This window comes from Phacochoerus africanus, chromosome 6, assembly GCF_016906955.1.
Source record: "Phacochoerus africanus isolate WHEZ1 chromosome 6, ROS_Pafr_v1, whole genome shotgun sequence".
Taxonomy (NCBI): domain Eukaryota; kingdom Metazoa; phylum Chordata; class Mammalia; order Artiodactyla; family Suidae; genus Phacochoerus; species Phacochoerus africanus.
In genome coordinates, this window is record NC_062549.1 from 84806753 (window position 1) to 84950931 (window position 144179).

At 46.6% G+C, this 144179-nt stretch overlaps 1 protein-coding gene and 1 long non-coding RNA gene across 5 annotated transcripts in view; one reads left to right on the forward strand and one right to left on the reverse strand.

Annotated features, from left to right (window-relative positions):
- The window catches only part of LOC125128835 (uncharacterized), a 14110-nt gene extending 10116 nt beyond the window's left edge, over nucleotides 1-3994 (reverse strand). The window contains exon 1 of the long non-coding RNA XR_007135334.1: nucleotides 3651-3994. This is a non-coding gene — a long non-coding RNA (uncharacterized LOC125128835). The remainder of the gene's footprint in view (nucleotides 1-3650) is intronic.
- A 22740-nt stretch (nucleotides 3995-26734) lies between these two features.
- Nucleotides 26735-118471, forward strand: FAM78B (family with sequence similarity 78 member B). 4 transcript variants are annotated; one of them, XM_047784018.1, is made up of 2 exons: nucleotides 26735-27493; nucleotides 117722-118471. In XM_047784018.1, exons 1-2 carry the CDS (start codon nucleotides 27231-27233, stop codon nucleotides 118242-118244), a joined length of 786 nt encoding a protein of 261 aa, XP_047639974.1. In that variant the 5' UTR covers nucleotides 26735-27230; the 3' UTR covers nucleotides 118245-118471. The 4 variants fall into 4 exon arrangements, with proteins under 4 accessions (XP_047639974.1, XP_047639976.1, XP_047639975.1 ...); XM_047784020.1 differs by lacking the exon at nucleotides 26735-27493 and adding an exon at nucleotides 72746-72794; XM_047784019.1 differs by lacking the exon at nucleotides 26735-27493 and adding an exon at nucleotides 86432-86473.
- Nucleotides 118472-144179: the final 25708 nt, after the last annotated feature.

Here is a 144179-nt window from a genome sequence, read left to right on the forward strand (position 1 = left end):
GTATCAGACACGGATGGATACATAAATTTCAATGAATGGATATGTCTTTTTGGCTATCTACTGCTGTATAACAAACTACCCCAATTCAATGGCTTTAAACAATGACTTTATCTTTCATGATTCCAAAGGTAGACTAGGCTCAGTGGGCAGTTCTTCTGGTGGTTTCATTTGGGGCCTCTGGTGTGCTTGCAGTCAGATGGCAGCTTGGCACGTGTTTATCTGGAGGCTCACTAGGCTGCTGGGATGACGTGGCTTCCATATCAAGTTTCTCCCTCTCTACGTAGACTCTACATGTGGTCATTCATCAATGAATGAATATGAAAAAATTCTATTTGAGTGAGTTATATTTTTATATACTATCTGTAAAGTTCTTTTCTCCACTCAAGAAATATTTGTTGAGCCCCTACATCTGGCAGCACACTGTTCTTGTGTATGGAGGAAAAACGGGGTCTCCTTTGCCCCACTCATATGTTAGCCCCTGAAGAATCAGAGAATTTAGAATTAGGGAAAAACATCTTTAACTGAAAGTTGGGACATTTAGTTGAAAATTTTTTAGTCTCTTTGTCATTGGCTCCAGCCTCCTCAAGCCTCAGGGGAAGTAGTTTTGCTGCAATAGCAGCAGAAAACCATTGCAAACTCTTGGGGGAGCAGTTACATGATGAAAGTGGTATGTGGGAGGGTTCATTTGGCAGCAGAAATTAGGGTTAGTGAGACACAATCTTAGATGCAAGTTGACCTAGGTCCAAACCAGTGTAGATGGAAAAGGAAGGAATCTTATTATAGATCTTGGTGAACTATAGAAAATGAATAAGAACGTGCCAAAGATTAGTGAAACTGGGAGAATAATGGTGCCATCAATAATAAAAACAAGAAGGAAGAATGCGGGACACTTGGAAAAGGAGTCGTGTGTGGGAAGAATAGAACCATCTAGATTTGGACTTACTCATTGGGATAAGAGGACAATTGAACAGGGCTATGTGATAGGCAGCCAGTGGTTAATTTAAAAAAAGGAAAAGACTGAGCAGCAGGCTAAGGATAAGAGAGAGAGAAGGGTGGGGATTCAGGAGCCGATGATCTGCTTCCATACTTGACCCCCTTGGCTTCAACACGACCTTACCCCACCAGCCAGTGAAAAGGGCCATCCAGGCCACAATCAGTGTCTAGATCTGAGACTTGGAATTCTGCAGGCCTGTCAAGTCACCCTGCTTCCTATGAAGATCCCAATATACCGGGAAAATCCAGGAAACACAGGGGAGAATGGATTGCTAGCAAGGAGAGGATACCAAAGACCACTTCTTTGTGGAGTAGCCAGTAACTAAGTGAGTAAATGAGAACCCAAAACAGATCATTTTCTGACTTCCCCCCAAATTATCTTCAAAGGAGTACAATGTCACTACTTACTGTTACGGACGGAATGTTTGTGTACCATCTCAAACTTATTTATTGAAGACCTAACCCCAATGTAATATTAGAAGTTGAGGCTTTGGAAAGGTGATGAGGTTTAGATGATAGTATGAAGATAGAGCCTTCATGATGGGACTCGTGCCCTTATAAGTAAAAGTATAGACATCAGAGCTTTGTTTCTCTACCACATGAGGATACAGCAGCAAGGCAGCCATCTTCAAGCCAGGAAGAGAGCCCTTACCAAGAACCAAACTGGCCAGCATCTTCACTTTGGATTACCAGCCTCCAAAACTATGATAAATAAATATCTGTTGTTTGAGCTACCTAGTCAGTGGTATTTTTTTTTATAGCAGCCCAAGTTGACTAAGACATTTATCCTTTGAGTAGGTACTATATTCTACATGGGATTGAACTTGGTGAACTCCCAATAAGCTCATAATGGTTTAACATAGGTCAAGCTCCCTTTGGGAGTAGCTTGTGTCTACAATACCTGTGGTGCTGGATATTCCTGCCTTTAAGCCATGACAAATAAACAGTGCTTGTGTAGATGATGGCTGAGAACTTGAGTTCCTTTAGTTTTGTTGTTCTATGTGACCACTTGTAGTTTTTTTTTTATTTGTACTTAAAAGTTTAAAACAGTGGGAATTCCTTCTGGGTGCAGTTAGTTAACGATCCAGCATTGTCTGTGGTAGTGTGCATTTGATCCCCAGCCAGCACAGTGGGTTAAGAATCTGGCATTGCCACATCTGTGGTGTAGGTCACACCTGCAGCTCGAGTAAGATCCTTGGCCCAGGAACTGTCCTATGCTGTGGGTGTGGCCAAAAAAGAAGGAAAAAATGTTTAAAACAGTGAAACAGAGTGACTAGAGAGACCATTTGAAAGTCCAAATGCTTCTCTAATGTACTCTCAAAACCAAAGGACCCTTGGGTTAGGGGCCAGTTCTAGCTAATGATAATATCATTCAATCTCAATAGTAGCGTAGTAATTGTTTAGCTCTTACATATCAATTTTTCTTTTAAGAAGGAGTGTTTTGTTATTATTTGCTGGCATATGATGATAATAAAAAACAGACCAACTTTCAATTAGCTTTATAATTTTAAAAGTGTCTCTATAGAAAATACACCCACTCATCACCTACATTCAGGGTAGACCATTCCCACAGCCCTGTCCTTGGTATGCCAGATAGAGCCTGACTCTGAAAAACAACAGCATAGTGATGTGACACTAAACGGCCTCAGTTCCCAGTGTGCATGGACACAGATCAGAATGAAAAGACCTATACTGGACTGAGGCCACTTCTGCATAGATTGCACAACCCACATGGGACAATTTGACTACCAGAAAAGTCAAATAACTTGCCTGAGTACCTAGTTAGTGAATTGCTGCCTAGGACAGACTTCTGGATCTCACCAATATCTGTCTTCTTTCTTTCCTTGGTAAACTGCTGGCTCATGCTCCCAGTCCCCTTGCATCTAGGTGGGGACATGCCACTCGTTCTAGCCAGTGGAATGAAGCAAGAAGTGATTCTTGACATTTCCAACCTAGGCTGCTAAAATAAGTCCTATCAGATTCTCCATGTCTCCTGGCTGGAGGCAGAGAATCCAGTGGAAGACTCAGAGAACACAATAGATGGAAGGAGCATGGATCCCTGAATCTCTATATACAAGTGTGATCAAACGCAAGCTGGCCAGCTGGAGGGCGAGATACCACATGGAGTGGAACAAGCCAACTAGCTAAGTCCTCTTAGACTAGCCAGCCCCCAGCCAGATCTACAGATTAGCACAGAGGTATGGGACAGCAAATATATAAATATATGGGTGGGCTGTGACATAAAATAGAAATATATCTTTAGGGTGTGAAGCCATTGGGATTTTGGTGTGATTACAGTTGTTTCTCCACAGTGACGCCTTGCCATGATTTGAATCAAGGTCAGTTTGATCCCAAAGCCTATACTCCTAGGGGCCACAGAGCATGACTGGCAATAGATCCCACCTCCTAGCCCAGATTAGCCAAATTACACATGGCTAGCTAGAAAACTATCCCTAAAATCCCAACACTCATGATCTCACCAGCGGTACTAGACTCTAGAAGAACCCTTGGGAAAATATCTGTGGCAGTTAACTTTTGCTACATAACAAAACACTTCAACACCAAATGGCTCAGAACAACAACAAAAAGAAAAAAAGAAAAGGAAAACATTGTTTTAGCTCACAATTTTGAGAGGCTGCAGTTTGGGTCTCCTGTACCTGAATGGTTCTTCCAGCCTGAGGCCAGACTCTGCTAATATCAGCTGGGCACATACATCATACATCTGTGATCAGCTGCAGAGTTAACTGGCGGCTTGTTGTTTGTGATGGCTCATTGCTGCTCATGTGGTGTCTCTTCCTCCAGGAGAATAGCTTGAGCTTGATCATTTTGGTGGTAGCAGTTGCAAAAGCAGCTCCAGTGTACAAGCACTTTCCAAGGTGTTCTCTTTGGCCAAATCAAGACAAATGGCTATGCCAAAAGTCAGTGCAGGAGGGCCTGGATACAGAAGGTGGGAACAAATTCAGTCATTACTACAATCAGTCTACCCCAATATCCAAGTCACTGTGTGGAGACCAGAGCACAACGCAAATGTGTCCTAGCCTTTATAGCTCCTCAACTGGTTTCTTCCAGCCTCTGACCTCCAAGTTTCCAGCAATACAATGGGAGTACAATCTATGGGACAACATCATCAGTTGGCTTTTTGTTGTTGTTGTCGAGTTTATTGGAAACCACACTTGGGAGGAAGTGACCAAGTCATTGCTCCTAGGGCCGGTTTGGCAGAACCCTGGAGGCAGAGAGCCTTCTCCATCTGACAGAAGGATGGTTCCGCTGAGAAACCATGAGAAAGCCTCTTCCTGCAAAAAGTGAGTCATGATAAGAATAGATGCCAGACCTCCTTCGTACTCCTCCGTGTGGCAAGGTGGATGTGACCAAGTCTCTGGTGAGTGCACACTTTTTCCTAAGAGGGAAGGGATAAAAGGCTGTCAGGAAAAAGAAAACTGCTATTGGAGCTGCTGCCCTATCTGCTTTCTCTTATTAAAGTTTCCCTTTTGTCTTGATTTCTATGTTCAAGATCTTCTCTTTGTGGTTTGCTGTTGTTTCTATAAAAATGCCTTTCACTTGGCAACATCTTAGCCAAGAAAAGCAAAATATCTACCAAGAAAAAAGCACCACATATCTGTCATTTCAATGACTTAAAGCCAGAGCAATAATGAGTTGTTATGAGCTGAATAGTGTTCTCTCAAAATTCATATGTTAAAGTTCTAACCACCAGTATCTCAGAATGTGGCTTTATTTGGAAAGAGGGTCACTGCAGATGTAATTAGTTAAGAGGGGGGTCATACTGGACACACACACAGAGAAAATGATGTGTGACGATAAAGGCAGAAATTGGAGTGTTGCAGCAGAAGCCAAGGAGCACCAAAGATTATCAGTAAACTAGTGGGAGCTAGGATAGAGGCATGGAACAGCCTTTGGAGGTAACCAACCCCCTCTAATACCTTGATCTTGAACTTCTAGCCTCCAGAACTATGAGACAAAGCAGTTCTGTTGTTTAAGCTGCTCGGTTTGCGGTACTTTGTTTGGGTAGCCTTAACGAACTAATGTATGAGTGAACAGCAACCCATGACATGGGCTCTTTCAAATTCATATTCTTTCTTAATCCTTGCTGCCGAGACTGTTGGCCCCAGTTCCAGGTGAGAACACTGAGGCTGGAGCAGCATGGCCGAAAGCCAGATTCAAACCCAGGTCTCCTGACCCTGTCTGTGCATTTTCCTTTACAGGTTTTGGTTGTATAATGGTTGCTGACAAAGGGTGATGGAAAGGCAAAGATTGGAGCAGCAATTCTAAATGTAGCTATACCCCTGTTGTGCGATAGATTGGTTTCTGAAAGAATTAGTTCTTAATTGATTCCTTATAAACTCAATAATATTGTAAGTGCTCTCTGGCAGTTTCCTATTTAAAGGAACCTTGTGGGAGATCCTTTTGTATAGCCCAGGGTCTCTTTGGATCGTGAATGATCACCCACCTGTCTCCAAATTCATTTGCTTTGCAAGTGCAATATGTTTTCATATGAGAGATTTTTGTGAATGCAGTAGCCTGCCTTCAATCCTGCGCCTCTGCCTTGGCTGGTGGGGACTCAGTAAATGCTGGCAATGAAGCACACCCACCAGCAGCACTACCTTTTAAACACTCGTGGTGTCTGAAATGATTTCCTCCCATTTCAAGCCATTTTGAGCATCCTCAAATTAAAAGCATTGCTTGGGTAGAAAAGGGGAAAAACATCATTTTGTTAAATGCCAACATTTAGCTATTAATTACTCCCTAACTATTAGTGAGCTTTGTGTTAATTACTATTCAAAATACCTAGGTGTTTGTAAATTAGCAGGTGTTTCATTTCCTTTTCTGGGTCTGCCTTTAGGCTGTCTGTGCAGAAAGATTCCCCAGGGGGATGCATATGGTTCACTGGACTGGGGACAGCTATGGCCAGAGTGACTAGAATTTTACTACTTTAATAAGAGCCTCTATTTGGGAATGTGGGTTTTCAGGGTTTTTAACTAGTTCTAAGAGTCTTTCCTGCAACTGTGTGTATTATTAGTTAATTTGCTAATTTCGCAAGCATCATCTAAGTATCTACTCAGTGCCAGGCACTGTCCTAGGCCCTAAAGATACAGAGATGAAGCAGATTCTTTCCTGCAACTGTGTGTATTTTTAGTTAATTTGCTAATTTCACAGGCATCATCTGAGTATCTACTCAGTGCCAGGCACTGTCGTTGGCCCTCAAGATGCAGAGATGAAGCGGATTCTGCCCCGCAACTGTGTCATTATTAGTTAATTTGCCAATTTCACAAGCATCATCTGAGTATCTACTAAGTACCAGGTATTGTCCTTGGCCCTCAAGGTAAAGAGATGAAGAAGACTCTGCCCCTCCTTCTCACAACCTCACCATCTATCGGGAAGATGCACGTGGGAGTCAATAAACCCAACAATGTGATAAGTGCTATATTAGAAGGCTGGAGAAAGGCACAAAAAAAGGTTGAGGGCACAGAAAAAAGAAGCGCTACACTTTGATGGAAATGGCAGAAACCATTTCCCAGAGTTGGTGGCATTCTCACTAAATCTTGAAGGATGAGTAGGAGTATGCCAAACGCATAATGTGACAAAGGACATTTCAAGAAAAGAGAGCAGTGCACACTGAGATGCAGCTATGAGAACCTGGTGCTTGGAGACTGGTGGGTGACTAGACACGGGAGGTGATGAGGGCATAGCAGCAAGTGAATTTAAAATAGTTTTCCGGGACAAGATCCCAAGGGAGCTTGAACATTAGTCCATAAGAAATGAGGAGCCACTGAAGGATTTTATCTTGGAAGGAGAGCCTGATTACATTCGGTGGAAGGGAAGATGGCCTGAAATGTGAAAAGGCTGGAGTTAGGGGTTTACCTGGGAGACAAAGGCAACAGTTGGAAGTCTAAGCTAAGGAAGCAGCAGTGGAGATAGAAAGGCCATAATTTAAGCAATAATAAGGTCATATTCTAAGTTTGTCACTGGGAAGTAAGAGAGACAAGGGAAGGATTGGGATGACTGCACACCTCAGGCTTGTGCATCCAGGTGTACTAACCAAAAATGGGGGATGCAGGCAGAAGAGCATCGTGCCTAGTATATTTATTTTTTACAATGATCATCACAATCAAATTTTATTTTATTTTATTTTTTGCTTTTTAGGGACGACCCGAGGCATACAGAGGTTCCCAGGCTAGGGGTCCAATCAGAGCTACAGCTGCCAGCCTATGCCACAGCCACAGCTACTGGGGATCCAAGCCATGTCTGCGACCTGCACCACTGTTCCCGGCAATGCCGGATCCTTAACCCGCTGAGCGGCAAGGCCAGGGATCAAACTCACATCCTCATGGATCCTAGTCAGGTTCATTAACTGCGGGGCCATGACGGGAACTTCATGCCTAGGATATTTAGAGTGCAGAAATTGTAAGGAAGCTTTCGGAAGTGAGAAGCATGCTGACGCCTTCAAGGGTTAGTTTGAGACCTACTCTCTCATTCTGACCCAGCTGCTTTTAAGAAGTTGTACCTGGAGTCACAGAACAAATAAATGAGTTCTCTTCACATTCACACAAACAGGAATCACTGGCTCTTATCAACTAATAATGGAGAGTTTTTCAGTCAGGTTTTCAGTTAATACATAACAGAACCCCCTCCAGGTAACTTAAGCCGAAAAATAATTTATTAAAGGATATTAGGTAGCTCAGAAAATCTCCAGGAGGGCCAGAAAGCGAGCCGTGGAGATGATGTGACCAGGAACAACACATGGACCACACTGTGGCTGGCCCCCGTGGAGACCCCACCAAAGGGCATGACACAGCACAGAGTTCACATACCCAGTCGCAGAGACCAGGTTCTGGAAATCTAAAACTCTGCCCTGCTGCTCCCAAGAGCCAAATGTCCCATAGTCATCCTCATCAAAAGGTGGGTTACAGCCCCTGCTTCCTCACTTTACTCTTTTTCTAATTGAAGATTCCTATCAGTGTATCTGAGTAGCAGAACTTGGGTCTGTGAATATACCTACTCCAGGGTCAAGAAAGGCTGGGAAAGTGAGTGCCTGGCTTTCCCCTGAGGGAGGGGAGATTTGCAATGCAGAAAATGCCCCAAATATCGAAAGGGCTTTAGAACTTGTGACTAGAAAACAGACAAAGAGAGTTTTAGAAGGCCACTGTTTAAGAAAGAAGCTGGAAATAAAGATTCTCTTCCTCCAGGGTTTTGAGAAGCACTGTTTCTATAGACATCACGACATTTTACTTTGTACAAAAATTCTTTACCTCAGACTGGAAAACTCTCTGTGGCAGGTGAAGTGTCATTTTTAGCTTCATGAGCCTTATTGTTGGTGCCACATACTACAAAGAGCTCAATAAATGTATCTGTCTCCAAGCCCATAACAACTACAGAACTCTCTCTGCTTATTTATTCAGTGAGCCTTTCCTATGAGCCTACTATGTGTCCTGACCTACCTTTAGGCATTGCAGCTGATTCTGCAGACATATTGGGCACACACATGTTTATTATGTGCAGTCAGCAGGGCCTTCTAAGCAATGTGCATAGATAGGATACCTGGCATTTGTCACACTACGATAATCTGTCATCATAGGAAGCCTCACAGTTTGCCCTGAGGAAGAGGCTTTCATGGTCATTCAAGGAGGTGAGAACTTCCCTTGACAGGATCACCTACTCCACCTTCTTGGTATTGGCTTCTAGAGACTCCACCTCAATAAAAAAAGCCAGAAGGGAAATGATACTGAGTTCCAAGAAGATATAAGGAAAGTATCTTACAGACCATTCATGTAGACTCTTTAAAATGAGATTTCTAGGAGTTCCCATCGTGGCTCAGTGGTTAATGAATCCAACTAGGAACCATGAGGTTGCAGGTTCGATCCCTGGCCTCGCTCATTGGGTTGAGGATCCGAGGTTGCCATGAGCTGTGGTGTAGATCACAAACTCGGCTTGGATCCCACATTGCTGTGGCTGTGGCATAGGCTGGCAACTACAGCTCCGATTAGACCCCTAGCCTGGGAACCTCCATATGCCGAGAGTGCGGCCCTAGAAAAGACAAAAAGAAAAAATAAATAAATAAATAAAATGAGATTTCTAGGCCTGAGAGAGAGGCTTAGCCTGCTGATAACTGTATCCCCATCTGCTTCTTCCCAGGGGGCAGTCATCAGCGATGCTCAACCATCCAGGCCATCAGTTCCCCTGCAGCACAGGGAGCTGCCCAATTCTTATTCCTTACCCCAGCAGAGCTGCTCCACCCAGGATATCTGAATCACTATTAGGAAAGAAAGTCATTTATCATAACTTTGCTGCCGCAGAGTTAATCAGGATCCCCATGGGCAGAAGCGAGGCACTGGAGGATGGCTTCACTTCTCAGTCTTGAGCTTCAGTGTTGAGATATTAGGAGGCCTCAAAGGGCTCAGATTTGTTTCCCTGGAAACACAGGCAGAGATGGTCTTCAAGGAAGCCAGGCAAATCCACTGTGACCAGGGGCCCAGGCCAACTCTGCCAGATGACTTCATCAATGTCCAGCACACTGGGGCAAGCTGACTCCCTAGAACCAAGAGTCAGTTAGTGCCCCGCACCCACTGATGGTGAGGGCTTCTGTGTTGTACTGCAGTAGAGCTTTCAGGAGGGTTTAGTGTGGACTTCTGATCTGAGGCGAGGTGGAACAGATTACATGGATTTTAAGAATCTTGATATTAGTCTCTTTCTCCCTACTATGCCCTAGGTTTCCATGCTCTAGGTTTTCATGACCATGGCATTATTCCTTTGGATCTAAGGCTTCTTAAAATGTCAAATATTAGGAGTTCCTGTGGTGGCTCAGCAGAAATGAACCTGACTAGTATCCATGAGGATGCAGGTTTGATCCCTGGCCCCAATCAGTGGATTAAGGATCCAGCGTTGCTGCCAGCTGTGGTGTAGGTCACAAACGCACCTCCAATCTGGTGTTGCTGTGGCTGTGGTGCAGGCTGGCACCTGCAGCTCCAATTTGACCCCTAGCCTGGGAACCTCCATATGCAGCAGGTGCAGCCCTAAAAAGCAAAATAAAGAAATAAAATAAAATAAATAAAATCTTTATGGGATCTCATCTTAAGCTATTTTATGTCTGTTTCTACTTATAACCAAGAGGTGTTGAAAATGGCTTGTTACTCTCTCTCCTTAAACAACTAAAAAACAAAGTACATGGAACAATAGGTTTTAGACATTAGAAAACCCTAGGTTCTCGTCATGGCTCAGTGGTTAATGAATCCCACTAGGAACCATGAGGTTGTAGGTTCAATCCCTGGCCTTGTTCAGTGGGTTAAGGATGTGGCGTTCCAGCATTGCTGAGAGCTGTGGTGTAGGTCGCAGATGCAGCTCAGATTCGGCACTGCTATGACTCTGGCATAGGCTGGTGGCTACAGCCCCAATTAGACCCCTAGCCTGGGAACCTCCATATGCCATGGATGAGGCCCCAGAAAAGACGACAAAAAAAAAAAAAGAAAAGAAAAGAACAAAATATGATAGACCTGTGAAAAAATTTCAAGTAGTCTAATATGTGTGTAATTGGTGGTCATAATGATAGGAAAAGGAAAGAGGAGGATGTAGAAAAAATATTTGAAGAAATAATGAGGAATTTTTTTTCCAAATTTGATGAAAAATACAGACATAGACCCTAGAAGTTCCAAAAAAAAGAAGTTACAAAGAGTAAAACAAAACACATCAAGTTCAGATTATGTAAAACCCATGATAAAACAAATATCTTTAAAATATTCAGATTTTTTTTTTTAAAAAAAAGAGACACATCACATATAGAGAAACAAAGTTAAGAATGACAAGCAATTCCTCTTTGGGAACAATGCAAGCCAGAAGAAAGCAGAGCAACATCTTTAAAATACTGAAAGAAAAAAAAATCATCCACCTAGAATTCCCTAAATATTTATATGTTAAACAACACATGTGCAAATAAACAAAGAAGAAATCACAAGGAAACATATCAGGTTTTTTGAACTGAAATAATGAGAACCTAACATCTCAAAGTTTATGAAATGCAGTGAAAACAACACTAAGAGAAATTACAGCATTAAACACATATTGGAAAAGAAGATCTAAAATCAATAACCTAAGATAATACCTTAACAAACTAGAATAAAAGTAAATTAAATCTAGCGTAAGAAGAAGAAAGCAAATAATGAATACAATCTAAATCAATAAAATAAAAAAGAGAATAACTAGAGGAAATCAATGAAACAAACGCTTGTTCTTTGAGAATACCAATGAAATTCATAAACTTCTACACAGATTGATCATGAGCGAAAAAGAGAGAGAAAATACAACCAATATCAGAAGGAGAGAGTAGATATCACAGCACATCCTAGAGAATTAAAAGAATAACAAGGGAATATTATCAACTTTATGTTAATAAACTCAGCAACTCAGATGAAATGGTATAAATTTCTTTTAAGAGGCATAATCTACTGAAGCTCTCTCAAAAGAAGTAGATACTTGAATAGGTCTTAAACTTACTATTAAACATGTGTAACTAAAAATCTTTCCGTGAAGAAAACTCTAGGACCCTAAGACTTCATTGGCAAGTTCTACCAAACATTTAAGGAGAAATAATACTAATTCTACACAACCCCTTTAAAAAAAATTTTTTGAAGGAAAGTAGGAGGGAAGAATATGAATGTATTACAACCTTACATGGCAAAAGGGACTTTGTAGATGGCATTAAGAATCTTGAGATGGAGAGATTACCCCACTTTATCCTGATGGGCCCAATGTAACCACAAGTGACAGAGAGAAGCAGGATAGTTGGAATGAGAGAGAGAGATTAGAAGATACTACAATCCTGGCTTTGAAGATGAAAGAAGGGACTGTGAGCCAAGGAATGCAGGCAGCCTCCAGAAGCCATAAAAGGCAAGGAAATGGATTCCCCCCCTAGAGCCTCCAGCCCTGCCAGCACCTTGGTTTTCATCCAGTAAGATTCATTTTGGACTTTTGATTTCCAGAACTGCATGGTAATCAAATTTTTTTGTTGTTGTAAGCCACTAAATCTATGTTCTTTTTTTTTTTTTTTTTTTTGCAGCAATGGAAAACTAATACTACATAGAGAGGGAACACTTCCAACGTACTCTAGGAAGTCTGCATTATCTTGATACCAAAATCAGAAAACAACATGACAGGAAAGAAACCACAGAATATGAACACTAAATGTCATTACCACATTTTGGCAAACCCAATCTAACAGTATATAAAGAAGGTACTTCATCATGCCCAAATAGGGTTTAACTCAGGAAGGTGATTATGATGTAATACTCCATTGTTTTCCAACCCTCTCCAAATTCCCTTAATAGACCTGGCCTCCAGCAACTCATTCTATATCATCTTTCAGCTTTCCCCCCAGTCTACCCCTAACTCAGGATTTATCTGCATCAGCCTCCTCCCCATTTCCTAAATATATAAAGTCATCTCCATATGCTCATGCCTTTGCTCAAGCTAGTCCCCTACAAACACTGTCTTCTCCTGCCCTCCTGATGGAGAATATTTATTCATTCTTTACAGCCTACAAAAGAATATCTTCTTGTGTTCTGAGAAACCCTCTTGGCCTCAGGCTCCTCCTCCCCATCTCTCCTATCTCTCCCATAGCATGCTATTGGGATTCTATTATGGAACTCCACCTTCTGTTATAATTATTACTTTTTCCTCGACAGTGAGTTCCACCAGGGAAAGAATGGTATTCAGTTTATCTTTGAATCCTCGGTGGCTAGCATAGGGCCTGGCATGTGAGAGACCGTTCAAAAATTATTAATCAATAAATACCTTAGTAGAGAAAATTAACAGCCACTTGAGATGTGTTCTGGGGAAAAGACGGAACTAATCCAAAAAAATAAAAATAAAAAGATCCTCAAAGGAACTTGGAAGGGTTGCAGAAACAAGCACATCATCTTTTCCACTCAAAATTACATCATCTGACTTACATCTGTTCAGAGGCCTACCATGTCAAAGCATTTATACAAATAATATTCTATTTGAGTGCAACAAGGAAGATGTGATTAACTGTATGTTCGTTTTTGTTTTTGTTTTTGATGAAGAAATTGAAGCTCAGGAAGTGTAAATTATTCACCCAAGATTATGGTATGAGCTAGTGGAAGAGCCTTAAGATCTGCTCATAGGAGTTCCCGCTGTGGCTCAGCAGTAATGAACCCAGCTAGTATCCATGAGGATTCAGGTTTGATCCCTGGCCTCACTCAGTGAGTTAAAGATACAGCGTTGTCATGAGCTGTGGTGTAGATCACAGATGCAGCTTGGACCCGAAGTTGCTGTGGCCATGGCGTAGGCTGGCAGCTGAAGCCCTGACTGGAACCCTAGCCTAGGAACTTCCATATGCCACAGGAGCAGCCCTAAAAAAGAAAAAAAAAAAGTTCTACTCCCAATCTGGCTGACTGTTCCCTACTCTGACTACTCCTTCAAGCATATGCCACTGTTGTCCATCCCTGTCTGCAGGAAGTAAAAAGTAATAGGACCTTTCACTGGATTCTATGCATTTCATGTGCATTTGTGAATTGCCTGCCCTCTGGGTAATTCCACCGTAGGTAAAGGTGCTAGAAGACTCCCCAGCACCGTAGGAGCCCCTCTGACCCCTAGACCTTTTAGGCATCGCTTTCACCTCCAAGAAAGCCTTCAGCATCCTTTACTTCTCCTCCCAAAACACTAATAAAAATTGAAAAGAGAAATATTTGAACTTTAATAGGTACGGCCAGCCAGGCCAACAGCCAGGAGCCTTTCCCATTTACATCTTAGAAATTACCTAATCTCCCAGACACAGCCTGGTGATGGTGTGATGGTGTCTTCCACCTGAGGAGCACTGGGGGTCATTGACTCAGTCTAACACAGCTGGGGTGATCCTTTTATTCTTGTGTGACATGGATCTTATCACACTATTTTCTCAGTCTGTCTTGCTTTTTATTTCTGCTTATATATCTTCTGCTTTACACATTCCGCTCAGTTGTCTCCACATCCTCCTGAAACTTGGATGAAGTAGATAAAAATCTATTTTGCTTTTGCCTCTACTTCTTACTTTGAGAATTTCCTTTAGACTGCCTCTTTTCAGGTCCCATTATTCTCTGTCATCTGGAAAAGGAGTTGAATTCTCTCCCATTGATCATTCTTTTTTTTTTTTTTCATTTGTTTAATGTCATATTTTAATTTCTTACTCTTTGAGAAGGAAATTGTTCAATCTTTTTATAACTTTGCAAAATGTATCAATTTTGGGTTTATTTTAGTTATTACCATAGATAGCATGCTTAGAAGGATGTTGGTTCAGCACACAACATAGAACCCGACATAGTGTCTGTGAGGATTTGTGTTTGACCCCTGGCCTCCCTCAGTGGGTTAAGGATCCAGTGTTGTTTGGATCCGATGTTGCTGTGGCTGTAGCATGGGCCTCAGCTATAGCTCCAATTTGACCCCTAGGCCAAGAACTTCCATATGCTGCAGGTATGGCCGTAAAAAGGAAAAGGAAGGAAGGAAGGAAGGAAGGGAGGAGGGAAAGGAAGGAAAAATGTTATCCCTGTGAAGTGGCTTTTGATCTCCAACAGCCACAAAGAACAAATAATAAACTTTGTTTAATGCTTTCCAGCATGAAAATTAAGTCACAAGCCTGAGGACACAAGCAGAGCGGGCTTAAAGCCCCCTAAAAATAGTAATGGTAATAACAATATCTGACAAAGTGGTAAACTCTCATATACACACACTTTCCAACCAATGGCCGTCTTCAACTCTTAACAACTATATAAGGTAAGCAGGGAAGGGCAGTTTCCAGCAATAATACAAAGAATAGCTGGAGTTCCCCTCGTGGCTCAGCGGAAACAAATCTGACTAATATCCATGAGGATGCAGGTTCGATCCCTGGCCTTGCTCAGTGGGTTAAGGATCCGGTGTTGCTGTGAGCTGTGGTGAAGGTCTCAGACACAGCTTGGATCCTGCATTGCTGTGGCTGTGGTGTAGGCCAGCAGCTACAGCTCAGATTTGACTCCTAGCCTGGGGGAAATCTCCATATGCCTCATGTCACTTCTCAACTCTTGGCCTCATTCTAACTTACACAGTTGTTTGCCCTTTAATTGACCCAGGCATGGAACTCGGACTATTGTTTAATTTACAAACACGCACACACAGGCACATACACACACAGGTATACCCACATGCAATGCCTTTGTAAACAAGAAAGACTGTATTTAAGGTTTTGCAACAAAGAGGAGTGGGTTTTTTACATGAAAAAATGATGCAAACCTTCTACAACAGGATGGACATTAGACCTCCGTCTTCTAACGGGCAAGTCTTCCTACTCATCTAAGCAGGCCACCCTTTGTCTTCTCCTCCTCCTCGTCTTCCCTTGGTTCCATTCTCTGCCCATCACCCCAGTTTGTATTCTTTTCTATTGGAGAACCAACTAACATCTTTTTAAATTATTTATTTATTTATTTTTAGGGCTGTACCCGTGACATATAGAAGTTCCCAGGCTAGGGGTCAAATCGGAGCTGCAGCTGCCAGCCTACACCACAACTCAGGATCCAAGCCACATCTGGGACCTACACCACAGCTCACAGCATCACCGGATCCTAACTCACTGAGCAGGGCCAGGGATCACGGATACTAGTCAGGTTCCTAACTGCAGAATGACAACGCGTACTCCTATTGTTTTTTTAACTGAAGCCAAGTAACATCTTTTTACCAGGTCTCAAGTTCCTGTGGTCAAATTCTCATCTTTTGCCCCAAGCAGTCTATCAAAGTGTTTCCCAAAACAAAAACAGGAGGAAATGGGTACTGAGCCATGAAGATAAGCTTTGCGAATTACAAATACAAGCAAGGAAAGTGAGGCTCAAAGGCTTTATTTATGATACTACCTGAGATCAGTGAGTTGATATCACTTCCAGGTCTCTGTCAACTGAAAGACCCAAAGCCTCTGAGACATAACTTTCCAATAAAGCTCCCAGTGCAAGGCCATGGGCCTATTTTAAGACACAATCAATTGTGCTTCAAACATTTTGGGGAAACGGTATGGCCTTCTCCACCCAGCTCTGTGGGGTGTTTGTGAAGTGAAATTGATGTGTGACCTGAGTGATACTTGTCTCGTGTTGGTACAGGATTCTGGGTGTTGTCTCTCATCGCCTCAGGAAGTGTAAACATTAATGTTATTTTGCTTCCACTGTGCGGGTGATACTTACTGAGCAATACAGATAAAATTAGTTTCTCTTCCAGTAAACACAATACTCAATTTAAAGAGATTCTCTGTTGTTTTTTTTTCTTCTCCCCTTTTGTATTGTTTTCTCCCTCTACTTCTCATCCCCTTTATTATAATGTGATTTGGTCTTGCTTTCCATTCATCAATCAATAGTTTCCAGCAGTAATAAAAATAAATACATGTTCCAAATGGTAAACGCTCACAAAGACTTCTACCCTTGTGTTCTATTTATTGAGCCTGGACTAAGGCCAAGGAATTTTCTGAGTAAATACAACACACATTAGAGCACCCCATACAAGCAGTCCCTGGGCCTCCACACACTAGCTCTGCACGACCTCCTGTCGGATCTCCAGCCCTATGTCCTCAACACAATTTAGATGGGGCAGTCCAGGAGGGGTGGGACCCAGACTAAGGTGGAGATCCCACAGCCAGTGCTGAGATCCCACAGGGACAGCATGGTGGCAGGGGGCAAAGGGGGGCAAATCCAGGTAGGCAGCACGAGGGAAGTCTGCAAGCAAGTACCATCAGGGTTCAATCACTAAGGTGAGGTTTGGGGATCTCCTTGCTTCCCACCAAGGGAGCAAGGGAGTGTCCAGAGTGAGATAGGGCAAAAAACAAAACAGGAGTTCCCATTGTGGCTCAGTGGTTAATGAATCCGGCTAGGAACCTGAGGTTGCAGGTTTGATCCCTGGCCTTGCTCAGTGGCTTAAGGATCTGGCATTGCCATGAACTGTGGTGTAGGTTGCAGATGTGGCTCGGATCCTGCGTTGCTGTGGCTCTGGCATAAGCCAGCAGCTACAGCTCTGACTGGACCCCTAGCCTGGGAACCTATGCCACGGGAGCAGCACCAGAAATGGCAAAAAGACAAAAACAAACAAACAAAAAAACAGAGTGAGATAGGGCAACAACTCCAGAAGGACTGGGACACCGGGCAGGTTACCAAGATGAGGCCCTCATCTCATTTAACATATATTTTGTGGGGAGTTCCTGTCATGGCTCAGGGGAAACAAATCTGACTAGCATCCATGAGGATGCAGGTTCAATCCCTGGCCTTGCTCAGTGGGTTAAGGATCCGGCGTTGCTGTGAGCTGTGGTGTCGGTCGCAAAAGTGGCTCAGATCCCGAGTTGCTGTGGCTGTGGTGTAGGCCAGTGACTACAGCTCTGATTCAGCCTCTGGCCTGGAAACATCCATATGCTGAGGAGGGTAGCCCTAAATAGCAAAAAAAAAAAGACAAATATTTTGTGAACAATCACTATGTGTTGGGCATTGTTTTGAAGGCTGAGGAAATAGCCATGACAAAATTAAACATAGCTCCTACCTTCATGGAGCTTATAATCTAACAAGGAAAATGGATCGTAATTAAATAATTAATCCAGAAACAATTAATTACTTTGAGGGAAAAGGGGGCTTTAAGTATGCACAATAGTGAGAACACTGGCTGGGTCTGAGAGTCAAAAGCATTGCTGAGGGAATAGCATTTAGGTTGAGCTTTGAAGGATGAGTTGGCCACATAAAAAACATTTGCCAGAGAGAAATGACCTCAAAGAAGAGGGAAATCAGCATGTGCTGGGTAGTCCTGCCTTTGAAATATTTGTTAATCACCCACTATAACCTGGGTACTGTGCTGAGCATTTGGGGCACAATGTGAACAAAAAGGCAAAGCTCCCTGCCCATGTGGAGCTTACATATTACTGGGATGGAAAGTGGAAAACGCATGGGGTGAAAACTGGACAACACTAATACCTCAATATGGCTAAATGTGAGTGAGACATCTAGGAGATTAGGCTGTGGGGTTGGAAGGGGCCAGATTATAGTCTTTTTCATCCCATGGGGGAGCATGGGATCACAAGGCACCACTTTGCTGGATTCTGTAAAGGTGATGGTAGCCCCTTTCTCATCTTCGTGTCTCCAGTACCTAATACAGTGCCTGACAGATGGCAGTTGCTTAGCATATGAATGAATGAATGAATGAATGAATGAACGGCTTTAGACAGACCAGTGAACAAGGAGAAGTGTGCTTTAGAAAGATACTCCTCAGAGTTCCCACTGCAGCTCAGCCAGTTAAGAACCCAACATAGCGTCCATGAGGATGCAGGTTTGACCCCTGACCTCACTCAGTGAGTTAAAGATCCTGCATTGCCACAAGCTGCAACATAGGTCACAGATGTGGCTCAGATCTGATGTCGCTGTGGCTGTGGTGTAGGCTGGTAGTTGCAGCTCCAAGTTGACCCCTAGCCCAGAAGCTTTCCTATGCTGCAGGTATGCGTGTAAAAGAAAAAAAAAGTAAGATAATCCTCAGTGTAATGTAGAAAATGGGATTGAGACAAGTAGACCAGCTAGAAGGAATTGCAATTGTCTAGATCAGTAGTTGCCATATAGGTTTGCCTGTTTGCTTATTAATTATATACATCAATACCACAACCTTGATACAGTTACTTATAAAACATACACAAATAGGAAGTTTATTATTTTCTTCTTCTGCTCCAGTGGAGAATGTTCTGGAGACCAGTGCCCTGAATGATGAGGACTGAATGGTGGTAAAGGAAAAGGAGTGGAGAGGGGTGTATTGGAGGACAAGTAGGAGCTCTGATTCCCACAGACCAAAGAGCTAGACAGCCACTGGCTCTGAAAAGAAGGACTGCACGTGGCTAGACAATGCTGTCGAATTGCTGCTTCAACAAATTCTACTATCTAAATTATTATCTGGCCCACGTGGAGGAATCTGGTCAAACACACCTCACCCTAGATTAGTTGGTGTTTGGGAGGATAACCTGAAGGTGGAAGGGAGAAGAAGGGAAGGTGTCTAGAAAAAATCTTGAGGAGTTCCTGTCATGGCTCAGCAGAAACGAATCTGATTAGTATTCAGGAAGATGCAGGTTCAATTCCTGGCTTCTATCAGTGGATTAAGGATCCAGAGTTGCCATAAGCTGTGGTGTACGTTGCAGACACGGCTCAGATCTGATGTTGCTATGGCTGTGTCGTAGGCCAGCAGCTATAGCTCTGACTCGACCCCTAGCCTGGGAACCTCCATATGCCGCATGTGTGGCCCTAAAAAGACAAAACACCAAAAAAAGAAAAAAAAAGCATTGAGACCAAAGCAAATCCAGAGATGGTGACTGCCTTCTGCTGAGGGTGTTTACTGTGAGTCAACCTCCCACCTGGGGCCTCAAGCTGTGCAACCAGTTTTACAGTTTCTGCCCACCAGTCATGAATCTGAAACTGATAAAAGAGAGGCAGTAGTCAGGAGACCCATCCATACTGATGACTGATCCACTTTGGAAATTCCTACAGGCAGGAATGGTGTTTTCTCCATCTGCCCAGATTCACACTGCCCATCACCTACCCCGGTGACTATGCTCTCTCTCATTTATTGAATACCCCCATATGCCAGGCAATGACCTAGGTAATTTACATCTAGTTAATACAGTAGCCCTGTGAAAGAGACATTGTATTCTCTCTGTTCCCATGCTATAGCCAAGGAAAACAAGGGTAAAGAACAATGATATTGTACTGATACAATTTGTCCAAACTGAGATTAGGACTCAGGCATGTCTGATTCCAACTGTATTACCTTTTCACTACACCTGCGTCTGCCTCTGACAGACACTAGGAGCCACGGGCTCTGGTCCCAGCCTCCCTTTTTGAGCCTCATGGATCCCCATGCCTGTCCTCTCAGGTGCTATGCTCAGCTACAAGAAACTTCCCACTGCTCCCTAACACACCATCCTCTCCATCATGCATCTCAACTTGAATGCCAATGTGCTGGTCCACGGACCGCATTTTGAATAACAAGGACTTAGAAGCTCACTATAAATGCAGAATCTCATTTCTTTCCCACCTCAGACCTACTGAATCAGAATCGTTAACAAGATCCCCAGAGGATTTATATGTGCATTATAATTTGAGAAGCACTGATCTCAACTAAAAATACTCTTTCTTTTATTCCTCCCCAGACCACCCTTTACCTGATATCATTTGCACATTTACTATGTGCCAGGCACTGTGCTTAGAACTGAGGATGCAAAGTCAAATGAAATATGAGGCACACACTCAAGATGATGATAACCTATTCATGAGAAAGACATGTAACTAAATAAGTATTTTGCAAAGTGCGAGTGCTATGAACCAGGTAGGAAGAGGCTGTAGAATCTTACATGCTTCACTATCTCTAAGCATCATTATGACACCAGAGACCAAGAAAAGGCTCCAATGATATTTCCAGAAGAAAGTAAAGGAGAGAAGGTAAGAATAGAAAAGGAAGGAAGGAGAAATGATAAAAAAAAGGAATTGCTCCAAACTATAATTTCTAAAATGACAACTCAAATAAGATATACCCTTCAGTGACTTCCCCACAGGTTGTCTTCGCTTGGACACCTGGATACCCTGATATAAAGATCCCTGTAGCCCCCAGTCCACCAAACTCTCCTTTTCTCATGTGATTTACTTGGACGATGCTGTTATCATTCATTAAGCAATAAGCCTAGAAATCTGGATTTATCCTTGACTCTTCCTTCTCCTTTGATCTTTCTCTAAAGCAATTAAAATTTTCTGTTATTCTCAGAGTTCCCGTCGTAGCACAGTGGAAATGAATCCGACTAGGAACCATGAGGTTGTGGGTTTGATCCCTGGCCTCAATCAGTGGGTTAAGGATCTGGTGTGGCCGTGAGCTGTGGTGTAGGTTGCAGACGGGGCTCGGATCTGGCATTGCTGTGGCTCTGGTGTAGGCCGGCAGCAACAGCTCTGATTTGATCCCTAGCCTGGGAACCTCCATATGCCATGGGTGCAGCCCTAAAAAAAAAAAAAAAAAGACAAAAGACAAAAAAAAATTTCTGTTATTCTTTTCATTCCCGCATTTATTATTCAGTGTCCAATGTATGCTGTGAGCAGGAGTTGAGAGGTAGAAAGGATCATTTTCAGCAGAAGTGCTCACAGGAGTTCTTACGAGAGAGAGTCACAGTGTACGGTCAGACAGAAATTGGAATTCTGGGCCAGCCACTTGCTAGTTGTGACTTTGGGATAATCCCCTGATATCTTTACACCACTATCTGTAAAAAAGGCTAATGATATTACCTCACAGACTGAAGTAAGGAATCAATGAAACACACTATTGCTATTATCACTGTCACAGAGCAGGGTTGGCTATGAACATGTGGTCAACCATGTAGCTTAAAAAAAGGCAGAGAAGAGGAAAGACTAGAGACCAGTTGAGAGAATGGTGAATCACCTGCTGGGTCTGTTGGTGGGAAAAGAGGGGAAAAAGGCTAGAAAGGCTTCTTGGGGTCCCATCATGGAGCACTTTAATACCAACTCAGGAGATCTGCAGTGAATTTGATGGTAACAAAAAACACTGTCTACAGTAGGGGGAATCAGGATCAAAATTTGCTCTGCCTTGATGTGTGTGGGGAGAGTGGCAAAGATGGAGAGAGAAGAGTCTTCAGCTCGAAACAAAACAGTCAGGAGGAGGCACTCACTTGTAGGAAGCCTACACTGAGACAAAGAAGCTAGTGGCATGTCCAAATGGAAAAATCTAGTAGGCAGATGGACATTCAGGAAATGTTTGGGCTGAAGACAAACTTGGAAGACATTGTAGAAAATCATAGTTAAAACCAATAGCATGGGTAAATGCCCAGAGGGAGTTCAGGCAGGGGAGGAAGGACCCTTAAGAAATATGACCCTGGGGGAAGCAGGAGAAGCAAAAGGAGTTAAGAAAAGCCAGAAGGTGAATTCTGATTTGCAGAATCATGGAATTATAAGAGCATCAAGCTCCGCAGATAAGGACCCAGAAAAGGACTTTGTGGCAGAGACAGGCATGAGTGACCTTCAAAAGGACAGCTCACAACCTAGGGCATTCTTGGTAGTCTCTGCAGCCTATTGTAATGTGAGGCTGGTGGGAAAAGGCTAATAAATCTTGGCTACTTGAAGCAGGGGCTGCTCCTTGGGGTGAACACATTCGGCAAAGTAGCCTGAGTCCATTGCCAGGGTCTTCAAGAAGAGCTTAGCCTAGCCTGGAAGGGAAATTGATTACTCTGATTTGAAAAGCTCCATTTACTACCCCCCCCCCAAAAAAAAGAGTTGTTTCTTTAATCCTCTGCTCCTGGACTCTGAGGATCCATTTAACCTCTTGCCTGCTTTCAAACCATCTAAATTAGATAGAAATTATCTCCATTGTAAGCAGTTCCAGAGGTAATTGCTCAACAACTTTTGGTAGTCTGTTCTACAGTTTCAGAAAACCCTTGCCAAGGTCAACTAGAAAAATGGGCCATTGTGACCGAGAGTTTCTAAAAAGCTCACTTGACAATTTGAGTCATGAGTCAACCCATAGGAAAAATAAAGTCAGAGATCGCTGTGCTTCTGGAAAGACTGAGCGTGGGGTCATCAGCCTGGAAAGACTGAGCGTGGGGTCATCAGAGGCTGAGGGAGTGGATTCTAAAGGGGCAGCAGAGGTTGGCATCCTGGAGACTATGCTCTGAGGCTCTAACTCGGGGAACTGAGAGGCTCTGTCATGTGCAAGAACATCAGAAGCACGAAGTACAAAGGAGTGTTTGTGCTGTGCCCTGAGAATAAACTTGAATGAAGTTATTCACAAGAAATGATTGTCATCTAGGTCCTGTCATTGAAGTTTTTCTATTTTTTGGTGTCTAGGACTGATAATCCTTGAGATGGTAGATAGTGGTATATAGTGCTCAAAGACAAAGGGCATCACTTTTACATCAAGGAGGGATGCTGGGGGAAAAGACAGTGGGTAGACAAAAAGGTACCATGCAGAAAGAAGTAGAATAAAAATATATGCTGGCTGTAGGTAAGGAGACAGTGCTCATAGTTAAGTTATGGGAAATAGCATTTTATCGGACTGAAAAAAAAGTAAATTTAGTCATTCAACCATTTATTGAGCAGCTCCTAGGTGCCAGGCAATAGGATGGGCCACAGGACATGATGACCCATCTTTTGGAGGGGTGTACCACCTATTAAGGGACACAAATGTGAGCAAACATCTGTGAGAAAGCAGGAAAGGTGCTGACAGAGGCAGGTGCATCATGATGCTAACAGGGACAGAGGACACAACTTCTCCAACAGAGAAAGAGAAACTTAGAAGAGCAGCACAGAGACATGGTTGCACTGCTGAGTACTTGGCTTTGAGCTACATGGAGTGGCCCATTGGCATCTGCAGACTGAATGCTCATGGATAAAAACAGTCTCCACCAAGTGATGTGAAAATTCTCTATCGTGAGGTAATTTGCTGAGATACAAATGTGAATGGCCTGCTAGGTGGCTGGAGTGTACTTGCCAGTCACTTACTAATGGCTTGCCTGGCATTTGTGTCCCAGCACAACTTAGCTCGTCTCTTCTCATGACACCTGTGTAGCAATTCTCACACTGTGATTGACTTTTTTTTTTCTTTTCAGAGTCAAAGAAATATGGAGTTAATAAGGTACAGATGTAATGAAGTAAAGAATTTATTTTAATGGCAAAATTTATTTAAGAAGCTTTAGAAATTACCTTGGCCCCATATTTATAGAACCATTAAGAGTCTTAAAAAGATCCCTTACATTTTTCAGTTACACTTTACTGCTTTTTATAGTGGAAATTATATGTCATGGTGACATTCATGATTCTGGAGACTCATGAAGGTCATGGATGAGCCCTTTGAGAATGTCAAGGGTCCACGTCTGCGAATAATGAGTTATATTTCATCGGTACTCTACGGGATACAACATAGTCTCATTTTACGTTTGAAAAATAAAATATATTCTCCTTTATATGATTTTCCTATAATTTGGAGAAGGCTACTCTTGCCCTTCTCTGTTTATGAAGATTTAGCATGTATTACCAGAAGACAATGAATAATATTTACCCACAAACCTGCAGCCTGACAAAAGTTAAATCAACAAAGGTAACTAAATTCCCCTGAACTGAAAGCTTTCTCTTGGTCTAGTTCCTAAAACCTAATAACCACTAAGATTCCAACTCTGGCCCCCTCCTCAAAATACACTCAAACTTAACACGACAACCTCAGTCTGCTTCCACTTCTGTCTTCCTGTTTCAGCTATTAAGATCCCATGTATTTAATTGCCGAAGCTGGAAAACACAGAATTGGCCCAACTCTTCCCCCAATATCTAATCAGCTACCAAGTAAATTGACATTACTCTTAAATGACTCAAAAACCATCAGGCCTCTCCACTCCCAATGCACTGCCCTAGCTCAGGGCTAAATCATCTGTCATCACAATATCCTGGCAGTGCCTCTAACCCGTCCTTCCTCTATCTGCCAAGTTGATGGAGAGTAATTTTTCTCCAAATGCAAATCTTGCACGCATTAGTTTCCATCAAAGATCAAAATATGGTCCTATCAATAACTGGTTCTTGGCCAGTGAGTCTGATGCCCACAGTTTCGACATAACACTTGGAGAATTGCATTGACTATGAGCTGTTTATTTCCCTAAACATGCTGTGTTCCTTCATACTTCATGCACTTTGCATTTACCCAACTCTCATCCTATACCACCCTTTCCCTCATCTCCTCTTGGCAAGCCTCTACCAGACCTTCCAGATCCAATTCAAGTGCCACTACTTCAAGAGAGCCACATGTAAATCTCTTAGTGGCTCTCTTCTCTGGGCTCCTCTGGCTACAAACTATTAAAGCATGTGTCATAGTTTACAGCAACAACTTGTTAACTGAATTATCTTCTCCAGAGATCCACAAGCTCTTGTCTTTGAATTCTAGTACTTAGCACACTGCTTGGCTCCTGCCAGGCAGTTAGTGTCTGATGAATGGAAAGGACCTGTGACTGAGCTCTGTGGCTATGTGGTAAAATGAGAGAAGGGTAAAATGTTATCAAAGGGCAAAAACTGCTTTTTTGTTAACTCCAAAGTGAATCAAGGTTCCAGGAAAGTTAAAATAAGGATGAAGAGTGCTTTTAGATCCAACTGACTTTTAAATTACTCATCATATCTGTCCTAGCTAAAGACTAACTCTAGCCAGTCTCCTGTGCAGCCTAAGTCAGAATATTTCACACTTGGACACCAGATCCAGCGAATGCTCAGTGGTAACAGAAGAAATACTTATAGAGAAGCTACTGGCTTTGTAAATATAAATGTAAAAAAGATGCTCCCTAAGCATATTTGCTAATTTTTTTCTCTTTGCCATATTAGACCACAATATCCAACTCAGGGCATCATATGTACACAATGTCCAACATCTATGGTGGCAGCTTCCATAAGACAATCACAATGATGTTGGTTTTTGTTCTCTTAGTCATTACTCACAGACAACTATGTGCAGCTACTATGTCCCAGTCACGACGCAGTGCTCTGGACACGCAAAGAAAAGAATAGATCCCTGAGATTCCAGGCTTTCTGTAGGATAGATGGATTACTACAGACAGATATCCTGGACTTGTATCATTAAGCAGTTACTATTTTAAATCCAGCCAGTTCCAAAAACGTTCTCATGTTCCTCTTGTACTTAGCAGGTCACTGGATACCTTGGGTAACCTCAAGAAGGCGGCTAAGCATTCTAATCCAGCTAGTTGGTCATGCAAGGTACAACCTGTCTTGGGAGGCAGCTACATTCAAAATGCAGTGTTCAGGGTATGTCCACTACTGCTCTAATTCCCCAGCATGTGGTGGGGGGTTGTTGAAAGAGTGTTTTCTAAGGAGGAAAAGATCTGGATGAAGGCAGGGGATGAATAAAAGCTTGAGCTCGCGCTTCGATCTACACTCTTGGCATTGTGGTGACTTGGTGTTAGAGCACGGAAGGACTCTTTGGGTACCCTCCCTATATACACGCGTGGAAAGAAAATCTTCCAGAGCAAACCCAGTCAGGGAAAGATGTAAATTCACTGCATTTAGCACCATCCTGGAACACAGGCTTCAGCCTTCTTCAAGGTAAAATACTAGGGGATCTCAAGCCTAACTCTAAGAAACGATGTTATAAACAGCGGACCAATCTCAGATGTACTTGCTCCCCTATCTTTAGGCTGCCCCAAACATTCACTGTCGGGTTCCCACTCAGACTCTGGACAGCGCCCCGCCCTTCTTGGCTCCATCTACCCAACCCAGGCTGGGACCCCAAAGGCCTCACGCCCACCCCCCCCACACCCCGGGCACCGCCCAACGCAGCCCCACCCCCGCCGGGCCCCACGTGTGGAGCCCCACCCCGGCGCTGGAGGCCCTTTAAACACCCCCACCCTTACACTGTACCCCCCCACACACACCCGGACGGCAGCCGGAGAGGGACAAAACTCATGGCGTACAGCCAGTTTCCTCCGTGGATCTCGTCCAGAGCTGCCCAGCTCGTGGGGCCCTCCACCCGGGGCCACAGCCCCTTGGCGCCCCCAGCCCTCGGCGGCCGGGCAGAAGAGTTGTCGCCGCGGCCCAGCTGTGGGGCGGGGCTGGCGGAAGCGCAGGTCTTCGCCGCCGCCGCCACTGCTGCCTCCTCCTGCCGCACGGGCCGCCCGCTCGCCCGCCGCTGGGTGCGCTGCACGCGGGGGGCAGCCGCGGTGCAGAGGTTCATGCAGCGGCGGCGGCGGCGGCGGCTGTTGCTGCTGCTGCCGCCGCGGAGGCAGACAGACCCGGCGCTGCTGCCGCCGCCGCCGCCCTCCCCCGGCTCCATGCCGCCGCCACTGCCGCCTCCTCCTCTCCGGCAAGGGGCGGGGGGCTCCGGCCCGGGGTGGGCACCACTCCTCGCAGTGCTGCTCCCCTCCCTGCCCTCCGCGCGGGCCCTGGAGCCGGCGGGGGCGCCCGCCGCCTCCTAGGAGCGCACGCTCTGCGCGCCCTGCCCGAGAGAGGGGGCGGGCGTGGGCGGGGGCGGGCGTCGGGGCAGCGGGGGACCCCGTGCGGTGCGAGAGGAGGGGGCTAACTCGGAGGATGCCCGGCAGCGGTTCCCCGCTCCTAGGCGCGGGCTGAGCCGGACTCGGAGCGGGCGGCGCGTCGCCATGCCGGTGTGACGGGCGCCCCCCGGCTGCCCGCGCGGTCCCCGGCGCTGCCCCACACCACGCCGCGCCGGCGCCGGGCGGCAGGATGGGCTGTATCCAAAGCATTACCTGCAAGGCGCGGATCCGGCGCGAGAACATCGTGGTGTACGATGTGTGCGCCACCATCGACCAGTGCCCCACGCGCATCGAGGAGACCTCGCCCATCGTCCTGCGCTACAAGACTCCCTACTTCAAAGCTTCAGCCCGCGTGGTCATGCCCCCCATCCCCCGCCACGAGACCTGGGTGGTGGGCTGGATCCAGGCGTGCAACCAGATGGAGTTCTTCAACACCTACAGCGACCTGGGCATGTAAGCAACCGGCCGCGCGGAGACGGAGCTGGGTCCCTGGCCCCAGTCTCTTCTCCTCACCCCGACCGTCCTCCCCAGCTCCTTCTTACTGCTCTCTCCGTCCTCTTTCTAAACCTTCCTCCCGCCTCCTCTTCCACCTCCCTCCTCCCTACGCTTTTGTTTCAGTGACAGGGCGGGTGTGTGTAGGGAGGCTCCTCGCGAAGGCATTTTCTCGTGGTTTGCTTCTGACTCCCCGCGAACGCGAAGAGAACGGTGAGGGGCGGGCAGAAAGCGGTAGAGAGGGTTCGAGAGGCGGAGACGGGGGCGGCTGGCAAGTGCCCTGGGAGTTTCGGGGCGCCGTCTGTGCTTTGTGAGGCTTCCTGGGAAGAGTTTGGGGGGACCTGTAGAGAGGAGTGGAGTGGAGCGCCGGGGGCGCAAGGGCTGTGCCGCGCGTCCTTTGGAGAAACACGAGCGGGCTTGGAGGAGAAGCTCCTGGGTGTTCGGACTAGACTTGGTAGTTCTGCCCTTGTCCCTCGGGACAGGAAGCCTGGAGGAGTTTCCATCCAGAACCTTGAACCCGGCAGAGCTGCCTCTCCGGCTCGGCGCCCTCTGGGCGAGTTCTGGGGTGGTGGAAGAGGGAAGGCACCGGGCGCGTCCCAGACGAGCAGGGTTGATGGCCTTGTGCGAGCCGCCTCTGGCTGACGTGGTTGCAGTGTTTCCGGTGCTCGAGGAAAGTATGGGTCTCTTTCGGTCTAGGGTCTTTACTTCAAAACTTTACTAAATTGCGACGCTGGAAGGGATTCCTCGGCGCCCACCGCCGGAATTCTGTTGGCAAGCTGGGAGCTCTCCAACTTCTTTCAGCAGCGCCGTTTCCAGCGCACTGGGCTGGGCGGCTGCGGTTGAGACCCGGGATAGCGGCGACTCCTCTGCCACCAGGGGCCGACAGCCTGCCCCAGAACTGCAGACAGTCGTGTCCACGACTTTTTTTATTTACTAAATTTTCATAACTCCCTGCCAGCCTCCTTTCAGAAGCAGTTGTCAGCTACAGTGGCTAAAAGGTTTGGGGCCCACATTCTACCTGCTGTTACAGTGTAGGCTAGAGCACTCTGATTAGCTTGCAGCCTATAGGGAAACACTTTCCTGAAAAGTCACCCTCATTTCATTTATTAATCTAAAACTCTAGAGTTCCCAAGGTTCAGCTTTTGAATATGGATATAGAATGGGGGAGTTTCCATTTTAAAAGGTCAAACTATCTTTTTAACAGCAGTTTGCAGGCTTTTTATTGCACTCTGAGAGCCTGTAAGTTAACACTAGTCATAGGTGCTAAAAGGAATTTTGACAGGTCGCTTTGTTTCTCCCCCCGTCCCACCCCCATCCCAAAAAGCTGAACTTTTCTCTTTAAGCATAAATGCTCAATGCTGGAGAAAGCTCCTTCCTAGTGAAGATGTGTGACAGCCCAGTTTCCTCTGTGCCTTTGCTCATAGAGTGTTCTTGTCTTTCTGGAAGGCAGCTGGATGTGAGAAATGGGGGACATATTATTTTGGGTGAATCATGCCATTTAAAATCAGACATACCCTCAAAAGAATGATTATATCTGAACACATATGTCTCTTGAAGATTTTTTTTTTTTTTAAAGAAACCCATTATTTCCAGCCAAGTCAGAGAAAGCCCCAGACAGGACAAGGGTGCCCTCTCTTTTGTCCTCCTGGCCTGGCCTTAATGGCAGTGTGCAGCCTTGCTGAGGGCAGTAATTGCAGTCTGGGGCCCCTCTGGAGGAGGCTAGGAGGGACTGAGCCAAAATAGCCTCACTTTTCCCAAGACCGCACAGCCAAGGCTCTCTGTTGCCTCACATTTCTTGTAAATTAGTAATCCGAAGGCAAATAAATCATTCTTTCCATAAAAGAAAATATATTCTGCCTCAGGAGAAGCAGACCTGGTTGTTGAACTTCCTTGACGATGAGAGGATGTGTCATCATGCGAACCCACTTTAATGGGCATGAATTGGTGCCTGCTCAGAGGGATTATTCCTTGACCTTCCTTGCTGATGTCCTGCCTTTGGGATTTGAGGGGGGGGAAGTTTTGCCTTTAAACTACCACTTTCAGTATTTTAAGATTCTTGGTTTTCATGTTGTTGATGCTGGAGAGCAAGAAATCATCAAGCATTTTATTCGAGATCTGGGCTCAGGGTCTACCTCTCTCTTCATGACTTCAATATATTGATTGCTATATGTTTAAGGCCATTTTGGAGCCCAGATTTGATTGAACCAATTTCCACCAAATGTTTCTGCCCTGAAAACTTTGCCAATGTAAACTTTTTGATGGAAACTCACGGTGCATGAAAGTCACACTGTCGTCTATTAGTTATTATGTCCACTTTAGCCAGTACCTTTAGTGGAAAAAGCACCGCAGGCTGGATTTTTACCCCTGTGCAGTGCTCTCGTCATATGAAGCCTGATACGATGAGAGGGTGTAGGTTAGAAAGCTGCCTTTTCAACATCTATCAGGGGCTATGCCAGAGAAAATCTGAAATTTAAAGTGCCAAGGGAGTTCCCATTGTGGCTCAGAAGGTTATGAACTCTTGCCTAGTATCCATGAGGATGCAAATTCGATCCCTGGCCTTGTTCAGTGGGTTAAGGATCTGGTGTTGCTGTGAGCTGTGGTGTAGGTCTCAGACTCGGCTCAGATCTGGCATTGCAGTGGCTGTCATAGGCCCCTAGCCTGGGAACTTCCATATGCCACAGGTATGGCCCTAAAAAGCCAAAAATCAAATAAGATGCCAAGAAATGTCTATCTATAGGTTTAAAAGAAAATGTGAGCTTTTGTAGTTTAAATTCTCAACATTCTCAAAAAAGAATAGGGTTCTAAAGGAGCATTTGAAATATTTGATGATCAGGAAGGCCAGAGCTTAATTTAAACTTGAACTCAAATGACTTAGAACTTCCTCCAATGATTCCATAGTAAGCAGGCTATCAGTGCTTGTGGCATCCATTTATTTGGCCCCAGTGAACCCTGTTGATGCAGCCCTGCTGAGACCACTGCAAGGCTTCATCGTTCAGGGAGGAAGGGCCACTGGATTTCCTCAGTCAACCTATCAATAAACAAATATTTATCAAATCCCTCTGGTGTACCAGCTCCAGCAAAGAAAACAAAGGAATAAGCACTCAGCTTCACTGTTGCTCAGTGGCATGCAGAAAAAGCCAGGGCTCCCAAGGGTGTAGGAAAAATGCCAGAGAGATGGACGGGGGACCAGGCAGGGTTTTCTAGATGTGTAAGGACTCAAGCGAGGCATGGATAAAATTCAGTGAGACGAGGAGGAATTAGTTCTAAAGGGGAAAAAGCAGCAGATGCAGAGAGGTAGGAAACTAAGATAAGGTGTTTTAAGAGGGCCTACATAAGCGATAGTGGAGCCTTCAAAAAGAACAGTGGGAGAGAAGGTCCACCAGGTCTGCTCAGGAGGGCCTGAGACAGTATGATCTGGAAAAGAGAAGGTTGAGATCAGGCTTTCTTAACCAGAAGAGTATGAGGAGGCTCTTCATACCTTTAACATGCCTCTAGGGCATACAGGAAATTTTCTGTAAAGGCGTTGAGACTGCTATGATGGAACAGTTCTATGCTAGGCTATAGGACCCAAAAGGTTTCCTGAGTGAGGTTTGGGCAAGAATGGGGTTCGTGCCCTGGCCTCACTCAGTGGGTTAAGAATCCGGCATTGCCGTGAGCTGGGGTGTAGGTTGCAGACGCAGCTCGGATCCTGCGTTGCTGTGGCTCTGGAGTAGGCTGGCGGCTACAGCTCCAATTAGACCCCTAACCTGGGAACCTCCATATGCTGCGGGTATGGCCCTAGAAAAGACAAAAAGACAAAAAAAAATTTTTTTTTTAAATAAAAATAAAAAGAATGGAGTTCATGTACCAAGACTGAAGGAGGTAAAGCCGAGGTCAGGGGGAGAGCCAGCAATGGCTAAAGATCCTTCCCATCCCCTTTGAGCCCATGTACATTGTCTTCTAGAGATGGGGGGAACGCTCTGGTCAGCCCAGGGCTGGTGGTAGGGAACTCAGAGAACCGTGGCCTCTGGGTGACACTTGAACAGGTCAGAGCTCACTCCTCTCGTTCAGGAGATAACTCCTGCCCATCTCACTACTCCTCTTTTGAGCCAGTTGAGGTTTTGACTATACCTAACCACCTCTGTTGTCTGCTCAGTTCCATCCAAGCTGGTTTCTGTCTGTTCCAAATTTGTTTCCTGCTCAGTTTCACCTGGGATTTCCATGATGCCAGATCCAGCACACTTATGAGACACTTTTTCATCAGTATTCCACATAGTTGTCCGCATCCTGTGTGTTGAATCACTTCCATCGTTTAGCTTTCATGCTATTTTTCTGGCTATTCCTCTATCTGACTTCAAAATACAGTTCTTCAGGACATTTCTCATTCTATACTGGCTGCATGGTAATTTCATCCATCCCAGTGGCAGCAGATGGTCTCTGTGATATGCAGTCACCTGCAGTGTAGACGTTTGTGTCTACGCACAATTTCCACTTGGCTGTCTGAAAGACTTCTCAAAGGAGCTTAATGTATCCAAACCTGCACTCTTGATCTCCGCCAGAGCTCCCATGCTGAAGCTGCACCTCTGTCATTCTTTCCCATCATGGTAAATAACACTTCCAATCCCTGGGTTACTGTAGCTGAAAATCTGTGTATCACTCTAGATGCTTCCCCACACATCCAGTCCATCTTCAAAGCCTGCTGATCCCGTCTCCCAGATAGCTCTAATCCTTGCATCTTAGCACGTGTCACCATCAACCATTATTTGCTCCAACAGAGGATTTCTGATCAAACTTGCCACCTCCACTCTTGCCCTCCCTCCAGATATTCCCCCGTACAATAGACAGATTGACATTTCACTTTTCTTTTCTTTTCTCTCTTTTTTTTAGGGCTGCATCCACAGCATATGGAGGTTCCCAGACTAGAGGTCAAATCAGAGCTACAGGTGCCGGCCTATGCCACAGCTGCAGCAACGCCAGATCCGAGCCTCGTCTGCAACCTATGCCACAGCCCAAGGCAACAGCAGATCCCCAACCCCACTGAGCGAGGCCAGGGATGGAACCCGCAATCTCATGATCCCAGTCAGATTCGTTTCCACTGTGCCATGATGGGAACTCCTAGAGTGACATTTTAAAACACATAAATGCTGTCACTTTCCTGCGTAAACCCTTTAATGACTAATGACTTCCCATTGCAATCAAGATAAAATTTGAAAGTCTCTTCCCACTCTTTAAATTTCTTTTCTTAAGCCCTGTGAGCCTTTTTCCATTTCTTCAAAGGAACCAACTTCATCCCACTTCTGAACTTCTCCATGGACTGCTCTCTGCCTGAAATGCTCTTCTTGCCCACCCTTTTCTAGCAAATTCTTACTTCCTCGTTCATTACCTTCTCAGAGAGGCAACCCTGAGTCCACCGTTTAAATTAGACTTCTCCTGTTCTTTTAGTTGTTACAGTTAGTAAGCGTATAATTGTATGTTTATTTAACATCCGATTCATCTGCTAGAATATAAGCTCCATGAAAGCTGATATCATATCCATTTTATTCTCTATGAACAGCGCTTGGCCCATAGTAGATGTTCAATAAACATTTGATAAAAATAAATAAAGGAGCCATTTTTCTGATCTTGAGTGGTCTGGGTCTTTTTTTTTTTTTTTTGTCTTTTTAGGGCCACACCCACAGCATATGGAGATTCCCAGGCTAGGGGTCGAATTTGAGCTACAGCTGCCGGCCTATGCTACAGGCACAGCAACAGGGGATCTCAGCCATGTCTGTGACCTATACTACAGCTCACAGCAATGCCAAATCCTTAACCCACTTAGCAGGGCCAGGGATTGAACCTGCATCCTCATGGATCCTAGTCAGGTTCGTTACCGCTGAGCTGTGATGGGAGCTCCTGGCCTGGGTCCTTTTCAACAAAACCTGTCTTTTCAGAATTGACTTTTCATATTAAATCTAGGGCCAACCCCACAGAGCTCTTGAACCCTTGACACTCCAGCAGTCACTTAGGACATAAAAGAGTTTAACTCCAATCTGCTTTTGTGTCTTTTGTTTGTTTGTTTGTCTTTTTAGGGCTGCACCTGCGGCATATGGAGGTTCCCAGACTAGGGCTTGAATTGGAGCTACAGCTGCCGGCCTATGCCGCAGGCACAGCAAGGCCGGATCCAAGCCACGTTTGCAACCTACACCACAGCTCACAGCAACACCAGATCCTTAACCCACTGAGCGAGGCCAGGGATCAAACCCGAAGCCTCATGGTTCGTAGTCTGATTCATTTCTGATTCGTTTCCACAACTCCCTGCTTTTGTGTCTTTGATCTGCATTCTCCTACCAGATCTGCTGCTCCTTAGCCCAGGGCTTGTGTCCGTCACTTCCTCTGTCTCCCTGCAGTGTTCTGAACACCAGGAGTGGAGTTCAGCAAGCCCTGAAGCCTCATCCTCATGCCACCTGCTACAGAGTGACATTCAGTGTCTGTCCAAGGAGATGGGATGTAGAAACCTATTAGAGCACAGTTCCACCTGCATCATTAACTGGTGCCCTGAACGCCAGGACTTCTGGAGGTGATAGCCCTTGCCATTGCTTAAATACCTTGTCCAGTAGGGTCATTGCCCTGAAAGCAAACATTTGTCTTATTTGTGGCTGCACATGCAGTGTGGCTTTGACAGTGACCCTCAATGGTCATAGAGATGACTCCAGGCATTTTGCTTTTTGGGACCAGCTGGGCTCATCTGTCTAGGGAGCTGTACCTGGAGTCTCCAGGTACATTGTCCAACCAGGTCCACTGCTCCTCAGCACAGGGCTCACATCTGTCACTTCCTCTATCTCCTTATGGAGACTTGCACCAAGAGCCGTCCCCCATTCCTGTTGCACCCCCAGTCAGGGAGCCTCACGATCTGGAAGTAGCCAGAGCTGCTCCTCACCAGAGAAACAGGGGACCCCCCCCTCCAAGTCCCAGAGCATCAGATGAGAAAGCAGGATCCAGTTCCCTTATTAAAGTCCTGAGTGCCCTTGAAGGGGAGGCAGCCTAACCCTTTGCCTCTAATCTTCTCCATCTCGGCAAAAGAGGAGCAGCAGAGGATTAGCTAGTCTTATCAGGAAGCATTAAGCTCACTGGAGATAAAGCACAACTCTGGAGTTGAAGGGGGGTGGGAGGAACAGGGGAGGAAACCAATGATTCAGAAGAGAAGTGCAAAAGTAAATGGAAGTTCACAATGAAATGTAGTGTGTGTGGCCTGGGATACTGTGTGGGCTTGAGAAAGCAGGGACGGGTGACTACTGCAGGATGTCAGCCACCTTCCACGTGGCAGCAGAGGTGCATGCTGTCTTGGGGGCCAGGTCTGCAGATGCTTTGTGTTCCAGGTTAAAGAAGGCTGGCAAGAAAAGGAGTTCCTGTCGTGGCTCAGCATAACGGACCTAACTAGTATCCATGAGGTTCGATTCCTGGCCTCTCTCAGTGGGTTAAGGACCCAGTGTTGCCGTGAGCTGCAGTGTAGGTCGCAGACACAGCTCGGATCTTTTGCCGAGGCTCAGGGGAGGTCAGATGGTTGGCCTGTGACCACCCATCTAGTAAGTGACTGAGCTAAAATTTTGTGAGAGGGTGGGGCCTAGAGAGCAAGTGACTGGGTCCATTCATTGCTGAGAAGCTCATTTCCTGGGAGCAGCCTCCTTAGCTCTCAGGGATCCCCAAGTTGGCCCATCTGGGCTGCAGGTTTTAGCCCCATGCTGCCTCCTCAGCATCTTCCCTGCAGGTCGTATGTCAGCCTAAAGGGGCACCCCGCAGCCCTGGCAGACAGTCACTCAGACTGCGTAGGTACTGGACTTGTGACCATGTTCATTCCTCAAATTCCAGCCAATTGCTGTTTGGATAGGTGCTTAGGAGGAGAAAGAGGACCCCCTTTTAGTAGTGGGAAAGACCCCTGGCTCTTCCATCAGCTCATTGAACATTCCGCTGACACCCAGGAATTCTTGCGCTATTAGTCCTCTTTCCAAGCCCTCCTCACCCTGCCCCAGGCCACTGTATTAGCCTGTGGACCCTGCTTCCTCAGTGGCTCTGCCACAAGCCAGTTGGAACTGTTAGCTGTGCCAGTTGACGATACAGCTGCTGGCTCCCCAGCACAGGGATTCGAGTCAGAAGACTTGGCTTCCTTTCCCAGCCGTGTGGCCTTTGGCAGATTCCTTCACAATTTAGTGTCTAGTTTGCATGCATGTAAGTCAGCATCAAACAGATCTGTCTTATCCCTTTGGCTGGGGGTCAGGAATCAAGTGAGATGAAAACTATAAAAGGGCTCTCCAAATGGTAATGTATTGTGCACCTGTTGGTTTTTTATTAGTATGAAGTATGGCTGTTAGTACAACTAGAGGGCGACTCTGGATCAGTGTCAAGGAACAGGGAGGTCGTGGCCCCCAAGCAGAGAGGAACATTCACACTTTGGAGAGGGAACATTCAGCCACCGCTCCTCCACAACCCCACTTAGAGCCGGAGGGGAGGATAACAGTTCGCTTTGTATGTTGGCTCTTTTCCATTCATACTCAGAGGAGGGTCATAGCCTAGTCCCACCCAGAAGTTGCCCTCCCAGATCTGCTTCATGCTGTGGACTCTGGGCAGCATTCAGGACCCTGTCCAGTCCCAGCCCTTGGGTGCGATGCCTGCCACTCAGCCCATCCCACCCCAAGCCCTCCCAAGGTTTCAGTACCCATCAGGCCCTGGATGAGAAGCCAAGGACTTGAGGTTAGGGTGACACCAGAGGCCATAAGCCATGCTGTCTGTGCTCGGGAAGGTCTGGGGTTTCCAGCCTGGGTGGAAGATGAGACCCACACCTGAAATAATGTGTATGTGAAACTATTTCTAAGTTATCTTTTCCGGTATATTTTTAGTAAATCGTTAACATATATTTTCACGATTTTGTCTCTGTATAAGGGAACTTCCCATAATCCTAAAATAATCATGAAACCTATTTAGGGCAACCGGTTGGTTTTTTTTTTCCCGCATTTTAGATAAGCAAGCTGATTAGATAAGCAATGTGCTCAAGGTCACTCTGGCAGGCCCTGGAACAATCAGGGCTCCCAGCTCCTGCCATAGCGCCTTCCTGTGCCAAGTGCATGGGCAGCCAACCCAGGACAGGAGGTTGGGGATGAACGAGGTCATCCTCAGGGCTGTGGACATTGAGTACTTCGGGCTCAGTCTGCACGTGGACACTTTGGGGGCATCGCTGGAATAGCTCAATGTGTTCAATAAAAGCAAAGGGAAATTTTCAACCTGTCAGATTAAGACAAAATAAACAAGGCCATGTGCCACCTCATGGCACCTCTGTGGGGTACTGTGACAGGCCTGCCTCCAAAAGCCTCTGGCTGGCTCCCCCTCTTGGGGCCTGACCTTTCCAAGCTGGCGTGTGGGCTGTGTCGGGCCGGGGTGCTGAGAGGCTGTCAGAGGTCTGGCTAATGGGAAGCAATAAATCAACACCCTCAGTCAGCAAGCTCTGCAGCATCCTGAGGGGGCAGGCAGGCCAAGGAGGTCAAGGCTTGTGGGCAGGGGTGGTGACTGGGACAGCCTTTGGCAAGGCTAGGAACAGCCCGAAATAGGCTAATGAGATGTTGCCTTGCCCTGGGCATGGGTGGGGTTGAGGGGTCAGCAGGGAGTAACTGAGGGGAGGGAGAGGCTCAAGGGGATTCTGAGAGAGAAGGATGTGGCCCACTTGGCGGAGCCTCCATTCCAAAATGGCAGCCTCCACGCCAGAGCCTGGAGAGCTCACTTCAAGACCAAATTTTAAGTGACTCAAATATTTGAGACTCTGTTTCAAACTTCTGTAAACAACCTTTACCTTTTTTCTTTTTTAAGAAGGATAAGAAATTTGTGCCAAAAAATAAACCCAAACTCCTGTTGAAGATTTCTTCTTGGCCTTCAGAGCCAGGGAGCCTGTCTTGCTGGGACACTAGTACACTTTAAGGAGTGGGCAGGTATCTGCTTTTTTTTTTTTTTTTTTTTTTTGACCACCCCGTGGCATGTGGGGTTCCTGAGACAGGGATCAGATCCAAGCCACAGTTGTAACCTATGCCATAGTTACAGTATCACCAGATCCTTAACCCACAGTGCAGGGCCAGGATTGAACCTGTATCCCAGGGCACCAGCACCAACCATCCCACTGCACCACAGTGGGAACTCCCTAGGTATCTGCCTATTGTCTGAGGCCATGAACAAGTTTCTCAGCTTAATAATCACAGCCACCATTTGTTGAACACTTACCCCATACTAAATGCTGTGTGTGCGCTGTGAGTCAGATACCACACTTTCCCTGTTAGAAGTGATAAAACCAAGGTCCAGAGAGGGTGGGTAACTTACCCAGCATTATCCAGCGCATAAGTGATAGAGCCAGGATCAGAAACCATAATTCCAGTGACTTCTCATGATGTTACATTAAGGCCAAATGATTGCATAATAGATTGATTGATGAGCAGGGAGCATTCAGGATATTGCCTGAGTGTGTGCTTTTGCCCTTGCTGAGGAGACCTGGGGAACAAAAGGTTTAAATCACATTGCAAATAGCCAGCCTCCTTGCCTCCCAGCTGGTTTGCTCAGCCCGCCCGTCAGGGCATGTTAATGAGACTGGGGTGACCCAGGCACTGTCCCAGCACCCAGGTCAACACCCTTTGCCCTTCCAGCTGCCTCACAAGTAGCTGCCTCCAGCTGTCAGTCATCAGAGAGTCCAGATTGCAGGGCAGAGAAACAGCCGTGAAAATGCAAGTTGTGGGGGGGGGGAGGGGCATATAGTCATCCTTGACTTAGGCAGTGGGAGCTTTAGGGCTGTATAGGGAATCATCCAGCCCAGCCGCTCACTTTACAGATGGGGATGCGGAAGCCCAGAGAGGGGCAGTGAGTGACACAACAAGTGAGTACTGGAACCAGGACAAGACCCGGGTCCCTCAACTCTACAGCCAACATCTCCACCACCAGGCCCTGAAGGAGAGCAGGTGGCTAACTCCGTGCGTCCAGGCTGGGGGCACCCCTGCCTGTGAAGCAGTCATCAGGGTCACCACTGCCAATTTTTCCATCCCTCACACCCCTCACCCTGTTTGCTGAGGGGCCAAATCTATGGGCAGAGTTGGCTACTGACCAAGAGAGGAAGCAGCACAGCCCTTGGCAGCACAGAGAGGAAGTTAAATGGGCCCGAGGGATGTCTCCACAGTTGCCAGGAGTGGAGAGACCAGCCCATCCCTAATGTCCATAGGCAGTGATAAGCAAGCCAGAAAGGAGAGGGGCTCCCGGGGGACCACCATCACAGATGGCAGGAAATGGGAAGGCTCGCTGGCCACTGGCCCGAGGGAGGAGGGAAGTATGGGAAAATTGGAAATTGACAGTCAGCCTGGAGGCCAGCAACCCCGAAACCATTTCCTCCCCCACTCAACACCCCCAACCGCCAGTCCAAGTGCTGATGCCATTCCTGGGCCCTGGGCCTCCTGTCCACCAATGGGCAGGGTAGCTCCTTGGCCCCTGACAGCTCCAGAAGAAATGAGATCCAAGTGATGCCAGGGATGACAGATTGTAAGGGGGCCAGGGCCCTCCCCTGACAGCAGGGCTCAGCTGGGCAGCCCCCGTTGAGCAGAGCAGATGGGGGAGTCTGAGAGGGAGATCCTAGCAGCCCAGAGACTCTGTTTCTGTTGTGGCTTTTAGTTGGGTTTTCTCCATTTTTTTTTTCCTTTTATTTTTTGTGGAATTGATACATTTTTGCATAGAGTTGTGATCCGAGATCCAATTGTGCTATGTCTGCTTCCTCTAAAGGATGTGGGGGTGGGGAGGGCCAGGGGCGAGCAAGTGGGCGCTACTACACAATTTGCTTTGCCCTCGTTGGATCCTGAGGGCTGAGGGCTGGGTTAGAGGAAGGGGGGCTGAGTTTGTTCCTCCGGGCAGCCTGTCACCTCGCCCGGCTGGCCAACTCCAAAAATCTTTGTACTGGGAGATACTCCTTTGGTGTTCTCACTTGCTGCAGGTAATAATTCCTTTCTTCTCCTAAAATAAATAAATAAATAAATAAACAAACAAAAAACTTTGCAGCTTTGCACTGGTCCAGGCTGCCTCTCATGCAGAAGACTCTGGAAATCCAGGGCAGTGTCAGGGGATCTGCTTCCCTGACACACAGTCCTGTTCCAGTCTTGGCCCTCCCTCTCAACACTGGTGACCTACCTCCAGTCCTCCCTGGCGGCCTCCCTGGAGGAGGAGACACCTTCAGGTCTCCTGGCCTCTTTGGGCCTCTCTTACTGTGCCACCGACCTGGCATGGCCTTTTCAAGTCCTTTACTCTCAGGGCTCCCTGTGAAGGCTCAGCCAGCCTTCCTCCCTGTCCACCTCTTGCACTGTCTCTGTGTCTGTCTTGGTGTCTTCCTGCTTGGTCTCTGGCCCTCTGCTTTTCTTACTCCAGCCAGACACCCTTTTAAGCTGCTGGGCCTCAGCTGGATGCCTGTCCCCAGGCCCCTTGTCCCACTGGGTCCTCCCTGTCGGGCTCACCCTCTCCCTCGGAAGTGGGAAACACAGATGCAGAGGAGGCTGCAGCCAGGGGAGCCCCCAAGTCACTCTGTCCTCAGACTTGCCAAGCCCATGCCAGGCTTCCAGCTTCATCATGTGAGTGGCTTTCAAAAGCCAGGGATGATCTTTATGAAGAAAATTGCCGGTGACTTAAAGGGGCAACCAAACTAGAGTTTTAGTGAGGAAGCTGAAGCACAGGACCAGAGCACTGGGTGGACGCAGGGAGGAGGGGGTTGACTGGACAAGCACTCAGGGCTAGTCAGTGCAGTCAGTTTGGGGTGGGGGCAGCGGGCTCACGAAAGAAGGTTCACATCGTGCTCTCCTACCCTTGTCTTCTCAGCCGCCATCAGAAAGGCCTGGGTGCCAAGAGCAGAGCCTAAGATTCAAGAAAGAGGACAACTAATGGGGGGTGGATGGGGCCCAGGGATGCCACGGTTAGTCTAGTTCCTCTAGTTTTCAGGGAAATGAAGCCTGGGCAAACTCTTGACCTTTTGTCCTGTCGGGTGTGAACCTGGGAGCAGGGGTGGGGTTGGGGAGGGTCCAAGCAAGGATGGCAGCTGCTCTTACCCTACCCCCGATGCCAGAGAACAGCCACACTCTTTCTCTGCAGAAAAAGCCCCTTAAGGTAAAAGTCTGCAGCTGAGGGTGGGAGCTGGGGATGCTAAAGTGGCCCCTTTGAGACACGGCAGCATCCTCCTGTGCTGGCCAGTGCCAGGGCTCCTCCCGAATGTCTTTTCAGAACCTGAATCCCAGAGGGAATCTAGACCATCTGGGTACCTGTGGGATTGCTTAATCACTGCTGAAAAGACTTTCAGAGATGGAGATGGACCTGCTGTATAATTAGATGGAGAGGGGGTCCTGGAGGAAGGCTGATGGAAAGGGATATTGGTGCCGTTGTCATGCTTAAGGGCCCGTTTCTGCCACCAAAACCATCAGGCCTCGGTGCCAAATGGAAGGAGGAGTTTGTCCACCTGAGAAGGTAGCATTTGTCTGCATGGGAAAGTTTTCATGGAAATCCTGTCTGCGGACCTAAGGATCTGTGCGCACAGTTACTTTTTCATTAAGTGGCCAGTTCTCTTTCGCCACAGGGATGAAGAGTGATATGGATTTGGCACTGAAGCCAAGCCACTCGGGCACAGCCCCCGAGGGGAATGCTTCTAACCACGTGCGTTTGAGATGGCGTCTTCTCCACTCACATAGGGCCACAGTTTTTGTGGTTCCTGTCAGTGTCTTCAGACTTGGAATAGAAGAGTCGTAGGTGCTCCCCCAACTGACCAAACTACCATGGCTGATTCAGTAAGAAATTTGAAATGGAGGATTTTTCTAGATTGTTATAGCCTACCACATTATGATTTGCCAGAAAGAGTAAGGATGCTTCTAGATCAGAACACAGGCACGTTTCGGTGGTTATTCTGAGAGGGAAATCCTCTCCCTGGAGGCCAAGAGGTGTTTTTTCCAAGACTTACCCTCAGCATCTGGTCCTTCCTGAACTGTCTAGGAATTGTCAAAACTGGGCTCTAGAATTACACTCTAACGTTTATGACTTTCCACGAGAGGAAAAACATCTTGGGATGTTGCGCCATCCTGAAAGAGCATAAGTGTGCTCTTAGAAACACCTCTGGTTACATGGAAGCAGAGCAGCTGGAGAGAAGAGGGTAGGATGGTCGGTCTGTCTTCACTGGAACAGGCCAGGGGCTCAGCGTATATCTGGAGGTCAAGAGCGCAGATCAGTTTACAAAGTTGGTCTGAACCATTACAACTGCACGTGCCATCATTTCCAGTCTCAGGTGTTCATTTTCCCAGTTGCCATCCCTGTTTGTCAGCGTTGTGGTCTAGGCATGATCCAAGATAGAACTGGAATAGGTCTCCCTGGCAGAAATCACCTTCCCTATGAGCTTACAAATCCCAGTTCTTATCACTCCATCCAACTTCTGAATATTGCTGATGGGCTTCTAGATATGCTGTAAACGAATGTGTTTTCACTATTTCTTATGTCTGTAATCTCAAGCTGGTTAGCTGTGTTATGCAAATGTTCTGGATTCTTGCCAAGATTTATCTGCCTGATCAATCAATTACTGAGACAGTCTGTTGGAATTTCTCTCTCTTGCTTGTGTGTTCAAGACTCTTCCTGAAGGGCTGTCCAGTGTTACTTTATCCATTTTGAGGCTGTGCCTGAAAACTCTTTGGTTTTCAGTTTCCTCTTCACTTCCGATTTATTTTGCAAGCTCAACCATGGATTCAGTAAGAAATTTGAAGTAGAGGATTTTGCAAGATCTTTATAGTCTACCACATTGTGATTTGCTTATTAGAGTCTTCTGTTCCTCGACTGTGGATAGAGTTTTTAGAGGCTACTTTTTCTAGGATCAAGTGAATATCTTTCAAAGCAAACTGCCCATCTCTTATCAAAGGCAAGGCACCTTGATAAGAAAAGCTGAGGTTTCAGAGTTCTCTTGTGGTGTGTCAAGTTAAGGATCCAGCATTGTCACTGCAGCAGCCCTGGTTGCTGCTGTGGTGCAGGTTTGATCCCTGGTCCCAGAACTTCCATATGTTATGTGCCATGGGTGCAGCTCTCCCAGAAAAAAAGAGTTGAGGTTTCTTAGCACTCTGAGATTCAGGGTGAAGAGGGGAGCCGAGGCACTGTGAGCACCTTGGGTTTACAGCCAAGGACGAGAGAGTCCAGGAAGACCCCATAATGCCCTGGAGATGGCCAATAGGCAGAAACTGCTATCTTGGTGGCCCAGTGTCTCTAAGGTGAGGTAAAGGACTCTGCTGAATGACCTCTGCATTTTCCACCCATCCTCAAGTCAGCCTTGACAAGCCTGAATGTTCTGCTAGAGCTGAATCTGCTTTTCTTCCTTTTTTTGACTTTTTATGGCCACACCTAGTAGCATATGGAAGTTCCCAGACTAGGGGTCCAGTCGGAGCTGCAGCTGCTGACCTACACCACAACCACAGCAACATAGGGTCTGAGCCACGTCTGTGACCTACACCACAGCTCACAGCTTAAGCCAGATCCTTAACCCACTGAGTGGGGCCAGGGATGGAACCCGTGTCCTCACGGATACTAGTTGGGTTCATTACTGCTGAGCCACAGCAGGAACTCTGAGGAGCTGTTTTTCTAAGAAGCTTCAAGACCCCGCTTGAGCATAGCCATCCTCAGCGTCTCTCTGTAGCATCAGAGACTCAAGTTGGCTCCAAGATTCCCTGCTCTTCTTCCCTGGGCCTTATCCCTGAGGCTCATTTTGCACTGGCATTTGGCTTCTGGCAGGTGGTAAGCTTGTTTTGCGTCCTTCTCTTCCAGATGGCTCTGAGAAGGACCAACAGGAGGGAGGGTGGGAGGGCACCCGAGGCAAAGCTGGCTGCTGTTTGGAAGGCATAACCAGGGCCTTCCGAGAAGGCGCCCGAGCCGGCACTGCCCTGGCACTCAGCAGGGTGGGGGTGGGGATTCCCTCCAGGGGTCAATCTCAAGGTGTTTGGGGCCACATAAAGCTAGACTCCAATGATGCAAGGTTAGACTGGCACTTCAGTGTTTACAAAAACGCTTAGGCTGTATGTTAATTCTGCTGTGCTTCATGCTCACTCTTAGAGATGGTATTGCTGTTGTCTGTGTAACAAGGGGAAAACCAAGGCTCATTAAACTTCAGTGATTTGACAGGTTTACTCAGTGAGGAAGTAGCCATGCTTGCCATCTGATTCCAGATTGATTGTTCTCATTAGGTAGCTGATACAGACTGGCAAAGAAAAAGTGATCGAACTTTAGAAGCGGAAAAAATAGTGGAATTCCCTGGTTTTTATTTTTTTTACAGCTTAAAAAAAAAAAAGGGGCATAAAAAGGGGTAAAAGGGGGAGTTCCCTTTTGGCTCAATGGTTAATGAACCTGACTAGGATCCATGAGGATGCAGGTTCGATCCCTGGCCTCGCTCAGTGGGTTAAGTATCCAGTGTTGCCGTGAGCTGTGGTGTAGGTCACAGACGCAGCTCAGATCCTGCATTGCTATGAATGTGGTGTAGGCTGGCAACTGTAGCTCCGATTTGACCCATAGCCTGGGAACGTCCATATGCTGTCAATGTGGCCTTGAGAAGCAAAAAAAAAAAAAAGAAGTGAAAGGAATTGTGTAAGGGCTTACAAAAAGTGGCAGACCAGCTGAGGTCCTCGAAGGATTGGATTGATTTTAATACCTTGTCTGTGGTTTTTATAACATTTTAATTCGGTGAATTTAATTTTTTGTGAAAGCTTATCATTTCTCTGAGAAACACACTCCGTAATAGAATGACAGTCCACAGGAATGACCTAGCCTAATAGACAGTTGTATTGAGAATCAAGGATGTGAACAGTCATTATCAGCTGGGCCCCTGACTCCAAGTGGTAGAATGAATTGTCTCCTCCCTCATGACCACTCAGTGCCTGTCAGAAATCTGAGCTGTTATCTCGCCCCCTTGACCATCAGGGTAAGTCCTTTCCTAATCCAGGTACCATCATTGATTCATCACCAAAGGGGCCCAGTACAAACATGAGATGCTCGGTGTTTTACACAGATTACATCCCATTTAAAGTTCATTTAAATTCATAGTATCTCTATTTCACATGTAAAGAAACTGAGGCTTTTGAAAGAGCCTGTAATTTGCCCAAACTCACAGTCCTGGAATCAGAATTTAACAGCAGGTTCAAAGGACTCCACATCTATGCTCTGACCACCATTATTAGGACACTATTATTAGGATATCTAAAAGAGAAAAATTAACTTCAGATTCCAAGCAGGCCTTTAGAATGCTGGGGACTGCAAATAATTTCAATATCTGATAACAACCCTATTGCAGACACTTCCTAAACCTCAAGTATCTGAAAGGTATTTCAAGATTTATCTCTAAGTCAGAAAAACACACTCTAAAAGAATAGCATCGGAGATTTAAGTTCTTTGTGTTACCAGCTCTCCAGACCCTTCTGCTCTTACCTTGCTTTCATCTGGGGTTTCAACAGGGCTGGACCGCAAAGCTGGAGATGGATGTTGTAGTCGTCGCTGTTAAAGACAAAACCTTAGATTAACAGGAAGGGTGTGCCACAGTGGAGCAGGGCACGGGGTTCAGAGCCTGTGTTCACTGAAAATTCATTGCCCTTCACTCCTCTTTGACTGGAGGCAACATAATATTAAAAAGTGTGGACCTCGCAGCCTCTGTACATGGGTTCAGATCCTCCCTCCACCATTTACCATCTGTGTAACTTCAGGCAGCTTAACTAATCTCTCTGTGCCTCTGCTTCCCCATCCATGAAAGGAGGTAATAATAGTTCCTCCATCATAAAGTTCTTAGGAAGATTCAATGGGTGAGTTCACATTTATGAAGTGCTTAGAGCAGTGCCTGATGTGTTGCAGATACCATATGTTGGGTGTGGGGTGTTTTTTTTTTTTTTGGTCTTTTTAGCACCATACCTTTGGCATATGGAAGTTCCCAGACTAGGCATTGAATTGGAGCTGCAGCTGCTGCCACAACCACAGCAACACAGGATCCAAGCCACATCTGCAACCTACACCACAACTCACGGCAAAGCCCAATCCTTAACCCCCTGAGCGAGGCCAGGGGTCAAACACACATCTTCATGATTACTAGTCAGGTTCATTACTGCTGAGCTATGACAGGAACTCCATTTGTTACATTTTTTTTTAACGCGTGAACAAGTAACTAAATGGACAAATATTTATTGACTACTTGGTATGTGCCAGGACCTATGTTTTTCCTATAAAGAACTTAGCAGTTGTGTAAAAGCCCTTTATGCAGCTGGATTAGCCAGCCAGAAGGTGTTTTGAGAACCTTGGTACTTGGTGCTTTGCTGGGCCCACCATAAGCTTCATGGACAGGGGGCCCCCTCAGAGGAGAAAGAACCCTGTAGACTCATAAAGACTGGTTGACAACCCCCACAATTTGCCTTTTCATCCAGCGTTCTCTGGGCAGAATGGTGCCAGTTCCCTGAAGCATCCTTGTGGGTCCTAACTTGCCCATCCCTGGACTGTCATCAAAGAGGGTCTGGGCTGAGTGGGCAGCAGCCAGGAGCAGATTTCCCCAGGCCTCCTGCTCACTGATTCGCAACTGTTATTGCATGTTATTTTCCTGGCATTGTACCTACTTCTTATCTCTGAAAACACAGTGTCCCAGTAAGAGATGCCAGCTGTTACCTCCAAATGATCCCTGATTCTTTGCTGGTTGTCCTCACCTCACACACAGCCAGCCTTTCCCATCCTGGTTGTAAGCCAGTTTCTCTTCCTCATGTCCATTTCTGGCTTGAGCAGCAACACTTTGCTCTTTCCTGACCAGCTCTCTGCTCATCTCTCCTAGATGTGGTCTCTCCTGAACCCAAGGCAGGTGAGAACCAGACCCAGAGCTCACAGCCCTGGAATTAGGCTCTGAACTCAGATTTCTTAGAACCCTGATGGTGCTGTATGTGGGCCTGGTGTTGGGACTGTAGGTTGTAATCACCAAGTCATAAACTGAGCCTGAGCCCTGAATACCGAGGCTAAGGAACTAATACATCCCAAAAAAGGAAGCCCAGGACCATTCCAGGTCCCTTGAGCCAAAAATGAAATGGACGACAATGCTCAAGAGGCTCTTTGGCTCTGCAGAGAGGCTGATGGAGGTGGCCCCTGGGACTCGTTCCCAGCTCTTTAGCTGCCTTGCCATCCTGTTGGCCTTATGGGTTCTGGATGTGAGCACCAGCTTAATGTGCCACCCTGACCCAATAATAAGGTTAATTCAGAGGTAGAAAAGTGATTTAGACAGGTTCCTAAATAAACCCCGTGCTTTGTGGTCCCAGATGCCATAAAACCCTGAGTGGAGAAAGGTAGAAACTGGCCCTTGAGGTCGAAAGTGTTTTCAACAAAATGGCGGTGGCAGTAACTCTGAGACATTATTCCACTGAACCGAAGGCCTAAGGCACTCCCCTGAATTGTCCTCAGGGAAGATTCTGGCCCTTCCAAGCCATGTTACTAATAACTATCCTTCATCTCAGTAGTAAAACTTACAAAGTGCTTTTGCCTATAGCATTTCTTTTGCTCCTCACAGTAGCTATGAGAATAAAGGTGGAGGAGGTATCATTTCTCTTGCAAATAAAGAAACAAAGACACAGAAGTTAGGTGACTTTCCAAGGCCAGAAGGTGCAAGACATACACTAATAAAGCATCTTCTGATTCATTATGCACTTGGTCCACTTTACCCTCCTACTGGCCCTCTGGGTCCTGAATTTGAGCATCAGCTTAATATGCAGCCAACCACAAAAAAAAGAGTCAGTCTCCTTTACTTTGGAAAATTTGCATAGATGGGCCCCATTGGGTGCCACAAATGTGTTGGACTTGAGTTTGTCTTTGATCCTACGCAGACCCTATACAGGACAGTCTACTGACTTTTGCTAAGATAATGCCTTGTGGCCACTCTTAAACTCATGAAGTAGGGAGGGATTTGGAGAAGATGTCTGACTCTTCCTTCCCCTCCTCCACACGGCCCAGAACAGGTGAATGTCCTATACCACACAGACACTTCCACACACACCCTTTGTCCACTGAGAAGTCCTTGTTCCCTTTGAAAGCACAGCAAAGTGCTGATGGCATAATGGCATCTGGTACCAACCTGCAGGTTGCTGGGGAAGGCAGGATGCCAGGTGCGCTCTGGGATTTTTTTTTTTTTTTTTTTTTTTTGCTATTCAGACGGGTTGGGCAGGGGAGTGAGGCAGGTGAAAATCATCCAAAATGTAAAATCTTGCCTCCGTGCTATGTCTAGGCAGCCCTCTGACTTGGAAAGATGAACCTGATAGAAACAACCTGGATAGAAGTGATGAGAGTCTGAGGCAGCGATGGTGATGCCTGCAGTCCTTGGCCTCCTGAGGCTGTGGATGCCACACAGGGGTTCAGCACTTTTTGTCCCAGGACCACTTCCTTCACTGTGACTAGAAAGGACTCACGCCAACCTAAAGGCATCCTACTACTTATCTCCTTTGGCAAAGTCTGAGTGAACTGGGAGTTAAGGTGTGCCTTTAAAATGATAGGGGGGCACATCCTTCACTGTGACTAGAATGGACTCACGCCAACCTAAGGGCATCCTACTACTTATCTGCTTTGGCAAAGTCTGAGATCCAGTGAACTGGGAGTGAAGGTGTGCCTTTAAAATGATAGTCATGGGAATTCCCATTGTGGCACAGCAGAAGCGAATCTGACTAGTATCCATGAGGTTCAATCCCTGGCCTTGAACAATGGGTCGGGGAACTGGTGTTGCCGTGAGCTGTGGTATAGGTCACAGACATGACTTGGATCCCAAATTGCCGGGGCCGTGGCATAGGCCAGCAGCCACAGCTCCAATGCGACCCCTAGCCTGGGAATTTCCATGTGTGCACATGCGGCCCTAAAAAATATATGTAGATAAATAAGTGATAGTCATGGAGTTCCTGCTGTGCCGCAGTGGGATCCGCGGCATCTCTGCAGTGCCAGGACGCAGGTTCGATGCCCAGTCCAGCACAGTGAGTTAAAGGATCCAGCACTGCTGCAGCTGTGACATAAGTCACAACTGCAGCTCGAATCTGATCCTTGGCCTAGGAACTCCATATGCCTCAGGTAACTCCCCCCCCCCAAAAAAGGTAGTCATGTCAGGCAGGTGTTGAGTCCCCCACCCCCCGCAATCTTGACTTTTTCAAAGAAACCCCAAACTTCTCCCTCTCCTAGGCAGGGGGTTGGAAGAGAGAGCTGTTTTTGTTTTTTGTTTTTGTTTTTGGAAAGACGAATGAATTCCTAAGGGAGCCTTTATGTAAGGTACCATCAAGGAGAACAGAGAGGAGGCTTCCTAGAAGGTCTCTCCTTCCCCTGTGGGCTCTATTCCTTTCTACTCCTTTGATGTGCTTTTTCCCCTTTGCAGCTGAAGATTTTGCCCTGAGCAAAGTTGGTTTACACCTTGTTACTAAAGAAAATAGCTGAAGTTTGAGAGATAAACAGCCACCCACTCCCTGTCTGTCAAGAACCCAGTACAGCTTAAGATGAATGGGGGACCTCTGTCTGCTCTGCCTTCTCCTGTCTCCACCTGCCCTATTACACTCTGATTCTTCCTGCTCCATCATGAGGACAGCCAGCCAGCCTCCTCCTCCCCGTCCCGGCCTCCCACCTTTCATAACTGAGCTAATCCTTCAGGAAATATTTAATGTTCATGTGCTTCCCTTGCATAGAAGCAGTTTAAGGGTTCCTGTGATCCTGCATTTAAATCTGTCTCTTTCATTTCCTACAAATTTATTGCCATCTGTTGATTTCATTCCTGTGACACCCACGTCAAGATCATTCATAAGGAGGATCAGACCCATTCCTGGATCCCCCCTTACTCACAGCTCTTCCCTCCTTTCCAAATGCCGATGCATGCGTGGATCTGTGAAAACATATCTCTCTCTCTCACACACACACACACACACATTTGACAGACTGTCAGACAATTTTACGTTTTCATATTTTATTTCCTGAATAATTAGCAGTACTGTGCCTTGGGAACCATGGGGATTACACCCACTAATTTGGGTTCTGGTTTCTTTGGTGCCTTTTGTCAGCTGTTCTGGCCGCCCCATCATTACTTACTCCTTGATGAAATCTCCTTTTTTATTTTCATCAAAGGTAAGTTAGTAGCTTGTGTTCTATCTGTCCTCCAGCCCCTAAGGGCACAGGTTCCCTCCCCACCACACCTCTGTAAGGTTTGTAGGGTTCTGGTAAGGGCTAAATGAGAGCATCTTTGCCATCTGTTCAGCTCAGGGCCTGATGTGTGGTTAAGAGCTCAATACGTGTTATTGTTGGTGTTTTCCTGTCTTCCAGTCTTGCTGTTGAGCAGGACTTACTTAACCAGTCCTTCTCCGATCTGATAACTGGAGTAAAACCCGCAGAGATTCCCGTTCCCCAAACCTCCAGGGTGCTTTTGGTGGGAAAGTTGCCCATCAACCAGCTGTCTGACTATGACGTGATTGCGTGTTGACTTAGCTCTTTGTCCTGCTGGTGACCATGAGGGCAGAGACAGTTACTGTGCACCTTACATGTCGTTACCCCAGTGAGCACGTCATGCATATCTGTTGGACCACAGCAGATGCGCCCTTGACAGGCATTCTGCCTGCTCCCTGGCCCAGCCTTCAATGTCAGGGGAGCATCATTGACAGATGAGGGTGTCCACTTTGTAGATACCTAATGCCCTTCTAATTCAGCTACTTTCGCTTACAGAGGGAGCCTGGGCTTTAGTATCCAAAGGCCAGATTGCAGTCACAGCTCTGCTGTTGGTTGGCCATAAACTCTGAGCAAGTTGCCTGATGTCTCTAGGCCATCTGGAAAATGGAGGCATTAATAATAAGATATCTACCTCACAGGGCTGTTTTGAGAGTGAATGAGATGATGAGAAGCCATTTCGTAAACTTCAGGGCACTTCTCCTCCTCTCCATGCTACAGACCAGTGGTCAGGACTGTTACAAACCATCCCCCCCACACACACAAAAAAGTCTTCTTTGGTTTTTTTTTTTTTTTTTTTTTTTTACGGCCACAGATGCGGCATATGGAAGTTCCCAGGCTAGGGATAGAATCACACCTACAGCTGCCAGCCTACACTACAGCTCACGGTAACACCAGATCCCTAACCCACTGAGTGAGGCCAAGGATCAAACCCATATCCTCATGGATACTTGTTGGGTTTGTTTCCACTGCACCACAGTGTCAACTCCCAAAAAGCCTTCTTCTGTTTTATCATCAAGCCTTTTCTTAGAAAACTCAGCTGTTTCCGAATAACCAGCAACTTGGCCCAGTGTCTGCAGTAAGGGAAACTGAGGCCCACCTTATGACTTATTCAGCATCAGCAACCTGGCAAAGGACAGAAGCCTTAGGCAGATCATTTCCTCACCCAGCCCTGAAGCAGAAATGATGGGGCCGCTCTCCCTCCTCTGGCTCACTTAAGTCAAGTTTCAGATTTATTAGTCACGCTATCGTTTCCTGAAGGCCCAAAGCTCTGTAATGCTACTGTCTGGCTTCCCAGATTTATAATCACAGTTGCTCTGCCCCTAACAATGTCTGCAGTCTAATTTGCATATTCAGTTTCAGCGTCCAATCCAAATCTTCCCAGGCGGCCATCCCACTGGGGTGTGTTCTCTCATCTGATTGTGGTCTCTGCTATTTGCCAGCAGCTCAGCCTTCTCTCTCTGGGGCAGGGGGAACTCTTAGGAGGCACATGTTGTTGGCAGTGGATTGTGCTGTGGATGAAAGAATGAACAAGGGACCTGCACGTTCAAAGGCTTAGTGAAAGGGGAATATGATGGGTAGGAAGCAGTTCTTCTCCTGGGATATCCTAGTCACTGCTAGAGAGGTTATCTTCTAGCATAGAAGAGTCTGGCCCTGCTGTACAGTGTCAGAAACACATGTGCCTTACAATCCTCTTTCCTGCTCATTTAAAGCAATTCCCCCAAAAAGGTTTGGAGAAATCCTCCTCTACCCTGCCCCCTGTATTGCATGGGCTTCATCACATCCTGCCTTCAGGGGGCCCCTGGCAATGGCAGTGGGGATGCTGCCACACTGGCTCTGCATCCCAGAAGAGTCCAGCCTCTTACCTTCCAAAGCAGGACAGCCCAATGTGGACTTTCATGAGAAAGCAACAGTAACAGGATTGTTCAACTCTGTGGTAGAAAGGACATACTGTGTGCTATTCCTAGAGTAACACAGGTCTGGCTGATGGTGTCCACAGGAAGAGTAGCCCATGGGATCTGCTAGTCTCGTTAAGACCAGCCCTGCAGCCCCTTCTGCCACCTGCATGTCATATGTGAATGAGGGTTCAATCTGAAACTAGTGGCAAACCCAGACCCAGCACGTCTTGGTGGTTGTTGATGCTCAAATGCTACCTCCTCCTCCAGGAAGCCTTCCCCACCTCACCAAGACTGACTTAAAGGCCCCTCCTTCTCTGTTCCCTGTCAGCTCTGCCCCTGTGTCACTGTGGCCATCTTGTTTGTTTGCTTGGGTTTCTCTACTAGACTCTTAAGTGTCAAGTGTCTTATTCCCATCTCTTATCCCCAAAGCCCAGCATAGTTCATAACACACACTCATCTCTCAACAGTGCTTGTTGAATGAATAGTCTGACTGAATGAAAAACCATAGTGGTTGGTTTTGTTTTGGCAACACCTCTTTATGCTACTCACAAGGACAACATCAAAAGATGGAAAATACATTAGTCTGGGATTGGTTTTACCTAGAAAGTTTCTGCATCATGGAGCTTATCTCTGCTATTTTTGATGTTGGCCTAACTGCTACTAAATAAAACTCTGAGCCCAGGCCTCTCCTCCTAACATAGCTATTCTACCTTTAAGGGTCTCCATATTCTTAGCTGTAAAATGGGAACAGAGGCTGGGTGGGAAATTTTTCATTTTTTACTTTTATTATAGCTGATTTACATTGTTCTATCAATTTCTGCTGTACAGAAAAGTGACCCAGTCAAATATATATATACATTCTTTTTCTCACATTATCCTCCATCATGTTCCATCACCAGTGACTGGATATAGTTTCCTATGCTAATAGAGCAGGACCCCTTTTTTTTAATTTATTAATTTTTTTATTAGAGTGGATTTTAGGTAGGCAAATTTTTAAATGTCTTACTTGCTGATTTGGGATTCTGGAGCCCATTCAGAGAATACCCCAAGATGGCAAAAGATCTAGATAGTCTTTATATGATGCTCAAGGGACCATCAGTGCTTCAGGAGGGAGGAAGAAGACTCAGGGACATAGCAACTGTCTTAAAGTATATGAGGTGCTGTCATATAGAAGATGAAAAAGATTAGACATTTTCAAAAGGCCCCGAGCACTAGAAATAAGACCAAGTATTAATTTGTTCAACAGGTATTTATTGAGCACCTGCCATATTGCAGAGGCTCTTCTAGGCAATAGGGACACAGTAATGAATAAAACAGAAATCCTTACCTTCATGGAGTTTACTTTCTAGTGACCAGAGACAATCTAAAAATAGAATAAATGTATTGGATAGGAGTTTCTCGGAGCCCTAAAATTGGCTGCGAGCAAGCTCTTCAGTCCCCCGTGTTCAGGGGTGTGTTTATTTTTGTTTGGGGGGGGTGTTTTGGCAGCGTATGCAGCAGCTTGATGTGGGATCTCAGTTCCCAGACCAGGGATGGAACCCGGGCGGCAGTAGTGAAAGCACTGATCCTAACCACTAGATCACCAGGAAACATCCCAAGGGATACTTTTAACACGTAGAACTTGTTTCTGATAGTTGGTTAGACTAGAGCTTGTTCTTCTTAGCTCTGCAATTTTATGGTTCTGGGACTAGTTGAGATGACTGATCTCTCTGTATTCTAACATCTTGAGGCCAAATCATGACCTCCACACTGTAGCACTTCTCACCCGAAGACAGACAAAGTAGACACCGTGGCTGTTTTTATGAAAGGCACCAAAACCTAGGACTTCATAAATGTGCATAGAGAGGGGTGGTTGCCTTTTCTCAAGATCACCGTGATACAGAGGCTGAAGAAGGAAGAACTCAGATGATAGGCATCTTGGTTGAGGGACCAGTGAGGATGAGTCAGGAAGAGGAGATAGCAAGTGGGGTGGGGGTGAGGGGCCTTTGATGAAGAGAGTTCAGAGGGAATCAGGAGTAGGAAACAGAGAGGAAATCCCTCACTGCAAAACCAAGAATCCCAGCCTCACTCTCCTGGAAGCCCTACTACCATCGTCCTCTTTTGAGGAGCTGGGAGTCTCCGTGCAGCATCCCAAGGTCCAATGACATGACTGACATTCACTGACTAGGTCTGGGTTATCTGCTTGGGAGAGCAGGCTAGAGGGGATGAGCAAGATATAAGAGGATAGAGCTTCTGTCCAGCCCCATGCTTTCCTCTGTAGCCTCGCTGGGACCCACTGCCCCCCAGGGGACCGAAGTCTGCTTCTGCTGTTAGCCTTGATTTCCGCCCCCATCCTGACTCTTCCTGAGCCCTCCATGTTCGGCTGTCGAGAGAACGCCTGCAGGTGTGGAGCAGATGCAGCTGAAGCAGAATCTAGGGCTCCACACGCTTCACTTTGCTCTCCGTATATAGGGCTGCCTATGCCTTTCAAAGTTTCCGTGTCTATTGATAGCATCACAGTGCAGTAGCAAGAACGGGGGCCTGGGAGCTTCAAGTTTTGGGATTCTGGCATTTCATTTGGTTTTCAGAATTTCTGTGAGACAGATAAAGCAGGAATTATCTCCTCTAATCTGCAAGTGAGAAAATAGTCACGGGGACTCATTTATCCATATTTATGGAGCTAGAACCAAATATCAGGACTAGGATATTAATGACATAGTAAAAAAGCACTGGACTAGTCATCAAGAATCCTGGCTTCGAATTTCACCTCTGTTAGTGTCCAGCTATGTGACTTTGAATTCATTAATTTTCTGATAGGCCTGATTTTATTGTCTATAAAATAAACAGGTAGACTAGAAAAAGAAAATATGGCAAATAGGTAACATCTTTGGTCCAGTTAATCCTGTCCGCACCTGTGGCAGACATGACTAATCGATCACAGCACATTGCTCTCCTGAGCAGCCCCAGAGTCCTCAGTACCATGTTACCAGGTGGTCAGCAGCCACTGCTGAAAGTCAGAGTTGGCACATAAAATGAAACTGCTTGTCGTTTCCCAACTAGTTCCCCAGATTTTTTTCTAGTCTAACATTCTGGGCATAGAAACCCAGTCTCTCTTCCATCCCATGCTGTTTCCACCAGGTCAGCCTGGAACATTCCTATAGATCATTAGAAAAAGGAGTAGGATGAGATAATCTAGGTTCAGGAGCTTTCTCTGTCCCTTACAAGCTTAGTGTTCTTGGGTTTAATCAGAGGGTAACAGCACCTACTTTGCACGGTAGTTAGGAGAAGTGAGGTGGATAAGGTGAGCAAGCACTTTACTAAACTGGAGAGTGCAGAACAGGCACATTGGTTAGCAGACAGTCAGTAAGCACCTGCTGTGTGCCAGGCGCTGTACTAACACATGGGGTAGAGTCTTTTTTGTATTGGGTCAGGCCAGAAACTCGAGCATCGCACCAGGCACTAGATCCTTTTTGTGCCCAGGAACAGAGAGCTTAGTCTCTTGGTCTAGAGCAGACACACCCCCAACTGTGGGCAGGGTAGCCCAGGGCCTTGGACAGAAGGTGGGATTTGTCCATCACGTAGCATTACTTCCCATAAGCTTTTTTCTTTTGACAGATCTTCCTGTTACCCCCTTCACTCACTCATCTGCTCTTCGGCTATTTTGGTTTAGGTTATTACTTATCAGTAAAGTCCTGCTGCTGTAGAGAAAGAAAGAAGTAAGGGGTCACAGTTTGCAGTAACATTGGCAGTGAGAGTTGTCAGCATTAGCAGCAGTCGAAGCAAAAGGATGAGGTGTCTAGATTCGGCTGTCCTGTTACCCACGTCACTGATGCCCTCTCAGGGGCTAGCACACAGCTAGAAGTCTGCTTTCGCAACCTCACACCCCATCCCGGTAGGCTCAGGCTTTCCATTACCCAGGCTCAGGGAAGATTAACATGTCATCTTTAAAGCACTTGGCACTTCTTGGAAAAAGCCATGCTGTGAATTCAAGCATTGGTGTAAGATTGAACTCTTATTAATTCTCTGACACTCTCCATGCATTAGAATTCTTAGAGCCTTGTTCTGTTACATCTTCCATATCCTTTGCCAGTTCCCAGCTGGTCTCATAGACAAGCAAATTACTGGCAGGGTTTGGTTAAGGCACTGTACTTAGCCTATCTTAAGGAACTGGTGAATAACAGTTCCCCGCAAAGGGGCTACCTGAAAAGATTGAGTGTTGAGGCTTGCTGTGTTTATACATTTCCTTCTGCTGCGTCTTGCAGATGCAGGAACCCCTGGGGATCTCTTGGGTCTTGGGAGACTATCTCTTAATACATCAGAAAGCAACTTTTGGAAAATGGGTTTGGTCCGTACTGATTCTAAAATATCTTGGATTATTAACCTTTGCACTATCTCTGTGGAATGCATACAGATTGTAAATCTATTTAGAGGAGAGAGAAACACGTTTGGGCACCAACCTCCCGCTCTACTGGACAGATGCCATGGTGTTGAGTTAGAAGTACTCTGTGCCTCTTGTCAGTTGAGGCTGGTAACCCAGAACCCCAGCACCACAGTGGAAATTGTTCCATTTGGAATTCTCTCTGGCTTGATTGCCTCTCCATCACTTTGCTCCCCTGACTGCAAAAGGAGACTCAGAGAGTGCGATCTATCTGCCGTTTCTTTGAATCTTCAAGGAGAATGTCTTCACCCAACACATCTAATGCTATTAGTCTGAATGGAAAAGCAGCAGAAGCATATTCCTTATGGTTAGTGAAACAGACAAGGAGCAATGCATGCTTTCATTATAAATCATGCTTTGGAAGGATTCAGGGAATGTAACGTGAAGGTTTCCTGCTATCCCATCTCCCAGCTTTAGACATTTCAGTCGGTTAACCATTCCCAACATACCTTTGTTCAGCAAGCAGTTGTTTTCAGAGCTTTGGACTTTGAAAACAAAAGAATACACCTTCAAGATATCATTGCTATAAATACTCTAATTAGAGATTATGTATTCCTGCCCCTCGGACTATTTTCATCTTTCTTCTGGGGCAGACAGAAACCATGTCCACATAGGTGTCTAAAGAAAATTCCTACTGAAGCAAGTCCTACCTGGAAGTCATCTGGAGAAGGTAAGGGCCTGTCAGTGGAGTGAACTCTTTCAGGAAATTTGCAGGAACCTCCAAATTGGCCTAATTAATGTTTTTTCATAATAAACATACCTGTGTTCATTGTAGACTTAATTAGCTTCGTTAAAAAGTAATTCTTCAGGTGAAAGATGTTAATGGCTTCTCATCCTGACCCGCTGAGCACAGCCAGAGAGCTTGATAGTTTTAGGCCAAATAAAAGGAAGTAGTACTTTACGCTGTAGGTAGTAAATGTGTGAAAATCGTTACTCCTCGAAGCGGTATGGGTTGAAATTATAAATAGATTCTAGGAATGAACTTTGAGAGAGTCACGGATGACAGATATAAATTGGGTTATTAAAAGGAAGTTAGGGAACATTTTTCTAAATGGCTTCAAGTTAACATTATAGATGACTCCTCTATGACCCTCTCTGACACCACCATCAGGGGCTCTGGGTAAGGTGGGGTGAATGTTGAAGCACCCACCTGAGTGCTTTAAGTTCTCATGCTCCATTCTTTTTAAGCCACTTTAACTAGTTTCACTTCTAGCTTTTCTTTCTCTTTTTGTTCCTTTGTTTTTTTTTTTGTTGTTGTTGATGGTTCTGATCTCTTTCAATCAGCCACATCTTCAGAACTCTCTGCAATGATTTGGAAAACCTAGAGGCACTACAGTCCACCCAGAAGACAGGACACCTGAGCACCCGTCCTGCCTCTTCCACTAACTAGTTGCTTAGCCCTAGGGTGTCACTGCAGTTCTCCTGCCTTGCTTTTCATATCTCAAAAAAAGGGAGTTCAGTGCAATGCCTTTGGAGATCCCATTGGTGGTAAAATTTTATGAATCTGTAAATAAATATTCAGGGACTTCCTCGAACAAAAGAATCATGGGGTGGAGGAACTGTTTTGCCTTATTTTTCAAAAAGGATAAAGTGGAGGATTTACCTCTTCGGACAGGAAATGAACATTGTAGAGACAGTGCAAGGAAACCCATGTTGGCATCAGGAAACGCCCCGTAACTTCCATTTCTTTGAACCTGGTAGAGGAAGTGAGAGAAAGAGAGTGGGGAGCTCACAGTGTATGTAAGCAACAGGCAAAAATCTGAGTTCAGATAAGACTCAGTTACCAGCAGATCCCAGTCTTTCAAATGGTAAAATGGACATAATAACATGGAACCTGTAGGGTTGTGGTGAGGCTGACATGAGATTAGTGGCATAAAGTGTTCTGTCCTGGTACAGAGTAAGTACTCAATAAATAATTAGAGAAAGGAGATGGGAGCTCCAGAGCAGGATGATTTTTTTTTTTTTTTGGCTTTTTGGCTTTTTGCTATTTCTTTGCGCCGCTCCCGCGGCATATGGAGGTTCCAGGCTATGGGTCTAATCGGAGCTGTAGCTGCCAGCCTACGCCAGAGCCACAGCAACGCGGGATCCGAGCCGTGTCTGCAACCTACACCACAGCTCACGGCAACGCCGGATCGTTAACCCACTGAGCAAGGGCAGGGACCGAACCCACAACCTCATGGTTCCTAGTCGGATTCGTCAACCACTGCGCCACGATGGGAACTCCCAGAGCAGGATGATTTTAATGGCAAGCTCTTCATGAGTAGCTGTGGTCAGGGAAGGAGAAGCCAGTGCAGCTGAAGGAAGCAGCCTGGGAGAGGTTGCAGCCAGCAGCTTGCAGCCCGCAGTGTGCAAAGAAGGCTGCAATTAAATAGGCATGAGATTAACAGCAGAAAACATTCCTAACCACCAAAAATCAGATTCAGCGTTCCACGTTAAATCTGTGGGTTTTTTCTTTAAGCTTGTTCTACTTTTCAGATTAATACTGTTTAAAAGTTATATACATTTTAATAAATCAATGGAAGTAACTGTTAGACACGTGGAGTTTGGGGAGAGGTGCCCTCATGAAATAGATGTCTTATAGTTTGGTTCGCATCACTGCCACCTGCGGGCAGAGTATGCAAATTGCAGGGTCTTTTAAGAAATTGTACCTTTGCGTGTAGTTTGGGAAAGAGAACTCTAAACCTAAAGTTACGCAAAAACAAGAAGCATCCTCTCCTGAGAGGTCTTGTAACCTGCTCATAAGGAAAACCAAAGAGGGCCTTATTAGGAGTTTCATCCATTGCATGCAGCCACTGGATCAGGACATTCAGTTCTGTGAAGCTCAGCCTTTGTTCACCTTACATGAAGCCAAGAGAAGATGCTAGCAAAAATCCTGGTCTCAAAGATAAGACGTGGGCCACTTAGTCATTCCCAGAGTCAGCACTGCCCTTTTCCTGCCAAGATCCTGCCAGTTTAATAAACAACCCATACTTTCCCTCGTTGTTGGAAGCACAAGTTGCCCAACAAATCGCCAGCACTGCTGATGACCTTGGACTGGCCCCAGATATTGTTCCTATATCCCTGAAGAGATAAATAGGACAGTGGACACCTCTACAAACTGCCCTTCCTACTCTCATCATGAATCATCTTGGGAAGCCAGTAGATAGAAAGCATTGTTTCATCACTGCAAGTTTTTTTTTTTTTTTTTGGTCTTTTTGCCATTTCTTGGGCCGCTCTCATGGCATATGGAGGTTCCCAGGCTAGGGGTCTAATTGGAGCTGTAGCCGCCGGCCTACACCAGAGCCACAGCAACATGGGATCCAAGCCGCATCTGCGACCCACACCACAGCTCATGGCAATGCCCGATCCTTAACCCATCGAGCAAGGCCAGGGACCGACCCCGCAACCTCATGGTTCCTAGATCAATTCATTAACCACTGCTCCACGACGGGAACGCCTCATCACTGAAAGCATTATAAGATGGATGAGCTGGTCTTATAACTCAAGTCACTGTTTATCTAATGATACTTTGGGGCCATTAGCAACAAAGCTGACCTTACTGGTTCCCATAGTTGATGAATATAGTATACTTTATTATTATTTTTATTTTGTCTTTTTAGGGCTGGATCCGTAGCATATGGAGGTTCCCAGGCTAGGGGTCTAATCACAGCAGTAGCCGCCAGCCTACGCCACAGCCACAGCAATGCCAGATCCTAACCATGTCTATGACCTACACCACAACTCATGGCAATGCCGAATCCTTAACCTGCTGAACGAGGCTAGGGATCGAACCTCATGGTTCCTAGTTGGATTCATTTCTGCTGCTAGATGATGAGAACTCCCCAAATATAGTATACTTTATAGTGGTTCCTTCAGAAAAGACAGCTGGAAGCGATTGGCTTTTGAACCTGGGGCCTTCATCCTAACGTGAGAATCTTTGTTTAATTAGAACACTTTGGCAAGAGGGAACAACTGTTAGCTGGGAATCATGCACTGAAGGAATGGGGGACAGGAATCTCCCTCTGCTACACCTTATGGTGGTACGAGGACATGGGAGATAACACATGGCACCCAAGCCCATTGTAATGGGGGCTGACATTCAGCAGCCACTCACTGTGCCTGATGCAAACACCTCATTTCATCCTTGGCAGTTTCCCTGTAAAGGTCAGTCATAGTAGCATCCTCGTTTCACAGAAGAGGGAACTACAACATGAAAATTACATAACTTGCCTGAGGTCACACTGTTAAATTGCAGTGCCAGATTTTGAACTTGGGCAAATGTCTGTCAACTTCACTGTGTCATTTTCTTCATACTGTGAGTGTTGGAGGAGAGGGAAGTTTTAGATGCATTCCCCTAAGTAACAATGTGAGAACAGAAAAAACAAACACCTTTCACTTGTTTATGCGAACTCCTTAATCTCCATGTTATGCAATAGTAATGACATCACTGAACATGTCATATTCATTTTATTACGTTTTTTTTTAATACTGGCAGCTAATGCCCAGTCTTCATAGCCTGTTGTGCTTATACTAGAGACATTTCCTAACAAATTTTTTAAACTGGGGAAAACGGCACTTAGGTGAGTTTTTCTGAGTTTCCCGGCTTTAGCTTCAGATTGAACCAAAGTTTTTCTCAACTGAAGTTAACAGCTTTGGTCAGAGTGAAAGCAATACATATATGTCATTGTCACTGCACCATTTAAGACCTAGGTCTTCTGCATTCAGCTGAATGTCTCCTGCGGTGTGGGAGCAGGGCTTTGTAAAGTCACATCTCTCATCCTAGACAGGTCATAAGCGTAGGCCGTATAATTAGCACATTCCCCTATAACCTTGCTTTTTCTTTCATAAAACACACAGGATTTTGGAGGTATCCAATTGGGAACTTTTCCCAACATTCCTTAGAGATCATCCACCTTACCCTGAGTCCCAGTGATATGGAACTTCATGCAGTTTTATACAGTTGTCTCTATTCTTTCTCATATTGAGCCCAAATCTGTCCAATTCTGTGCTCTCCAGGAATCTCCAGTTCTCATGAGATCCCCCAAGATGTGCCTACTCTCAGATCCACATGGCTGAGCTGTAAATACTTAAGGAAGTGGTCATGGTTCCCAAGCCTCTGCTCTCCCCTTCAGTCTTCCTCAGCCCCTTTCCATCCCAGCACTCTCCTGCAGATGGTAGGTTTTGGGACATGGACCTGAATGCTCAGAAGAAGTGGCATCTGTGTCTGTCAAGCACTGCAGGCCAGCATGCTATCCCTCTGCTCTCTGGAGTCAAGGAATTCCATGACCCAGCCTCAGTGTAGGGTTTCCCAGCACGACTTTCCCATCACTGGATATTGACTTTCCTTGGGCAGCTTCCCAGGCTTCATACTGCACTTTGAGCAAGGAAAAACAACCTTGATGCTATTTGTTCTCTGAAGAGCACTGTCTACTGGAGGGTTCACTTAGCCACTGATGGGAGGGGAAGTATTTCCCTCTCTCTGGCATCCTTCCCAACATGGTCCAGTGGAGTTGCTTCAACCCTCGAGCAGTCTGGTCCTGCTACTGGCATGGGAGTCTGATGTCCTCTAGGCTGCCGGCATTGCCTCCTCCTGTGTTGCTCAATTTGGAGGAGCTATAGAAAAGCATCCTTGGAGTTCCCGTTGTGGCTCAGTGGAAACAAATCTGACTAGCATCCATGGGGATGCAGGTTCAATCCCTGGCCTTGCTCTGTAGGTTAAGGATCTGGCGTTACCCTGAGCTGTGGTGTAGGTCACAGAGGTGGCTCGGATCTGGCATTGCTCTGTGGCTTAGGCCAATGGCTACAGCTCCAATTTGACCCCTAGCCTGGGAACCTCCATATGCCCTAAAAAGACAAGAAAAAAGAAAAAAAGAAAAGAAAGGCATCCTTGAGCAGGAGAGGGGGTGGTAGACCAAGTTATCTTGCATGGGCCCACACCCTTGTGGTCACTTTGACATCTACCAGGCTTAATAATAGCATCTCGGTCAGGTCCAGTGCTTCTGAGTTCCTGCCATGCTTTCTGGCTGTGCAGATGAATTTATAGTCTAGAAGGAAGAACACAGGACTGAGACTCATGGACCTGGAGTTTAAACCCTTTTCTGCCACTTGAGCTGTGTTATCTTGGGATACCACCTGACCTATGTGTGCCTCAGTTTCTTCATATGAATTATGGGGTTAATAATGCCTGTTTTACATTAATCCAGGATTTTTCAACAGACTTAGTATTGACATTTTGGCCCCAAACAATTCTTCAATGGGGGCTGTAGTAGTGCCATCCTGTGCATTATAGCATGTTCAGCAGCATGCCAGGCCTCTACCCACTAGATGCCAGCAGCATTTCCCTCTTGTGACAACAACCAAAATTGTCTCCAGACATTGCCAAATGTCCTATAGTGGGCAAAACTTCCCCCATTTGAGAACCACTGCATTTATTATAGGATTGTTCAGATACACTAAATAACAGTATGTGCAAATAGAGCACAGCATCGTTGTCATCACCATCCCTAAGCACTTTGGTCTTCTCTGATTTGACTATAATTCTGTAGAAGCAGAAAGTAGAAGCAGCATCTTCTATTATCAGACCTCTACATGGTCCATCAACTTCCTTGAGAAGTCTGCACTTCATGCAATTCAAGTAAGTCTCCTTTTAATGTGTTTAATATCTACTGTGTGTGAAGAGCCAGAAAGATGAGTAGCTGTGCCTATTTTCATGGGTGATAAATTCCAGTGGGAGGAATATTTAAGCACAGAAATGACTGGAATACAGGGTGTACATAACTGAGACTAGAAAGAGGTGCTGGGGTAGCAGACAGAAAAGGCTTCATGGAAGAGGTGCTGGTTTGGGAAAGGCCCTGAACTTGACTGGAACTTCAGTAGGGAGCAGCATGATTAAGGGCAGAGAAGCACATAGGGCTAGAGGACAAGGCAGCAGGAGATAAGGCCCTCTGGCTAGCTTATGAAGGCTCTGAAAGCCACGTTTGCAGGTTGTCCTTACCTTGGTTGGCAATGGGGAGCCATGGAAGGTTTCTGAGCAGTGAGATGGCTTGGTCTGAGCTGTGATTAAGGAGTGCAGTGAATTGAAATGAGGAGAGGCCAAGCACAAGATGACTGGGGGACCAGACTAGAGTAATAGTGGTGGGAGTAGGCAGGCGAGGAATTGGAGGAGAAAGTACAGAGGGAGAAACAACAGTTCTTGGGGTGGGGGAAGGAAGAAGGAAGGAGGGAGAGGGAACTACAATTTTGAATCTGATCCCCGAGAAAGGGGCTTCCATTAATAGAACAGGAGGAGACAGAGGAAAGACTAGGAATCTGGAACTTTGGGCCTGGGAGGGGGGCCAGAGAAAAGCATTAAATGTGTGGTTTTCCCAAATCCTTCTGCAACCATGCCTGACAGTCTCATGCACTTCCTGTGGGAAAAAGCACTCAATCCTTTGCTCAGTGCTTTGTTTGCTCAGTGGAGATGGGCTGCTCAAATCCATTTATCTTTTTTTTTTTTAGGGGCTGTTTATATGACCCTCAAAAAAATAACATTCAGTGAAAAAAAGAAAAGAAGCACAGCCTGGGGCCTGAGTCCCTGTGTGCAAAGCACCTTTTATGCGAGAAAGAATCAGAGTTTGGAATTAACTAAGTTAACAGCAGGAGCAGAATTGCACACAGAGCATATGCTGTATGCTGGTTTTTTTCCTAATATTCTAACAATGCATGGGGACACTCTAAATCTATATACCCAGGGGTGTGCCCACAGCAGGGGCCCTGAACCCAAATTGATTCAGCTGGGCTTCTTGCCGCTGCTCACACACCCAGGCAGGAAAACAGCCTGGACCCTTGAGTGTGTGAGCAGCTATCGCCATGTTTATGTTCCCACAAATGACTTCTACCCCACCCAGGGACACCTCTGTCACATTCCCAACTTGTGCCCCCAGCAGGTGACCCAGCTTTGGCTTATTTTCCCTCCCCCACACCCCCTTCAATTTTATTCCAGCAACCTCTACGGTTATGATGTTGAGATCCTTCAATGCATCTAAGAAGGGACAATCAAAGGGATGGCTCCCAGGACACCCATCCATCTTCCACCCTTCATACATGTGTAGTCATTAATATTTATTGCCTATCCAGTTAAAAGGGGTGCTCTGTACATCTGTGGAGCTGACACAGGAAAGAAGGTGATCCTGCCTCAGCCACTCTTGCTGACAGCCTGTGCCAGGTTGGCTCTCGGGGGAAAGTAGAAGGAGAGACCCAAGGATCAAGTCCCCTGGCTCCGATTTATGAATATTGACAGTGGGAAGCAGCTGTGAATGCTTCTCTCCTTTATTCTCCAGCAGATGATCAAAGAACAGTGCCTTACGTGTGGATAGCTTCTCACAATTGATCAAGCCTTTTCATCCGCGTTAGCCCAGTCGACTGTCACAATGGAGAGTAGCATAGGTATAAGCCCCTGCTTTGTAGCAGACTGAGATTTGGAGAGATTCTGACTCATCCACGGCCACCCAGCTCCTATGTGCAAGTGCAAGGACGGGAGCCCCAGTCCCCTGACTGCCAGTCCAAACTCCTGCCACCTGGTGACTTCTGTCAAGTCCATCCCGTTGGCTTCTTTTGCTCTGCCACAGGCTTTCTCTGGTCCATTTCACTGCTGATTAGGGCTGCCATGGAGTGAGGAACCAATAAGGGAGGAAGAAAATAAAGTGCATGAAATAAGTGACTGGGGAATAAATAAAATAAATGAGGAGTAAATAAATGAATGCAGAATGAATTAAATAATTAACTAGAGGAATAAATACAGGAATGAAAGGAGATGCCATGCAAAGAAGAAAAGTTTAGCTCCTGGGAATAGGTCTAATTAGGGTGTCAAAATGATATTTGTTGGCTGAGGTCTCCTATTTCTCGGCTTACACATTTCCTTTAGCTCCAGTGTCCTAAGCGTTTATTTTATACAAGTTTTCCAATATTCCTACAATAAAGCTTATACCTGGAAGGCCAACTACACAGGTTGTTTTTTTTAATCCAATAGCAAAATGCCCTGTCACATATGATGGCTTTACGTTTTATACTGATTATTTCCAAGATTATCATGGGTGCATGCTCAGTAATTTTGTGCAGATCAGTTTGCCATCTGCCCAACCAGGGCTGTTGCAGGTGAAGTGTGATCTTGGTACCATCCGCAGCCCGTGAGTTAACCCCAGCAGGCCATCTATATGCTCTGTGATCATGGTGTAGCTGTTTCAAGGACTTCCCTACATACAGGTGCAGTGGCTGATCAGACATATTTGTGAATTGTGTGAATTAAATCTCTCTCTTTATACCAGCAAGTTTCCCTTTGCCAATGTCTGTTCAAACTGGCAAGACATTTTTAGGTCATGAGTTCCATTTCTAGTAGTATCCCTCACAACCATTTATTAAGCACCTACTGTGTGTCTAACACTTTAAAGAAAGCTCCAGGAACATACAGTAGGACCCTAGCTGATGGGAGAGGGACTTCAGAGACTCCAAGTTGGGGACCCCTGGAGCACCAGATCACAGTGGACTCGCCATGTATGGGGACAGATAAAGGGGGTGATGCTCCACAGACCCAGGGAAACTCCAAGCTCCCTGCTGGATTGGTGGTGATTGGGGTGGAGGCGATTAATGCATATCCTGTCTCTGAGGCAGGGTTGAACTTGAGACAGATTGTCACTGACTGCAGCTCCAAGATGCTGGGGAGGGAGATAGGGGGGAAAAGAGGAACTGTCAGCATTTTTCAGAGCCCTGGTACATATATCATTTCGTTTAATCTGCACAACCCTATGAGGCAGGGGTGATTGTTTCCATTTTATAGGTAAGGATACATGTCATATGTCATATGTCCAGCCACCCAGTGAGACAGAACACCCAGGCTTCAATCTCAAAGTCTGGTGTTCATTCCACAATGCCAGAACTGGATAAGGAGATCTCTAAGATGCCTTTCAAGTTCAGAAACTTCTGAGTCTTGGGTCCCACCCAGCCTAATTGGGTGGACACTGGGAGGATATCAAGAAAATTCCTGGTTTGCCAAGTGCTGCCAGTGGGTATATAGTGTTAGGATATGCATGTGGGCTGTGGGTGTGGTGAGAGCTGGTTAATTCCCAGCTCTGATACTTAGAAGACATGTCACCTCAGGCATAACCTTTATCTACCTCAGTTTCCTCATCTGTAAAATGGAGATAATAATGGTACTTGCCTTATGGCCCACAAGGCCCTACCTCATATGGCATCTCCTTACCTGTTCTCTTCATCTTTCTCACCCTGGACCTCCCTGGCCTCCTCACCACTCCCTGAGCACCCCCTGTCACCCTCCCATCCTCAAGCCTTCACACTGGCCGTCTCTTTGTCCAGCATAATCTTCCCCCCAATATTCGCATGGCCAATTCCCTCACTTCCAACAAATTTTTGCTCAGTTACCATCTTCTCAATGAGGCCTCCCTGGACCATCCCCCAGCACCCCCGGTACCTCTTCTCTGCTCTCCTATTGTATCCATAGTATTTTCCCCAACCTAGTCATGGTTTACCTTGTGGGTTATCACTTGTTTAGTATGTTGATTGCTTGCCATCTGTACACAAGTCAGAGATCTTTGTTTTGTTCACTGCTGATGTACAGGTGCTCAGTTGCATTGTTAAAAGGATTAACACAGATTTACGAGGATTAAATTAGATAATATTTGTTAATAGCTTAGTTAAAGCCTGACCCACAGCAGGGACTCAATAGAAGGCTGCTCTCATTGTATCTGACTTTCATATTGATTCATTTGCTGTTGGGTTGTACTGAGTTCAGGTCCTACTGGAGGGAAACACAGGCCATGTGCTGTGGCCCATCCATTATGGGCACAGGCCCCCCTTGCCACCCACTTTCCTGGTGTACATAAATAGGCCATTTTATGGAGCATGATGACCCACTGGGGCAGGTTATCAGAGTCACTTTCAGTATACAACTGGAGAAACCAAATCGGGGAGCATTTGGTAGTTTATTTAAAAGAATGATGGTAAGGAGTTCCCAGATCCTTACTTAACCCACTAAGCCGCAAGAGAATTCCTGTTCTGGGAGTTCCCGTCGTGACGCAGTGGTTAACGAATCCGACTAGGAACCATGAGGTTGTGGATTCAATTCCTGGCCTTGCTCAGTGGGTTAAGGATCCAGCATTGCCGTGAGCTGTGGTGGAGGTCGCAGACGCAGCTTGGATCCCGAGTCACTGTGGCTCTGGCATGGGCCAGTAGCTACAGCTTCGATTAGACCCCTAGCCTGGGAACCTCCATATGCCGCGGGAAGCGGCCCTAGAAAAGGCAAAAAGACAAAAAATAAAAAATAAAGGAAAGATAGTGGGAAAAAAAAGAGTTCCCATTGTGGCTCAGCAGTAATCAATCCAGTGTCCATGAGGACACAGTTTCGATCCCTGGCCCCTCTCTGTGGGTTAGATCCAGCATTGCTGTGAGCTACGGTGTAGGTCACAGATGCAGCTCGGATCCAGCATTGCTGTGGCTGTAGTGTAGGCTGGCAGCTGCAGCTCCTATTCTACCCCTAGCCTGGGAACTTCCATTCTACTCCTGGCCTGGGAACTTCCATATGCCATGGGTCTGGCCCTAAAAAGCAAAAAAAAAATAAAGAAAGAAAGAGAGAAGGAGGGTCAGTCAGGGACCTGCCTGTCTGTCAGTCCAGCTACTGTAAGAACATACAGCTAGAGAAATGTCACAGCTCCAGGGAGAATCCCCCTAGCATGGCACACCCCAGTCATGCTGGCCTTATCAAGTTCTGCGTGGAAAAGAACTGTGATTGTGAGAGCTCAGTGCACAAGCCTCCTTTTTTGTGCCAGTAGGCAAGTCTCAGCGAACTTAGGGGAAGCCAGATTTGCTTAAAGAATATGGAGATAAGTTGGAGAGAGAAAGTGCGGCTGAGTCAGCCAGAGACATTCCACAGAAACAGCTTGGTGGGCACCAGGGCTTTGCACAGGTTGTTTGGTGTCTGTGCTCACCCCCACCTCCCCAATACCATGTCCTCCAGGACACAGGTGAGGTGGGGCAGGACTCCCCTGACCCCTTTCCTTCCACACCCTTGCAAAATCCAGCTCCCAGGGGCCCAAGTAGCTTTTTCCCCTTCTTTCTTCCTCCTCCAGTCACCCAACAGAGAAACTTCTGCTGAGTTCTATAGCACAGTATTCCATGAGTGCCAGCTCAGCCATCACTAGGCACAGGAGGATGACTGTCACCATCCCTGCCCTTGAGGGCTCACAGCCCAGCAAAGCCAATGGAGTTTCTTCAAGCCATTTCTAGAGGCAGTAATTAGGAGCACAGACTCAGAGCCGTGGGTCCAGCGTTCGAACTTGGCTCTGCTACTATTTAGCTCTGTGAACTTGGGAAAGTTACATAAACCATTATATCTCAGTTTCTTTGCTTCATAAAATGAGGACTAATCATAGTGCCTACCTCATAGGGTTATTGTGAGGAGGAAATTGAGGTATGTCAAGTGCCTAGAGCAGTGTCTGGCATATAGTGAATATTATATATGTTTTGTTTTTTATTGTCAAGATTAGTGTTTAGTGTTATTCTGTAATAAGTGCTCTAAAGATGCACAGGTGTGCTAGGAGCCCCCCAGAGAGACTTGAATCTGGGAAGGCTTCCTGGAAGAGGTGGCATGAGCTGAATCTAGAAGGATGAAGAAGCCAAGCCAAGAAAGTGGAAGATGGTCCAGGAAAGGGGTGTTGGAAATCACGAGCACAACATACCGGAGTGTACTAGCAACAGCAAGGAGGCTGGTGTTGCTGTTGTGTAAGGTTCCAGGCAGGACATTGAGGGATGAGGCTGAAATGAGGTCAGATCATGGCGGGGGGCGTTCATCAGCTCAGCAGCCTTCTCCTGACTTCTTTTAGCCCAGATCCCACTTGTCTTCCTGCTTCGTCTAGGCCTAGGTACCAGTCACCTTCCCCGTTCACTGGCCACAAGAGTTAGGGATGGGCGTGTGCCCTAGCTGGCCAATCATAATGGCCCCTGGGATGTCCGCTGGGGCCAGGGTGGATCAGGCCACTGCCTCTGGTGGCTTGTTGCTGGAGGAGTGTGGTTCTGGGTGACTGAGGGCCTCTTCCTGACCTGTGGCGTGATCCCCAGTCCTGGCCCCTCAGGTCTAGAAGCTGCCCAGGTTCCTGTGGTCCTTCTTTCCATGTCGTGAACTTCCCCACTTTCTTGCTAGCCAACCTGTTCTTTATTTTATTTTATTTTTTTATTTTTTTGTCTTTTGTCTTTTTAGAGCCACACCCGAGGCACATGGAGGTTCCAGGGGTCGATTGGAGATGTAGCTGCCCGCCTAGGCCACAGCCACAGCAACATGGGATCCAAGCCACGTCTGGGACCTACACCACAGCACATGGCAACGCTAGATACTTAATGCACTGAGCAAGGCCAGCGATCAGACCTGCGTTCTCATGGATACTTGTCGGGTTCATTAACCACTGAGCCACAACAGGAACTCCCAAGCCTGTTTTTTAAAATCTGGGCTTCTTCAAGTGGGTTTCTGACATTTGCAAATGAAAAAGGCCTGACTAATAGACCACATCAAGGAGCTGTGATTTCATCCTCTGAGCTGTGAGGAACTATTGAAGGGTGTTAAATTGGGGTCGGTTGGGCCTTTCAGAGACATCAGCCTGACAGCACCATGGTGGATGGATTAGCGAGGAAGGTTGGAGATGGGGACACCGGTTATGGGCTGCCATCCTTGTCTAGGAGAGAAATGGTGAGGGCCTGACCTCAGGTAATTGAAGTGGGGCCAGAGATGACAGGCCGACCTGAGAAACCAGAGGCCGTCAGCTGAGGCGGCCAAGAGCAGGGGGAGCCAGACCCCGATGGACTGTCAGCCGTATCTCTGCCCATTATGCCCAGGGCCTGAGGTCCCTGGACCAGCTGCACGTGGTCTGGTGTGTGGTAGGGCTGACCTGGCAGGAAGGTCAAGGCCTGGAAGCAGCAGAGGCAGCGAGAACCTCTCTCCTCCCTTTGCTGCGAACCCTGTCTGCTAGACACACTGTCACCTCACCGCATCAGGTCTGACCCCCAGTGCTCTGCTGTCACTACCTAGGGGTTTGTTTTAAATGTGTTTGTCTATTTTCCCACCTTCCTTAGAGGGGTTCCTCATCAAAAGCAGGTTTGTGGCTCAGCAGTAACAAACCCAACGAGTATGACTAGTATCCATAAGGACTCGGGTTCAAACCCTGGCCTCGCTGCAGTGTGGCTGTGAGCTGTGGTGTGGGTCACAGATGCAGCTCAGGTCCAGTGTTGCTGTAGCCATGGCAGCTGCAGCTTTGATTCAACACCTAGTCTGGGAACTTCCAAATGCCACCTGTGCGGCCCTAAAAAGCAGGAAAAAAAAAAAAAGATGGCAGGCCCTGGCCTCTACTGCTTTTGTACCTTCCTCCAGGGCTCCCAGCCTGACTGTGTTTGCCCCACACAGGGAAGGGCCTTCCCTAGATGTGAACAACTTGCCCATGAAATCCTAAAGACAGAGAGCAGAGGCTCCAGAGAAGGAAGAGTAGAAGGGAAATGGCCTAAGAGTGGGGAAGTAGCATTTTGAAAGTAACTTCTATGGAAACAAACTCAGTATCCATCAACAGAAAAATGGATACAGAACATATGGTATGCACATACAATGGAATACTACTCAGCCATAAAAAAGATTGAAATTTTTCCCTTTGCAGCAACATGGATGGGCTTGGAGGGCGTTACACTCAATGAAATAAGTCAGACAGAGAAAGACAAATACTGTATGGTATCACTTATATGTGGAATCTAAAAAGTGCAACAAACTGGTGAATACAAAAAAAAAGAAGCAGACTCACAGATACAGAAAACAAACTAGTGGTTTCCATTGGGGAGAGGTAACAGGGGAGGGGAAATGTAGGGGTAGAGAAGAAAAAGAAAAAAGAGTTATTGTGGGATTATACGAAATCATGTCTGTGAAACTTTTGAAAATTGTAAAGTGCTATAGAATATTTTTTGTCTTTTTTTTTTTTTTGAGGGCCGCACCCACGACATATGGAAATTCCCAGGCTAGGGGTCAAATCAGAGCTATAGCTGCCAGTCTGTGCCACAGCCACAGCAACTCGGGATCCCAAGCTGCATCTGTGACTCACGCCATAGTTCACGGCAATGCTGGATCCTGAACCCACTGAGCAAGGCCAGGGATCGAACCCCAATACTCATGGATACTAGTCAGATTCATTACCCCTGGGTCACGATGGGAACTCCATAAAGTACAATAGAATTTGAAGAACCATTCAATGAAACAATTTTTGAAAGAAAAGAAAAAGTTTAAGAAAAGGTACATTCTATATACCAGAGATTTTACAAACATCATTTCATTTAATTCTCACAATAATCCTGGTAGACACGTTCAATCCCCATTTTATAGGTGAGAATGCCGAGGTCCAGGAAGATCAAGTGACATACACAGCGCCATGCAACTGCTAAGGAAGAGGAGGATTTGAGCCAAGCTTCGTGGTGATTCTCATCTTTAGATAGAATTTTTTTTTTAACCATTTGAGGGTGTTGCTGTTATTTCTAGTCTGACATCTGTGATTATCTAGGATGTAAGTTGGGTGACACAGCATTGGATAATAAACTTTACAAACATATGTAGATATCAAGCTGATGGTGTTTTCCTTCACATTTTTTATCTGATTTAAATAGAGGTGGGTTGCACTTGTAAGAGAAGCAAGAGGAGGTACAGATGTTTTCTTTGGTTGGTACTGCCCCCAGTTTCAGAGCAGCTACCATCACTGGCTGCTAGAATCCTTGCTCATCTGGCGTGTGTTCCACCTCTCACACTTCAGGAGGATCTGTGTCCTGAGCAGAACAGCCTTCTTCTGGTTATCAGCTATGGCATCAAGCCATAGGTGCCCTCAGACCATGCTTATCCCCTGCCTTAGAGAAGATTCTACTTCTTGTCTTGGCTGAGACAAGAAAAAAAAAAATCCATCTTCTTAATCACTTCCAGTTCTTCAGACTGATGCTTCAGCAAGTCCACCACACAGGTCTGGGAATTAATCTGTGATTCAGCAAAGTAATCAGAGATGCAAGTATGTAACAGAGAGCTGTTCTGAACATTGAGGAACGTAGGCAACATGTACACACCAGGTGCAGTGTAGGGCCTGATTGGGAGTTGCCTTGAGGGCTGTGCATCCCTCTGGGAGGCTGCTGAGTGAGCCTTATGTGCCCCGAAGGAGGGCTCTACCTTATGAGGAGGGGTGTGAGTGGCAGATAGGAGTGAGGGCCTGCAGCCAGACAGTCCACTCCATCACTTACAACCTTGAGCAAGTTGCTTACCTGCTCTGTGTCTCAAGTTCCTCATCTGTGGTATGGCAATGGTAGTGGTACCTAGCCCGTAGTGTTGTGAGACTTACTAAGTTAACCCACGTAAAATCCCTGGGATAACTGTTAGTACATGGTGCTCAGTGGGTGTGAGAGAAGATCGTTTCCACTCTTAGACCCTTGTCCTGGGCCCCCTGCTTTAGAGGGCCGTGCGCCCCACAGGGTACAAAGTCCTGAAAGGCCAATCAGGCATGTCTGGACTCCTCCTTCCAGACTATGCTCAGGTACCAGGACTCCAGAATTCCTTACTGAAACAGCCTCATACCCACTTCCAGGACTCTTCAGGACCTTTTCCCAGATCTGCCTCCTGAGGGTGGACTGCACTACCTTGGGAGCCCCCAGAGGCCCTAAGTGACCAAAAGGAGATCGTATGGGTGGAACTGGACCTGTGGACTTTGGTGTCCATGCCCAGGTATGATCAGCCTCCTGTGGACCTTGGTGTCTACACCTGTGCGTATGTGGCCCCTCATGGCCCTTGATAATGCGCGCGCGCGCATGTGTGTGTGTGTGTGTGTGTGTGTGTGTGTGTGTGTCTCCTCATGGACACCCCCGCATGAGTGCCACCCTACACCACCATTGTCCACCAGAACTCTGTAGAGTCTGAGAATTTGAAATTTGAATCTGGTCTTTCAGACATGAAACTATAGAGTTGTCAAGGTCGGAGAAGACCACATAGTTTATTTAGCAATTTGTAGGCTTGATTTTTACGTTTTAAATATTTAGTCATATAGTGTATGGGCTTTTAAAAAAAAATTCTTGCCCTAGACCCTGACAGTTTTAGGGGGTTTGGGGGAATGTAGTGGTACGGTGGTGAAGAGGGATTTGATGCTGTGATCTGATGCTCTGGGGACCAGCACCTGGAGGTGATGGTGTGTCTGTATGGATTTGCTTTCTCACTTCCTCTCGCTCTGCAGACTGGCTAAGTAGAGAAAAGGCAGAAGTGTTGGAAACTTAGCTGTAAAGAACAAGGAGTTCCCATTGTGGCACGGTGAAAACGAATCTGGCTAGTATCCACTAGGATTCGGGTTTGATCCCTGGCCTTGCTCAGTGGATCAGGGATCCTGCATTGCCATGAGCTGTGGTGTAGGTCACAGACACAGCTCGGATCCCATGTTGACGTGCCTGTGGTGTAGGCCAGCAGCTGCCGCTCCAATTTGATCCCTAGCCTGGGAACTGCCAAGTGCCACAAGTGCAACCCTAAAAAGCAAAAAAAAAAAAAAAAAAAAAAGAAGAAGAACAAAATAAACGGTGTGTGCAGATGCAGCCAGGGGTTCTGGAGTCAGGCCGACCCTTCCTGCCTTGAGTGTTCATCGACTCACCCTGGTTAACTGTGGCCTGTCAATGGAGGTTCTTTGCTCCCCAGCCCCCCTTCTTTTGGAAATGGCTTTTAGCTCTGCCTGTTTTCTCCACTCACCTCACTGCAGATCCAGCTGGAATCTTGTGTTTTGCTATCTTCAGCATCCCCGGCTCTGGCCCTCGGAGACCCCTTTCCGGAGCCCCTGGGGTCTGACTGAGCACAGTTATCTGTACATCTGGCACTCTCCCCAGCCAAGATCAATCTACATAATTCACACCAGCATAAACAATTGTATTTCCACACAAATCGGGTTCGTTTTCTCCTCATCTCACTCCTCTGTCTCCTCTCTCCTAATGACCTTCGGTGTTTCCACTGGCTCTGATTTCAACATGATGTGCTGTACAAACAATGCATCTGTTCCTCGAACCCATCTTCCTGCAGCTACAGGGCGCCCTCCTAAGTGGGTGAGGTACAGTCAGCGAGCAGCTGCGTGAAAGAAAATCTCCAGCTTTTGGAGATGGTATGGTGCAATAGAAAGCACCCAGACACACACGGGTTCAAAGCCCAGTTCCACCATTTAGTTGCTGTGCATCTTTGGATCAGTTACTTAACTTCTCTGAGCTGTGGGTGCTACATGTATAAAATGAGAGTAATCATGCTGACTTTATGACTGTGCAAGGATTTAAAGAGACAGCATGTGCAAAGCCCTTAGCACAAGACCTGGTACAGATAGAGTCTCAATAAATGTGAAGACAAGATTTTATTTATCTTTGATACCCAGCACCCCACCCAGCCTGACACAATACCTGCTGGTTCTCATCTTTAAGTTGTGAGGACCTGACGCCACCAAGGGGGATGGGCTGAGTTCAAAGGTACAAGTAACAGTAGGTCCACTGGCTGAGCCCCAAGCAGAGCAGCCTCTGTTGATTCGTCATCTCGCTCAGCCTTAGCTTTCCTCCCTTGGCTGAGAAGTGTCACCCTTGAAATTCAAGCTTGTGTGTCGCCAGGCAGGAGCCCCTATGAGCCCAGGAAACCACACACATGTCAAGTGTATCGCCTTGGCAAGGTTTGGGAAGTCTCATGTGGCCACTTAACAACCCTCCTCCTTTATTCTCTTGACCGCTTAGGATGGCTGATGCACTTTAATCTCCTGCATGAATATTCATTCTTATCTGTCCAAGAGAGATGTGTAATAGAAGTGGGAATGTGAACATTTTAAGGGCTTATAAGTGGCAAGGAGAAGGAAAACTGCCTCTGAGGGAGGCAGCTGGGAGAAGGGTGAAAGTGGGGGCTGGCTTTCAATTTACACTCTCCTGGACCAAATGTAGATCATTCTAATAGTCTGATTGATTCTTGTCAGTCTGGGAAATCTCCCACGTGGAAAGTGGAGGCCTGATCTGGGCCTCAGATTGGCTGTTTGTCCGTTTAAATACGATCGTGGGTAGATAGGGCTGTTGTTTTTTTTCTACCCCTCCCTTTGCATCATCTCCTTTGGAATCTCTTATTTCAAAGGAAGGTAAATATCAGGTACTCATATGTTTTGCTGTTTGTAGCCGAGGCCACCAAAGGAATTGAAGGCAACTAGGTGTGTTAAAATCATTTCAACCCATCAGGGCTGCTTGGAGTAATTTCCCTGGAAACCTGTGAAAAGGATTTTCAAGTTGAACTCGAGACAGTTGTAAATGTGTCCTTTTGTTGGATAACAGAAGGTGAATGCTAATGCTGAGAGGGGCTGGAAACTGGATGAGCACTTGTCTTAGAAGCTCTCACTGCCTCCCAAGGCCCCAGCCTTCCTGGAGTGGAGTTTAGAGCCAGCTCTGCAGGGTTAGAACTCGCAAGTGTGAGGCCCATCGCTTGGCTGGTGGGTGAGCCGAGTGACCGGGCAGTCCACCTCTGCCCCTCGGGCTCTGTGTCTGTGAAATAGGAACGTGGTGGTGCAGAAGTGCTAGTGCACACAGCAGCCAGGATTGGGACACTGCACTGACCCAGGCCTGAGGGCCAGATACTGTGGTTCTTGTCCTGACTCAATCCACTAGCTCAACCCAAAGGGAGTCCCTTAACTATGCCAGCCTCTGTTTTCTTACCTGTAAAATGGGGGATTGGATTAGACTGAAGGGTGGCAAACTTTTCATCTAAAGGGCTGGATAATGAACATTTTAGGGGAGTTCCCACTGTGGCTCAAGCACAGTGGGTTAAGGATCCTGCATTGCAACGCTGTGGCTCAGGCCCTGGAACTCTGTATGCCATGGGGAGGCCAAACAAACATTTTAGGCTTCACAGACCATGTGGTCATTGTTGCAACTACTCAGCTCTGCCACTGTTGCACAAAAACAGCAAAGACAATATGTAAACTAATGGGCGTTGCTGTTCCAGTAAAACTTTATGTGAAGAAACCGGCAGCAGGTCAGTCATGGATTAGATGACCAATCAGTTCCTTTTTTTTAATTCACAATTTTTCATTAACAGCTTTAATGAAGTATAATTGATATACAAAAAACTGTACATATTTAATACTTAATTTGATGAGTTTGGTCATGTGCATAGCCCATGAAATCATCACCTCATTCAAGGTAATAAACATATTCAGTAAGATTCTTTCTGGCATTAAAGTTCCATGTTTTATCTTGTGAAGGCACAAAATCCATCAGAATGTGAAATTGTTGGTTCATTTACTTGCTATATGATTAACTGAAATTACACATTAAATGGCTATCTTAGTATATACTTTTAAAAGTCTCATAGATGAGTTCCCACTGTGGCACAATGGGATTGGCGTTGTCTCTGGAACACTGGGACCCCGGTTCGATCACCAACCCGACCCAGTGACTTAAGGATCTGGCATTGCTGCAGCTGCAGCGTAGGTCACAACTGTAGCTCAGATCTGATCCCTGACCCAGGAACTCCATATGCCATGGGGCAGCCAAAAAAGAAAACCTCATAAAATATCAGACTGTTATAGCTTAAAGGGCCTTAGGGACCAACACCTGCTCCATCCCAAAGCCTTTCTGTGAGTTCCTAACTCCTGGTTACCCCTAGTCTGCAATGAACACCTCATCTCAGGAGACAGCTGGCTCCATCCAGGCCCCTCCCACTGTTATACTGTCAGCAAGTTCTTGTGGAGGGCAGACTCTGCTTCCTTGTGACACCCTGCCTGTTCCCCCTTGTGCATAGTTCTGTTGCTACGCTCTCTTTCTGCCCTCATCTCCCACAGATGACTTGCACTTCTCCTGTCAAGTTCAGCCTCAAAGCCAACCTCTTTCCTTCCAATGGAAACCTGGTCCACTGTCTCTGGCTCCCCACCCCCTCCCCAGCTGCCTCATGTCAGGCTGGCTCACCCTTGCCCAGACTTTTAGAGGGAGCAGTCCCGCTCCTGGACGACTGCCCATTAGCTTTCCATCCTAACTGCACTCCCAACTCTACCTCTCAGAGCCCACTCGGTTCAACCCTGTGCCCTTCCCAACTATCCGTAAGCTCTGCCTGCGGCCTGGACCCCAATCCATCTAGGAACGTTTAAAATACGTGCTAACTATTTAGGTACTTAAAAGTCCACTCCTGGAGTTCCTACAGTGACTCAGCCGGTTCAGAACCCAGCATAGTCTCTGTGATGATGAGGGTTCGACTCCTGGCCTTGCTCAGTGGGTTAAGGATCCAGTGTTGCCACCAGCTACAGTGCAGGTCACAGGTGCAGCTCAGATCCAGTGCTGCTGTGGCTGTGGTGTAGGCTGCTGCTCTGATTCGATGCCTAGCCTGGAAACTTCCATGTGTTGCAGGTGTGGCCCTAAAAAGAAAAAATAATAATAATGATAAAGTCCATGCTTTTCCAGACCAGTCAGACCCCCCAGTGCCTTCAGGCTATGTATATACCCACAGTTCAGTCATTCTTGCCATGGATAAAACAGCTAACTGCCTTCTCGACAGAAATCTATGTTAATGAAGGCATATGTCCATAGAAAAATAAGTTCCATTAAGGTTGGAATGAAACAGCGGCCCTAGGAACTATGCTTCTTGGATGGGAATAAATAGATACTTATGTTATTAGCCTATCAGAGAAGCAGCAGCTTGTGCTGATGAGGAAACACGGTATCAGGGATGCCAAGACTGTAACGGCAGATCATCTAAATGAACAAAGAAAAACTTGCATTTGGCTGTCTATTATTCTGCTGTTCCAGTTATTGAGCACCCAACAGCAAATTACATGTTCCACACAATGCAAAACTAAGCAAGAATCCTCCTTGGGGACTTGTGTCTTCCCTACACTGAGTGGAGAAAGCAGAAAGAGACCACGGCAAGGGAGAAGTCAAGATAAGAGTCAAGGGACATGGTGACCTGTCAACCAGGACAAGATGGCAGAGTGGCACCTTTAGAAACACAGGGTCCCAGGGAGTTCCCTTCATGGCTCAGTGGTTAAGAAACCTGACTAGGATCCATGAGGATGCGGGTTCGATCCCTGGCCTCCATCAGTGGGTTAAGGTTCCGGTGTTGCCGTGAGCTGTGGTATAAGTCGCAGACATGGTTCGGATCCTATGTTGCCATGTAGGCCAGTGGCTACAGCTCTTATTGGACCCCTAGCCTGGGAACCTCCATATGCCATGGGTGTGGCCATAAAATAGCAAAGAAAGAAAGAGAGAGAGAGGGAGAGAAGGAAGGGAGGGAGGGAGGAAGGAAGGAAGGAAGGAAGGAAGGAAGGAAGGAAGGAAGGAAGGAAGGAAGGAAGGAAGAGAAAGAAAGGAAAAGAAACACAGGGTCCCAAGACCTTGGGGTCATCTGTTCTCACCCACCCATTTTACAGATAGTCCTTGAGGCCCAAGGAATGCTCAGGGCCATGGAACCAGTACTTGAACCCAGCCAGTATTCCCCCCAGGAGTTGAGAGTGGGTGTTTCAGCTGAGGAGGGTTCATTTTTCATAGAACAATCTGAATGGAGAAAACACACTGGAAGATGAAATACATAAAGCCTTGGGATTGTTGAAAGGAAACTCTCTTCTTCCTAAAGAGAGCCAGAAAAGAGAGCTTTTAATCTTGGAGTTCTCGTCGTGGCTCAGCAGTAACAAACCCAACTGGTATCCATGAGGACATGGGTTCAATCCCTGGCCTTGCTCAGTGGGTTAAGGATCCAGCGTTGCTGTAAGCTGTGGTGGAGGTTGCAGATGTGACTTGGATCTGGCATTGCTGTGGCTGTGGTATAGACCTCGCAGCTGTAGCTCTGATTTTACCTCTAGCTTGGGAACCTCCATATGCCATGGGTGTGGCCCTAAAAAGCAGAAAAAAGAAATAGAAAATGGGGCTTTTTAACTACAGGATACACTTCCTTCTGTGTTCACTAGGGTGTTGTTTGGTGTTAAACTGTGACTTTGCCAGTCTGTTGATGAAAATTTACTCTCCAAACATACCTTCTTTATAGAAAGAGTAAGACTCCTTTTTTTTTTTTTTTTTTTTGCTTTTTAGGTCACCACCCACGGCATATGCAGGTCCCCAGGCTAGGGGTCAAATCGGAGCTGAAGCTGTAGGCCGACACCACAGCCACAGCAACACTAGATCTGAGCTGCGTCTGCGACCTACACTCCAGCTCACAGCAACGCCAGATCCTTAGCCCACTGAGTGAGGCCAGGGATTGAACCCGCAACCTCATAGTTACTAGTCAGATTCACTTATGCTGTACCACAACGAGAACTCTGGAGTAGACCCTGTCTGGCTGAGAAATGCAGCTCTGGATAGAGCCAAGCCTAGTGTATGTGGCAGCAGTGTGTCCCTCCTGAATACAGGAAAATGGCAGTGCAAGGTGGCCACCTGTCATCTGGGACCTGGGGAACAAGGGCAGGTCCCATCTCTGGTTCTGGTTGCTCAAATCGGAGTCTGCACACATGCTTGAGCAATTCACAAGTGTGGCTCCAGGAGCCCTAGTGATGGCCATGGTGTGCATGGCATCCACGGCATGCAACCAGGCCTCCACCTGAGAAGCCTGACTTAGATCTTCACAGACTGAGCCACCCACTCTGGTTGAGCTCCAGCAGGAGGGAGAGAGGCTAGGAGCCTGTGCAGTCTCATGCAGAGTCACAAAACATCTAGAAAGAGAAAACAGTATGATAAAATAATAGCAGTGTTTTATGTCTGTCTGGAACTTTAGTATTCAAATTTGTTTCACACCTGTGACCTCATTTCCTCTTTAGAGAGCTAGGTATTATTATTCCCCTTTGATGGACTAGGAAGTAGAGGTTCAAAGAAGTCCAGGGACTCGACTGCAATAACACGTAGGCAAAACTGGATCCAGAACACAGCCGACTTTGGGCTTATTTCATAACTCTTCCCGCCAGCCTTGGTATCATCTCCTCTGGAAGGCCTTTCCTAAGACCTCAGCCCCTCCAAGTGCCCCCTTAGCACTGACCGTAGGGTCCTGGACTCCCTTTCTCTGTCATCCTTCCCTAGACCATAAGCTCCCTGAAGGCAGTGCCATGACTGTTCATCGGAATATCCCCAGGTCCTAGGACATGCCTGGCACGTAGAAGTTGCACAGCAGGCACGCAGAGTCCATTCAGCCTGGCTTCCAAGGCCCATAGGATCCACATCACTCCTGGATCCACAACCCTTCTGACCTCACCTCAACCCACCTTCCCCAAGCCGACCTCAAGTGCATGAAGTGCTTCCCCACCCCAGGGCCTTTGCCCTTGCTGGTCCCTCTGCCCAGAACCCTCTGCCTCCACTTATCCGAGAAACTCTCTCCCTCACTTCATGCCTATGTTTTCTTAAAATGACAATGTGACAACATGCCCAAAGAGGCCTTCCCTGCTCCTCTGTTTTAAAAAGCAGCCTCATTCCTCATTACCTTTCTCCTGCTTGTTTGTTGTTTGTTGTCTATTTTCCCTTCCCTTCAGTGGAAGCTCCCTGAAGGCAGGAGCTTTAGTTTTTCTTTTTTTTTTTAAATTTTTTAAATTATAGTTGATTTACAGTGTTCTGTCAATTTCTGCTGTACGGCAAAGTGACCCAGTTATACACATACATACATTCTATTTTTCACATTATCCTCCATCATGTTCCATTATAAGTGATTAGATATAGTTCCCTGTTCTATACAGCAGGATCTCATTCCTTATCCGCTCCAAATGCTGTAGTTTGCATCTACTAACCCCAAACTTCCAGTCCTTCCCACTCAACCACAGAGTTTAGAACTGTCCCTGGGACTCTGCAAACATTTGCCAAGAATGAATGAACATGGAGTTCCCATCGTGGCTCAGTGGTTAATGAATCCGACTAGGAACTATGAGGTTTCGGGTTCGGTCCCTGGCCTTGCTCAGTGGGTTAAGGATCCAGCGTTGCCGTGAGCTGTGGTTTAGGTCACAGACGAGGCTCGGATCCCGAGTTGCTGTGGCTCTGGTCTAGGCCAGTGGCTACAGCTCCGATTCGACCCCTAGCCTGGGAACCTCCATATGCCACGGGAAGCGGCCCTAGAAAAGGCAAAAAGACAAAGAAATTTAAAAAATGAATGAACAAACGATGCTATTTCATGTTAAGCCACCCAAAGCTGCTTCCTTATTACAGCTGGAGAGCACAGTGATACCACTTGCCCCTCCTTGTCTCATCCCTCATCCTCTTCCCTACCCACCTCCCCCAAATTTGAGAATCTCCATCTCTGTGTGAGCAACTAGAGGAGGCTGAGGGGAACCTTTTGCACAAGACCAGATGATCTCCCTGGTACACAGGAGCCCTCAGGGTCCACATGGGTCAGACAGAGTCTAAGATATTGGCCAGCACAGCCATCGTTTCCGAGTTTTGAGGGGGGGGAAAGAAACCCTCCAAGAATCTGAGCTACAATGTTGTCTATTTAAAAATAAGGAATCCACATTGTTGTACTCTCCTGGGCAGGCTCTGTGTCTTTGATTTCTGTGTCCTCCAAGGTGACTAGCGCAGGGCTTGGGAAAAGAAAGAGGAGTAAACGCCACTGCCCCACCCCCGCTCGATTACAATGCAGGATGGACTAGGTTTTTTCAAGTCCTGCTGGAAATCTCCTGGCTGGAAACCCTCCCAGATGCCCAATTTTCTTGCTTGAAGTGCATTTCGCTTCTCCTTGAAAATTAATACAGGAGAATTTGTCTCCATTTTAAACCCCATCCTGGTGGCAAGAGTAGAGTGTTCAGCGTCCCACAGAACTTTCTAAATGTGTGGTGTGTACAGAGCATGGGGGGAGTGGGGAGCTGGGGCTCCTAGGGCTGGGATGCAGAGGACTAGGGGAAGGGACAGGTCACCCAAAGGAATTTCTGTGGACTCTAACTCAAGGGACAGGCAAACCGACCCAGGAGTCCTCTGTGTCAAGATTTAGGAAGAACTCTCCACAGGGCTGGGATCAGGAAATAGGGCTGTGGAGCTGTCTCCCAGAGAAGTGACGTGCCCCACTCCTAATTAAACGTCTCCCCTCGGTGACCAGAGAGGCAGGGGGCTTGGGCCATTCCTACCAGGAGACCCAAGGGAAGGCAGACCTGGCTTTCTCTTTGGGGACAATGACTCAGACCTCAGGAATGTATTCTTTTTTTTTTTTTTTTTCTATTTAGGGCCACCCCTGCGGCATATTGAGGTTCCCAGGCTAGGGGTTGAATCGGAGCTACAGCTGCCATCTATACCACAGCCACAGCAATGCAGGATCCAAGCTGCGACTGCGACCTACCCCACAGCTCAGGGCAATGTCAGATCCTCAACCCACTGTGTGAGGCCAGGAATCAAACCCGCAACCTCATAGTTACTGGATAGATTTGCTTCTGCTGAGCCACTACAGATACTCCCAGTGTATTCATTCTTTTGATAAATCCATCACATGCCTAAATATACAGCAGCCCTGTCCTGGGCCCTGGGTATAGCTGCTTCCATTCTGGAGGAGACAGACAGGCAGATATATTGGGACATGGTGGACAATGAAGTCAGAGCACAGAGAACTTTGGGAGCCTCACTAAGGAGCCCGTCCTTCATTCTGTGGGTGATAGGGTGCCACTGAAGGCTTTTGAGATGAGGAGTTGTTTGCTTGAGTTTTCATTTTCAAAAGGACCCTCAGAGGGGTTCATAGGAAGATGGTTGACTTGGAGTCATCACAGAGGTCTCCCGCCTCCCTTGACCCACGAGTGCCACCTCCCTCAGCTGGACAAGGTGCACCTGCCATGTGCTCACGCTGCACCTGAACTTCTCCCTGCTCAGCATCCTCATGCAGACTCACCTGTTCTCCTGTTGTGTCCCACACAGAAGAGCAGGCACCAACTCATGCTCATCATTCTCTCCCAGAGTCCAGCTCAGAGTCTGGAACACTGCTGGGACTCACTAAATATATACATATTTTTAAACTACTGTCAAATGGAATTATTGCAGTAGTGCAAGAAAGAGAAAATCAGGGTCTGGGTGAACTGAGGGGAGGTGGGAGGGAAGGACGTGCAAGATGATGGGCAAACCCGTAGCGGGTCAGGGCTCCTGGGAACCTGCAGAGCAGCAAGAGGATACAGCAGCCTTCTGCCCCTTGTTCCTCTCCTGCTTTTCTCGTTTGTAAGGTAGGGATGTTGTAGAAATGAAACGAGAGTGAGAAGTGGGAGCTCACCTCCACTGGGATTGGTGAACGCTGGACTGCCTCAGTTTCCCCAGTATGATCAGTCTCTGGACTAGTGGGAGCTGAGCAAAAGAGAGGCACAGTTTGAAAGAGGTAAGGGTTCACTTTTCTACCTTCTACTCCTCCCTTGTGTCCTAGAGAGTAGCCACTTTCCTGGGGAGACCACCTCAACCAAACAGTTGTTCCTTCCTCTCGCAGGCCCCTGGATCCTCTGGCCTCAACTGCCAGTCTTTTGTAAAAGATGACAGATCTGCACCAGAATCCATTCTGAAAAATCCCAGCCACTCTCTGACTGGTGAATAAGTGAGTGAACAAATGGCCTTTAGCCCGAGCTCCGCCATTTGCTGTGACCCAGGACACCCTCCCTGAGCCTCAGTTTCCCGACCTCAAAATGGGAGGTTCTGCACAGTTGGTTTCAAGAATTCAGTTAGATAATGCATGTGTGAACACCTCAAAACTCCCATGTGCAACAGAAGTCTTTTCATTGCCATACATCATACCCCCCAAAAGTCCCCATCACAGAATGTGCACAGAGGAAGGCCTTTGGCTGAATAGTGAGTGGATAAGAGGTGTCTCTTTGATTTACTTACTGTCCTGTATGTTATTATGTTAGGTAGATCCCAGCACGGTTGGAGGTGTTCCCGATTCTGATGGGCTGCCTCCTTTTGGCCTGTGTTTGACCTTTGCCTTATGCATTTGGATCCTAACCCTGCTCCTGCCACAGCAGCATCTTCCCCCAGTTTCCCCGTCCCATGTGACAGAGCTGAGATCTCGCAGCTGCACCTCTCCCTGCGTGCAACCCCATCTCCTTACCCTCCATTCAGCAGCCCCTGTGTACCAGGAAACCCCAACTCATTTCTGTGCAGGTATGTTCAATATGAGTGTATGGAAGCCTACCTAGAACAACGTAGCAGGGCCAGAGCCTCTCTGAAGGCCTGCCACTCTGATAAGAGATAAGTGGGATCCCTAAATTTCCGATGCCACATCAACAACTCACTGATTTGAGCATCATTTGTTTGATCAGATTCCTCTTTTAAAATGCAGAACTCCATGTTGCTGCAAATGGCATGATTTTGTTCTTTTTTATGGCTGAGTAGTATTGCATTGTATATATATGTAACACACCTTCTTAATCCAGTCATCTGTCAGTGGACATTTGGGTTGTTTTCATATCTTAGCTATTGTGAATAGTCTAGTCACTTATGATGGAGCATGATAATGTGCGAAAATAGAATGTATACATGTATGTGTAACTGGGTCACCATGCTGTACAGTAGAAAAAAAATAATGTATCTGGGAAATAAAAATAATAGTAATAATAAAATATAAAATAAAATGCAAAACTCCAGAGTTCCCATCGTGGTGCAGTGGAAATGAATCTGACTAGTATCCATGAGGATGCGGATTTGATCCCTGGCCTCATTCAGTGGGTTAAGGATCAGGCGTTGCCATGAGCTGTGGTGTAGGTTGCAGACGCAGCTCAAATGTGGCATTGCTGTGGCTGTGGTGTATGCTGGCAGCTGTAGCTCCATTTGAACCCCTAGTCTGGGAACCTCCATATGTCATGGGTGCGGCCCTAAAAAGACAAAAGACAAAAAAAAAATATGCAAAACTCCTAATAGTTCTTCACACCTGGATGAAAATGAATGCTGTAATATACTTAATTGCTCATGTTTCTAAAGCGTTCTTTGTGTTCGCTGACCACACATTTAATCTTCAGAACTGTGATGGAGTGATTTAGCCCTGCTTCACAGATGAGGAGACCAAAGCTAGAGCAATGAAGTCTCCTGAACATACAGCTATAAATAAGAGAGGTGGGATTTCAAATCCAGCTTTTTCCCTCTGCAAAGCTTCTCTTTTCTCTTTTTTAGACCCCATTGTCTAGTGAAGCCAGGAAGCCAGTAGGGGGCAGGACCCTGATGAGGGAGAGACATGCATCCAGAGCTTGAAGAAGGGGACTCCTGTCTGAGGAGCAAACTGGCCCAGAGGTCCGTTGTGAGCATCAGCTTGCTCATCTGCTGCCCACCCACCCACTCACACCCACCTCCTCACCTGGACCAGGGCAGGGCATGCAGGGGCTGAGAGCTCATGACCATCTTCAGGCTCAGTGACCATCAGATAAACACAGCCAAACCCGATTCATTACAGTCAATTTCTGTAGCTTAATTTTATTTATTTATTTATTTATTTATTTATTTATTTATTTATTTATTTATTTTAGGGCTGCATCTGCAGCATATGGAATATCCCAGGCTAGGGGTCTAATCGGAGCTAAAGCTGCTGGCCTACACCACAGCCACATCAATGCGGGACCTGAGCCGCATCTACAGCACAGCTCACAGCAACACCGGATCCTTAACTCACTGAGCAAGGCCAGGGATCGAACCCGTATCTTCATGGACACTAGTTGGGTTCATTACCACTGAGCCACAAGAACGCTATAGTTTTATTTTTTTAACTAGAAAACAGATTTATTTTTTGTTGTTTTTTTGTTTTAATTTAGCTTTTTAAATTTTCATTAGAGTATAGTTGATTTCATGTTGTGCCAATTTCTGCTGTACAGCATAGTGACCCAGTCACACATATATAGTGTATACATTCTTTTCCTCATTTCTTTTCCTGTGGTTGATTTCTAGTTTTATGCCCCTTTTTCTCATTTTAATCTCTCATATTTCTAATTTAGCCAGTTTAACAATGCACTTTAAGTGGATTTCCCAAGAGTACAGACTTCAGAGTCTAATGGGTTCATATCCAGAGAAGAAGTAGGCTGGGCTCCATAGAATCTTGCTTTGGGCTTGCGTCTGTATTTTCCTTTGACCTTTTTCTCTGTTTTGTGTCTATCCAGGGACTAGGGTTGTGAGTATGATTATAATAGAAATGTGATAAATGAGAAAGAAAGCTAATCCCTTTAGGCCATATGGCCTAAAGATGGAAATGACTAAGCTGAAAGAGAACTGCAGACAGAGCCAATGAAGAGATACACTCCCAAGAATTTAGGCAGAAGCAGCAATGCCAGAGAGGCCTGGCTGCTTCTGCAGACGAGATTGTAGAATTATGGCCAGGGAAGGCCGTGGCACTGAGTAATGTCTCCTGATGTTAATCAAGTCTTTGAGAACCTGGATCATGCAACTTACTGAACTCAATTTATATTCTCTTAGGCAAAATCACTATGACCTGGATGGAAATTTAGCCAGAGAGCAATAAAGAATGGAAAGCCTCAGGTAATGAACTAGCCTCTGGGAAGCCAGGAGCCCTACTCTCTGGCTGATTTTATTTTAAATATTATAGAAAATTGCCTGATATTGAACAGTTACCGAGTACTCATTGTGTATTAGGAACTGTGCTTGAATTTGGATGACCTGCATTCATTGGATCCCCTCAAAAGCCCTGTGTGGGGAGTTCCTGCCATGGCTCAGTGGTTAACGAACCCAACTAGTATACGTGAGGATGCGGGTTCGATCCCTGGCCTCGATCAGTGGGTTAAGGATCCATTGTTGCCATGAGCTGTAGTGTAGGTCACAGATGTGGCTTGGATCTGGTGTTGCTGTGGCTATGGTATAGGCCAGCATCCACAGCTCTGATTCAACCCATAGCCTGAGAACCTCTATATGCCACAGGTTTTGCCCTAAAAAGACAAAAAAAAAAAAAAAATCCCTGTGCAGAAGGCATCCTGGTCTAGCAACCGCCTGACAGTTTTCTGTTATAAAGACATATTCTTGGACCTTGTGGGTTTGAATTTTCTCCCACATCAGGTGGCCAAAAAGAAATGGTAATTCCCAGTTACTTGAAACTAAAGCAAGAGACATCACATTTCAGAGCAGACTTCCAGGTACAGCAGAGACACTATACATGAACCACAGTCTATGTGTCCTTGCTGGCTGACAGCTGTTCTAGCCTCTGTCACAAGTTGCCTTGAACTTGTCTGAAACTTCTAGCTTTCCGTCTGCATTGGTAAGACCATCGTGTCAAGAGTCTTGACTTGACAACCAAGCTCAGAAAGCAGAGGCCCATGTTTTGGGGTGCAGAGAACAAATGTGAAACCCAACATAACCCTATTCTTATTCCTGCCCTTGAGTCCTGGAGCAAGTACGTCTTTTTAACAAACTCCATACTTTTGGGGTTCCCTTGATTCAGAAACAAGTGGATTCACTGAAAAGTGCATTCCTTAGACAGATCCCAGCCACCTAGACCTCATAGTTGCTTGCTCTGGGGGACATATGAAAGAGAAGGGTCAGGTCCAGCCAGCATTTATGAGACAGGTCAGGAGACCCTTACCTCCAGTGGCCCCAGGAGCTGACTTTACAGAGAGGCCTAATGTTTTCTACCCTCCAATTTTGGTCATTGAAGATGATAGGCAGTTCATACCAGTCACTTGGTTTCTCACAACTGCAGCAACCTGCTTCATATTTGCTCGGCAGAGACCTTTTAGAGCTTGATCATTCCTATCAACAGTTATAGGGCAGAGGACTTCCCGAAAAAGCTTGATTGTACAGTACCAGCCCATGCTCACACTTGCAACTTTTTTTTTTTTTTGGCTTCATCAAAATTAAAAACCTTTGTGTTTTATTTTTTTTTTAATGATTTTTATTTTTTCCATCATAGCCGGTGTACAGTGTTCTGCCAATTTTCTACCATACAGCAAGGTGACCCAGTCATATATACGTATATGTGTACATATATACATATACATTCTTTTTCTCACATTAGTCATGCTCCATCATAAGTGACTAGATATAGTTCCCAATGCTATACAGCAGGATCTCATTGCTTATCCATTCCAAACACACAACTTTTTCTTTTTTTTTTTTTTTCTTTTTAGGGCTGCACCTGTGGCATATGGAAGTTTCCAGGCTAGGGGTCAAATCAGAGCTACAGCCTCTGGCCTGTGCCACAGCCATGGCAACATGGGATCTGAGCCACATCTTCGACCTACGCCACGGCTCACAGCAACACCAGATCCTTAACCCACTGAGCAAGGCTGGGGATTCAACCCACCTCCTCATGGATCCTACCTAGTTAGGTTTGTTAACCACTGAGCCACAAAGGGAACTCCCTGCAACTTCTTAATTCTCAGTATTACATGCAGGGAAGCTGGAGGCTCCAAGTTTGTGCCTGTCCTAGACCATGACTTCCCATTATATCTTCTTTCTCACTCTTTACAGGTCTAGTTCTGCTCAGCTTCCTGGAGCCTTGCCCTATGACATAGCAGAAGCTGAGTCTTTCATAGTTGGGGGACACAGACTCCACTCTCCTAAAGCTGAGGTCTCCTCAGCTTTGTGGCATCTGAAGTGCCCTGTGCCCACCTAGCCACCAGCCAGCACGCACGTGACATGTACTCACAGCATCAGTGAAGCAAACGGGGAAGTTAACTCTCAGCTGGGCTTTGGGTAGTAGCACCACTTGCTTTGGCCTCAGCCACAGGAAGAAAAGATAATGAATAATGTCCAAAACAGCAGAAGGAAGAGAGCAGTTAGTCTCTTACTGCCTGACTCTTCAAAGATACCCAGCTGTGCAGAGGGAGGATGTGAAGTGAGGATTTCATGGTACCCAGGGTCAGGGCCAGTGATAAATTCTGCTCTTTTCCTTTTGAAGGCAGTTCTTCATCATCTCTTGATCCTAGGACCAGCCTGGTTTCCCTGGTGACTAGGCTGACTTCCAGAGGCAAGAGTCAGAATGCAATGACATGCAGGCAGACCTGCCGTGATGGGTGTTGAGGGGAGGAAGGCCACCTGGGTAAGGAGAAGATGAGAACGTTGAAGCAAGTCTCTCGGATGACTTCAGGGCAGTCAAAATGAGTCCCCTCCGGAGTTCCCATTGTGGCTCAGTGATAACAAACCTGAGCCTATCCACGTGGACACAAGTACAGTCCCTGGCCTCAATCAGTGGGTTAAGAATCTGGTGGTGCTGTGAGCTCTGGCATAGGTCGAAGATGCGGCTTGGGTCCTGCATTGCTGTGGCTGTGGCGTTGGCTGGCAGCTGCAGCTTCGATTCAACCCCTAGCCTGAGAATCTCCATATGCCAAGGGTGCAGCCCTAAAAAGACAAAAAATAAAAAAATAAAACTAAAAAAATAAATATTTTAAAAGTTTCTCTCCTTAGTCCCCATCTGGTATGACAAAACTGAGGCACAAGGAGGCCGAGTAGCCCACCCTCGGTCACACATCATAGAACCAGAAGTTAGATCAATCTTGGAATGAGTTTCCCTTCCTTCCCAAGGAAATGCTGCCACTGACCAGCCATGAGGAGGTTGTGTGCTTAAAGCTGTTTCTGTTGGAGAAGAGACAGGTGGACAGTGACCACATGTGGGGCTGTTCTGGCTGGCCAGTGGGATGAGCTTCTAGCCCGCAGGTGGGAGCAGACCCAGCTCACCGCCCCAACCAGAGCCGCCAGTCCACATGCTAACCAGCCACTACCCATCCCCAGCACTGGCTCCTGGGGAAATAACAGGGACCCAAAAGGGACCTGAAGGTCCAGACTTGTGTTGTTCTTTCCAGCCAGAACAGGTCAGGATAAAAACTTGCTGAGAGCAGCAGAGAAGTTCCCAGGATGACTGGCAATTTGTGTTTCTTAGAGACAGACAGTATGTTGGAAACAGATGTCATTTTAAGCTAAAAAACCTATGGTTATGTTGCTTAGATGATCTTCTTTATTTACTCTAACCCATAATCCAGAAGCCATTCTAGATCGAATGTGGGCCGTTAAGCACTCCTTTGAGAACCACAGCTCAGTATTTTTAGGTGTTGCGATTGCCAGCTGGGGAATTACATTTCTCTCTGCAGCTTGCCGCATTTAGGATCTGATTGTCTCTGTGTTTATTCAAACTGATCACTGGTCCTCGGCAGTTGGCACCTCACTTCTCTTTGCTGGTAGAGGGACCCCACCCACAATAGTTCCTGATTCCCTTCTCTGCTCCAGATGCAGGAACCTCCAGGGAGGGTCTGTGCCTCATTCACTGTATCTGTCACTTGGGCAGTGCCCTGCCTGTTTCCCCCAGCCCCTTTCTTGGCAGGAATGAAGAAAGGGATGACTGAGGAAGCCTAGGGGTCCCTGGGGGCTCGAGAGTTCTGGGCAAAGACAGGAAATGAGGATTCTGTGCCAGGGCATCGCCTGACAGTCTCTGCCTGGAGGTGTCAGCTGTACCACTCTAATTGAAAATAGTTGTGATGGGCATTCCCATTGTGGCTCAGCAGGTTCAGAACTGGACTAGTATCCATGAGGATGCGGGTTGGTTCCCTGGCCTCGCTCAGTGAATTAAGGATCCAGCATTGCCACAAAATTGTAGCAGAGGTCACAGATGCAGCTCAGATCCAGTGTTGCCGTGGCTGTGGTGTAGGCCAGCAGCTGCAGCTCTGATTCAGCCCCTAGCTTGGGAACTCCCATATGCCACAGCCCAAAAAAAGAAAAAGAAAAAAGAAAGAAGGAAAGAAAATGGTGGTGATGGCCCTCTTTCGCATGCAGTCCTCAACCTCCTTTCCTCTGGTGGCACCTGACGGTCCAGGCCATGGAATTGGGAAACTGTGACATGTACCCAAGCCCCCAGGTGTATCAGAACCTTGGGCCAGCACAGTCCTGCCTCTGTGTATCTGACTGCTCCATCTCCAAGAGCTCTCCTGCTTGCCTGCCCTGGTTCCTGGCCACTGGCCACCTTGACTGCTGCCTCCCCCTGCCCCTCTGCCTGCTTTTTACCTGTCCAGATTCCCCCGACACAGGTGCATGTCTTACCTGTGATGCCTGTGCACTCCTCCTCCGCCCAGGTCCTCCTGGGCCTGGCCTGCCACTGAGGTGGGACTAGGACAGCACAAGGGGTCTGTGCATTGAGTTTTCCAGGTTCAGAGGAAGGGGAGAGAAGGTCCAGTGAGCCCTTGGGAAATGAGAAAACGCAGCCACCTGAGACCTAGCCTCCTGAGCCCCCCAGGTGTGCCAGCATCCTTGCTCCTGCAGGCCCCAGGGTGGGTGGTAATGCACAGAGCTCCGTCTGCCTGATGAGGACAGACAGGAGAACCTTAAGTGTCAGAGCAGCCTGCCAGCTTGACCACCTGTGACTCGCCACCTTGGCCAAGCTGCCTCAACTCCCTGAACTTGTGTTCTTCTATATTAAACCGGGTCTAATAATATCTGCATTGTGCAGAGAGGTGGTTCTGAGGATTAAAGGAAGAAATGAATATAAATTGCTGTGCATTCTGTGGCACATCATAGGTGTGTTAATGACAGTGACTAGTGCTACTGTTGTGTGGCTGTCACTGCACAGAAACCCCGTCTTATCCCTCCTCCACACAACTCAGCCTCAGTTGGCCCCAAGCATCATCTCCTCACAGGGCTCCTTCCAGAATATGTGACCATTTTGATTCACGGCAGTATCCTTGCAGAGCCAGAATGGTCACTGCAGAAGAATTAAGGCACATTCTGTCCCCACATCTATAGAACACTCTAGGGCTGTCAGCCTTCTAAGTAAAGTACAGACTGTTTGAAGCAGAGGGAAATCTGCCCTGACAGAACATGACAGCAGGAATCCACAGACTCATGGCAGCCCCAGTGCAGCACAGCCAAGGGCAGCACTGGGGCCACCGTGATTGGAAAATGCCCACTGCAGCGTTCTGACAGGGAGCAGATGTCAGGCTGGCACACACACCTCCGGGGGCAGAGGCCTCGCCACCGTGTGGAGACAATTCCCACGGGGAGCACAGGACACTTCTTCCCTTTGTAGCGGGGTGGCGGCCTTCCACTTCCGTCCCCCACCCCCACCTCCAGCTGCAGCCTGCTGCTCCATTGGTACCAACTGGACTTTCATCCCCACCCCCTTGTTTGCTCTTCATTGGCCACCGTTTTCCTCTTGGCTGTGGACATGGGTGCTTTGCTAGGCACAGTCCCCGTCACACGGCCTCTGCTCTGAGGCTGTGTTCAGCGCTTGCTTTTGAGAGCAGCCCTGCATCCCAACCTCCTGCTTCCCCTCCTTATGCTGGACCTCTGGCTCTATAAAGCATGGACTCCAGAATACACACACACACACACATACACACTCATTCACACTCCCTGTGTGCCCCCTTCCCTGTTCACTGCATCCTCACCTCTCCCCTATACACAGTCATTGATCCCAAGATACGCAACCCCCTCCTACAGCCTGATCCCTATGTCAGCCAAGCCAATCAGGAGGCATCAAATCATTCCTGAAAATCAATGCCTGCCTTACCTCCAGTGCCTAATCTACCTCTGCTCATTGTCTCCTTTTCTTTGAAAAAATGATAGGAAAGAGCCCTTTCCACGTGACTTGCTTGCCTGCCATTGCCAGGCCCTTAAGAAGCCTCTGCTGATCAGGATTCTTTTATTCTGCAAAGAATTGCTCTGACACACTTACCTCTCAAAAGTTTGTCCTCCATTCTTGTGGCACAGGTTCTAGCTTTCAAAGCCTTTACATGTGAGAGGAGTTCCCGTGTTGGCACTGTGGAAACGAATCCGACTGGGAACTACAAGGTTGCAGGTTTGATCCCTGGCCTCCATCAGTGGGTTAGGGATCCGGTGTTGCCATGAGCTGTGGTGTAGGTCGCAGATGAGGCTCCAACCTGGCATTGCTGTGGCGGTGGCATAGGCCGGCAGCAACAGCTCTGATTAGACCCCTAGCCTGGGAACCTCCATATGCTGCAGGTGTGGCCCTAAAAAGACAAAAAAAAAAAAAAAAGGCACATAATGCCCCCACAAGACCCCTTTTTTCTTGGTAAGAGTAGTGGGAAGGGCAGTGACTGAAAATTAGAATTAATGATCAGCCGCACACTTTTCCTGCTATTCATGACTGCTATTCACAGCGAGACCTGAGACACGACTTGGCCGTGTCTTCCCACCACTCCTTTCTGCCCAGTACCTTTTCTGGGTCATTTCTCACAAACTGACATGCCCCACTTTAAGGACCCAGATATGTATATTTAAAGGAAGTTATAAAACAAGAAAACTAATGGGTGCTTATTTATATGTTACATAAAGATTTTCCTGTTCTAAACCGCTTCTCTGAGAGGCTCCTTTAAGAAGCAGCGGCCACAGGCTTTCCTGTCATTGCTCAGCGGTTAACAAACCTGACTAGTGTCCATGAGGACCCGGGTTCTATCCCTGACCTTGCTTAGTGGGTTAAGGATCCAGGGTTGCTGTGGCTGTGGTGTAGGCCGGCAGCTGTAACTCCAATTCGACCCCTAGCCTGGGAACCTGCATATGCTGCGGGTGCGGCTCTGAAAAACACACACACACACACACAAAAGAAGTAGCTGCCACAACATATTTGTCTCTTTACATATTCCTTAACTGCTGCTGAAGTTCCAAGTGGACTTGAGAGTAGAGACTGGGGTTTCAGATTGGCCCAGGTTTACTTCTAGCCTGGCCACCCAATGGCAAGTTAGAAAGTCTGATATCTGGTGTGCTTGTCTGTAAAAAAGACACTGTTGGGAGGATTTAACAGGTTTCTTATTCCCGCATTCATCAAAATGTGGACTAGAATGACATTTCTGAGGGCCTCTTTTACTCTCACAGTATCACACACAAGGAATGGGGCAAATGTTGTCAAATTTAAGGAAATATGTGAGGGATGGTTGGACCTAAGATAAAAACTGTGCTTCAGGAGTTCCCAAGGCGGCTCGGTGGGAACTAGTACTCAGGAGGATGAGGATGAGGGTTCAATCCCTGGCTTCACTCAGTGGGTTAAGGATCCAGTGTTGCAACAAGCTGCAGCGTAGTTTGCAGATGCAGCTTGGACCCGGCATTGCTGTGGCTGTGGTGGAGGCTGGCAGCTACAGCTCTGATTCAACCCCTAGCCTGGGAAACTCCATATGCCGCGGGAGTGGCCAAAAAAATGGCAAAAAGACAAAAAAAAAAGAAGAAGCTGATATAGTTTCTGTGAGAATGCAGGTTTAATCCCTGGCCTCATTCAGTGGGCTAAGGATCCAGCATTGCCACAAGGTGCAGATGCGACTCAGATCTGGTATGGCTGTGGTTGTGGCGTAGGCCCAGCAGCTGCAGCTCCCATTCGACCTCAGCCCAGGAACTTTCATATGCCATGGATGCAGACATAAAAAGAAAAAAAATTAAAAGTTTTGAAAAAACTGTTCAGCATACCCAAAATTCACTTTGGGGAGCCCATGCCCACGGGTCTCAAGCATCAGGTCTGGATTCTGGGTGGACAAGGCTGGCTGGCAAATGAGGGGCATGGGGTAAAGGGGAAGCCAGGTCTGCAGCTGGGATGACAAGAACAGGCTTAAGAAAGCTTGAATCATGGGAGTTCCCATCATGGCTCGGTGGAAATGAATCTGACTAGTATCGATGAGGATGCAGGTTCAATCCCTGGTCTCAGTCAATGGGTTAAAGATACAGCATTGCCATGAGCTGTGAATGTAGGTCACAGATGCAGCTCAGATCTGGTGTTGCTGTGGCTGTGGCATAGGTCAGCAGCTGCAGCTCCGATTCAACCCCTAGCCTGAGGACCTCTGTATACTGCAGGTGAGGCCCTAAAAAGCCAAAAAAAAAAAAAAGCTTGAATCTTGGACAGAGAATAGGCAGAGAGCCAGAAGTGAATCCACAGTGAAAGGTCTGCAGAGAAGAGGCCAAGAAGGACTAACTTGGGGCAGGAGAGCCGGGAAGGAGTTGAGACCACTGAGCACCAGCAGGGGTCCCTTTAGTTGAGCCCCCAGAGGGTAGCATCAGGAACACCAGGCAGGTTTGGAGTGCAGGCCACATACAGGGCAAGGTCGCCTGGGACTGAGCAGGGCCACGGCCCCACCATCCACAGGACACTGTCTCATGGCTCTTTGATCCCCCTCATCAGTGCTCGCCTCCTCTGGCGCAGATAATTAGCACTGATGGTAACTCATTGGCTAATTATGTCTGATTCATGTTTACCAAGCCTATTATAGACCGTTTGGACAGATCTTTCTGAGAGTCAGGTTCTGGAACATTCTTCAGAAAAATGGACTCATGATACATAAGGCTCCCACCCTTTTTTTTCATTCAGATAAATGATAGCTCAACTGAGTCAACCATAGAGTTCCCAGGTCCTCCAGGCCATCCTGCCTCCTCGCCAGCAATGGGGAGCGCAGTGGGGAGCGTGGTAGGAAACATACAGAATGTGGATGTAGACTCAAGACCCAGCTCCTAGATAGACAGACAGACAGATAGATAAGATGAAAGGGATATAGATCAATAGATAAGATGATAGGTAAAATGAGAGATAAGATTAGATAGATGAGATAAATAGATGAGAAGTGAGAGAGAGAAATCATAGAGATGGAGACTAGAGTTTTCCATATCTACTGCCTTGGTATTAAATCAGCCATGGTTAACATTTATAAGTTTATTTTTCCACTACCATGTTCCACTACCCTGTACAGCAACCCTTTTGGTGTATAGCAGCTCTGATCTCTTATTGCTTAAAGGATTAAACTATTTGAAACTTATCCAAAAAAAAAAAAAAACCCCACGAAAAACAAAACCTATCACCGTCACTTACTAACTGTTGGACTTTGGGAAAAAAAAATAGCCTTTCTGAGCTTTGGTTTCCTTGTCTATTAAATAGAGGACATATTGTCTGTTGCATAGGATTATCGCGAGGATTAAAGGAGATCATTTATAAGAGGAGTGTTTTGTGAAAAGCAGGATGCTGAGCCAGTATTTGGCTAAGATTGTTTTCCCATTCATTCAGACCTTGTGGAATGTCTCCATGGCAGCAGGAGGTGGCAGGACCCACAAAGAGTCATGCTTGAGACCCCACTTCCTTGCACCAACCTGAACAGACAGCCCTGGGGCAGGTGTCAAGGCCACCACTTCCCTTCAGCCTCATCCTCCCTCACCCTTAGCCCAACATTATGTTCAAGTGATACAGAAATGACATCCTACCCTTTCTGCCCACGCCACGCCTTAAGGCTTCACTCATGCTGCTTCCTCTCCTGTTACTCTGTCTGTATCCAGATTCCACTCGGAAGCAGCAGGAAGTCTTCATTCAAATCCTGCATTACCCTGGGGTCTTCACCTCCCCAAACCTCCATTCCTCCCATTTAAAATGAGGACAAGGCCAATTCCAACCTCACTGGGTGGTTGTGAGGATTCATCAGCTAATGGGTGTGAAGGGCCGTGAACGGTGCCCACACGGAGCAGGCCCCCATCAGCTCTGGCTGTTGTTATTATCACCATCCTCTCCCCAGCAAAAGCACTGCTGTTCCCATGATGACATGTCTCTGTCCCCAAATAGCCCAGATTGTATTGGCGTGATCTGCCTCTAAGTCTGTCTTCCTTGAACACTGTGGACGTCCTCTGAGGGCAGAGACCCCGTCTTAGGAAGTCTTGACTGTCCTCTGCACCCAGGACAGAGTCAGGCACATGGTAAGGGTTCGAGAAATCATGAAACTGATTTAAAATGAGCCATATCTCGGAGTTCCCCTGGTGGTGCAGCAGAAACGAACCCAACTAGGAATCATGAGGCTTCAGGTTGGATCCCTGGCCTCACTCAGTGGGTTAAGGATCTGGCGTTGCCGTGACACGGCTCGGATCTGGCATGGCTGTGGCTGTGGCATAGGCCGGCTGCTGTAGCTCTGATGAGACCCCTAGCCTGGGAACTTCCACATGCTGTGGATGCAGCCCTAGAAAAAAAGACCAAAAGGTAACAACAACAACAACAAAAAGAGCCATTTCTCTGGGTAGTTTCTTTCTTTCTTTCTTTCTTTCTTTCTTTCTTTCTTTCTTTCTTTCTTTCTTTCTTTTTTTTTTTGTCTTTTTTAAGGCTGCACCCGCAGCATATGGAGGTTCCCAGGCTAGGGATAGAATCAGAGCTGTAGCCACCAGCCTATGCCACAGCCACGGCAACGAAGGATCTGAGCCTCATCTTTGACCTACACCACAGCTCATGGCAATGCCGGATCCTTAACCCAATGAGCAAGGCCAGGCAGGAATTAAACCTGCATCCTCATGGATGCTAGTCAGATTCATTTCCACTGAGCCACGATGGGAACTCCAGGTTTTTCTTTAATATTTATTTCTTATTTTTCTTTATTGATTTTGATTGGGACAGGATTCCCTTTAATGGGGCTGATCATAGCCAGAGAAGGATGGATGTAAGCTATGATCTTGGATAGCTCTTATTACCCCATTATCAGCATCAAAGTGGCCTCTTCCTTTGGCTCATTGCACCTGCTTCTCCTGGTGACTTTTGCTTTTTCAGCCCAGTCTTCCTGTGGCAGGAGGGTCATTTTCAGGGGCTGGGGCATGGGTCTGCCCCTCCAGGAGCTGGGCAGGTGAATGAGCAGATGGTTATGATGGTCTTGGCTTGGAAAATGACGGCTATGTGCTCAGGAGCCCAGAAATGTGATCCACATGGGACAGGGCTTCCTGTTTCCCAGTTTTCATGTTGACATCTTTCAGCCCACATGAAAGTGGACACTCGGAAGAATGGCAGGCCTGGGAGGGACAGGAGGAGTGTTGCATAAGTGACCTTGGTACGAACCTTTGTATTATAAAAGGGCTACTTCTGCAAGAGGCTATTACCAGCTTCCTGTTTGGCTTTCCATCTCTGCCTCTGCTATTCAGCTTCACCCTTGCAGCTGGGAAGACGAACAGCCCCAGTGTGGCCCAAGGACAGTGTAAGCCGAGTCTCTCAGAGTCCATGCAGCGTTTTTGGCCACAGGGCTCCAGACCATAAAGAAAAGCTACTATTCAACAACGCCCCCGCCCCCACTGCAGTTATGTTAACAGAGCCCCCTGCCTCCCAGAGAGCTCCCCGCTGCTGAGTCCACAGGATACATGTAAAATCTCACGTGTCTCAGACACCGGAGGGCAGGGCTACCCCTACCACAGGGTCATGGCAACATGGCCCCTACATGGAGCCCTCTCCCACCTCTTGGTCCAGATCCTAGCTTCCAAGGCTCTGTGGATGCCTTGCTTGCCCAAAACCCTATCAGGAGCAGCAGATACCCCTTTTGGGGGCCTCAGAATGGAGCATCCTTCAAGGCTGCTCCTGTGAAATCCTAAATTACCAGTCACTGTCATGTCTTCTACTGGACTCATTCTCCCATCTCATAGAGCCCTCTGCCTTCCCCTGCCTCCTTATCTCCCAGGTACATCATCACCCCTTTTCCCAATACCCTCCATCCTCTTGCCTCCTCTGCAGACACTCACCTTTCCACACATTCATGAAATACTGCAGTGCGCCAGACTGTGGCAGGTGCTGGGTGATCATAGTCAGTGTGTCCCAGTCCTCATGACGAGACAGACATTAAGCCAGAAACACTAGTAGGAGTTTGGAGTTAGTAGAAGCAAATCATTACACTTAGAATAGATAAGCAATGAGATCCAAGGGAACTATATCCAGTCCCTTGAGGTAGAACATGATGGAAGATAATAGGAGAAAAAAAAAAAATATATATATATATATGACTGGGTCACTTTTCTGTACAGCAGAAATTGGCACAGCATTGTAAATCAACTACAATTTTAAAATTTTTTAAAAAATCTTAAACACACTCACACATATGTAATTGCAAACAGTGATATGTTCTATGAATCAGAAGAACAGGGTTTGATAAGAAAGACCTAGTTCAGTTCATAGTTAGGGGAGGGAGGGTGTGTACAGATCAGAGAAGGTCCCGGAGGAAGTGATACTTACCCAGAGAGCTAAGGATTATTCGCAGTTACCCATGTAAACAGTGGGAAAGTGCTTTCCCAACAGCATGTGCCAAGGCCCTGAGGCAGGGAAGAGCCTGGCATGTTTCAGGACCACAAGGGAAGCTAGTGAGGATGGCGCAGTGGAACACAGAGAGTGTAGTGTGAGATGAAGCTGGAGTCAGAGGCCTGGTTAGACAGGGCCATGTGGAGCAGGTTTCAGGAGTCTGAATTTAATTCTGCCTGTGATAGGAAGGCTTTGAAAAAGTCATAAACTGGGGAGGCCACCGACCCAGCAAAACCCGAACCCCAAGTTAATCCAGCATCTGCTTCCTCTGCCCCTACACCTGGGAAGAAATCACAGAGAAGTCAACTGGGCTAGACTGGTCAAGGAACCCTTCACAGAGGGTCCCAGAGTGGAAAAGGCTTAGCTGTTGCTGGAAGTTATTTGACGAAACCTGGAAGTTGTAATGGGCATAAAACCTAACCTTCTGCTTATTTCTTATGTCACCCACATGGTGGATCCACCAGGGGGCGCTATTTCCATTTTACAGCTCAGACAACTGAGGCCTAGGAGAGCCATAATGGCATTCCTGGAAAGGGCCATGCAGGTGTGATGCTGGTGTTCCTTCTGAATCTCTGGCAGCTCCCACGTAGCTTTGATGGGCTCCTGAATAAAGGAAGAGTTGTACAGCTCCTGATTTCAGCTGAACATCTAAAGAGCATGAGGTTCCAGAGGCCTCTGTTGTAAGCCAGCTCCCCTGCTGGCTCTCAGGCTGGCACCAGAATCATCAAAGCAGAGATGATCCATCCAGAGGCAAAAGCCAGTCCCCTGGGTGTTTGATGGAGGTGACCAACCGCTTGAGCAGAATTGGCTCAAAGCATCCAAGCCGGGACTTGGGCTGCCATCTTCTGCAGAGGGCAGAAGGAAACAGCTGCAGACACAAGGGCTCCCCCGACCCTTCCCAAATCAGTTGCCTTTGAATACGCTGATAATGAACTATCTGAAAAGGACATTGGTAAAATAATCCCATTTACAACAGCATCAAGAATGAAATACTGGGAGTTCCTGTTGTGGCTCAGCGGAAACGAATCTGACTAGTATCCATGAGGATGCAGGTTTGATCCCTGGCCTCGATCAGTGGGTTAAGGATCCGGCATTGCAATGAGCTGTGGTGTAGGTCACAGATCCTGTGGAAATACGGCTCATATCCTGTATTGCTGTGAATGTGGTATAGGCTGGCAGCTGTAGCTCCAATTTAACCCTTAGCCTGGGAACTTCATATGCCATAGGTACAACCCTAAAAAAAAAAAAAAAAAAAGAAAGGAATAGAATACTATAACAAGCGCCCTCAGCTCTCTGCAACCCCAGAGCATTCTCAGCAGCACTCCTCATCGTCCTCCTGGCGCTGTGGTCATCACACCCACCAGGAGCAAAGTCACAGCCAGATTTGTGTCCCCTCCCCCATATTGCTTTGGCCACAGAAGAACTTTGAAAATTACATGTTAAAGGAATTAATCAAACAATCAGCAAACAAAGCAGATATGGGGGGCGGGGTGGACAATGATAAATCAAGTCATCTCTCAGCATCCACAGAGGATAGGTTCCAGGACCCTCAGGGGATACCAAAATCTGGGGCTACCCAAGTCCATGATATAAAATAGTGTAGGATTTGCATACAACCTATATACATTCTGCCGTATACTTTGTCATCTCTAGATTACCTATAATACCTAACTCAACATAAATGCTGTGCAAATATTTGTAAGTACAGTGTAAATGCTATGTAAATAGTTGCTGGGGCACATGGAAAATTCAAGTTTTGTCTTTTGGAACTTGCTGGAATTTTTTTTCCCCAGTCTTTTCAGTCCCAGGTTGGTTGAATTCGCAGATGCAAGATGCTCTGACAAGGAGGGCCAGCTGTAGTGTAACACAGCACAGTCCTGTGGGAGGCAACCAGTTGAGGGGAAGAGCATGGCATCTCTCTTGGGCTAAATCCCAGCCTTGCACTTAGCAGGTGGGAGGATGTAGACAGGTTACCTAACTTCTCTCAGTCTAAGTTGTGCATTTCTAAGTCAGGGCTTTGTCTCCTTCACAAGGACAAATTGAGTTGACAAGGGACCTAGCGTGTTGCCTGAAGCCTCGTAGGAGCTCTAGCAGTGGTACTTTCTGTCTCTGGAGAGACAAGTGCTCAAATACGGGTCACGGAGGCAACTGCTCAGGTAGCGGATCCCAGCTCCATGGGTCACCAGCCACATGAGCTCCGGCGCCCATTAATCTCCCTGTGTCTCAGTGTCCTCCTTTGCAAAATGGAATGTGGGCAGTAGAAGCCACCTAGTAGGGTTATTACAGATTCAAGAGAGCATGTGTGTGAAGCACTTACCTTGACCTTCACCCCAGGCGGGAGGCTGGGGCTAGGCGGAGGGGGGTGGTTCCCTTCCCACCAGGACACGGCGTATTGGCGGAATACTTAGACACCCCTTGATGCTTTAGAATCTCTGCCCTCCAGCATGATAATATCCGCGTGAAGTACTCTGCGCCCTCATAGGTGTGCACTCCACTCCCAGCACACAGACGCCCTTTCCGTGTGCTAGGCAGAGACCTGTCTAATAAACCATATTCACAGCCCTGCTACCAGAACACACACTGAGCCGCCAGCAATCTCACATTGTCTGCCTCCGGTTTTGCTGCTGCTGGTAACTCCCTGCATCTGCTGCCCTGCTCAGCGTGCAGTGAAATATGGCATTTGACGAACACACAGTGGAGAGTTAATGAAAACAGTAAACTCTGATTTTAAAAATCTGTGCCGCTACACAACTCCACCTCCAACGTCAGCCTGGTCCCTCCTATGTCCCCGAGTCTGCCTCCCTCCTTGGCTTTGCCTAATGAACCTGACCCTTCCCCCACCCTTCCCTGCTCCCTCCTTGGCCATTATTTGGTGGGAAATGGGAGCTCCCTGAAGATGAAGCAAAAGGACTTGGCAGCTGGGAGAGGGGAAATGGGCATATCCATATTCTGTCAATGCAGCTTCCATCTTCCTGGCCACATCCTGTCCAGCGCCGGTGAGAGAAGATTGCCCCCAGCAGCCAGCCAACGGCTCCCAAGAGTCTTGTCCCTCTGGTGCTACACCTCTTCTGGGGACTCTCCTCAGCTGTAGTGTCACCTGTACAGAGAAGCAGTGTTTTGGGGATGGTGGGGGAATCAGGTTAGGGGACCCAGGTCAGTGCTGGCATTCAGGAGCCTTTGGTTACAGGCAACAGGTGGGCACAGGTACTAGAGTGTCATGTTCCTGCCAGCTTAGCGACCTGCTTGCTCTGTGACTTTGCCAAGTGATTTAATCTGAGCCTCAGTTCTCTTACTTGGAAAAAAAAAGGGGGGGGGGAGTAACAGTGCCTCTTTTGAGGTACCTATCAAGCATTTAGTAGAATGTTTGGCACATACTAAGCCCCCAGTAAATACTAGCAGCAGAGTTCCTGCTATGGCACAACTAGATGGACAGTATCTCTGCAGCACTGGGACCCAGGTTCAATCTCCAGCCCAGCACAGCATAGTGGGTTAAGGATTTGGTGCTGCCACAAATAGGTCACAACTGCAGCTTGGATCTGATCCCTGGCTGAGGAACTCTGTATGTCACAGAGTGGCCAAAAAAGGGGAAAAAACCTGTCAGGAGTAGTAGCTGTATTAATACCTGACTTCTGAGAGTCTCCCCTTTGTCTGCCTTGATATTTTCACCTTGTCACCACAGCTGTTTTGCTCAGTCTGATTGTCCTGATCTTGTTCTTGCTCCAATAAATAGTTCTTTGACTTTGACTTTATTTCCTGGTGTCCAGACTTTAGGCGCCTCTGGATCACTGAGGCCAAGGAGCGCCCTCCATAGGCCCTGCATTGACCCGCCCTGGTACCCAGATCCTTGGGCGTCTTGAGCCCCAGCCTTGGCTCAGTGGCCCAGACCAGCGTCTGTCAGCCTCTTCTTGGTCTGTCTGTCTGCCTCTCTACCTGCCTCCCCAATTCTGGTCCCCCAGAGCAGCCAGAGCCTCGAGGACCCTTCCCCAGGGCCAGCTGACAGGGTGGGCAGGAATGGAAGGGGCATCCTCATCTCTTCCCCAGCCTGGGATCAGTGAGCCTCAGGCAGCTCTGGTCTGGAGCTTGGTTTAAACAAGAAAACAGTGGACATGCCGTGTCCAGATCATGGTCACTGCTCACTAGGCCCTGAGACCTCTGTAACCAGAGGTGGGTGAAACGTAAGAATGCTTTCTGATACCAGAGGGTGGGTGGTGCCCCTGTAATGAATGATTCATTCATTCATTCATTCAGCTGGTGAACATTTAGTAAATTCCTGTTCATCTTGGGGAAGATTTGGCAATCGTGTCTTTACTGACATCTCCTTGACCTTGAAGACTCTTGCCCCTAAGTAGTTCCCACATCAGATGGCTGTTCAGGCCCACAGAGAGGAAGACTTTCTGAGATCTGGCCCCCACCTCCTTCCACATGAGGTCAGGATGGCAGAGTGGCTGTCTCCTCCTCCCAGCCAAGCTTCCTCACATCGTCTTCATCAGACGCCTGTACCACTGTTGGATTCAGCCCCCAGAAAATTAGCCTTGTCTTTATAAACAACAGTTAAAGCTGCAGATGTTCTGTGCTAAAAGAGTCAATGAGACTGCAGGGCGCGCAGTGCCAGACTGTGTCAGCTCAGCAAGACAGGGTAAATGGAAGGACCCCAACATATCCTCCTCCAGAAGATCCCATATGAGGAATCCCACTTGAAGAGCACAAAAAGAAATAAGCAAACCACACCTCCTCCCAGTCAGAAACAAGAGGAAAAAATGTAAAGAAAAGAAAAGGCTTTTCACTGTGGCAGGAGCTCCCGGATTCTAGGCTCCCCTGGGAGCTGTCAGAGAGGCCTCGCTTGGGATCCAGGCAGAAGTAAAGATTCAGTTGACAGCCATGGCTGGATCATGTACTGCCAGCACTTGGCCCCTCTGGACCCTTACAGTCAGGGGGTGGGGGGAGGGGGGAACTGGGGGGGCAGGGGGACGACTCATGGGCAGTGCTGACTGTCAGAAGGAGAGCACTCAGCTCCAAGCTTGGAGCCCCCAGGATGCAGGGCCCAATGCGTTTTCATCCAGTCCCTTTGAATTCCTTTGGCTGTCATGTTAGGTTTTTCCCCTGGACTCTTGAAGAGCCTTCGCCGCCTCATCCCCCTTGTTGCCAACTGGAACTAGCCTCATTAGCCGGCGCTGCCTGCTCTGCCAGAAACACTCGGCCAGCTCATTGCGGCAGCTTGAAGGAAGCAGCTGCTCTGGGCTCATCTCTGGAGGCGCAGCGAGCCCTGTCCTCAAGACGCCCACAGCTTTGAGAGTTCCCACTGTGGTACAGTGGGTTAAAGATCCACCTTGTCTGTGTGAAGGTGCAGGTCGATACCTGGACTGGCACAGTAGTTTAAGTATCTGGCATTGCCGCAACTAGGGGCATACGTCGAAGCCCTGGCTCAGATTCAGTGCCTGGCCTGGGAACTTCTATATGTCACAGGGTGGCTGAAAATGGGAAAAAAAAAAAAAAATACCCCATGGTCTGGAGGGAAGACGGGCCTTGGGCATTGGCGAATGCAGCACACTGAAATTCACACACTGTTGGAGTTCCCACTGTGGCACAACAGCATCGGCTGTGTCTTGGGAGCACTGGGCTGAAGGTTTGATCCTGGACGGGCACAGTGGGTTAAGAATCCGGTGTTAGGTCATAACTGTGGCTCAGATCTGATCCCTGGCTCAAGGGAACTCCGCCTGGCACAGGGCAGCCAAAAATGAAAAAAGAAATTTGCATGCAGTGGGGCAGCCCCTCTTAGATGACTTCGTTGCAAATAGGAGATGAAAAGGAGCCGAACATTGAAAGAGCTAGGGGAAGAGAGTTCTGGACAAAGGGAACAGTAAGTCCAAAGGACCAGAGGTGGGAAGGAGCTTTTCTTGTTCCAGGATGAAAAAAGTCGGTGTTGCTCGAGAGGAAGGAGCCAGGAGAGGTGATGGAGATGAGAACCAAGAACTGGCAGGGGCCACCTAATGCAGCCTGGGTGGTGTTACGTGCCGGAAAAGCCATCATAGGAGTTTTCAGAGAGGTGAGGGATGATCTGACTTACGTTTCTTAAGAACCACATTGGTGGCTTGTGGGGGCAAGGGAAGCTTGGACCTGGGAGGCCCACAAGGAGGTCACTGCAGCACCCTGGGGGGAAGAGAGATGGGAGGAGCAGGATGGTGGCCTCGCACATCGAAGAGACAAGTCCTGGCGTCCAACCCATCAGGAGGTCTGGCCATCACCTCAGGTTGGCTGTCAGCTCCTTGAGACCGAGCACAGACCCCAGCATGCCTAGCGCTGTGCCTGTGAGTGGCCAGCTCTGAAAGGGACACAGCCTGGGTCTGCCTGCTCCCACCCCGCCCCCCGCAGGCATGCATGAGGATGCTCCCAGGGTAAGGCCACCTCAGCCGCCAGCTCTTTCTGCAGCTCAGAATTGGAGCCAGAGGCAAACCAGCCTCAGACATGACCGAGAAAGCTGGCCGCCGACGCAAGACCTCAGGGCTGTCAAACAGGACAAGCCAACAGAGATCTCTGAGAACCCAGCTGGGACAGGGGGTTCGACAGAGGAACTGACCTTCAAGTGGTGAAGGATAAATACATACTGAGAAGGTGTCTCCAGGGGAAGGGAAAGCCAGTCTAAACAGAACATGAGAGTGGCTGACAAGAGAAGCTTTTCGCTCACACACAAGAGCTTCGCCCAACACTGACGTCTCTTTAAAAACACTGGAAATTGTCTTTTCTGCTGTGGGAGAAAAAAAAAATGCCTCCCTGTGTGCCAGAAAGAAAAGGATGTGGTCAGGAAGGAAGGGGGTGGAGGGGGAGGTGGGAGGGTGGTATTTACAGGCTTCTTGGAGTCTGACATAAACAGTGCAGAATGAAGAAAAACCTAATTTTAAAACTTACTCTGTAATCATGGTGCAGGCCATCTGAGAATCGGGACATGTGCCAGCGCCAGGGCGGGAATTGGTGCCTGAGGGGGCTGGGAGGCTGCCTGGGGGCAGCAGGCTTTGTGACTCCCAGGTGACACAGGGCATCAGCTTCAGGATTCTCCTGCTTCCCACCTCTCCTCCCCGCCCCACACCCCCACCTCAGCCTTCCCCCAACTATGAGCCCTGCCCCCACCCGCTCCTTCCAAAGGGGCTGATCTCCATCCCAGCCTCCCCACCCACCACCCTCTGTGAACCACTGTTTCCAGTGCCTCTTATGGAGGGGTGTGAGGGAAGGGAAGATGCTGGGGCCTGCCTCTGCTAGGTCCAGAGTGACGCTGAGCAGGAAGCTTCCTGGGACATGGGCACGTGGCTTTTCTCAGCGCTAGATGGAAAAGACAAGCCTGAATTCTCAGAAAACCTGGTATTCTCTTTAAACTTTCCTGGCTGGTAATTCTGTAGGTTCAAGCCTTGACATAAAGAGACAAGGTGGGGGAGTTCCCACTGTGGCACAGTGGATTAATGATCTGGCTTGTCTCTCTGGAGGCACAGGTTCAATCTCTGGCCTGGCACAGTGGGTTAAGGATTCCAAGTTGCTGCAGCTGTGGGGTAGGTCTCAGCTCTGACTTGGATTCAGCCTCCGGCCCAGGAACTTCCATATGTGGCCAAAAAATAAACGAAAAAGGTAGAGAGAGAAACAAGGTGAGGGCCTCTTTTTCCACCAAGTGCAGCGAAGGTTGCACAGTGGTCAGTCTCTTCTTTAAGAGCAGGCTCACCAAGAAGGATAGACCACAGACTCTCAGTACAGGGCTTGTGATGTGATCAGGACTGATGCCAGCTGCAGAACTGACCCTCTACCATGCCTACCCTAACCCTTCAGTTGCTGGACTTTGGGCAGAACCAGGGATCAAGGAGAAACCTGGGTACCAGGGAGGATGCTTTTTTGGAGAGGAGAGTCTGTTTAGCAATTGTCCCCAAAACATTTTAGTATCTTAACAACTGGTAATAGCAGCGTGTGCCAGCTAATATCACCCATGACTGTTGCCATGATTTTTCAGAGCCTTTGGAGCTCAAATTTAGAACCAGGGCGTCACTGTAGGGAACACGTGTGATTTAGAATCAGATCTTGGGTTCCCAATTCAGTTCCGCCCCGCGCTAGCTGTGTGACCTTGAGAGGGTTCTTTATTGTGGGACGGAAAGTGGAATGATGCCTGTCTTACGCAACTAATGAAAGAAGTAGGTCCAGTGTTTTCTGAGAATAAATGTTAAGATAAACAGACGTCAGTAAAAACTAACATACTGAAAGAAAATTCAGGATTGGAACTGTCCACAGTTCCAGAGCTGTGGATAGAGATTTCCTACCTCTTATCCTTCCCAAATATTTATAGGGTCCAAGGGAAGAATGAAGTCCCACACACCATATTTTTAAATAATAATTTTCTTTTTTTTCTTTTTTTGATTTTTTGTTTGATTGGTTGGGTTTTTGTTTGTTGTTGTTGTTGTTGTTGTTTTTGTCTTTTTAGGGCTGCAGCCACAGTATATGGAGGTTCCTAGGCTAGGGGTCAAATCAGAGCTACTGCTGCCAGCTTGTACCACAGCCGCAGCAATTTGGGATCCGAGCCACAGCTGCAACCTACACCACAGCTCACAGCAACACCGGATCCTTAACGCACTGAGCAAGGTCAGGGATGGAATCTGTGTCCTCATGGATACTAGTCAGATTCAATAATTTTCATTTTAAGCCAAACTAACAGACTGCTAAATGTATGAATCAGACTAATGGAGTGCTAAGTTCTATCTTCTGACCTTGACAGATCTATTTTGATGACAATTTGGAAAGCCAGGTTCAGGTTCTAAACCTGACTCCTCAAAGTTCTGTGTCAGATGCAGTGGCATTGGAATACTTGGCCATAAGCCACTGGTTTTGTTTCTCTTCCTTCGCCTTGCTCTGTACCACATCAAGGTATGGCCCATCCCACCTATGCATGTGGCACGTAATATATGCAGGTCCAAACTCCACGTATGCCCCCAACAAACAGCCTTGGGCCCAGGGGTCCACACACAGGTGGAGTGAACTGCCCTTGGGAAAATAAACTGGGAAAAAAGGTCTGTGTAGACCCTGGAGGAAAGTTTGGGGCCATCTGGGATGGAGCCCAAATAACCAGAAAGTAGTCGAGAAGGAGAGCACAGGTTCTAGGTGGGCACATCCTGAGCCCCACAGACTCCTTGCCCAATGTGTAAGGGCATGGCCAGAAAATACTACAGTGGGTCCCTTTAAAGTATAGGGCCAGGCAGGGGCTCCTCTTCCTTAAGCCTAGGGGCAGTCCCATCCCAGATCTCAGAACCTCGCCTCGGTTCTCTCCATGTGTGGTTCCCCCGACTCCCACCCCACACTCCATCAGGAGACATGAGTATCAGCTGTATCCCTGCTCATGTGCCCACTCCCTATCTTCAAGAATGCTTCTGCTGGCCCCCCACTCCCCTGATGACCACAGGGCTTCAGTGGGAGCAAAGCAAGACTCCTTTAGAGACATTGCACTGGCCCTCATGGACACCGGGAGAACTGGTTCAGTCGGTTGGAGGCCTGAACCTCAACCCAGGGACCACTTATTTGAATGAAATGCTTCACATAAGTCTGTTTGACTGAGATTTGCCTCTTCCTTCTAAAAATGGGACTCAAAAAGCATGCAATAATCAATGTTTTCATGATTAGCTCCATTGGCAGGTCCATTAGCTGTGAGCTTTGGGTCAATGGCTGCTTGTCTAAAATGAAAACACACACTGTGTTTATCACAGTGAGGAGAAGGGTTGTTGGAGAAGGAAGGGAATGAGATGATAAGAACTAGTGTGTTACAGTTTACAAAGCAGTGGCTCACATATCATCATTTGATCCTTGTAATAGCCCTGAGATTAAAAAGGTGGGGTTATTTTTCTTCCCATTTAACACAGGAGCAGCATGAGGCTGACTTGCCTGAGGTCAGCCAGCTGTCACCTTGGGACTGACACTGAAACCTCCTGAGGGCAGTTTTAGTACTTCATCCATTCACTACATCAAAGTCTTCAAGGACAGAGTTGAGCTTTAGAACTCAAAGGCGCAGGAGCTCCCATCATGGCTCAGCGGTAACGAATATGACAGTATCCATGGGCATGTGGGTTCAATCCCTGGCCCCAGCCAATGGGTTAAGGATCTGAGTGTTGCTGTGAGCTGTGGTGTAGGTCACAGATATGGCTTGGATCTGGCATTGCTGTGTCTGTGGCGTTAGTCAGCAGCTATAGCTCCAATTCGACCCCTAGCCTGGGAACTTCCATATCCCATGGGTGCAGCCTTAAAAAGACAAAAAAAAAAAAAAAAAAAAAACCTCAAAGGTGCTCTTCCCAAAAGTGTGATGCAGTAGAAAAGGCAAGGTTCATGGTTATGAAGATTTGGCTTTAAATCCTGGCACTGCCCCTTCCCATCTATATGACTTGGCTCATTTAACTTTTCCTCATGTATGCACAACATATAATAATTCCTGCTTTATATGGTTAGTGTCAAGTGCTTGCATGCGGAAAGGTTCAGTGACTGTTCATTTCCTTTTTTTCTCTAACCCTGCCCCATCTCTGTTCCCTGTTGATACTTAATCTTCAGTGTCACTCTGTGCTATGTATTTCCTTTAATTATCTCATTTAATTCTCATACTAAGTGCATCAACTAAGTTATGCCTTTTTGATAGATGGGAAAACTGACATAGATAGGGCAAATAACTTGTCTGCTCAAGTGGCAGCTAGTGAGTGACTAGTGAGTTAGTTAGGTTTGCAAATCTAGGCAGTCTGGCTCCAGGAATCCTACCTTCAGCTATTTTGCTTGATCAGCTCTCTACTGTATCTCTTCTCTCCCTTTCATTGCCCAACTTTTTGAAGAAACTCCCAAACTCTCCATTTTTTTCTTACAGAATGGCCTCCACCAGCATATCTTTACTGCTGTCTTGATAGTAAATCTAACGGCTTCTTCTTAACCCCACTCTCTTCCATTGGTGTGGCTTTTGACACTGATGACTCCCTGAAATTGTCTTGACTTTGTAAATGAGTCCTCTCCCTTCGCTGGCTATTCTGACTTTCAGATTCCTCTGTCTTCCATCCATTTAAACAAGTTCCCTAAGATCTCGCTTTCCTTTCCAGAGACTTCGCCCATCACCACCATCACATCAACTGATTCTCTCCATGAAGATAGTTGCCAAAGTTATGTCACTAGGCCTGACTTTCTCCTAAGCTCCAAACCCATTTTTGTAACCCCACAAAAACAGCCTCGTTCTAACTGAAATTCAGTCTCCTCCTATCTTCCACGCCAAATCAATTCAATATATGTTTACTCAACAAATAAATTTGAATGCTGTCTGTGTGCCAGGTAGTGTTGTAAGCACTAGCAATACTGTTGCTAAAATGCGGCCTCTGTGCACCAATGCTGAAAATGAATCTTGGAGATAGAGTTTTGGTTGGAGGAGAAAGAATAGCTTTATTGTTCTGCCAGGCAGAGGGGGACACAGGGAGCTCATACCTTCAAAAACTGTGTGTCCCAACCGCGGAGGATTTGGTGAGGAGTTTCATAGCAGTGGTTCAAGGGCAGGATTGCTGATGAGGTTCATGGTGTATGTAGGGCGTGTATTCTTTAATCAGGCCTCAGGGGGTCTCCTGATGAGCTTCTGTGGTTCTCTAGTTCATCAAGCTGTGGCCTCTCTGGAATGAAGAATGCTTCATCGGGCATCTTCCTTTTGTTGGGGGTTTTCAGTTATGTGGAAAAGCTCAAAGACATTGTTATGCATATTCATGTCCCAGAGCACTATGGGGTCCTGCTTGGGTTTTAAAGTGGCAGTGAATAGAACATAGGAAATCCCTGCCTATGGGGTTACATTTGAAGAGTGGGATGAGGAGAGATATATCATTAGCAAAGTTATATAGTATACTAGACAGTGCTATAGAGAGAAGTAAAGCAGGGGGAGTGTGGAGGCCTGAGGCAGGAAGTTGCAGTTTTAAATATGGCTGTCATGGGGAGTTCCTGTTGTGGCACAGCAGAAATGAATCCAATTAGTATCCATGGGGATGCAGGTTTGATCCCTGGCCTCACTCAGTGGGTCGGGGATCCATCATTGCGGTGAGCTATGGTGTAGGTCGCAGACATGGCTTGGATCCCTCATGGGTGTGGCTGTAGCTATAGGCCAGTAGCTGTAGTTTTGATTCAACCACTAGCCTGGGAACTTCCATATGCCATGGGTGCAGCCCTAAAAAACAAAATTAATTAATTAATTAATTTTAAAAATATGGCTGTCAGGAAAGATTGCACTAAAAATATGATATTTGAGCCAGGGATGACAGGGATAAGGGAGCAAGCCTTTCAGATCCTGAGGGGAGAATGCTTCAGATAAAATGAAGGGCGAGTGATAAGACCCTGCAGTGGGAGGTTGCCTAGCATGCTCAGTGAACAGCACAGAGGCCAGAATGGGCCAGAAGGAGAGAAAAGGAGATGCAGTCAGAGAAAACATGAGAGCCCAGTGATGTAAGGCCACATAGATCTTTTAAGGACCTGAGCTTTCTCTGAGTGGTTTAGGAGCCATGGAAACATTTCGAACAAAGGAGTGACACTATTGTGCATACATCTAACACGGTCACTGTGGCTCCCATGTTGAAAATGGACTAGGACAGCAGAGTGGAGATGCGAGCAAGGAGACGCGTTAGGAGGCTCTTGCATTAACCCAGGAAAGGCCACTCTAGCTTGGTGTAGGGTAGTGGTGATGGAGGTGAGGGGAAAGAGTTTATTCTAGATCTGTTTTGATGACATCCAAAGGATTTTCTGATAGTGAATACATGGAAAGTGAGAGAGTGTTCAAAGGTGACTCTCTGAAGTTGTGGCAAGTGGGCAGTTGGGTATATGGTTCTGGAGCTCGGGGAGCAATCCAGTCCCGAGATAGAAATTTGGAAGTTGTCAGAGTATAGATGGCACATATAGTCACAAAAGCAGATTCACCAAGAGAATGTAGGCAGGTAGAAAATAAAAGAGGACCAAAGACTGAGTGAGACCTGGGCCCCTCCAGTGTTAAAAGGTTGAGAGAAGAAGCAGAACCAGCAAAGAATATCAGAAAGGAGATATTGAGATACTAGGAGAAACGAGAGTAGTAAGCATGCATCATGTGCAAGACACTGTTCTGGGCAAAGAATATAAACTTATATTAAAAAATATAAATCCGGAGTTCCCGTCGTGGCTCAGTGGTTAACGAATCCGACTACGAACCATGAGGTTGCGGGTTCGGTCCCTGCCCTTGCTCAGTGGGTTAACGATCCGGCATTGCCGTGAGCTGTGGTGTAGGTTGCAGATGCGGCTCGGATCCCGCGTTGCTGTGGCTCTGGCGTAGGCCGGTGGCTACAGCTCCGATTCAACCCCTAGCCTGGGAACCTCCATATACCGCGGGAGCGGCCTAAGAAATAGCAACAACAACAACAACAACAACAAAAATGAAAAATAATTAAAAAATAATAATAAATCCATCCTCACTCTTTAATGGAGGAGTCAGGGCTTCACACCTTGAAATACCACTATGGGTGGGTCCAAGCATGGGTGTGGAATGTCAGTGACAGTGAGACCGCATCTTGTTACTTCAGAGAATGATTTTACACACACACACACACACACACACACGGACCACTCAACCATTCAACCAGGCTTGGCTCTTCTGAGAGTTTGGTGGTTGCTTTACTTCATCCTCTCTTTTGTCTCTGACAGTCAATCAGTTTCCAGCCCTCAGAGAATCTCCCTTTGCAGCATCTCTTAAACATGGCCCCTCCTCCATTCCCTCAGCCACCAGCATAGATGGAAACCTCATTAAAGATCACCTAGAATGGGAGTTCCCCTTGTGGCTCAGCAGTAACAAACCCTACTAGTATCCATGAGGATGCAGATTCCATCACTAGCCTCATTCAGTGGGTTAAGGATCCAGCATTGCCATGAGCCGTGGTGTAGGGGTCATGGTATAGACTGACAGCTGCATCTCTGATTCGACCTCTAGCCCCCTAGCCTGGGAACCTTCATATGCTGCAGGTGCAGCCCTAAAAACCTGGGGGGGAGGGGAGGAAGTCACCTAGAATGTTGTAAAAGCTTCTAGATATCCTTATTCCCCCTTCCCTTTAGGGCTCTAATTCTCCTTTTCATATCACCCTTCTCCCTGGCACAAAAGTCCCACCACCCCTAGGAGGACGCCCAGTGCCTAAGCCCACATTATGGAAGGCAATTCACAGACTGATGCTACCCTCCCAGCCAGCCTGGTCTCCACTCTTCCCAACACAAGCATTCCTAGATGATCCTCCGTGTTCATGCTAGATGTCACATGTTTGCCCATGATGGAACCTCCCACCTGGGGGTGCTTCTCTTTAATCCCACCACTTTACTTCCCATTTCCTCTGCAAATCTTCCCCCTTACTGTGGCCTTACATGGAAGTCCATGTCTCTGACTTCCTGTATCACTCAGAGTATGTGTCATATAAAAATGTGGGTATATGGTGGCATGAATTGTCATTAAAAATAGTTATATTCACCAATTCATTCATTTTTCATTTATGTGTGGCTTGTTCACGTTCCCCTCAAGAATAAATCATTTTCGGTATTAAGCATGGTGCTAATCTAATAATAGATCCTAAATGAATAGTAAGTGTTAGGTTTGTTTTTTTTTTTAAGGTGAGTGAATATATATAAAGTATAAAACTGTGATAAAGCACTTCATTATATACAAGTCTGCCAAGTTCCAGGTATATAGAAATGAAAATGACTCAAATAAAACATTTATTTATTCCTTCAACAAAGATTATGGTCTACTACATGCCAGTAATGAGCTGGATAGTAGTGATTAAAAAAATAACTCACAACCTCAAGCCTGAAGGAAACTGTAATCTAATGAGAAAGATAGACACATAAACAGATAATTCTAATGTAACCTGGGATCTGTAAAGATCTGGATATATCCATGGGAGCACAGAAGAGAAACCTTCCTGGAGGAGATGATGTATGCAATGATTCACAAAATGAGTAGTTAAATACAGTGAGATTTTGGAGGGGAAAGAGAAGTGCAGTCAAAGGGCACAGCATGAGCAAAGGGGCACAAGTGAGAAACAGCCTGGTATGTAGGGACAAGGAGGCCAGACCTCAGAGGGCCACATATGTCCTAAAAAGAACTTGAATTTTATCCTGTAGGTGATGCCAGTGATGCCCACGTAAAGGAGCCTTTGAAGGGTTTTAGGTATAGAAAAGACATAATCAGATCTGCCCTTTTGAGCACCAGTGCAGCCTAAAAGATGAATTGGAGGGGGATCAGGGGTGGACATAGAGAGGCGAGTATGGACCATTACAGTAGATTAGGTAAGAGATGCTGAGGGCTTGGATTAAATGAGGACAATGAGACTGGATGGAGAAAAGAAGATAAACTCAAGCATCACTTATGGAGCAAATGCAAGTAGCTGTGGCAGTCCAGGAGCGGGGAAAGGAAGTGCCAAAGAGAACTCTGACTTCTGGCCTGGAAGATGGGGTAAGCAGCGGGCTAAAGCCTGCATCTGAGACAGGGGGCAGGTCTAGGTTTATGGTGGAGATGGTGAGTTTGGCATGGGCTATGTGGAATTCGACGTGCCTTTGGCATTCCATTCAAAGAGGTCCTCTTAAATGGTCATAGAGTGATTCCAGTGTTGTTACCATTCTTGGAACTTATCAGGAACCTCTTTGAAAACTACTATCAAAGCCAACTTCTCAGCTACATAAAACAGTCATGCATTTTATAGACATAACTCTTTTTGCAAAAATAAAAACTAAAAATCCACCACATTGGAATGTACATTAATACCTATTTTTTCATAAAAGAAAAATAATATGATAATTTTCCAAAAAAAAAATCTACTCCCTATTCACTAGGCATAAGTCATAATAAATTTTGGCCACTTCCAAAAATCAAATCCTCCCTTAATGATATAGTCCTGGGGTCCCTGGGGCTGTGGAAGAGAACATGCCTTAGATCCAAGAGATTTCCAATTGAGCAATGGCAGAAGTCACAGCAATGGATGGAATGAGTATGTAGCCGCCGCCCCAGGTCACCAAACCCATTGGCTACACTGAGCCAGGTGCTTTTGTTTTGATGTGATGATTGAGAATCCTACTTTATGTCTCTGTTCTAGAGACTACTTCAAGACAAGGTGATCTTTCTTGTCTTTCAAGATAGGCATAAGAATACAGCTTTATTGTATTATCTCTGTTTTCAGAAAATCTGGGACCCAACTAAGCTTTGAGATTTTCCCATAATATCTAGACTCTGAGCCCACGTCTCTGCTCATGTAGCTCTGGGCAGGAAAATGGAGGCACAAATATGAATTGTAAAGACTCTATAGACAAAGTAATTGAATTGAATGGCAAGAGATCCAGTCCTGAAAAGAACAGTGTTATAGCAAGCCAAATTCTCCAGGCAACATGCCAGAGCTGGCCCAGCGTTTAGTTCAGGAGAGTAAGTTTGATTTTATGCTACTGAGAATACTCATCCTCCGGCCCCACAGAGGATACCGAAGGCCAGCAGGGCCCAGACACTGTAACAAAAACAAAGAACAGGATTGAGGCAACACAGAAAATGAATGGCTGGTGACTGAATAATTGTCTCAACCTTTGACTTGGGGAATAAATCTGCCTCCAGTGTGGCCATTTCATTAACCCCACAGGCAGATTTTTTTCTCACTTGACCTGACCCATGTATAATTATATCCCACTCAAACAATACTGATTCCCTTTTGTACAGTAACAAGTGACTATAGATTTACCTGGGAGCTACTCCTTGGCTCAATTAAAACTAGCATGGGTAGAAAAATGGGTTATCTCCAACTTTCTCCATCAAGTCAATTCTTACTTAGTTTCTGCCAACCATTATGTTTCTGCCAACCATTATACACTACAGTTATAGTAGCATGGAAGCAAGAGAAAAGTTTCCTGTGGCTGTGAGCTCAACTCCTCTCTAGCAATCCAGGCTTCTCTTCCCTTTGGGCTGAAGATAACTAGCATAGAGAGTGCTGTAGTGACAGCAGGAGGCAGCAGTTTGTGTCTCCATGTCCCCATGTGAAGGATTTTGAGACATTTCAGTATTAACCTGGCAATGCAACTCCCTCTGAGGCCATGAGTATAAAGTCCTTCAGGATCTTCTGTCACTTCATAAGAGAAAGAAATTTATTTATTTATTTATTTATTTATTTATTTATTTATTTATTTTTAGGGCCGCACCTGCTGCACATGGAAGTTCCCGGGCCAGGGGTTGAATCAGAGCTGCAGCTGCCAGCTTATGCCACAGCCACAGCAACATGGAATCTGAGCCACGTCTGTGACCTACACCACAGCTCACAGCAATGTTGGATCTTTAACCCACTGAGCAAGGCCAGGGATTGAACCTGCATCCTCATCAATCCTAGTCCGGTTCGTTACCACTCAGCCACGATGGGAAGTCCAGGAAGAACTTTATATCAAACAAGACTGCCACCTAAGCTGAGGAGTGGAGCAGTCTCATTTCTTTCTTTAATTATTAAATTCTTATAAAACAGTACTGAGAATCATTCTTGGTCGCAGGAAATTTTGGATAAATGGAGGGTGCTTAGCCAGACTCTACTGACTAAATGTCTGCCCCTATTAGGGACCAGTCCAGCTCTCCATGGCTGCTCTGAGAGCTGATAGTTCATTGGATAGCTTGACTCTCCTCCACTCTGGCTTCCTCCAGCATCATGTAAGGGCACTTCAGAAAGCAGTGTAGCACAGTGGTCAAAAGCATAGACCTTGGACAACTCCCAGCTCCACCTCTTACAATCTGTAGAACCTTGGCATGTACCTTAACATCTTTAAGCTTCCATCCTCTCATGTGTAAATGGAAATAAAAATGTATTTATTTATCTTGAAGGATATTTTGAGCATTAACTAAGAAAACATAATTATTTAGCACATTGGTTGGAATAGAGTAAGCATTCAGTAAGTATCAGCTTGAGGATGATAATGATAATGGGGGAAAGACATGGGCTGAGATAGGGCACATAGCTTCCTCCTTCCTTCTGTTCAAGGTTGGGGGCAGTCAGGAGAAGTAGCAAAGTGCCAAGAATGGCAAGTTCACTAAACTAAGCAAGTAGACTTCCAGCCTGGACTTAGAGTTGATGGAAGAACAGCATATTTGAGGCTATATATGCCAGTCTATGGCACAACTTGTACATCGAGGTGGTTTCCCAAAGGTGACCACTATCTCCTATGTAATGAGTTTCTATGTATATGTTTTATAAGTTCTGGATTGGCCATTGACTGTAATTTAAACAACTTTCTTCAATGAGTAGAAATTCTACTCCCGTGATTTCCTAGGAAATCAATATAACCTTTGACCTTACCTCCTTTTGCCCTTCTTTGCACCTGTTTCTTCCTTCCAAGTACATCAGATTTCAGCTACCACCTTCTCTTAACAAACAAACCTTACACACACATACTTCCTGGGAAAGTGGGTCTTGCAATGGAATGCTTCTAGAAAGTCCATTACAACTGCACTATTCCAACTAATTGGTGCCTCTTGTGTGTATCACTATTGCTTCTTTGAGCTTTTGGCTTCCAGTTGGACCAGAGGTGATTTAATTTAGCTTGTTTTTGGTATTGCTTTTGTATTTTTGTTTTGTTTTGATTTGTTCTCATTTAATCCTGAAGCAGCACAGCATAGAACTTTTTGACCTGAATTCCCCCTCTGAACTTCCCATTTTGCCCAAGTTGACTGTGTTCGTAAGTGGTGGGCACCTCTCCAGCTTTTGAAAAATTCATTCAGCCTCTTCTTTTCTTGTGCATCTCTTCTGATTTGCCAGGTCAAGCTGGGAACTTCCTGACTTGAGGGAAGGGAGAGTAAAAGCCATCAGTGACTCAGATGGGGTGAGCTACCCTTGGTACGGGAACACCACAGAGACTGTGACCCTGGTTGGCCCCACCAACAAGATCTCCAGGTTCTCCGTCAGCATGAATGACAATTTCTACCCCAGTGTGACGTGGGCAGTGCCAGTGAGTGACAGCAATGTGCCTCTGCTCACGAGGATCAAGAGGGACCAAAGTTTCACTACCTGGCTGGTGGCCATGAACACCACCACCAAAGAGAAGATCATTCTGCAGACCATCAAGTGGAGGATGAGGGTGGACATTGAGGTGGACCCTCTTCAGCTCTTGGGGCAACGTGCCCGGCTGGTAGGCAGGACTCAGCAGGAGCAGCCCCGGATCCTGAGCCGGATGGAGCCCATCCCCCCCAACGCACTAGTGAAACCCAATGCCAACGATGCCCAGGTCCTCATGTGGAGGCCCAAGCGGGGGCCACCTCTGGTTGTGATCCCTCCTAAGTAGAAGCAGACTCTCCTGACTGTGTGTGGAGCACATGCCACTGAGACACGCAGGGAGGTTGCCAGGGGTGGCAGGAGCCAAACTGAGTTTCTGAGCCAAAGCAGACCTCGCAGTTTGCCAGCCTTTGCAGCCACTTGTGAAGAGTGGAGCTGCTCTTTGGGTGGTAGAACCATAATCCTTAGGAAAAGTCCCTTCCTTTTAGGAATAAAGAAATCACTGATTTGACAGACTTGCTGTGATTACCATGCAAGTAGCCATATTTTGGAGCTGACCAGGATGATTCTTTTATCTGAACTCTTGACCATTTCTTTCCTGTGAGATGCAGGGGATGGAAACGAAACTAAACAGTGCCTGTGGTAAATGCTGCTTCCCAACCAATTTGAAGTGAGAGTGAGAACATCCACACCAGGTGTTTGTAAGAGAGTCCCGCTGTCCAGCTGGAGGGTGCTGGGGAAGGGGATGGAATGAAAGTCAGGTGGTGAAGAGAATGGGCAATGGAAAGAGAAGGGAATGCTTTGTTATTGAAAAATAACACCCGTGGGAGTTCCTGTCGTGGCTCAGATGTAATGAACCCAACTAGTATCCATGAGGATGCAGGTTCGATCCCTGGCCACACTCAGTGGGTTAAGGATCTGGCATTGCCATGAGCTGTGGTGTAGGTTGCAGACACAGTTTGGATCTGGCATTGTTGTGGCTATGGTGTAGGCCAGCAGCTACAGCTCCAGTTCAACCCCTAGCCCGGGAACCTCCATATGCTGTGGGTGAGGCCCTAAAAAGACAAAAAAAGAAAGAAAAAGAAAAAAAGAAAAATAATACCTGTGCATGTATTAGTTAATCATCAGATCAGCTACACACTCCCTGGAATGAAAGAAACACTTAGAAAACTGGCTCCATTCTGAAGGAGAGCGTCCTCGGAACTGTCCGAGGTGCTGACAGTGGTTCTAACTGATGGAGACTCTCAATGGTTCCATCTACCCACCTCTTTCCAAAAACTGCTTATTCAGAGTATCCTCAGTCACAGTATTTGGATAAATAGTTTCTGTATTCTGTAGCATCTGTGATATATTGGTCCTTCACCAGATTTTTAGTGAGATCTGAGTTGTGATTTACAGCTTCTTATTCTGTTCCCATTACCAGCCCTACGTTTACAAAAAGATAATTATTTATGAAACATGAACCCATGTAGGGTTTCAAGAACATTTCAACAAATAAGAATAATATTTTTATTCTTTGGAGGTTTTTTTTAGTTTCTGAATGATTGAACACATAGAATGAACACGTTTGCTTATGTGCACACACATTCACACATGCAAGCACACAGGCCAGAATGCAGATAGCATAATTACTAGCAGATTTGCCAGCTGTACTTGCATGTGTACTTATAGCTTTTATGCAAACACTGCACATACTTTGTGTATCTATATGTTTATTTTAGCTCAGTTTCACAGAAGCTAAACTTTAACTACTTGAGCACTTGTGAGGAAGTACTTAATAAATGCTTAACTTCAGAGCTCCTAATGAAAATCTGAATCACTCACAGTAGGCAAACTTGTATTGCTGAGATCTGACCAATAGAGATATTGACTTTAGTCAGGCCAATAAAAACTTTGAGGTTTACAGTATTTACAATAAGGACTTTTCCGGCTCTTCTGGCTCAAATCACCACAAAAAGAGCTTTTCCCTTTATTCTCAATAGTACTAACTTGATAGATAGATAGATAGATAGATAGATAGATAGATAGATAGATAGATAATAGATCCTTGTTCAAAATCCCCCATGCCAATAATTATAAAATTCTCACAATGTCATTGCGTAGTCTGTGGGTGTATATTGCCAGCTTAATTTCAGAGGTGAGAGAGTTAATATTTGGAGAAGTTACTGCACTCCTGTAGTTGGCTCCAATGATCTGTCTTTTATCAGAGTTTGAAGATGGAGAAGGAAAAGCAGGAAGACTTGTTTATTACTTTTATTAACAATGCAGTTTAATCTAATTTATTTCAGGTTCTAATCCCAGAGGATGGTGCTTCTTTGCAGGGTTAACAGATCCATTCCAAATTATGTAGTGTTAACTCACACCTCAACCACCAGCTACTCTCTCATAGATCAGTTATTGATGGCAAGCTGAGCTATTTATAACACCACATTAATGACACATCGGTGACTCACAGAAGACCTGGAGACATTCCATTTAGAAATAATTCAGCTATTACATTTGGATTCCCTGGCCGTTTCCATGCCTCCTTATTTTATGGAAGAGGTAGCCCCAGAGAGCTCCATGGTTTAAATATGAAACTGCTTAATTTCCATGCTGACATCAGAAACAGGAATCTCTCCCTGTGATTGAATTAGATGCTATCCTTATGGAATTCTGGAGTGTGGATACTGATCTTGGAATCTAATCCATGTGGCCTTACTTTAAGAAAACCTGATATTTAAAAATCAAAAATTTTAACAGACAAAATATTAATCAGAAAGTATTTTTATGTTACAAAATCCTACACAAGATTTCTGCCCATGAAAATAAGATATGACTTACACAATTACATGCACGTATAGCATAACTTTTTCAGAGGTACAACTGTATTTATAAAGCAAAGTGCTACCTACTTAGCTAGACTTGTTCCCACTGAAAACTTACACTTTTCAGAATTTTTAAAGAAATGACCCCAGGCCAGTTTTATGGAAAATTAAGTAATAACAAAATTGAGAAAAATAGATGTGAAAGTGCTTATAAAATTTAAAAGCACTGGGCAAATATATATTATGACTATTGTCAGTGATACTTTTGTCAACTCTATGGTTGGGTCTCTCAATTCTGAAATCAGTTTGGCAGAATGCTCTATTGCTCTGCAGCCTATTACTTTAGGTTGGGCCTTTACAAGGAAATGTTCCCTTTTCTTTCTCTCATCCTTAAATCATTACATTTCAGCTTAGTCAGGACATTGTTAAATGAAAGTCTCCCCAACAAGAGAGAATTCACCTTGAAGTCTCTATTAGGGTCACCTCCACCCTCCCACCAGGCCTTTCTTCCTCTGACAGTCCTTAAGTCTGATACCAGGTGCCATTAATTTAAAGGGACTTGGTAGTTTCCACTGTGGCTCAGTGGGCTAAGAACCTGACTAGTGTCCATGAGGATATGGGCTCGATCCCTGGCCTTGCTCAGTGGGTTAGGGATCCGGTGTTCCCCTGATCTGTGATGTAGGTCACAAATGCAGCTTAGATCCCGCATTGCTGTGGCTGTGGTGTAGGCTGGTAGCTGCAGTTCCTGTTTGACCCTATCCTGGGAACTTAAATATGCCATGCGTGCAGCCTTAAAAAACAAACAAACAAAAAATTTAAAGAGACTTATGTGTGACTTGATTAGGTTTTAGTTGGCTGATCTTAGTACTATCTTTGATTCTAAACACACATATACATAACAGTTGACTGTTGGCACAAGAGTTTTTGGGTCCTATGTGTAAAAAAGCATTTCATAAGTCTTAGATGCTTTAGTTACCCTTGAGATGTTTTATTCCATGATCTCAAGGAAATTGAAGTCCAGATATATTAGCGCATCTGTTCAGGCTCAAATAATTAGTAGCAGAACCAAGAAAAGACCCTGGGTCTCCCATATCTCATATTGTGGCATGGTCCCACGGACCTGAGAACCACAGTTCTCCTCTTGTCTCTACCAAAACATTGTCACTATCCTTGAGTCATTCACCCTCTTAGCACTAAAGACAATTAAATCCATCCTTGAAAGGACAGGGGAAAATCCTTTTAACAATTATGTCCAAAAACAAATGTCCCTGATTCCCTTTTATCTGTGTCAGCCGTTTTGAGATTGAACTCTTAATCTGGGCCTTTTGCAGCATTTTACCTCCCCAGGTCATTGCTTTGGTCCACAGCACCTGGGAAAGTTGGAGGCTGATTCCTTCTCTACCTCCCATCCCATGGGCCTTTTTACAACTCCCCTCCCCTTTCCTGGTACTAAGAATATCTCACTGGTTAAAATAACGTTCTCAGCAGCAGTTTCGAGCAATAAAATAAGAGACCTGTGATTTATGGAGTGTTTTCCCAAGGGCTTCTGCATGCATTTTCTCATCCCCAAACAGTCTCATGAGTATAATATTGTTGATATTGCTATTATTATCCCCATTTTACAGACAATAAATTGAGATCCAAAGGGGCTAAGTGACTCAGCCAAAGGCTCACAAAGAGAAAAATGTCAGAAGTTAGGATTCAGACAGAACCACTTGGCTCCACACCCCATGCTTGTTACATGTTACTAAGATGCCACCTCAGTAGCTCCCTGCCTAGAGGGCACAGAAGAGAAGGAGGGAAAGGAGAAAGCAGTTCACTTTCACCTACACGGTCATGTCATCCCTCCCAGTCTGCTAAGTGGATATATTAAAATAAGAGAAGTAACACTGCTTTCTAATGTAGAAAATCATGTAATCCCCAGGGAGATTTGCCCAGAAAAATGCCTGTCAGGGTCTGCAGTGTGGGTGAGCTGGCTGTCACTCAGCAGCTCTTAGCACAGTACCGGTAATTAGTGGAGTAGGAAATCTGCTCGCTTGGTCTCAGAATCCCTGAAACACCATGAGCATAAAAGGAGGAGGAGCGCATGCATCCCACAGCTGAGGTCCCAGCTGAGCAAGGCCCTGCTACCCGCCATCCCTCAAGGCAGCAGGGGCAGCCTCTGGGGTGGAGGCATTGGAAACAATGGCTTTCCAAGCTCCTGTTGGCACATTGAACGTTCTTGTTCAAACTGAGGGCACAATTAAACATTGCCAGAGCCAGCTCCCAACTGAGTTGCAAAGAAAGATGTAAACACACACACAGACCCACTACACTCACACACGCTTCAAGCTGAAAAGAAAATTAATCAAAACCCCAATGAAAGCCTGAACGCTATAATTAAGCCTAAATGATCCTTAGATAGAAAGAAAGTGGAATGAGCAAGCTCAGTGCACATGGATATTTTTACCCTAGAGTCTTACTGCCATTAATTTCTTTTGAGATCTTGAGTACATCTGGTTCCAGTTTGCCTGGTGGGACACACCAGCTTGTGGAAGGCCTTCAGGAGAGTTGCCAGCTCAGTGGCCAGAGGATGGCCAAGATTATTTGGCCATCCTTAAGCAGTGCTGTAGGAATGCACCTGGGGAGATGGAGTGCCTTTGCTTATCTCGGTCAGCCACACGCCCTCCCATGGTGGATCCCATTCCTAACTAACCTCAGTCCTCTTAACAATTCATTTGAGGTGTGCAGTGCTTTACAGTTTACAAGGGGTTTTTCATTTTCTTTGGGTAGAGTATAAAACATCTCTATTCAAGACAAAATCTTAGTATGGGTCTAATCTTTCTGTTCCTATTGTCATTGAGAACAGTACCTCCCATTTGATTAGTGTGTTACAGTTTGCAAAGCACAGACACAATTATTTTGTCCTTTTATCCTCAACCATCCTGGAAGATCTGCTTTATGTCCTTCAGGTTACAGATGAGGGAGTTGAAGGTCAAGTGGCCAGCCCAAGGTCATACTAGCATCAGTGGTGCTCTGAGGACTTGAGTTTCAGTCTTCTGGCTCCACATGTTTACTCCATTCTCAGGGAGCATTTTCTGTCTAGTTAAGAGTAGGCACTCTTCTCTGCCCATCCTGCCACTGCTGTTCCTTGGACAAGGCTGACTGACTGGCAGAGGGTGTCTTTGCAGAGCTGCTCTGATGGATCGCCGAATGCACTTTGACAAGACAGAATAAGCTTTCCCAAAGAGTCTGGGTTCAGCTCTCAGGCTCTGTGCCTTCAAGTGATTTCCTTCCTCCTCTGCATTGGAAGGAAGGGTTCTCTGAGGTAGGAGTCCAGAGCCCAGGACCTCAGCATGACTTGATGTCTTCTAAACCCTGCTAGTGAACTAGACTTTCAGCAAATCACATAATTCATCTCAGCCTTGATTTCCCCCTTTGTTAACTGAGCCACTAATACAGCTCAGCCAACATCGTGGTCAGGAAGACACAGTGGGATAACATCTAGAAACACTCAAGAATGTCTAAATTGCCACTTGATGTAAGGTGTTGTCACATCAGTAGAATCCCAGGACACAGGACTAGCTGCAGATCCTCAAGCCCCATCAACTTGGAAGACCAAGACCATCTCAAGGAAACCCACTCTCCCTGCCAAGGGAGCCTGGCCTTGGGTAGGATGGGGGCTTTGAGCTTCCCCTGATTCTGCCCCCAGATACCTTGATGGAGAGACCTGGACCCTGGCAGTCAAGCAAGGGAGACCACTGCATAACCCTGTAGAAAGCAGTTCTCAGCAGAATTTAGAGCTGGAATTCCAAGAGGCATTTTAAAAAGGAAAAGAGGCTGATCAGATCTGGGCCAGACTTGAAATCCCAGCATGGTTTGCCTAGTTTAAACCTACTGGGGAAGCCAGCCAGGAACAGCGACACTGTCCCTACCATGAGCTCAGGCAAGAGATACAGAGGGGAAAATAATTGTGATTATTATATACCTTTATGTGGGTCTCTCCTGGCCTGTCTCTACCTGCACAGTTTTTGATGCCGCAAATCTTGGCTGAGACTCCACAATTTGAAGGTAACATTACAGATTTGCTCACATAGGTACACACAAAAGGAGGGAATACTTCTTCCTACGCTGTCCCCTCCCCCAAGGCCATCTCACCACACTGGAGGCATGTTTGGCTCGGGCCCCTCTCTCTCTGCCTGCCTGGCCAGCTATGGCCCAATTCCACATGGTCCTGCCTGGACTAGCCACACAGCTTGCTTCAAGGCTACTTCCCAAGGACCCCTGCCCCCACACCCCCAATCTGTGCCTCACCCCCCAGTTGGGCCCTACCACAGGCTTTCTAGGGAGAGAGGTGATTTTTGCCCAATGGAGAGTAGTCCCAGAGAAAACCTTCTCACCAAGATAAACATGACACCAGGCCTTTGGGCCACAGGCCATGTGACCACACAAAGGAGGCTCTTCTCTGCCTCTAGGCTCCAGTTTGTCCTTAGCTAACCCATAAAATGTGGTCTGACCCTTCAAACAGCTGGATGCTAGGTCAGAAATGCCCAAGAGAAGGGAGAATAGCCATTTAGATGACAGCAATGAGGGGAGAAGGCCAAGACACAGAGCAGAGGCCCAGCTGCATTCAGACCTCCCTGGGGATCATCAGGGGCTCTGATGGTGCACCTGAAACATTTGAATGGAGAAATGGCTGAGTGTGGGTCTGCTCTCAGCCTGGAGGGAGAGTTGAGGGAGTTGTTTTGCTTCAGGCCAGGCCCGGTACTAGCGTAAACCAACCAAGGTGCCTGAGCTGGAACATCTAAGAAGGCACTCACTCCTGTTTGCAAACACCAATTCTGCATCTGGTGAGAGGGAACCCCCCTTCAGTGTCTGTCTTGGGCACCTGGCTTGCCTCACCCCAGCCCCAGCCCTGCTTCATACCATCTTCTAGACATCATTCTTTCCACAAGAAAAGCAGATATGGGAGGGTATGTGAGACCCCTCTAGCTACTCACTCTTGCAACAAGTATTCACTCTTTTTTTTTTTTTTTTGGTCTTTTTGTCTTTTAGGGACACACACAAAGCATATGTGGATTCCCAGGCTAGGGATCCCATCGGAACTGTAGCCTCAGGCCTATGCCACAGCAACACTGGATCCGAGCCACGTCTGTGACCTACACCACAGCTCACGGCAACGCCAGATGCTTAACCTACTAAGCGAGGCCAGGGATAGAACCCATGTCCTCATGGATGTTAGTCAGGTTCACTAACTGCTGAGCCACGATGGGAACTCCCCAAGTATTCACTCTTGCAACATGTTTACTGTGTTCCAGGCAGGTAGATGATACTCACAGAAAACTTTGGGAGCTACTCATTTTCCCCTTCCAGGTCACACATCACAGGAACCCCTAGAAACTTGGCAAATGCTCCCTTCATCTGCCTGTGAGGGGAATTCACCTTTCTGGCCCTAGCAATCCATGAGGATGGCTTAGGTGACAAGGCAGCCCTCTGTCAAGCTCGTTGAGCTCTTCCAGGGAAAGGCACTGGGAAAATCCACAGCCACATCAGTATACACATCAGTATACAGGCTCTGTGAGGACAGAAACAGCTGGTTGTCTCTCCATCTGCTCTCATTCCATCCCCCACCCCTTCAATACAATTAGAACAGTCCACACAGACATGATCCAATGAAATGTTAATTGGAAAAATAACAAGAAAGATAATACATGCACTTCAGGCTGAGAACTATTTCATTAAACTGGGCTTTGAAAACAAGACAGCCAATTAGATTATTTCTCACTTCACTCCCTCACATACCAGAAACTATAAGATGCTATTACTTCTAATTAATTAGCAAAGAAAGAACTCTGTGTATACATGTTCAATGAACAGGGACTGAGTTGCTACCCCACCTCCGTCTTCATGTACAGTGCTCATGTATGAGCATGCACGCCGCGCGCACGTGCGCGCGCGCACACACACACACACACACACGCGCGTGCACACATGCATCAGACACTAACGATGCATTTACTATCCCACCTGAAGAATTTGGATGGATCTTCTGAAAAAGCAAGAAATTACCTGCTCCTGAGAGCCACTCACAGAATCAAACAAGAGAAATGCCTTCCTTGGTCATGTTTATCAGAAAGGAAATGGGGCATTTCTTGGGAGAGAATAAACAGCTTTAAACTCAATAGGATTCCAAATTTTCTGCAGTCGGGACAATCTTGTCTTTTCAGCAGAGAAGGAAGCACTTCCCAAGGCTATTTCAAATGCTCAGGGTGGTCTCAGGGCCCAGGAAATCTGAGACCCCCTCCCCTGAAGTCTGATTTGGAATTGGCTTTATTATGCTGCTCCTCTCCTCAGGTCACCTGTACTTTTCCATCTGTGAAATGGGAAGAAGACCTGTCCTGAGTGCCGCAGTCACCCCCTTAAAGTTTTTAAGCTTGTGAGAGCGCATCGATAGAGAGCTCTGAGCCTCTGGTGACTTGCCTTGGGGAAAACTGATAGATGGAACTTAATCATGCAGTTAAATGTTTTCTGTACAAAAAATATATATATGCTATCCCAAAGGCACCCTTATAGTACAATTAGTGTAATACAAATAATATGATAATGAGCATAATAGTCATGTATGGTGGTCATCATGATGATGTGGCTGTCGCACACAGGCATCTCTCCAGTGTGGTCCAGGAGCAGCAGACAGACTCTGAGGTTGTTTCAAAGCCTCTACACACCTGTACCTACTTGGTACCCCACGCTCCCCCATCACCCACCATGTCTGTCACTCTGGGCCATGCAAGACATCACTCAGAGCCTGGCACAATCAGTGTCTCTGACCAATCCGTCACCTCAGGAAGGGGAACTGGCATTTATTGACCCTAGAGCATGGCAGCTATTCCAGAGCACAGGGTGTATGGCTTCTAGGCTATTAAGTCCCCATCTGTATGTATAATGGGGATGTCTGCAAACCTCAAATAACTGGAACAAGTTTATTTGACCCTCTCCATGAGAATTTGGGATTTGTTTTCTTCCTGAAACTGAAACCATGCATAAAATCTGAAGAGGCAACAGAGTTCATTTATAATTTAAAAACTTGTTGTGTCATGATAACAGTACATCCCTGTAAGCAAACACAGAATATCAACAACACAAAATATAAAGTGATCAGGAAGTAATCAGGGAAGAAATAAGATGTCCAATACTTGGATTGACCTCAGAGCAGCTCCTTTCATGTATTCAAAAATACCCCCCCTTTTTTCCTTTTTTGGCACCCCACGGAACCTGAGCCACAGTGGCGACCTATGGTGTAGCAACACTGGATCCTTAAGCCACTGTGCCAGGCCAGAGATTGATCCCGCATCCCTTCACTCCAGATATGCTGCAAATCCCATTGTGCTACAACAGGAACTCCAGAAATACCCTTTTTATTTAAAAAGTTTAGTTCACCCACTTCCTTAGGGCCACAGGTATACAAGTATCCACAAAATAGAAAAAAAAGAAAAGCTGAGGGACAGCTTCAAGTTGAATAATACAGACTCATGTTCAAAAAGTTTTAGCACAGTTGGAATACGTGTCCATGCACAGGAGTACAGGGTGAGCCATAAGGTTCTGGTGAATCAGCGATTCTTACAAATTACTTTGTGCCTTTGGATGCTGAGAAGCAAGGTCATGGGGGGGTATGGAATTCCCACCCATATCTGTAGATTGTTTTGTGCCTTGCTAATGGGTTATACCTATAGACCATCTAGAATCCCTTAATATTATTTTAGTTTTGAATCATTTTTAAGAACCACGTAAATTCTATAGACTATCTTGATAATGTGGTGTATATGTAGATAAACTCATAGTTTTGCATAAAATTTCAGGGTCATTGTCCCCATGCAGTCTACATATGGAGCCCAGATTATAAATATCTGTTTGGCACTGTCTTAATGTCCATTTTATTTACATGTTTCCATGTCTACATACAGGTCGCCTAGTAGGACAAGGCACCCCCAGGAGCAGAACCACATGGCAGAGACTAAAGAGGAGGAAATGAGCAGTGGCTGGTGGCTCCAGAAGCTGAAGCCCTGGACAGCTGACTTCCCATTAAAATGGATGCCATCCTACCTTGTCTCCTCTCCATCCTCCCATCCCTTCATCCCATGACCTGCACCCTCCTCTCACCCCACTATGTGCCGTGCCGCGCTCCCCATGGGCTGGCTGGGCTGGCTGGCTGACTCCTGGGGAGCTGTGTTGAATTAGGAGTTGTGCCTGCTGTATGTTTTTGTGTGGAAAGATTGGGTCCATCCAGATCTCAAGTCCATCCCCACCCCTCTAAGTGAGGCTGGGATAAAGAGCTGGTCAGCTCAGACTTCAGACATCTAAAATATTCCAGCATCAGTTCCCAAACCCTGCCTTCCTTCCCAACCCTTCTGGGTGAAAAACAGAGGGAATGTGTATCTCCCCTCTTTCTCCCTTCTCTACGTGTGTGACCACCGTTAATAGTCTCCCTAGATTGCTCTGACCCTTGGAGAACCAGGGCCAAAGCAATCCTCTTTCCCCTACATGGCCAGGCTGGGTGCCTTCCAGTGACCAAGGGCAAAGAGTATGTCACCAGGATCAGAGGGGTGAGGGGAAAACCACCCTAAAAGGGCAAAAACTGTGTGCATTGTTTTCTTTATTGCCTTGTTTATTGTTTGATTGATTTATTACACAGCGGAAAATCTACTTCCATTTTTGAAGCATCCAGCCCCAGAATTTGTCTTCTTGACCCCCAGGGCACAGTGAATTAGTCCTCTTTGAAGTCACAGAAGATGGGGAAAATTCTCTCCCTTTGCCCAAACAGCTCCCCTTCACACAGATTTTCAATCAGTAGTGGGGTTAGAAACTACCAGCGAGCGAGGCTGTAAAGCCACACAAATCAGCAGAGGCTCGACTATCCCACAGAAGCTCTCAGAACCCTCCCGCCTCCCCTACCCCCTCGCACCAGCCCTCCCCCTCTCCTCCTTCGTGTGCATGGTGGGGATGGGCCAGTCAGCTCCAGCCTCACCATCTCAGAACTAGACTTCTCATTTGCTGTGGTGCTGTCTTTTCAACTAACACCACATGCATGTTAGAGACACGTGAGGAGATTACCAAAAAACCCATGCTTGGTCCCCTCCCTGAATCATTCCAGCAGAATCTGTGGGGTTAGAGCCTGGCACTGCTGTTTTTAAAAAGTCACCCAGAGGATTCTACTGTGAGACTAGGGTTGAGAAGCCCTTCTAGTGTCTTCTCTCCTTTGCCCCTCCTCAAAGCCACATCCTTCTTCCCCTATTTCCCAAGCTTTCTTTGGCACCAAGAATAAGAAAAGGCCATTGAGGAATTATGACTTCTCTCCCCAATCCTCCAGCCCTGAACCTTCCATCTCTGCCCCTTCCCACAGAACCTTCCGCATTAGGTCAACCTACCTGAGCAGATCCCTGGAGGGCTGGTGGGTCCCACCAGTTCTACCTGGAGACTGGTGCCTGCACCCAGCCTGGGGGCTGCTCTCAGGTGACTTCTAGCTGTCCTTGGAGCAGAAACCTACCTTTGCCAGATTCCCTAGCCATTTGCCCTTCCCCCAGGCTCCCAAACTCCAATGTTGGAGACATTTGGGTCTCCAAATCCCAATCCAGGTGGGAAGGCCCATGCCCAGTCTTAATAACCCAAGACTTGGCCATTTCTGCAGAGCCACCTGAATTGATTGAAGGTCCACTGATACAGAGGAAGGAGTCACATTGTCCCAAGCCAGTCCTTTCCCCAAGAATCGGACTGCATCCAAATCCCAGACAGCTAAGAAGAGACACCACACTTACAAGGTTTCCACTGCTGAGTGTGAGTAAATGTGTGTGTGAATGTGGTGTGTGTGTGTGTGTGTACACATGGGCACACAATATATAAACCTTAGGGATGCTTAACTATATACTAAGTTCATAATGGGCCCAAGTGAATTCTGTATTAGATATATACACAGAATGTTGTAACATCTACAAACTGTTAGACACCCTCCCCCAAACATACACTCTCACACACACACACACACAACCTAAGGAAACCTGCAATGTGGGAAGAATTTTTTGCTACCCTATCTCCCCCATCTGAGTAGCCTCCCAGGGCAATTATTATGTCACCCACACTCCCAGCTGCCCAGCCTGTCCCCCTCTCTGCCCGCCCCCCCACCCAGCCGCCCTATCCCACATTGCCAAGCCTTCTTACCCCATTAGTCAGAATGTCCCTGCCCTAAGTCCCAGCTCTCAGGGTCCTGCTCTCTGGTAGGTGACAGACAGTTTAGTCAGGGGGTGCTAAAGAGTTGAGCGGTACCCCTCTGGGTGACATTTATGTCTTAATAGGGGCTACAGATAATGCCTTAATCCAAAGGAGTGGCTCTAATAGTGGGAATTTCAGGCACAGTAGTGGGCCAGTAAGGGAGATTATTTTTGTATCAGAGGGGGGCTTTTCAGAAGCCCCCATCATACCTATCTCTAAAAATCAAACCTTCATTAGTGCATAAGCACAAGCAAGCACACTTAAATTATATACATTTTCCACAGTTTTGAGACACCTCCCTTCTATTGGCCCTATCTTTAAAAATGGGGGAAAAAAAAGATTAATTTAAATCTCACTGGGAAATGTAGCCTATTTTTCACTGGCTTCCAGCCATCTGGCCCACCCGACCCTTTTCCATTCCCCTTCTGCTCCTTCTCTTTTCAACTATCATCACATCAGTTCGTTGACGTGTGTCCTCTCTGTACCCTCCTTACCCACCTTCCTCCATGTACTTCCTCCCTTTTCTGTTCCCCCAGCGGGAATTGTGCTGTTTTTCAGTGTCGTCAGGACAAAGAGCAGGTTAAAAGCATGAGCATGCGTATGTCACTTTGAAGAAAGAGAACCCAGGTATTCTGCTACAGTTTGGAGCAAACCCCCATGAAGGAAGAGATGAAAGCTGGCTCTGCAGAGTGCCTTAAAAATGACTTTATTTAGGAAATTCTGAGTCGTCAGTCTTTGGATGTTACATGAACAGATGTTGCATTTCACTTCTCTGGGATTAAAAAAAAAATGTTAAATACAGTATGTATTCAACAACGGTAACGAAGTATCTTTTCTCTTTTAATCTGGTCCTTAAAGATGCAGTACCCGATTTTCCAAAAAGCCCAGGGAAGGTCCCAGGAACAAGGGCAAACACAGGAGCCCTGCCCAGCTAGGAAAACTGGCAGACTACGGCAGACTGCTGCAGTCAGTGTTGGTCCAGAAGGCAAGTCTAAGATGAGAAAGAAGCCGGCGGACATTGAGTAAGGAGAAGAAAAGGGTCCTCACTCTTCTCCCTGATGAGACACAATCCTAGCCTGTAACTCCGTGCTGGGAAAGTGGGGGAGAGAACATTCTAGAAACACAGAGGGCAAACCTTCCCCTTCCATCCCCTCCCACCATCTCTCCTCCCTGAAGCATCCTTCGACCCGTTTCCACTCCACTTTTTTCTAAATTGTTGTCTTTTAGCTTAACACTTGCCACCCAAGTTCTGATTAAAACAAGATATTTGGAAGTGTCTGAGCTCTCGAAGTCAATTAAGGCTTCTGGGATGCTACCAGCACTTTCTCATAGCTAAAGTTTCAAATAATCAGACCACAGCTAGGCAAGAGGGGGAAGTGTAGTCGGGATGGAGATCCTGAACTGTACCTGGATTCTGAAAACCCTTTGGGGGTGGCAGGAACCCACCCATCAGATCCCTGTTCTGCCTCTCCCTATGACCTCACCCCAACCCTGCTTTTCTGCTTTGGAAGCCAGTGGCTAGTAGTAAGTGTTTGGTGTCATCTAGGTAACACCTGTTCTCTCCATCACACCTTTTATTCAAATCTGTCCTGGCTATTTTAAATAAGAGATGTGACCATTCTATGGGGCCAGCAGTTTTAAGAGGGCTAAGAGTGGCTAGTTCCACGAGTTCATATTCTCTCTCCCCCCCACCCTTCCCCCGCCACACACAGGACCACCACCACTCAATAGAGGAAAAACAAGAAAGAAAGGAAATCCAGATACTAAAATAAAGAGTAGTTAACAGTGGTTTACACTCCCAGAAAAAAAAAAATTCTTTATCATATATGTCATGAGGCAAGGGGAGTACATTTTTAAACATACGCATTTATAATACAAGACCCCCCCTAGAGTCACCAACTCAGCCAAGCAGCACATGCTCAATTCCATGGGGAGCAGCTTTGTAGACATATTTTAGGAAAGGAACTCCTGCATCTTCTCCATCAGAAACATGAGCTGAGGTATACGCTCTGGGAGAGGGCAATTTGCACTTTTTCCCTAGATCATTCATTCTGAGAAATAAACAGGGCACTGGTGATGGCTGAGCACACCAAGTGTGTATGCGTGTGTATACGCTGGTCTCCTCCACCATCCAAAAGCAGAGCACGTCAGTGAACCCTTTCATTAACCGAAATCAAAGAAGCCATTACCTTAGGACACATTTTGCTAACGGATGCACAGAACAAACCGAGGTAAAGCACAGATGCTCCCAGACACAGTTCAGAGCCACAGTGGTGTGATGCTGAGATGCTGAGTGTAGTTCCTGGGGAAGGAACTTGGAGGTGCCAATCTCACTGCTCTGTTTGAGTGCTGCATCTATAAGGGCTCCTGCAAAACAAACACTAAACTTTCCCTTTTCACCTTTAAAGCAAAAAATCTGGAGTCCTCTGGTGGTCTAGAGGGTTAAGGATCCAGCGTTGTCACTGTAGCAGCTCAGGTCACCGCTGTGGCACAGTTTCCTTCCCTGGCCAAGGAATTTCCACAGGCCACAGGGAAGCAAAAATTCTCTTCAGATTTCTTTTTGTCAGCAAAAATAGGTACTAATGTAGGTCTTTCATAAAAGTGAGGTATCATAGATGAACTTACTAAAGCGGGGGAGATCTGTTTTTTGATACTATACAGTTCAAATGTATGAATGATGTTTGAGAAATACAGTGACAGTCAAGGCAAACAGAAAATATAAGTGGCATTTCTTTCTCACTCAAAAAAAAAAAAAAAAAAAACACCTGGGAGTTCCCATCATGACTCAGTGGCTAACAAATCCGACTAGTATCCATGAGGACACAAGTTCGATCCCTGGCCTCAATCAGTGGATCAGGGATCCCACATTGCCATGAGCTTTGCTGTAGGTCACAGACATGGCTCAGATCCTGTGTTGCTATGTTTGTGGCATAGGCCTGCAGCTGTAACTCCGATTCAGCCCCTAGCCTGGGAACCTCCATATGCTGCAGGTGGGGCCCTAAAAAGACAAAAAAACAAAACCAAAAAAACCCTGTAAAGTTCTATGTTAAACTCTGTAATGGTTTGGAAAAGGAAACAAGGATATGTCTGATTTTTTAAAAAACAGATTGTGTGTGTATGTATAGATATATGTATACATATATATGTGTACGTACACACACACACATATAATCAGTTTGTTTTTTAAAAATCAAACACATTCTTATTTCCTTTTGCTAACCATTACAGCATATACATATATATAGAGAGAGAGACATATACACACACAAATACACACACAGTTGAAAAAATTGGGAGCAAATATAGAATATTTAAACAAAAACTATGTATTTATTGTTACCTCATGAAAAATAGCACAACCTGCCTTATCAACTTAGAATGGTCATATTTCTTTTATCTTTCAAATGAATGACTTGAACTTTCTTAGGTCCTGTTAGCAGAGAGGGCAAGAGTACCTTCTTGAGCTTTCTCAGCCCACCCACCCCCAATTTCTCAGGAACCCCAGGTCCTGAACTCACCCCAAAGAGAGTCAAAACACCTAACAAAAAGAACGGGGTCGCATTAACCCATTCCTTCCCTCCCTTCCTCCTGCCTTTCCTTCCAACTACCTGAGAAAAGACATCCACAATGCCCAGGACATAAGCTGTCCCCCTGGGACAGCTGTGAGCACCATGCTTTGCTCACTGTTCTCAAAATAAGCCAACAGAGCTGGACTGGAGGCCCTTCCTACGTTTGTGCTGAAATCACCTTCCTCACAGATTCCTAAGCCTCTGCATTACACCCAGATCAATGACCTGAGCCCTGTCTGGCAATTTCATAACTCGCCCTGCTTTGGGCTGGGTCTGCGCTCCTTGAAGATCCCAGCTCCTAGCCTGGGGAGGAGGAGTTGGCTCTCATTCCTCATCTTAAAGAAAATCCCAGGTTCCCTTTGCAAGGTGATGTGCTTCTTCCATGGCCCCTCCCCTGAAAGCCCACATTTGCATGAGTGAAGGAGATCACTGGACAGATCCACAGAGCAAAAAAAAAAATTTTTTTTTTGTCTTTTTAGTATATGGAAGTTCCCAGGCTAGGGGTCGAATCATAGCTGTAGCTGCCTGCCTGCATCATAGCTACATCAATGCCATACCTGAGCTGCATCTGTGACCCACACCACAGCTCACAGCAACACTGGATCCTTAACCCACTGAGCAAGGCCAGGGATCGAACCCCCATCCTCATGGATATCAGTCGTGTTTGTTACCGCTGAGCCACAACAGGAACTCCAAAATTTGTTTTAATTCAACAAATATTTAAGTGACCAACATATGCCAGACACTATTCTGGATGCTAGGCCTTCCTCAGTGAACCAAATGCAAAAATCCATCCCTTCTGGAACGTCCATTCTGGTGGAACAGAAGACAGACAAAAAGCAGAAAGAATAAGGAAATTGTAGTGTGTTCAGTGGAGAAGTGTGTTTGGTGGGTGGGGAAAAGGACAGGGAAGAGGGATCAAGAGTTCTACAAGATCTGGAGTTCCTGGCTCAGCAATTAACCAACCCGACTAGAATCCATGAGGATGCAGGTTCGATCTCTGGCCTTGTTCAGTGGGTTAAGGATACGGCGTTGCTGTGAGCTGTAGTGTAGGTCACAGACACTGCCCCAGATCCTGTGTTGCCATGGCTGTGGCAGGCTGGCAGCTACAGCTCTAATTCAACTTCCCTGTGCCGAGGGTTTGGCCTTAAAAAGACAAAAAAAAAAAAAAGGAGTTCTAGAAGATCTGCTTCTGGGTCATTTACTGTGCGGGCTCTGTACTAAGAAACAGCTGTCAATTGCACTTACTAATAACAACAGCAATAATAATTATGGCCTCTCCGGGCACCCCATTTAATCTCTGCATTAACAGGTATCCTTGTCCCTGTAAGGCTTGAGATCTACACTTCATACATTCCAAGGCAGCCTTGGGTTTATTGTCTCCCCTCTCAACCCATGAGGACTTCCTTTACTTCAGCTGAGAGAGGTTATGTGACTTTCCCAAGGTCACATGGCTACTAAGGGTCAGAGTGAGAATTCCAATAAGGCTCTCTCATTTCTATTGGGCGATTTTCTCCGTGCATTTGTAAAGAGTGCAAAACATAAAGCCAGAAGATCCAAAACTGAGACCCAGCATTGTGTCTACTAGTTGTATGAAACCTTGAAAAAGTTCCCTGCAAGCGTAAGATAAGACTGGATTTGAAATTACTTTATAACTCATAAGGCACGGTACAACTATGCTGCTTTGGGGCAACTCTGCAGGCTGCCTCAACACTCTACTTACCTACTATCTGTGTGATTCATTAAGTAAATAAATATAATTAAAAGGAGTTATTTTTATAGCATGCTGCACACAACTCCCAAAGCAATTCTTACTCAGGTTGGAAAAATTAAAACAGTATATATTTTCTGTCTGTAAACTAATTATCTGATTCAAATAGAGTCAAAGCCAGCCCAGTTTGAAGGTGTTCTGTAACAGCACATGCATAATCACACTCCATTTATTAAAGAAGTGCTGGTATATGGTCCTTGTTAGGAGCTGCTGAGCATCAGTGTGGAGAAAAGGGCACTCACGTGACAGATCCCAGAGGTATAGTTGTGGCTGTGAACAAGCAGTTAGATTTCTTGTCCTTCCAGGCCTCTGCATCCGCTTTGTTATCTCAGCAATTGGAGAATGCCCACCAGTGAACAGAAAGTGTCACATTGGCCTGAAAGGCAGGCAGTTGGTACTGAGCCCAGTAGCCTAAGCTAGGAAGTAAGAGTGAATTCAGCTTCTGGGAAAGCATAGAAGATGCAAACTACAGAAGGAGAGGTACTATGGACTGAATGTTTGTGTCTCCCCCTAATGTGTATGTTGACACCTTAACCCCCAAAGTGATGGTATTTGAACAGAGTGTTTTTAGGAGGTAATTAGGTTGGATGATGTCATGGGGGAGGAACCTCCATGATGGGTTTGATGCCCTTATGGGCATGAAAAGATACCAGCCCTTGTGCTCTCTCTCCCTCTCTCCCTCTCTCCTCCACCCCCATATAAAGAAATCAGGAAGGGGTCCCTCACTAGAACGTAATCATGCTGCCACCTTGATCTTGGGCTTCCAGCCCCTAGAACTGTAAGAAATATATGTTCCTTGTTGTTTTAAGCAATCCAGTTTATGCTATTCTTTTTCTTTCTTTCTTTCTTTTAGGGTCACCCCTGTGGCATATGGAAGTTCCCAAGCTAGGGGTCGAATTGGAACTGTAGCTGCCAGCCTACACCACAGCCTCAGCAACACAGATCCGAGCCATGTCTTCAAACTACACCACAAATCAGGACAACGCTGGATCCTTAACCGACTAAGCAAGGCCAGGAATTGAACCTGGATCCTCATGGTTCCTAGTCAGAATCTTTTCCGCTGAGCCACAACTGGAACTCCCCAGTTTATGGTATTCTTGTTACAGTGCCCAAACTAAGACATGAGGCACACACTATTTTCTGAAATGGTTCTATCTAACTGCCCTATCCCTGTGCTTCTACAAAGAGAATGTACTTGCCTTCGAGGGGGGGAAAAAAGTTCTTCCGTGGAAATTAAGTGTGCCTTTACAGAGCTACCAAAAGCTGCCTGGTCTCTTCTACCCATAGTCAGGGTGGGAGACTTTAGAGGAACAAGGAAAGACAATAACCTCTTCATCCACCCTCCCAGCTTGGCAGTTGTATAAAAGGTATCCTCCCCCTGCTTCTGCATCTCCTACCGTCAAGATTCCAAGAGAAGCTGGATAAAAGCACCCAAAAGATGGATGTTCCTATATGGCTCAGCTGGTTAAGAACTGGACTAGTATCCATGAGGACGTGGGTTCTATCCTGCATCTTGCTCAGTGGGTTAAGGATCCAGCTTTGCTGTGACCTGCAGTGTAGGTTGCAGATGTGGCTCAGACCTGGCGTTGCTGTGGCGTAGGCTGTGGCATAGGCTGGCAGCTGCCTCTCCAATTTGACCCCTGGCCTGGGAACTTCCATGTGCCACAGGTGTGGCCCTAAAAAGAAATTTTTTTTTTTTAAAAAAGCATCCAAAAGGCAGAGATAGCTTGATGAGCCCAGGTTCAAAATCAAGGAACTAGGCAAGTCTCATTTTCATAAGGAAGAATAGAGAAGGAACCAAGATAGAAGGTGAAAGAACTCCAGGAATAAATTCAAAGGAAGTGGGAAGTGCTAAAATCATGATGATCACAGTTTTCAAACCAAAAGTTCATGTCCCAAATAAGACAGAGACACAAAATAGTTTAAATCACATCTCTCTGCAAAAATCAGGAACTTGCCTTTGCCTCGGCCCCACAGCCCAATCCGTGATATAGCAATTGTTCACTCTAGTGAGATTATCTACATTGGAAATGATGGGAACCAATTATTTTCCTCTCACTGAGGAAAGACAAAAAGAAATGGGCACCAACCAAAGCTGTAGGGATCCCTTGTTAAGATTCAGAGAGAGTAAAAAATGGTGTCTGGTGGAGAATTTTTCTTCTCTTTGAACATCCCTCTCCCATCCCAGATGGAGAGGTCCACACAGCAGCAGCAAGCACAGCAGGCTGGAGAATGTGTCCTGGGCAATTCTGAGTTGACTCTGGCTCTTCCTTCCAAATACTAAAGTAGTAAACTTATGGCTAAAAGGACCCTCCAGGAGTTCCCGTTGTGCCTCAGCAGAAACGAATCCTACTAGTATCCATGAGGACGTGGGTTCGATCCCTGCCCTTGCTCAGTGGGTTAAGGATCCAACGATGCCATGAGCTGTGATCCAAGCAGACATGGCTTGGATCTGGTGTGGCTGTGGCTGTGGTGTAGGCTGACAGCTGCAGCTCCAATTCAACCCCTACCTGGGAACTTTCATATGCCTCAGATATGGCAAGAAAGAAAAGAAAGAAAGAAAGAAAGAAAGAAAGAAAGAAAGAAAGAAAGAAAGAAAGAAAGAAAGAAAGAAAGAAAGAAAGAAAGAAAGAAAGAAAGAAAGAAAGAAAGAAAGAAAGAAAGAAAGAAAAGAAAGAAAGAGAAAAGAAATAAATAATTAAAGACTCCCCCAAATACTACCTCTTTGAGAGAAGCCACTTCCAGGACGGGCAGTGCCTCTCAGTGGAATGCAGGGGAACTTAGGAGGCCCATGGGCAGGCTCCCTTTCGAGATTGTCAAGAGGTGGCAGGACATCTGATTCTCTGGACTCCTTAATGATGTTCAAATGCTTCCTCAATGTCAAATTAAGAGGTACCTCAGGGCTGATGTCCTTCTGTAGTGATAATTTGGTCTGAGAAAGAAGTGAGCCAGTGCCTGGAGAGTTAAGGGCCCAGAGGCTCCCTGACTTCCACGCTCCATTCAGTCCCAGATTCAGAGATTTCAAAGCAGTTCCCGCTGTATAAAACCTAGAAGTTTGTAAGGTTTTGCCCCCAGTCATATCTCACTTTATCCTACCAATAACTCTGTGGGGGTGTTTTTAGCCTGGTGTTACATAGGAAGAAAACAAGAGATTCAGAGAGGTAAAAGATGTTAATAAATGTCAAGCCAGAACTTCAACTGGAGTTTCTGGGTCTCTCTAGCCTATGCAGTGCACTTTGTAGGGCCCCAGCTTGGAAGCTGAGAAAGAAGAAAGAAGCCCACCTATCATGAGGTCATGCCATTTTAGAGATGGGAACACTGAGGTCCAAAGTCATTGCATTTTTCCCTTAGCCACATGACTTGCCCCAAACACAGGTGTTGCCCCCTCCCCAACACCCAGATGGTTAGGGTCTCGCCCCGGGTCCAAGGATGCAGAGGTGGCCAATCCATGGAAAGGGCCCTTTGAGAGCTGACTCAGCATAAGGTCATTCTCAGCCTAAGCTACTCCTTACCCTGTCAGGTGGAGTCGGGCAGGGAAAGCCCCAACTTATTTCCAGTGGATTTGTGTTCTACTGGAAAGCTACTCCTGTCTCTCTTCCACCAGAAATCAACCCTCCTGGCACAGTCAGCCTCCGTCACAAGAACAATCACCAAGGCTAGAATTCTCCCTCTGAAACCTGGATAATAGCAAGTCACCTATTTCACGTGTAGCACCAGTTCCGTGCATAAAGCTACAGCGGCGATGAGAGGACCAGGGAAACCACCTGCCTTTGGCTGAGAACCCTAAACACCACTGAAGCCCACAGAGGCCCGGCCCCTGCTGGAGCTAGTCCATCCCCAACTATTCCAAGTCAGAGCTCGTGTGCCTGCTCAGTCCAGCACTGGGTCCTGACTTCTAGTCAAGCTCCTTCTACCTGAAGGCTCACAGAGGACCAAGGTTCCCTCTGCCGTGGGAAGTGGGTGCTAAGGCAGCTGTGTCTGGGAGCCCTGCGAAGGCCCAGCAAAGACTGAGTGCCACCTCCTATCCCAGCCCTGAGAAATCTCCCTCACCTAGGCCCGTTCTAAGAAGAGTGACTTTAAGGGAATTCTAGGCTGACGCCGACATACCTACTCTGTGAGGGAAGATGGGATTTCTACCCCTCCCCCACCCTCTCCCCTCGTGGTTTGCTCCTGTGTCCCCCACCTATTGCACACCCCCCTCTCCCCTAGAGACAGAGGAAAGATACTGGGAGGTCTTGGGGTGGACAGAACAAAGACCAGCATCATCACGTGTGCGTGCGTGTCTGGGGGAACGAGTTACTCAGTAACCAGACAGCCTGAGATTCCAGGGGGCAGAGAGGCTGCTGCAAAAGCAGCAGGAAACAGCACCAAAACTAGCCAGGGGCTCAGCTCTGTATTTCCTCCTTTCCAGAAAATGAAAGATCTCTGTGCTGGTGAGTTCAGGTAGACAGAAAGCAGAGGCCTTGAATGAGGACATTCTTTCTTTCTTTTTTTTTTTTTTTTTTGCATTTTAAGTCCGCATCTGTGGCATATGGAAGTTCCCAGGCTAGGGGTCAAATTGGATCTACAGCTGCTGGTCTACACTGCAGCCACAGCAACGCCAGATCCGAGCTGTGTCTGCAACCTACGCTACTGCTCACGGCAATGCCAGATCCTTAACCCACTGAGCCAGACCAGGGATTGAACCTGAGTCCTTGTGGATGCTAGTCAGTTTTGTTTCCATTGAGCCAGGAAGGGAACTCCACATAAGGACATTCTTATGTCTCTGTTTCACACTTTAATTGCCAAGTTACCCTAAGAACCTACTGCCTGTGGAGAGAGAGCATGTAATGGGCGGCCCATTCAATTGAACAAATATCTGAGGAGCATCTACTATGTGGGGGATGGGAGAGGAGCCGGCAATGCCTTCCTAGTCCCAAGGCCCCGGTGAGATTGTGGGGATGCTTTCACCCAGTCTGGCAGAGGGGCTGAGACCTCTCTGAAAGAGGACAGGGGTCCCAGCAGAGCAGGGGCTTGAAAACTCGGCAGAAGAGTGTGCCAGCTATTTCTCTTACAATCTATAACCACCCATCTTCTACTATATTTTAAATATATATACACACATATGTATACTTATATATCTTATATAACTTATGCCTCGCAGCAGAGGTATAAGATGGACCCAGTAACCTCCCTTCAGTCCCATTATTCAGCCTTCAGAACTACCCATGTCCTTATTATTTATTCACCTCTCACTTAGGGCACACCTGCTATGAGTCGAGCACTGTTGTAGGGGTGGGAGACTAAGGAGAAAACAAGGCAGGCAAAGCTCTGCCTTCAGGCACTTACATTCTAGCTGGGGACTGGGCAGTGATTGATAATAAAGGCAACTTGTAAGCAAAATACATGCCATGTGAATCAGTGCTCTGGAGGAAAAGAAAATAAAAAATGAAGATATAGATTGATGAGGGGTTTAAGATGGTATAGTCAGGGAAGTTTCCCTGAGAAGGGAGCACTGAAACATACTTCAGGAGTTCCCGTCATGGCTCGGTGATTAATGAATCCGACTAGGAACCATGAGGTTGCAGGTTCGATCCCTGGCCTTGCTCAGTGGGTTAAGGATCCAGTGTTGCCGTGAGCTGTGGTGTAGGTTGCAGACGTGGCTTGGATCCAGCGTTGCTGTGGCTCTGGTGTAGGCCAGTGGCTACAGCTCCAATTGGACCCCTAGCCTGGGAACCTCCACATGCCACAGGTGTGGCCCTAGAAAAGACAGAAAGACAAAAAAAGAAAGAAAGAAAGAAAGAAAGAAACATACTTCAAAGATGTGGGTGCATCATGCAGATACCTAGGGAAGGCAGCTTTACCAGGAGAGAAAACAAGCTGTGCAAAGGGCCTGAGGCTGGATATGGGTGCAATTGAGGAACAGACAGGCCAGTGTGCAAAAGACTGGAGTGAGCCTTGTCCTTAAGACCCAGCATGCCAAGAGCTCATTCAAGAGCCCTAGGGGGTCTGAATTGACACAGCTCAATGGTCTTCATCAGATGTGAGCCTGTCCTGGCTGGATGGCCAGTTTCCCCATTAAGATTCTTCAGTAGTTCCTAGGCCTTTAACATGTGATGGAGGTGAGTTCAGAACTCTGAATGGAGAAAGGAAGGAAGAAAAAAAATAAGAAGCAAGTATAGGACATACGGGGCAAGACTGTAGATGTCTAGGCAGAATATTGTTTCTGTTTTTTTGAGATTTTTTTAAGGCCACACCTGTGGCATATGGAAGTTCCCAGGGCAGGAGTTGAATTGGAGCTGCAGCTGCCAGTGCACAATCACAGCAACGCCAGATCTGAGCTGCCTCTCTGACCTACTCCACAGCTCACAGCAATGCTAGATCCCACTGAGCTGGGCCAGCGATTGAACCTGCATCCTCCTGGATACTAGTCGGGTTTGTTACTATTGGGTTTGAGCCACAATGGGAACTCCTAGACAGAACTTTGTGGACATGTCACACCTCTGCACAAGCTATCCCCTCTCCAAATCCCCTTGCCCCCTGTCCAACTCATGCTTCAGGGCCCAGTCATACCATCTGCTCACACATACCTCTGTACTCACATCAGCTGTTCTGCATTGTTTGTTGTGAGTTTCTTAAGGTCAAGAGCAATACCATATTCCCAGGACCCCAGAATAGATCCTCACTGGATAAATAGGTATGAAATCCTAGGATGAGAGTTTTCTTTAGAACCTAGTGCTCTGAGGGCACTTATTTCAGCCGCAGGAAGAGTATCTACATGGTGCAAAACAATTGTTTCTTGGAGATATTTTCCTTTGCTGCTGCAGCTGTGGAAAGATTTACTGGCCTTTAAAACAGTCTGTCCCATTCCCCATAATCCTGGGACTTGAAATTCTCAGGGTAGGGCAGGGCTTCTCTGGAGCTGGAATCAATGGAGCACTGCCCTGTCTTCATGAAGACTTGGAGAGGTGATGGAGATGAGGGATGTGGCTGAGGCCTTCCTTGGTGGACAAGGCTGGGAGGCCCCATCACTGGTATTAAGTGTGTATAAAATAAACTCAAGCAAGTGTCTGCATCAATGCCATTTTTAGGGGCCCAGAGGGAAAAAGAAAAGTTTCATTGGCTTTGGTTGCTTATCTCTTGGAAGGTGTGATTTCAGTCATGGCATTTCATACTTTAAGAGTCCAGGGCTTCAATCCTGGGCACATATCCAGACAAAACTATAACTTGAAAAGAGACATCAGAACTCCCTGAAGGCCTAGTAGTTAAGGATCCGTCATTGTCACCACTGTGGCACAGGTTAAATCCCTGGCCTGGAAATTTTCACATGCTGTGAGTGCATCCAAAAAAAAGAAGAAAAGATACATGAATCAAAACATTCATAGCAGCACTATTCACCATAGCCAAGACATGGAAACAACCTAAATGACAGAGGAATGGATAAAGAAGATGTGGAACGTATACACAATAGAATATTACTGAGCCATAAAAAGGAATGAAATAATGCCATTTACAGCAACATGGATGGACCCAGAGGTTATCATACTAAGCAAAGTAAGTCAGAAAGAGAAAGGCAGATACCGTATGATATCACTTACATGTGGAATCTACAACATGACACCAAAGAACCTCTCTACAAAACTGACACTGACTCACAAGACATAGAGAACAGACCTGTGGTTGCCAAGAGGGAGGGGGTGGGGAAGGGAAAGATTGGGAGTTTGGGATTAGGAGATGCAAACTTTTATATATAGGATGGATAAACAACAAGGTCCTCGCATACAGGGTTAAGAAACTTTATTCAATATCCTGTGATGTCATAATGGAAAAGAATATGAAAAATAATATATATGTATAGC

Coding starts and splice junctions, on each gene's coding strand:
- FAM78B (XM_047784018.1), top strand. CDS start 27,231: ATGGGCTGTATCCAAAGCATTACCTGCAAGGCGCGGATCCGGCGCGAG. Junction 27,494..117,721: donor ACCTACAGCGACCTGGGCAT/GTAAGCAACCGG, acceptor CTGATTTGCCAG/GTCAAGCTGGGAACTTCCTG.